We start from the raw sequence: 144,179 nt of genomic DNA, 5'->3' as shown, positions 1-144,179 counted from the left end.
GGGAATAGTCCAGTGTTAAATTGAAACTTTAACTGATAAGAGAGTCTTCCACTGAACCCACCATAAATCCACCAGGAGAGAGAGAAAGAGAGATCGAAAGAGTTCTTTACAAGCACAGTGTTTTTAGAAATATCTTTAATAATCATCACTCTTGTCCTCTCTTAAAATAGTAAGTAGTGAATATTTTCTTCATTATTTCTCATACAATACACATAGCTCTAATCTGTTTGATAAAACATGCAAAATGCACTTTTTAGAAGTTTCAAAAAAAAATTAAAACCTGGTGAAAAATACACTGCTTGCACAAATTTTTCATAAGTTTAGGGCCCACCCAAATCAGGGAACACAGGTCTAAATGACAATACTTTGAATTAATAGTTTTAATTTTATTTTATTTGGTTTACAGTAACCCTTTGTATATGCAAAATCTGAAGCTATTTGCTTCATACACTTTGGTTCTCTTTTACATGTATCTCCAAATTCGCAACTGATCATTGTTTCTCAATTAGGTCTTTAAGTTTCAGTCTTTGTGTGTTTGTTTTAACCAACTGTCCCTGTTTTGGAGGCTGGCACAGGATCTGATTGGGTGATTTGATTCAGCTCCAGTGAGAGGATGGATGCTGGCAGTGTGAGAACAGAATAGTAGGTGTTTCTTAGTGGTTGCTATGGAAAACAAACAAACAAACAAACAAACAAAACTATCTCCAAAATCTTCTAGGTAGAAAAACTTTATTTCTAATATTATTTCACTTTGGTCAGAAAATATTATTTGTATTATTTGTTTTTGAAAACTACTGACGTTTTCTTTGTGGTCCACTGTATGGTAACTTTTATGAATAATTATTTCATACTTTAAAAGTACATTCAGAATTGTATATAAATCTACAGTGGGCCTATTAATTATATAATTTAAGTCTATATCCATTCTGTATTTTAAACATTAACTGGATAGGGGAGAATTGCAATATTTAGCTTTTAGGGTATGTTCTTTATGTCTCCTTTTATCAACTGTTTTGTTCTGTCCTATAAAAATTGTTATGAACATATACAAGGCAGGACTCTGAAAGCGCTCATCTAAGAATCTGAGAGTTCAGATGAATTTCTGATTCTTCACAGCATTGAAGAAATAATAGTAAATTTTCTAAATCTGATGAAAGATAACATCCCACAGAAACAAGAAATTCAAAATATAACACAGACATACACATTCACACACACACATACATATATATGGAAATGATCTGTAGGTTTTAATTGTTTTTTGTTGCTTTATTGCAGTTTTTCTTTTTTTCTACTTACATATCACTCCTATAATCATAATAGCGTATGTCCATCTGTCATTTTTCTGTGGTTCATGTCTGCTTTTTGAGTGTGTACCCTATTTTCCTATTTTCTAGAAGAATTTATATATTTATTTAACTCTTTTTCTTATTCTGATCTTACTTTCCCTTAATTTCCATGTTGATATTTCTCTCTTTGACTCTATTGTATATATTCTATTATATATTTTCTTTCAGTTCATACATCCTTAGGTTAAAGTATAGACATTCTCTAATTTTAGGTTTTACAGTTTTCATTTCTGGTAGTCTTACTTAGCTGTTACCTCCAACTGATCAAATTTCTTTTCATAATTACAACGGCCACTCATACCACTTTTAACTTCCAAGCCTCACAATTATTTTATAATTGCTGATGATTACATCTTATCTTCATAGTTCTAATTATGTGTTTTGTTTTTAAATTTCATTATTGAGGGTTCACTCAGAGAACTACTAGAATTACACACAATAGGAGATCCATTATACTAATCTGATCTATTGAAGGTATGGGGACTGGTAAAGTAGACCTAGTTCATTTGTTTCTTCTACATCCAGTGATGAACCTAATGTCGTAGAACAGGGGATTGGGAGGAAAAACAGATCAAATGAGGGAATGTATAGAAAACTCGCATCCTCACTGGACCCTCCCGTCTTCCAGGCTCTATACTTGCTGCTATGGATGAGCTACAGCAGGAGGAATTGGCATTCTTGCCATAGAAACTTGCTGGCTCATTGCCAGGATTTGTAAAACCAAAACCCCAAAAAACTAAAACAAGAGATTCCATGGGACCAGGAGCTTTGAGATGGGCTGCTGTCAACAAAATGAGCAGAAGATGCACCAAAACTTGAGTGAGCTTTTCTCACCTCTTTTAAGAATGAACTTCTAATGCTCTACTTTCAAATCTCATGCAAAATGCTTTTGTGTCTAACACTAACCTAAAGTGTAGAGAAGGAAATCAGGGGTCCCGATTTCTTCTGGCCCAAGTTGGCACGTTTACAAAGTCAGCAGAGTTATGTACAGTAACTTTCATTCATGAAACTTGGTTACTTGTGTTTAGTGGTTTTTGTTTATATACAGTTGGTTCTTGCTCCTTTGTCCTGGGGACTTTTCTGACGCTTGGGTTGTTTTGCAATTTAGCATTATGGTTTGGGCTATAGAAGTAATGAGAATTCTGAATTTGAACGTTTGGATTTTGATATTTTTTTCTTTTTTCTTCACTTTATAAAAAGTCAAGACTAAAATAGACATATGTTTACACTATCTTATTTGCTTATTCCTATCTTACCCAGTGAAGATGCTGTTCTTTAGGGATTCCAGCTTAATGTACACTGCCTTTCTTGACCTCTCAAGCCTCACAGGCTACTTTCTTTCTGAACCCAGCCTGATAAGTGCATTAAGAAATATGCTCTGTCATACCAGTGGTTGCACTTCCCCTGTAACTCAGTGATAAAAAATCCACCTGCCAATGGAGGAAACTTGAGTTCAGTCCCTGGGTCAGAAAGATCCCCTGGAGAAGGAAATGGCAACACACTTCAATATTCTTGCCTGGGAAATCCCATGGACAGAGGAACCTGGCAGGCTACAATCCATGTGGTCGCAAAGAGTTGGACAAAACTTAGCGGCTCGGCACCAACAATTAATGTTTAAAGTTCCATTTATTTTTTAAACAGTGACTTTTGTAAATATTTTCGTAGGAATTGTATTTGGTTGTAAGCAACAACAATAGTGATTAGCAGATATTCCCATCTTTAAAAAGCACTGTTTTATTCTTCCTCTGGATTAGAACTAGATTTTTCTGACTTCCACAAAATCTCTTAGTTTGTCAACAGCTTATCAATAAATTATTTGTCACCCAAGATTCGCAAATCAAAAAGTCACCTCCACCCATATGTTGGAGGAACAAAGGAGGGGATGGTGTTACTAGAGCCCAGTGTCCAAAGCCAACTGTGGTGTCTGGAATCACAGTGAGCCTCTCCAAGAGGAGTTAGAGACACCAAGATACTACTTGCTGCCAATGATCCAAAGCAGAAAGAGACAAGGAAAACAATCCAAATTTTACCTTTCTCCAGTTTTCTAGCAATGCCACCCATTGCCCTAACACAACCAGAAGTTGGTGGGCCCAGCACCTCAGCCCTGGAGCCTGCCCATTTTTGCCTCATGCCTTAGGGAGAAGAGAAGAAAAAATTAAGGAATGAATCTTAGGTCAAAACAAGCCCAACAACCTGAGCAGAGCTTTAAGGCTGTTTTCACTTGAAGTAAAAAAATTAAAGATATTGACCTGTATCTGGAAACAATTCTGTGAAGCAGTAAATTTTACATTTGTGACTTCAAAATTTAATATAATTATTTCCATTTTACAAATGGCGGGGGGGGGGGGATAAACCAGTGAGATTAGAAAAAGTTAAATATCTTGCCTGAGTTTATTTGGCTAATTAAAATAATCTAAATTAAAACTTCTTAACCCTTCAACTACACTATCTTTGGTTCTTCCTTTTTCTTCTGGCTAACATCACCAAATAGCCCCATGTCCAAATGACTGGTATTTAGCCCTATTGACACAGCATCACATTGATGGTAGAAAGGCAAGTTGTATCTGAGACTCCAGTCACATATGTGGAAGAAAGACCTTGTACTTTTCCCAGCTTCCTTCTTGGGATACTCTCTGGGGAGATCAGGAGACCTTAAAGACAACTAATGTTTGTTGTACAGGTATTTGCATCTACAAACACCTTTGATCTTGACTGCATCTGCAGATATCTGAAAGAAGTGAGCAGTGGTGTCTCCTAGTAATTGGGATCCTCCAGGGATTTAATTAAAGCAGCATCCAAGTTCATCTGCCTGCCACATTCCCCAGAGGCTGGTATCTATGCTGAATTACAAAGCAAATCTGCCAGTTATTCCCAGGAAACAATTGACTGTGGGGAGTCAGCTTCTATTCCCTAGTGATGGGTAAGGAGGATGGGGAGAACGAGAGTTTCTATTTTCATCTTTATTATGATTTTCCTGTCCAGGTGAGAGCTAGACGGTCAGCCACCCTCTCAGTCACAGACATTGCATCTCTTGACTTTGTGTCAGGCTTGATCTCCTGAACAGCATCCTTGTAACAAGTAGTCTCTCATTTGATTGGCCTGACCTAGTCTCTTTCATAAGAAACGTGATAAGATCATCACAAAGGTTCCTTTCAGCTATGAAAGCCCATGATGCTAGGCTGAAATGTACTTTTAATCTGTTTGTAGGACTGTTTTAATGTGTTTAATCTATAAATAATAGTGTATAAATACTACTTCTATTACTACCACCTCTATTCCTAAAAACAATAATGAAGTAATCTCATCTTTAAATCATAATTTGTAGTATATACATCACTTTCATCAATATCATCTTCCAACAATACTGCAGCTCAACAAAACTCAGAGGGGAGGGCCTAAGGCCAAAGGGAATGAGCTGATGAAATGTCTTGAACCTTATGGGCATGAAATGGAAAAGAGATATCTCTGTTATATTGATACAAGGAGTAATTATTTATCAGAATAATGAATGAAGACAGGAACTTTTAGTCTAGTATGAGATATTTTTTAAATAACATAAATATATTATTACTGACTTTCCAAAATAAATTTGTGTTTGGATTCATAGGTCATAGGCCTCACGTTAGCTCTTTGCTCTCCTTTGAAGGTCCCACTCCCTATTCTAGTTTTGCTTGGCTGCCTCCCACTTTGAGTGTATATAGCTTTATAGCATGTCTTCACATCACTTATTATTATCTGATGGTCTTGTATCTATCAACTATCTATCTTGTTACCTCACTCCTCTGTACAATAAACTCAATAAAAGTTTCTCTAATGAAACTTTCTACAGTTCCCTGCTGTATTTCCAGAGGATAAAATAGGACAGGAAATAAAGCAGGAACTCAACAAATGTTTATTGATTTAGTTACAAATCTATTAAATGTATAATAGAAAAATATCACTGAATCATTTTGTATAATCCTTACTTTAAAAAAGGACTTGACCTGCTATAACAAAACTTTTCTAAAAATATAAAAGGTAAATATTTCTTGTAATCTGGGGTCACCCACTTTTTTCTGTCGGAAAGCCTAAAATCAAATGGATTTTCCTACATTACTAAAAATTAGTAGATGTTTAAAAATTATTCTTAGAAATGTCAGTCACAAAAAGACATTTACTGTATGATTTCATTCATATGAGTTATCCAAACTGGGTCGGGGGGTGGGGGGGGGCGGGAGCAGGCAAGTTGTTATTTAATGTCTACAGAGTTTCAGTTTTACAAAATGAAAAAGTTCTGGGGATCTGTTTGACAACAGCATGAATACACTTAAGACTATTAAACCATACAATCCCCACAGATTTATACACCACTTTTATTTGTCTTGTTTAAAATCATTTCATTACTAAAATCCTCTGTATCTTTTCAGCACACGTTAAAATGCAAATGCACTTGAATTATGTGTGAGGATGGAGATGAACATACATCCTTAGATTAGAGAAGTACTTTCATGGCCCTGGAGACCACAAATGGATTGGAACAGGGCAATGACTATGTCAAATGAGACCACGACTCACTCAGTACTAGCATCACAAAATCGTTTTACTTTAGAATACTGAAGTGGCAAAATTATCCACCAACTTAAAATACAGTTGCCCATTGTCTTCAAGATAAAGTTCAACATTCTTGATCTGCCTACAAAATCTGGGCCCTTCACAGTCTACTTCAGATTTTCCAAACTCTTCAGCTACTATTAAGGCACTCCCTTGTCCCAGACAATTCAGCATTCCACCTACAAACAGCATAGGCCAGGCAAGTTTGCGTTTGCATTTCAAAAACCTTTTTACCCAGCTTCCTTCCATTGAAAGAATGTCTTTTAATTCATTCTCCCACCTTTTAAACCCTACTTAAAAGGATCTTCCTTAAATCACTTCTTTGGAAACCTTCCCTAATAACACTCCTCACTATTCAGACCAACTCTGTAGCACATTTAGTCACTTCCTATCAGTCCCTCAAAGGCTTAGCATACTAAAGATGGGCAGAAGGATGAGCAATATTTGGCCTACTCAGAAACTCAGGACCCCCAAAACTAATTTTTTCTTTCACCAGTAGTCCTTCTCTGAAAGATTCCCTCGATGGGTTATTTCTGCAGCAGATACCAGCTTGCTCGTAAAGAATGAATTACCTCTCAGTGGAACATATCTCATTACTCTGAATGGAATTGTTGCTGTTGTTCTTCACTCACATGGTCATGTCCAACTCTTTGTGACCCCATGGACTACAGCATGCCAGGCTTCCCTGTCCTTCACCACTTCCTGGAGTTTGCTCAAACTCATGTCCATTGAGTCGGTGATGCCATCCAGCCATCTCATCCTCTGTCGTCCCCTTCTGCTCCTGCCTTCAATCTTTTCCAGCATCAAGGTCTTTTCCAAAGAGTCAGCTCTTCTCATCAGTTGACCAAAGTATTGGAGTTTCAGCTTCAGTGTCAGTCCTTCCAATGAATATTCAGGACTGATTTCCATTAGTATTGACTTATATACCCCTAAGGTTTCTGATGAAAAACCTGAAGAAGCACACGGGAAAGAGCGGAGAGTGGAGGCAGGAACGCCCACCTGGATAGTCAGAGGCTCCCTGGGATTATAAACTTTTATGCTCACCTACACTTGTCCTTTAAGAATTCATTAAATTTCACCTGATTGTTTTCCAACTGAGTTTTATGGTTGCCAACTCTACCACCAGTGCTTTGCCAAAAGTGAGACAGTGGTTTATGACCTGCCTCTCTTCAGAGGAACCTATCATCTTTAGAAAGAGAACCTATTGTAGAACATAGGGACCTCTACGCAATGCTCTGTGATGACCTGAATGGGTAGAAAGTCCAAAAAAGAAGGGACATACATATATGTATAGCTGATTCACTTTGCTGTACAATAGAAACCAACACAACATTTTTAAGCAATTATGGGCATCCTGCCACTTCAGTTGTGTCTGACTCTTTGCAACCCCATGGACTGTAGCCCTCCAGGCTTCTCTGTCCATGGAATTCTCCAAGCAAGAATACTGGAGTGGGTTGCCATTTCCTTCTCCAGGGGATCTTCCTGACCCAGGGATCGAACCCAAGTCTCCTGTGTCTCCTGCATTGGCAGGCGGGTTCTTTAACACTAGTGCCCCCTGGGAAGCCCTAAAACAACTATACTCCTTAAAATATTTTTAATTAAAAAAGTGTATAAAAACCTTTAGAAATTAAAAAAAAAAAAAGAATTCAGTTTACCTTGTGAGCTTAGCTCTAATAGAATCTGAAAAATGTTTGTTACCCTTTAGGGTGGCCAGGAACATCTCTTGTGCTTTTCTATTCTAAGTATTCAGCAGAACCATGAAACCTTAGGGTTGTGAAATGTCAGACGTGTTTCCAGCAGCACAGCCACCCCACACTGGAGCCTGACCGGGTTTGGTCCTTGCTCCACAAGGCTTCTGCCCCTGTGCCCCCCGCAGAATGGCCACTGTTCCTTCCTGCAGCTGTTGGGAAACACATTTTGATAGATTAAAATCCTCAAAACAACCCACGACAAAAGACAAGCCCTTAGTGATAAATACTGGGGTGATAAATGAGGAAATGTTGGAAACCTGTGTTCTAAAAGACAACCTGGAGATTTAGCTCACAAAACTTAATCCCTCCTTTCTCCATAGGTCATACCAAGGGCCTTGTGAGGAACAGTAACACCTGTCACAGATATTACTGCAGCACCCCTGGGTCTTTGACTCTGCTGTTTGTGGTTTTTATTAGAGAAAGCAGTGCAAAGATTTCTAGAGAGATACATCCTCAGTGTTCAATAGCAGCCTGTCTCAGGTAGAATTGTCATTTAGTGATAATCACGTGTGTGTGTGTCTATGCATATATGTGTGTGTATGTGTGTGTGTGTGCATGAGTGAACATGCATTGTGTTAGACACTGAGTGCTCTTATATGAAATACTTAATACCTTCTTACAAAATAAACAAACATCTACTAGCTTCCAAAATGAGATACATTCCAGATTATATATTTATTTAAAAGAGTTTATGTCTTTTCATTGCTCCTTAGAGTGCAGTGCAAATTACCACAAGTAATGTATTTTCTAAAATAGGTATGCATTTTAAATGAAAATCACACTATATTATGGAATCTTATGAGCATGTTAGGGAACACAGGGTACACTGACCAAGGAGGACTTAAAGGGCCACAGAGAGTGAAACTCGGATTTCTTCAGGTCTCTGAGGACAAAATCTAGCTGGAAAAAAAAACCTTCTTCCATGAATCAATCCAATCCTGATTATACTTTCTATGCGCAATTTGTTTAAAAAATCTAATCATCCTCTCCTGCTCCAGATATAACCTCTCCACCCCATGTGGTTCATATTATGTAAATTGAGTCAGAAATGTAATAGCTCAAATTTGATTATAGCGGCTTGTTGCCCACGGCATCATTAAAAGTGCAAGTTGACACGTGAGCTTCTAGTTTATGGGACTGCATGTCATAAGCACATTAGTTAGGGCAGTAACAGCCCCCGTTTGATTTTACATTGAAACTGGCAAAAGGCATGATATTTGTAGAAAATGCTAACTGCTGAAACAAACAACGCATACAAATCCCAGCAGTTTACTCCACAGGTTTCCCACCTGCATCTCAGTGGAGTGGTGTGGGTTGACAGGACAAAGAGAAGGTCCTCAACTCCTCAGGCTCTGCCCCTCCCTTGAGTCTCCTAACCACTCACTGGATACTTTTGCTCCTGGGGATGAATTAATTAGGAGGGATTGCACATGCATGCTTGCTTGCACAGAAGACTTAAATAAGAGACTTAAATAAGAGGTCACTTGCAGGACACCCATCGCTTCAGCTCCCTTCATTGCATGGATATTAGTCACATAGAGTGCCAAGAGCAAATATGGAAATTTCTGGACAGCTTATTGAGGGGTGCATCCAACAATGCTCAGTAAATGAGTAAAGAGCTAATGTATCATGCAATTTGTTCCTGAAGGTGTGTGTGTAGATAATGGAGAGAAGCTGTTATTTTCCTGTAGCTCAATACATTGCAGACTGATCTGAGAAGTATTTATTAAAAATAACGCTTTACATGGCTAGATTTTTAAGCTTCTAGCAAAAAAAACCCCCATCATTTTCTAAATACAACAAATCACTAAGAATGTAAAAAGTTAACTTCAGAAGTGAAAAATAATTTTTATAACTATAAATAGTGTATTCACTAGATCATCTTATTTTAATCTTGCAAAAGTCACTGGAGAATGGCAAAGGTAGAAAAGAAACAGGAGGAACATGCTGCCAGTTCTCCAGCATCCTTGATCCCAGGGGTAGAATTGTCAAGTAATTCTGAAGAGGCTTGAGAAGAAGTCATCACGGAGCCTCTGAGGGCATCTGGAGTATTTATTTTACTGTAGGGTCCAACATCAACCCCTTAAGCTATTATTTTGGGGAAGATGGTTCAGCACATACTAACAAATGGACTCTTCTTTTTTTCCCCTAGTATTTTACTACATGTGAATCTTATTTCTGAGCTTAGGGTATTAGTTGAACACTATGAAACAATGAAAGAGGATTAGGTGGGCCATTTTCCTGTCACTCTGAAATAAAAGTGGTATAATGCATCAGAGCATACTTTATGCTGTTAGGGCAAAGAAAGATCAGATTTTTTACAAACAGCAGCAGACGTGGGATCAGAGAATCCTCAAGAGTGTATGTCCTATAGCTCAGCCAGGCTGTTAGTGAGGGTAAAGTTTTGGAAACCAGTGGTGTGCCTGACTGAATGACAGCCTTGAGAGGGTTGATAATGTCTCACAAAGGAGTGAAATCAGCCTCGAGTAAGAGAAAAAGAATCAATTGTTATTATTACCAATCATATACACTTAATATTGAACAGTATTAGGTTTTCCATACACACCACTTTGTGTCATTGTTAAAACACCCTAAAGGTATCATTGTCATCAACATTGTTTATGTCAAATGCTGATAGATTTTAGTAAAGGGTGAATTTGCAAATTTCACTACCCAATAAATCTGACAAAACACAGATAAGCAAAATATAAAAAAGAATAAATGATCCCACTGCATGGAGATGACTATTACCACCTAGGAATGTATCTTTCCAGAATCCTTTTCTATATTTTAATGTGATCACATACTATGTGTTGAGTATGATTGATTGAGCGGCTCATTCATCATCTATTTCCTATGGTAAATTTATATAAAGCAATGTTAAAATAACCTTGATTTATTTTTATAAAGTGTATTATATAATTGATTAGAATTATATACTTATCTTTACGTAGAATAGACCTTTAGATGAAGAGAGACTGAAACTGCTCTTATAAACTCACCATTTCATAGGTGAGAAAAAAATGATTCAGATAGATCCTGGACTATACCAATATGCCTCTTTCCAAAATGCTATTTCTCATTCCTGGGCTATAAAAAGCACACAGATGCCTCAAAACTTTTGCAATCTCCCAAAGGTAAAGTATATTTGGCCTCTTCTTTTGAATTGCGTATTTAGCCATTTTTCTAGCAATCACTTAGTGTCATTTACAAATGGATTCTCATAAATATTCCAGTTTGCACTTTCTCCGTACAGAGCATGCACATTCGGCGGTGTAATTTCATTTTGGTTAAAGGAGGATTTTATGCATTTGGGATCCTTTTAGTTCCCAACATGATTAAACCTGGTGTTACAGCTAAAAAGCTCTTATGGCAATTTATCATGTTTTGGCCTAAAGAAATTTTCATTACTTCATCTCAAGATATCACTTTCCCTGCAAGTTGCAAAGTAGATTTTTCACTTAAAGACACTTTTTCTTCTACATGCAACTCTCCATCATTGCCCAGATCTTCTTTCATCTCTATTTTTTTTTTTCTTGAAGCAGATCCAAGAGAGTACTTATACATAGAAAGAAATGATTTCTTCTTTTCTTCTTCTGAAACTTGGAACTAATTCCAGAGAATTCCTTAGTCTTTCCATCCACTGTTGATATTTTTGAGTTGTTTGTCTCGTTTTTTGGTCTAGCTGAGCAGCTTGTCAGATTGGTTCTCCAACCAGGGATTGAATCCACACCCTTGGCAGTGGAAGCACAGAGTCCTAACCACTGGACTGTCATGGAATTCCCAACTGTCCATAATTTTTTATCAAAATATGGTAGAAGCTGCTAAAGAAAATGAGGTTGCTGCTCATGTCCTTACAAACACAAAGAGTAAAAATAGTGTTCATTTCCCAAAGACTCGATGTGCTTAGATTTATTTTTGGCTATTAAAACTAATTATTTAACTTAATGCTTTCACCTTCTAACCAGGAATACTGTTCATCTTAATTTATAGAAGGAAATGGAGGATCTTAAAGTTATTGTAAATTTTGTAAGGTTCAAATTCTGAGAAGCAGAACTGGCACTTCCAGACATGACTTACACGAATTCTCAAGTTATTACTACCTTGCCATCTTGCTTGACTCCAAAATACCTGGCAGAAAAAATTGTTCAGTAGAAATAAAAAAATGATAAATTAAAATGACTTTTCATAATTTATTAAACATCATATTTCTTTCTCAAACTACCAGAGAAAATTAAAAGCTGCCTGTACCACAAACTAAGAAATTGGGGGTTCAGGCCATGTAATCTGCTGTATATATTACCATGATGTCTATCTCCACTTCCTTATGTTTAAGATAGAAATGATAATAATTTCTTTTAAAAAAATCTTAAAATGCTCTATAAATAATTTATCTTTTAAACTTCTTTTTAGAAATTAGTTTGATTCACAGACAAACTACATATCTTTTTATGGTCTATTTTGTCTTTAGCCTCTCTTTGTGTTTATTTTGGAGATGTTATGGACTCTCCAACAGACTGTTTGCAGTACATACCTGACCTGGGTCCTCTTCTCAGTTAGCATAGTTATGTTATTCACTTTAAATACGGCAAGATTTATTTGTTTGCATTTCTATTCCATCCTTTCCCCACCTTCACTGCCAATTTTATCTTATTTTTGTGTGTGAAAGGTTGGCATGATTCTAAAAGTTGGACCTCTGTAAAAGGTAAGCTCAAAGAGCTGACACGCCCCCATTCCTTTCTACCCATTCCCACAGACTCCCTGCAGAGGACAGATCTCAAGACGGCAGGGTTACTGATTCATCCTCATGTATTTCTTTTTGCACAAACGAGCATATCCAGGTATATTTCTTATCCCAACATTTTTTCTTACACAAAAGGCAGCACACTGTAGGTATTCCTTTGAACTTTGTGGTTTTTCATATCTGGCTTCTTTCACTTAGCATTGGGAATGACAAACTACATTGTGGGCCAATTAAAGCCCAGGGCCTATAAACAAAGAATAGTTCTTACATTATTAAAGGGTTGTAGAAAAGAAAAGAAAAAAAAATATGCTATTTACAGAAAAAGTTGTTTTATGCACGATAGCACACCGTATTTAGGTTCATCCATACTGTGGGATACACCTATAGTTTTGTTTTGTTTTGTTTTGTTTTTTTAAGATTTTTTTTTTTGAGGAGGACCATTTTTTAAAATCATTAATTGAATTCATTACAATGTTGCTCCTGTTTTATGTTTTGGGGTTTTGGTCACAAGCCATGTGGGATCTTGGCTCTCCAACCAAGGATAGAAGCTATGCCTTCTGCATTGGAATGCGAAGTCTTAAACACTGGATCACCAGAGAAGTCTGCCTGTTCATTCTCTTTATGCCTGTATATATCACATTGGGTTTATTCACTTAACACTTTATGGGCATTTGTGCTATTTTCACTTTGAACTATCAGGAATAATCTTTTAATGAATATTCATTCATACAAATCTTTGTGGGGACATGTATTTTTCATTTCTCTTGGGTAGATACTTAGGAATGGAATTGTTGGGGTTTATGGTAAATATATGTTCAACTTCTTAAAAAATTCCAAACTACTTTCCAAAGTGCCCAATTTTCCGTTCCCAGCGATATAGGAGTGTCCCCTTCTATTCACATTCTTTTCAATATCTGTTATTTTCTTTCCTTTGTATTAAAACCACTCTAGTGGATGTGAAATAGTTTCTCAGTGTGGATGTGGTATTTATTTTCCTAATGACTAATGATGATGAACATCTTTAAAAGCACTCTTAAGGTACATTTGCGTTGGATGTCTTCTAATTATGAGCAGAAACAGTTTATGCATTTTGAATACAAATCTTTATTCAGACATGTGATTTGCAAATTTGTTCTCAGAGATTCTGGCTTTTTCTTTCATATTCATAATACTTATGCTCAAAGTGAAATATTTGTATTCTGCTTACTTTACCTTCTTGAGATTTTGAGTCTATATTCATGATGAATAATGGTCCAGTTTTATATTCTTGTAATACCTTTGCCTGGTTTTGGTATCAGAGTAACATTGGTCTCACTTGAAGAGTCTGAAAGTATTTCATCTTCTTCAGTTTTCTGGAAGGCATTGTGTAGAATTGGTATTTTTACCTTGTAAATAGTTTGGTAGAATACACCAGTGAAAGCATCTGGTTAGGAATGATCTGTAACTACAGATAACTTATTATTTTTTTTTTTAATTTACAGGACTATTTAGGTAATTATTTATTCTTGACTGGAGTTTGATCTATTTCATCTAACTTGTAAGATTGTTTATAATATCCTTGTTTTATTTGTAGAATTTGTAGGAATATCATTTGCCTTATTTCTTAATTTATAAATTGCGGGTTTTTTTCCCTGAAGAATTTCATCCATTTAATTGATTTTTCTCATACCATAAGTTTTTGGTTTCATCAATTTTTCTTTATTTTTTTCTATTCTCAAGTCTATTGATTTTACATGAATTTGTATTATTGCCTTTATTTGATATACTTTGGGTTTAATTTGTTCTTCCTTTGGTAGTTACATTATCTAGAAGTTGAGGTCAATAGTTTGGGGTCTTTAGTACCAGAACTTTTTCCTAAGTACTGCTTCATCGGCATCCCACAAGGTTGAAAAAGTTGTGATTCCATTTTCTTTATTTAAAAGTACTTTCTAATTTCTATCCTGTTTTTCTTTTTAACCTATATGCTATTTGCTTAAGAATTCTTAATTGTTCTATCTTTATCTCTTTTTAATTAATTAGCTATAGCTTCTTTTTTGTTTATTTTAGTACTTGCTTTTAGAGTTTATAACTTACATATTTAACCTATTTCAGTCTACTCTCAAATCATATTGTATCATTTGCTAAATAGAATAAGGTAAAACAATTTCAAAATAGTATACTGCCATTCCTCCCCTGCAAACATGTGGGTTGTTATCATGTATTTTTATTTTATGTATGTTATAAATGTAATATTGCATTGTTTTTATTCTTCCTTTTTAAAATATATTCGGATAAAAATTTTTATTAATACCTTCATCTCTGTAACTACCATTTCTAGTCATTCTTTTGTGTAGATATCTGTTTCTATATCATCTCATTTTCCTCTTTCCTAAGGACTTTTTTCACATTGCTTTCAGTGGGATCCTAACCTTGATAAATGTCATTAGCCTTTAGATGTCTAAGAAAAAATTTTTTAAGCTTTCTGTTTTTCTTTGGACATAGAATTCTAAGTTGGAAAATTTTTTGTTTGTTTTTTCTATTTTTTTTTGTTTATTCAGTTTACTGAAGATAGCTCCACTGTCTTTTTATTCAATTTACAATAGGCAGCTTCTGTTCTCTTTTTTCTCCAGGTTTCCTTGTGTTTAATCTGACTGCTATTTAGATTCTCTCTTCATGCCTGGTTTTGAACAGTTTAATGATCATATGTTTTGTTGTAGTTTTCTTCATGTTTCTTGAAATTCTTGGATCTGAGAGTTTACAGTTTTCATCAAATTTAGAAAAATTTAGCCATTAAATGTTTTATTGGAATACAGTTGCTTTACAATGTTGTTTTAGTTTCTGCTGCACAGCAAAGAGAGTCAGCTTTATGTATGCATATGTCTTCTCTCTCTTCAACTCCCCCCGCCCCACCCCTTTATGTCACCACAGAACACGGGGCTGAGCACCCTACACTGTATAGAAGGTTCCCACTAACTATCTATTTTTCACATGGCAGTGCATATGACTTTTTCTCCCAATATTTTTCCTATCCTTATGCTCTCTTCAGGAACTCAGATTGTACGTTTATCAATTTACCTGAAGTTGTTCCACAGATTATCTCTGTTCCTTTGGTTCTTGCTGTCTATTCTCTCTTTTCTCTTTAATGTGAATAGTTTCTATTGGCTATGCCTTTAGGTTCACGGATCTTGATTCCACAAAACACAATGTGTCATTTATCCCCAAATTCCATCATTTTTCATCGCACTCATAATCATTTCCATCTCTGGAAAGTCAATATGAGTCAGTTATACTTTATTTAATACTTCATTAAATATGGATCATATTTCCCAATATCTTTTCATGTCTAGTAGTTTATTATTTTTTACTATAAGCTAGATACTGTGAATTTAACCATATTGGGTACTTTGTATTTGTGTATTTCCATGCATCATCTTCAGCTTTTTCGTGAGACACATTTAAATTACTTGGAAATTGTTTGTTCCTTTCACATCTTGCTTCTCATGTTCATGTGGTGGTATGGAAGTGTTGTTTCAGTTAGAGTTAATTATTTCTCACTAATGTGTGAGAATTCCAGAAAAACATACACTTCTGCTTCACTGACTATGCTAAAGCCTTTGACTGTGCAGATCACAACAAACTGTGGACAATTCTTAAAGAGACGGGAATACCAGACACCTCATCAGCCTCTTGAGAAAATTGTATGCAGGTCAAGAAGCAACAGTTAGAACTAGACATGGATCAACAGACTTGTTCCAAATTGGGAAAGGAGTATGTCAAGGCTATATATTACCACCCTGCTTATTTAACTTATATGCAGAGTACATCACGTGAAATGCCAGGCTGGATGAAACATAAACTGCAATCAAGATTGCCAAGAGAAAAATCAATAACCTCAGGTATGCAGATAACACCACCTTTATGGCAGAAAGCGAAGAGGAACTAAGTAGCCTCTTGATGAAAGTGAAAGAGGAGAGTGAAAAAACTGGCTTAAAACTCAACATTCAAAAAACTAAGTTCATGGCATCCAGTCCCATCGTTTCATGGCAAATACATGAGGAAACAGTGCAAATAGTGAGAGACTTTATTTTTGGGGGCTTCAGAATCTCTGCAGATGGTGACTGCAGCCATGAAACTAAAAGACGCTTGCTCCTTGGAAGAAGAGCTATGACCAACCTAGACAACAGAGACATCACTTTGCCGGGCTTCCTTTGTGGTTCAGCTGGTAAAGAATCTACCTGCAATGCCTGAGACCTGAGTTTAATCCCTGGGTTGGGAACATGCCCTGGAGAAGGGAACGGCTACCCACTCCAGTATTCTGGCCTGAAGAATTCCATTGACTATATATATATTCTATGGGGTCTCAAAGAGTCAAATGCAACTGAGTGACTTTCACTTTGTCAGCAAAGGTCCATCTAGTCAAAGCTATGGTTTTTCCAGTAGTCATGTATGGATGTGAGAGTTGGACCATAAAGAAGGCTGAATGCAGAAGAACTGATGCTTTCAAACTGTGGTGCTGGAGAAGACTCTTGAGAGTCCCTTGGACTGCAAGGAGATCAAACAAGTTAATCCTAAAGGAAATCAACCTTGAATATTCATCAGAAGGACTGATGCTGAAGTACTTTGGCCACCTGATGCAAAGAGCCAACTCATTAGAAAAGACTCTGATGCTGGGAAAGATTGAAGGTAGAAGGAGAAGGGGACAACAGAGGATGAGATGGTTGGATGGCATCACCAACACAATGGACATGAATTTGAGCAGGCTCAGGGAGATGGTGAAGGACAAGGAGGCCTGGAGTGCTGCAGTTCATGGGTTGGACATGACTGAGCAAATGAACGACAACAATTGTGTACCTTGGGCTTCCTATGTGACGCTAGTGGTAAAGATCCAGCCTGCCAATGCAGTAGAGGTAAGAGACACAGATTGGATCCAGGGTCAGGAATATCCCCTGGAGTAGGAAATGGCAACCCATTCCAGTATTCTTGCCTGGAGAATTCTGTGAGCAGAGGAGCCTGGCTGGCTACAGTCCATGGAGTCACAAAACCTGGACATGACTGAAGCAACTTAGCACTTATGCCCTGTGTACATTAGCAACAGTCATGACTCACACATCAATAGGGCTGTGCCCCAGTATCCACTGACTCATGTGTTTCCCTCATGTTCTTTTACTTACCCCACTGCCTACCTGGAGAGCAAGTAAGGAGTTGGGAAAATTTTCTTAGCATCTGACAGCCTTAGTCACATATCAGTTCAGTCAGTTCAGTGGCTCAGTCATGTCCAACCCTTTGTGACCCCATGGACTGCAGCACACCAGGCTTCCCTGTCCATCACCAACTCCTGGACCTTACTCAAACTCATGTCCATCACGTCAGTGATGCCATCCAACCATCTCATCCTATGTTGTCCCCTTCTCCTCTTGCCTTCAATCTTTCCCAACATCAGGGTCTTTTCCAATGAGTCGGTTCTTCACATCAGATGGCCCAAGTATTGGAGTTCCAGCATCAGCATCAGTCCTTCCAATGAATATTCAGGACTGATTTCTTTAGGGTGGACGGGTTGGATCTCCTTGCAGTCCAAGTGTCTCTCAAGAGTCTTCTCCAACACCACAGTTCAAAAGCATCAATTCTTCTGCACTCAGCTTTGTTTATAGTCCAACTCTCACACGCATACATGACCATTGGAAAAACCATAACTTTGACTAGATGGACCTTTGTTGATAAAGTAACGTCTCTGCTTTTTAATATGCTGCCTAGGTTGGTCATAGCTTTTCTTCCAAGGAGCAAACATCTTTTAATTTCATGGCTGCAGCCACCATCTACAGTGATTTTGGAACCCCCCAAAAATAAAGTCTCTCACTGTTTCCATTGTTTCCCTACAGTTTTTTAGTGTCCGACGTTCAGAAAACTAAGATCATGGCATCTGGTCCCATCACTTCATGGGAAATAGATGGGGAAACAGTGGAAACAGTGTCAGACTTTATTTTTGGGGGCTCCAAAATCACTGCTGATGGTGATTGCAGCCATGAAATTAAAAGACGCTTACTCCTTGGAAGGAAGGTTATGACCAACCTAGAGAGCGTATTTAAAAGCAGAGACATTACCTTGCCAACAAAGGTCCATCTAGTCAAGGCTATGGTTTTTCCAGTGGTCATGTATGGATGTGAGAGTTGGATGGTGAAGAAAGCTGAGCGCCGAAGAATTGATGCTTTTGAACTGTGGTATTGAAGAAGACTCTTGAGAGTCCCTTGGACTGCAAGGAGATCCATCCAGTCCATCGTAAAGGAGATCAGTCCTGGGTGTTCATGGGAAGGACTGATGTTGAAGCTGAAACTCCAATACTTTGGCCACCTCATGCAAAGAGTTGATTCATTGGAAAAGACCCTAATGCTGGGAAGGATTGGGGGCAGGAGGAGAAGGGGATGACAGAGGATGAGATGGTTGGATAGCATCACTGACTCGATGGACATGGGTTTGGGTAAACTCTGGGAGTTGGTGATGGACAGGGAGGCCTGGCGTGCTGCGATTCATGGGGTCACAAAGAGTCGGACACGACTGAGTGACTGAACTGAACTGAACTGAACTGAGTTCCTTTAGTTATTTTACTGGTTCTTTCACACAAACGTGGTTGCATTGACCTCTTTGGTCTAAGACTTTTAAGATCATGACACTAAAAGTTAGGGTCATGTGATTTCTGCTTAAAGACTTGATGGCTTAACTTGTCTACAGGCTGTTTCCTCAGTCAAGTATAGATTCCAAGTTTCATAGGACTAAAATGTATGGCAGTAGTACCTGTATATGTATTTATCTGTTGAAAATACATTCAGCTTATTTTTAATTTTGTCACTGGGTTTTGAGAAAATGAGTAGTATCTCTGGAAATGTTGATTCTTAATTTCCTCTGCAAAGTTTACTGATCAGTGCTTTCCTGATGAGAGGGAGAGAGATTTTCTTTCCCCCATTTTATGTAGTAAGCTTGTACACAGCAAAGTGTCTATTGACTTATCTCTTTTATGAATGTTCTCCACTTTTTATAGTATTTTTGTTGCTACCAGAAGAAATGCAAAGGCCTGAGTGTAAAGATAATAGCATATAATTTTTATGGGGCACTAAGTGTTTAATTCATATCCAGCAATAAGCTTGGAAAGATTCTATACAGCAGTAATTCGCAAAAATCATAATTTTGTTGACTTTCCTTTTGTCTTCATTTCTAGTTTGTTGCACAAATTAAGTTTATTTCTTGTGGTAGTAATTTCATCAATTTTCATAAAAGTGGTTTTATGTGAACTCCATAGGCTTTGTGACTATCATTCTTGTACTTTATACAACCAATTACCTCCATATTAGGTTGTATTTACTTAATTAGATTATAATAAGATGATAAAAAGTAAAACATTTATGTGTTTAGAAGTAATATGTTTTTCTAAATGGAATCCTCTATATTTATTATGCCATAAAATGTTTTGACATCATTCTAAATAACAGCGGCTTAGTAATTAATTGCTCTTGTATTGTCTCTAGAAAAAAATAAAAGTGAGAGGAAATGAGTGATCACTTTAGTGATTTGTAACCCAATAATTCATTGGCATTTGTTAAGGTTACAAATTAATACTGTGTTTCCAGTTATTTGCAGACAGAGAATCTTGTCAAAACCATACACATCCTGGGGATAATGGTGAGATATTTAAATACTGTGTCCAAGCCTGATGATATAAGCAAGTTGCCTATGAATTGGAGCAGGCAGGCATCATTTAGGAGACTGCATTTGTCTCCTTAAGTTGGGTTCCCTGCATGATGTACTGTGGTTAGAAATAATGCCTTCCTACTGGTAAATCTTATTTTCAGACTCACTTCTACATTGGGCATATTTCTGCTTGGGAAACTGGTAAGAATTAGAATTTCAAACATAGAGTTCACCTGATGTTTATTTTTGAGCTGGTACAAATATGACTTACAACCTCTGGTCTTAATAATAAATTGACTTTCATTTCTAAAATATTTTAACTTCTCACATATGTAAAAGATTGAACAATGCTCATTTCTTGCTACCCAGACATATATTTGAATTTATTTTTTCTACTTCAAATGGATGTTCTTATTTTTTTGTTTTGGTTTTGTTTGCTTTTTTTGGATTGATTTTTTAAAAAATACTTGAACACATAATGGTATATCTTCTTCTTTCATTTATTTTCTTTCTCTCTTCATATATATATATATATATATACATATATATATATATATATGGTACATGTTAACTATTAATATCAATTAGTTTAGAGCACCATAGATCATCATGTAGAATAATTGCCAGTATTATATTAAAAACCATTTAAATCAAATTAAGTATGAAAAAGATATACAGGGCTCATCTGATTTCAAGTTCTAATCAATGAATTGCTAGCTCTTTCTTTGATTTCTCTCTAAGATTAAATGCCTTTCATTGTAGCTACTTTGATTATTGTTCTGTATTTTCCTAAATTTCAACTGCTCTGAGTAATCCCATGAATAGGGCAATAAAAACCTTTGTGCATTTTCTGACACTTTCTATCAGTCCTGCTTCTACAATGTCAAATTAAAGAGTACCATAGCTAATTACTCATGTCAGGTATAAATTTTAACTTATTTGGTCCAGTAAAAAAGTTGGGGCTAAGTTTTCATTTTGTAGTAAAAAATATGAGATTTAAATGAGATTCAGTTAAAAAAATCAACTAGAACATAATTATGTTAAATACACCTCTCAGTGTATAAACCTTACATTGATGTACTTTCCTTCTCCTTGGACTTCGAGGAGATCCAACCAGTCCATCCTAAAGGAGATCAGTCCTGGGTGTTCATTGGAAGGACTGATGTTGAAGCTGAAACTCCAATACTTTGGCTACCTCATGCGAAGAGTTGACTCATTGGAAAAGACCCTAATGCTGGGAAGGATTGGGGGCAGGAGGAGAAGGGGACGACAGAGGATGAGATGGCTAGATGGCATCACCGACTCGATGAACATGGGTTTGGGTAGACTCTGGGAGTTGGTGATGCACAGGGAGGCCTGGCGTGCTGTGATTCAAGGGGTCGCAAAGCGTTGGACACAACTGAGTAACTGAACCGAACTGAATCATCATTCACTAATATACACATAGCACTGAGTTTTTCTCATTATAATATAATTTTTAGCAAACTTTTCATCATCCATTACAAATGAACATACAAATGATAAAAATCTGGATATTTTCATCAAACCCTTTTTCTTATCTCTTTTGGTCACTGAATTACTGAGAAAAAAAGTATTTTTCACTTTCAATTGGAAACTCATGGCAACTTTGAACATCTGATAAACATTTTTCACAGGTTGATTCACTAAAATTAATAAAGAATAAGAAATCATGATATAGAAAAATGTCCCCTTGATTTATATTAGACAAGAGGGCTTCTTTGATTTTTCTGACAAACTTTTATTAAAAATAGAATCAGTAAACTTCAGCAGACATTCAGCAGGACTTGACAAAGTTTTGATTGAGGAAAGATTGATTCTCTAAAGTTTGAGTGGTCAGACATGCACTGAATTTGCTGTGGTTCATTGCTACATCCCAGAAAGGATTTCTAGCCATTCTCGCCTAATCAGCTTATTAGTAAAAGGCTGAAAGGATCCCAGATTGTCTGTCAAGGAAGATTGTCAGTCACAAGCTGTTAGCAGCTCTGCTGTGATTTATACACCATGAGTAAAGAACAGAATGGTGCTAAAATGCTGCTATTATGTCCCACAGCTTGTGGAGTAACACAAATAAAATATGTGGAGCAAAGGTTTAAAGGAAAAAAATAAGTTCTGAAGAAGAAAATCAAAGGAAATTAGACAGAATAGTGCTTTACCACCTTCCATTTCCTTTAGTGGTAATTATAATGCAGAGGAGAAATCAAGTTACCTGTGGCAATAATAGCCTCAGTCCAAAATGATGCTATTAAACTTCCATCAGGAAAAAAGAACAAATAAAGAAACCCAAAACTAAAAGTATACTTGACTGCTGTTAGCAACAGGTAGAATTGACTTTTCTCTTTGGAGATGTACTTTTTTCTGTGTCAAACAGATATTTTGAATTCTCCATTCCACAACCCTTCATATGTACCTTAGTTTAGCTTTAAAATCAGTATTTTGTAAAGATGGAGCCAGTATTATCTTGTTTGTAGGTAGGCATCACTGAACCAGATGAATTTATTGATGAAAGCTTCTCAATTTGACTTAAAATTTGCAATTCTAACTTGAATATGTTTGGTAATTCTTTCATATTCTATTTTAATTCACATTGTTACACATCTAGTATAATTATATTTGCATACTTTTCTTTCCTGACAATTGATGAGGAACAGTCTCTAATACCCCTGTCTAAAGTAGATGAAAATTGAATATCATTGCCAATGCTTATTTATTGTAGGTAAAGTGGTTTTGAAGTTTTGTTTTAAAAGGTTTATAGAATCCCTCTCTAATGAATAAACATTTCTCTGTTTGCCACACCCACACCACTGAATTAGTTGATCTTTCATCCTGACACAACTTACTATATATTGTGTGTGTCCACTCAGTTGTGTCCCACTTTGTGACTCCATGGACTGTGTAGCTTGCCAGACCCCTCTGTCCATGGGATTTCTCAGGCAAGAATACTGTAGCACATTGCCATTCCCTCCTTCAGGACATCTTCTAGACCCAGGGATTGAACCCATTTTTCCTGAGTCTCCTGCTTGGCAGGCAGATTATTTACCACTGAGCCATCTGAGAAGCCCTACTAGGTATAGTATAATGATCACTGGGGCTGATGAAATTAAATTGACTGTCTTATGATCCACACACATCCTTACCAGATGATACTGTCAGAGGAAAGAAAGGAGAGTAGGCAGTGATCTAAATGTCCTCCCTAACATGATAAATAGAACTCCAGACAAACAGACTAATGATATTGGGTAGAAAAATGGGCCTTATTATAGGATGCTCTTAATCAGATATCCCTACAAAGATGGCTTAAGTCCAGAGTCTATGAAGTTAAGAGACATGATTCTCTGGGAAAGTAGTGCATAAGCTGAGATATGAAATGGAGAGATTTAACAGACCAAATATTTCTGGTGTGTAATAAGAAACCAGTTAACTCATTTGGAGACCTCATCTACTCTGGTACAGAGAACATAATTTAGATGCTGGAGGAAAGGACCCAGGGAGCTGTTCTCTAAGTCCAGATTTTAGTCTGCCTCTCCTGAAATCTTTAGAACTTATAACTTTGAAATTGCTATTGAACCTTGATCTTATTTGTATAAGTCGAATTTCTTTGAGCGGACAATCAGATTCATGTTAAGTCAATGCTAAAACACTGCTTTTATTATGTCACACGCTTGTCAAAAGCAAAGAACAACATTCTGTAGTTCGAGCTGTTGTAATATTCTTGAAAGACTTTCCACTGCTATTCTTTCACATCAGTCTTCTAGTTGGCAAAACTTGCTAACTCACAGCCCTGCAAAGTACTTCAAATATTTTCATCCTTGCACTTCTGTTGATAGTCATCCCCTCAAGATGTGGCTATAACCTACTACCTTTGCAACAATTACAGTTTAAAAGTGATCTCTTTACTAAACTGGATTCCTACAACCTCCTTAATCACTGCCACACTCTTACATTCCCATAAGTGAAAAAAAAACTCATGAATCCAAAGATGCATGAGCTTGACTATGTAAAAATTAAAAATTTCTGTTGAAGAGAACAAATAATGCCCCAAGAAAACAGATTAGGAAAACATTTGTGAGATATATAATACACAAAGTGTTAATGTTTCTGTTCTGTAAAAACCACTCAAAATCTATAATGCAAGGAAAATATGAAAGACATGTAAAGAGGTAAAACATAGAGGAAAATAATTTCAATGACAAATAAATATGAAAATAGTTATATAATTGTATTTAGGCATTAATACCAAGAGCTACAGATTTTCCTAAAAAATTTGAAAACCAGAATTTGAATATACATCTTTAATGAGGATGTTAGGACACATATATTTTCCCATATTATTGCTTTATATGTAAGTAATGAAACAAATAAATTTAGGTAACTTGTCAAAAATTTAAGTGGATATTCCTTTTACCAACTGATTTTTAAAATTGTACACTTATGATGCATAAAACAAAACAATGTCACAGATATAAGGCATATGCACTGAGATATTTATTGAAATATTGTTTACATTCATACAAAATTAAAAGTGACTTAAATATAAATCAATAGAGTTTGACAACACTGGAGTACAGAAACTGGAACCTAATTCAGAAGATCTTAAAAATATATGATAGATCTATAATTATTCGTGGGAAAAAGGCCCACTTACAATGTTAAAAAAGTCTCTGAATATGATGAGCTAGTTGTTGCAATATATATCTATGTGTGTGTATATATATATATATATATATATATAGTTTGTGATTTAACTATGGAAAGTACACACATATATATGTGCATTATACAGATTGGAAAAGATGCACCAATATTTCCTATAACTTTCTGTGATATTCGTATTTAATGGGATTTCCACTAACCATATACCCTTTCAATATCTATATATTTATATAATACATTTCATTCTTGGAATGAGAGAAAAATTAATGTCTTTGCTACCTTTTTTTACTAGTTTACCCAAATTCACACTTACCTCATGGTTATGCTGTATGATTTCATGAAGCCAGACTAAAAGTAGGAGTGACATGGTAAATGACCCTACTCCGGCTGCAGCCGCTAACAGTGAAAGATTAATAGTGAAGTTTGATCTTGCAGGAGTGAAAGCTATCTCCACAGTGGATGTTGGATTTCCTGATAAAAGAGTCATCGACAAAACCTGCCTAAATGGAAGCACAATAAAGACAGCAGCACTCAGAGAAAGCTTGGAAGCAGCCATTCCATTCTATTAGCCGTTTGCAATTATAAGCACTGTAATCAGTACCTGTCATCAGACATTTGATGGGGATCTTTGTTAGAAGGCTCTCCTTTGTGTATAGTCAATAAAAATCTATATTACTAGGGTAGAGACTTAAAATTATCTGACATCACTGAAAGCAATCTGACCAAAAAATGAATAAATGAATGAATGAGCACACACAAATGAACTGAAGAGCAGATGGCCTCAGTGAAGTGCATTATGTGACTTCATCATGGAACAGAGTGATAAAGATTCAGGAAACCTAGAAAACAAACAGACATACACACATATACAGGAGAAGGGAAGAAAGAAAGAGAAAAGAGACGGAAAGGAAAAAAGAAAAAAATTCAGCCCTTATGAAAGTTATTGTCATTCATTTCATTCGTGTCATCTGATGAAAAGTAGAATTGGAATATCATTTGTGTTTTGAAAAGTAATTATGCCTGAATAGACTGTGAAAAAATATTCTCGATCAAACTACTATGTTTTTTAAGTTCTGAGTTACAGAACACTTCTAGGTAGTTTTATACTTAAATAATTGGATTGCTCACCTGAGATGTTGGAGCCCATTGAGGGAAATCAAGTAACATCCACCAGAATGTGGTGTGGTCTGGTTGAGGACACAGCTCTGTCTGTAGATCTGAGCACCCAAATAAGGTGCACTGAACTCCAGAAGTAAGCACTCTCATTTAACCACCATCCATAGTGTCTTTATTGTTATTATTACTTATAAATAGTAAGAGTGAGAAAGAGCAGATATAAATGCTCATTATAGATAAAATGTCAATATATTTTTATATGACCTTATTTCAGAAGTGATTAAGCCAAATCAGTTTCACAATGTTTTGGAAATAGGATTTTCTATTTGGATTAACTGTTCCTTTTATGAAATCCTTGAAAATATGTTTTTGCTTTATTCTTCTACCAAATTCTCCCATGTACTATTAAATAATCAGACTAGCTGTTTTGAAGAATGTTGAAGTCACAGCCTCCCTTTAAGTTTAGATTCTTAATCAAATTCTAAGGTTGTGAATTTCATCAATTCTATTTTTTGATGTAGGTTACTTTTTCAGGAGAAAAGGCATATTGTGTTATTATTGACATTGGCATTAATTTGGTATGTAAAATGCTAAATACATAATAAAATTATTTAGGATAAAGATAACTTTAACAGCAATTATATGCACAATGACCTTTTCAATTATAAATTTATCTAGAAATTCAAAATCTTTTTAATAGTTCTCATCTCATGTAAATATTGAGAAATAATGCAAGCATTATCATAACATTCATAAATTTAAAATGTTATGTGATTTGGTTATATTTGGTTGAAGTATTTCCAATCCTCCCTAGTGTATAAAATGTGATAGAAAGAAGCATATCAGGTTTAGCTAATAGATTTCACCTCCAAAATCAAAGACTGACAGTTTGACCAGCAGCTCTGCAGAAATGATGGCCTTGAAGTTTCCAAGGTGAAGAGAATAGGTTACACTTTCTTACATCTACCAGAATCCTGACAGCTGATCTACTTTTAAGGGTTTCCTGATGACTCTCCAAAGAGATGCTGCCACCTTTCTCAAAGTTATTAAGGTAGAACTAGTTCCACTGGAAAGAAAAGAACATGGGACAGTTGACGAGAAGATAAATAATGAAAAATGAATGTTCCTAAAGGAGATTACAAGATGATCCCATTAGCTGTTGATATAGAAAACAATACTTGAGCCATTCTAAAACACAGGTAAATAAACCACACTTTTGTGAATTTCGAAGTACTGATACTTTGTGTGTCGGTAAGGTGAATACAGAGGATATAGCAGATGTTGTCAGACACTGAAGAACTATTTGTCTTTTCCTACTTCAAAGTAGACATTTCTGCAACACATGTCCTTAGCTGTAATTGGCTGTCTGTTAGCTGTTTAGTTAATTTTTTAACTTATTTTTACTGATGCAAAACATTCCTAACATATCTCAAATTCTGTATAATTAAAATACAGAATTTTAGTAACTCTTCAAATTGGGCTTCCTAATTCTTGAAACTATTTCTGATACTATTTTCCTTTTTGCATTGCATTATTGGCTCATCTGTTTTTATGCTTGGAAAAAACATTCAAATAGCTGTTCTAAAAGATTTTCTTCATTATTATTTTTTTAATACTTAAGATTGAAAATGCACTGCACTGGATACTTTGAATTTGTTTACTAATGAACAGAAATAACTTCACATACATGCATCAAGGCACATTTTCCTTTCAATTTGAACTTGGAATAATACTATTAAAATATTTCACCAGTTATCAATATCACCCACAATTGATCACTAATTGCTACGAACTGAACTGTGTTCCCATGAAATTCATTCATTGAATATCTAACTCCCAGTGTGACTATATTTAGAGAGATAGCCTTTAGAGAGGGCATTAAGATTAAATGAGGTCAGAAGAGTGGAGTTCTAGTCCCATAGGGCTGTGATCCTCATGAGTAGAGGAGGGAACTCTGGGGGTCTCTCTCTCCATGGTTAGCACAGAGAAGAGTCCGAGCAAGGACTCAGTGAGAAAGGTTCATCTACAGCTCTAGGTGAGAGGTTTCCCCAGACAGCAACCCTCTAGCACCTTGATCTGATGTATGGAATCAAGAAACATGAGAAAATCCATTTCTGTTGTTTAAGTCACCCAGTCTGGGGCATTTTGTTATGGCAGTCCTTGCAGACTAATCCACTAATGCTTCAAAATTTCCTTCAGTTACTGAATGACTTTTTTTTTTTTCTTCCCCCATTGGATACTGCAATTTTGCTTTTCTGAAACTAAAAAAGGACGAATCCATTTTAAGCCATGTGTTCTTAAAAAAAATGGAGGGGAAAATGGATGCTTTAGTATTTATAGGGGAAGACCAAATGGCGCAGTGGTAAAGAATTTGCCTGCCAATGCAGGAGACACAAGAGACGCAGGTTCCATCCCTGGTCAAGAAGATCCCCTGGAGTAAGAAATGACAACCCACTCCAGCATTCTTGCCTGGAAAATTCCATGGGCAGTGGAGCCTGGCAGGTCCATGGGGTCTAGAAGAGTCAGACCCCACTGAGCAGCATCCACACAGAGTATTTATAGACTGTGTGTGTTTGTTTAGTCGCTCAGTTGTGTCCACCTCTTGGCGACTCCATGGACTGTAGCCCTACAGGTTCCTTTCTAGGCAAGAATACTGGAGTGGATTGCCATTCCCTTCTCCAGGGGATCTTCCTGACCCAGATTTTGAAATTGGGTCTCCTGAATTTCAAGCAGATTCTCTACTGTCTGAGCCACCAGAAGCAGTAGTGTTTCTTATCTCCGTCTGTGCCAGGTACCCACTCATGAAACTGGAAACTTCTCATTTAATTCAACCTGCAAAGTACCTCAGTGTATTTACTGCACGTTATCTATGTGCCTAAATCCTGGCCTACAGAAAATCTGATTGAGAGCAAAAATTCTGGAGACAGACTGTTTATTCTTCTCTCCCCAGTTGTCCACTTATCTACTGCACTAACTTGAGCAAATTATTTAGCCTGTCTGGAGCTTCAGTTTCCCCATCAGCAAAACAGCGATAAGAGCCATTGTCTTTTAATGTTCCCGTGTGGAAAGAACTCACTTAAGTAACGCATTTCTTACGCTCTACCTGGTACATTAAAACCTCATGCTCAAAGACAATGAGCAGTGATTCACCTGAATCTTTCATAGACTATTGCTACAGCTTTCTTTACCAATCTACCCCAATCAATTCTTTAAAAGAAGATATGATCCTTTCATTCTCTTTCTTAAAAGATGTCAGTGGTTTGCAATTGCTCTCAGTGTAACAATGGAGGCCAGAATGGAGACTGCCCCACAGGGTCCTGCTAACTTCTCAGCATCACTGGTGCCCCCTCTCCCTGACTGTCATCAAGCCAAGTGGGTTTCTTGAGCCCTACTGAGGTACAACCCTGGTGGCTCAGACGGTAAAGCATCTGCCTACAATGTGGGAGACCCGGGTTCTAATCCCTGGGTCGGGAAGATCCCCTGGAGAATGAAATGGCAACCGACTCCAGTATTCCTGCCTGGAAAAGCCCATGGACAGAGAAAACTTTCACTGAGGTGCTAAGCTGCCTGCCCTCTCAGGGCTAGACCCAGTTGCTTTCTCTGTTGGGAACAAATTCCCCTTTACTCCCTTAAGTCAACCTTAAATGTATGAGAAATGTTTAGGTGTCTGTCCCACAGAATAATTTAGGTACCTCCTTCTAACGCAAAGTGACATCTTCTTTACAGACCAACAACAATAAATTTGACCAGTTTAATTATTAATTTTATGTTGATCACTCCTTCCAAACTAAGTTTTGTTTTGTTTTTAATTTAGAGACCGTGCCTACCTTGTTTACTGCTAAATTTCAGCATATGTTATAAAGCATCCCACTGATTAAACAATAGGTATATGTCTTTTAAATACAAAAGTGGATGAATACAGGAGAGTAAGAATAAATGAATTAACTAATGAATTCATGAATAACTGACTCTTACAGTGCTAACCTAGTATCTGTGAAAGTGCCAGTTCTTCTAAACTTTAATCACAATTGTGAAGTAGTATTTTAATTGTTTTCCAAAGAATTTCTAAGTAAGGAAAATTTTACCTTAAATGCCTCTTTTTACAAATACAATTACCATAAGCCAGAAAGATGCTCTAACTATCTTAGGGTTATAAACAAGCTCCTTGGCACATCTATGCTTAGTACACCCTGCTTCTAATGCAAAGTCTGGAATCCTTATTTTTAAGATTTAATGCATTTGTTCCAAATTTATCTTATACAAAACTAGTTAGCATATATTTTAGGTAAAAACAGGGAACAATTGCAGGCTTGCATTTTTTTATGTCTGCTATTATACATATCATATTCTAATAATTCTGAAAATGATATTTGAATTAGTGCTTTGGTTAGCAGGACTAGAGAAGAAAAAGAAAGACCAGCATAATAGAGGTGAAGGTTACAACATTTGTCGTTTACATGGCCTATTTTTTTCTTCCTAAGGCAAATGTTAACACTTTTCCTTTTGTTACTTTTCAAAAGATTCAAAAAATCTTTAACTTGAATATGTATTTTAAACAACTTTTTAAAATGAAAACTATTTGGAACTTCACAGCAACACCATAGACCATTGTTCATTTATCTCTAATATATAATATTAAATATTAGATACAGAAATGCATCACTTATATGTGGAATCTAAAAATAATACAACAAACTAGTGAATAAAACAAAAAGGAAGCACATTCACAGATATAGAGAACAAACTTGTGGCTACCAGTTGGGGGAGAGAATGTGTCAGAGTCAATAAAGGGTAGGGGATTAAGAGACACAAACTATTAGGAATAAAATAATCTATAAGGATATATTGCACAGCATGAGGAATATAGCCAATGCTTTATAATAGCTATAAATGGAGTATAACCTTTAAAACTTGTGAATCACTATACTGTACACCTGTATCTTATATATTATTGTACATCAAGTATACTTCAATTAAAAAAAAAAAAAGAGTCATCATGCTGTAATAAGAGAAAATGAAACTTAAGACCAACCAATCATGAATAGCCAACCAGACTTTCCCAAATAAGGCAACATCTTAAGCTCTAGCCAGTCAAACAATTACTTTGCTTTGCTTCAGCATCACCCTTATAAAAGCCTTGCCCTTAGCTCCTTTCAAAGTCATCCTAATTACCTTTGGCTAGTGCTACCTGATTCAAATACATAAAATAAGATCAAACAAAATCTTGAAAATTTTCATGTTCCTTAGTTTACTCTTTAACATTACAAAGATAGCATCAGTCTTGAAATTTAACCAAGAGATGATTCACAGGCTTGGTTTTGAAGTAAACAAGTCCAAGCTGAAGCCAAATGTGAACCAATCTATACAAGATATAATAAAAAGTAGTGTTAATGAAAAGAAGAGTTATAACATCATTGAGAATACTTCAACACTCTGCACTGAGAGGGGAATAACTGTGAAAAACTTTGATTAATTTCCAGAGGTTCACTGGTTATCATATGGCAAAGCATGTCATACCTGCATATTTGAAAACTTTAGGGACATCCTTATCTAAACTGCTTGAAAATCTATTAAATAGATAATTTCAATAGGTTTTGAGCTGTTGGTTTAAAGTTACATATTCGCACAGTCCACAAGAACAATGCACAACAGGGAAGAACAAAGGAATTATACTAGTCAAAAAAATTAAGCAATAAATAATTATTGTGGTAAAAAATAAGTAAATAATAAAACTAATTATCAATATTAACTCAGATTCAGACCTTACCTTGTTCATATCAAAGCATTAAAATTTGTTTTTCAAAATTAATGAACCATATTTAACCACATTGTTCATTTGGAAAAAATACCCAAGATTGGATCATGAATATATGAAATAAAATAATTTAAATTATTTTACTAGAAACTCATTCTCATTGTCTTAAAAATTCCATGTTTATATATGCACTTAATGTGTATGCTATATTTGTGCAATGTTACATATAGGAAAGATATTTTATAATTTTCAAGGCATGAGAATTGATACTTTGCTACTATCATTGTTATGATTGTTATAATAATTGGTTGAAAGACCAGGATGGCTTTATGATCTTGTTATGTTTTCAAACGTTCTCTCTTTCAACTGCATTTAGCAGAGGAGTGAATAATATAATGAATAAAACACTTAAGAAGACATAGTTATAATTTGAAGGAATTATTAATTTCTTATTTTGCTTAAATTTGGGATTCTATCCAACTAAAAAGACATGATAAAGCTTTCACTTGTATCAGTAAGTTTGTTTCAAGATTCTCATTTTCTTCTTTCCAAACAGAGTGGCAATTAATTAGCACCTTTTTAATTTTCTTGATGCAACTATGTTTTTTTTTCTTTTAAATCAAATTAATTAGTTTAAAATATATTAGGCATTCTTAGCATGTTGGGACTTGCACACCACTGAGATGGTTGAAATTATTGTATTGTGCATATTTGAAATTAGAAATCTGCTATCAAATTGGAAAATGGTCAAATAATAGAAGTTCTTTTGTTATGGGAAGAATTGTTTTGTGTTTTATTTTTCTTTTCAGAAGGCAGAGTGATAATGAATAATTTGTAGCTATTATAATACTATTGACTCCTTGACTTTATTTAAATTGTTCTCATTTCTAGAGTTTATTTTGCTATTCTCTACTCTTAGTTATATTTCAAGCTAAAAGTATACTTTTGATATTAAGGAAATTTTGCAAAAAACCTCAGATTATGGACTAAGCTTAATTTTTACTTTGTTCTTTCTTATATAGTATCTCTGCTCCTAAAGTGAAAGTGTTAGTTGCTTAGTCGTGTCTGACTCTTTGCGACCCCATCGACTCTATCCAGCCAGGCTCCTCTGTCCATGGAATTCTTTAGGCAAGAATACTGGAGTAGGTTGCCATTCCCTTCTCCAGGGGATCTTCCCAATGTACGGATTAAACCCAGGTCTCCTGCATTGTAGGCAGATTCTTCACCGTCTAAGCCAGCAGGGAAGTCCCTGCTGCTAAAAGCCACCCTTAGAATAACTGAGGAGTAAAATGTTACTTTTTCAGCCTCCCTGAGTGTAACTGGACCATCTGTGCTGCCAGTCTCTGGACTCTATCATGATATGACTGGATGATCAAAACTTTAAACACTTAAATAAGAAACCCGTGATTGTCATTGTTTTGGCACGTTCTTCAGGCTATTTCAGGATTTTTCCAGAAAGTTCAGACGTGTGAGCTGTGCCAAGGCCAGCCTGTTTCCCAGGTGCAGAAGCACCTCAGAAATCCACACCTTCCTTTCAGTAAACCCTGTAAATTTCTTCCCAGATACTGTTCCCCCATTGGAGAAATGAAATTAACTGGGGCCACACTTTCTCTCAGCCTGATGACAAGAAGAATTAAACTACCTTCCTCCAGAGAGCATCAACTCTGTGGAAAAGCTTTCTCACTCTGTGTGTGCTGTCATCTAATTCAATTAAACCCAAGGCTTTTCACCTTTTAACTTTAATGAAGAGTTACCCGTCACCTCTCTCCACACCATAACACCTAATTCAAGCCCTCCTCACTTGGAGAGTTACCTGCAAGGGCTCCTAGACTCAGGCAGAGGACATCGGTCCTTTGGGTACTCTCTCTTTCTCATATTCCAGTTGGCTTGAGTCTAACCCTCCAATTGTATTGGCAATGAAGAATCATAAGAAGAAAAATGCTACCTCAGTAGAGCTAAAATTAAAATATTGATTGCTGTCTAATTTATGTGTGAGCACAGAGCCATCTTTTTATTTCATTACAAGTCCAAAAGATTCACATTGACTCTATCCTTCATACACAGTTCATGCTGTATTTCTCTTAAATGCTAAGAATGAAGTGCTCAGTGCTTCCCATCAACATCCTTGAAGGACACTCCTGAGAATAAACACACCGGTGCTTTACTTTGTTTATTAATTCTCTTCTTCTGTAGGGAACTAAAGCACACATGCCATCCATATTGCATAAGCACTACTTTATTTGCAAACCTTTATGAGATTTTCACTTAATAAACCTTGACACATTTTGCAGTCGGTGATATTAATAGCCACCCGGGAGCAACTTCAGTGGGTCATGTTTGATGGAACAGTAACTCCCACTCCAGGCTTGGTGACATCCCTGAGTGTCCCTAATTATCACACGGGCTTTTGTGAAATTCTAAAATGACTCTCAGAAGAAAATTAATTTTAATTAGCTTTAATTTTGAAAAATACATCCCGCACGACATTTTCCATGGCCAAAACGTCCACAGTCAAACATGGGATGTCAGAACGCTGAAATCCTCTCCCCAGGATGCCCTTGCGCTCCGTGAACATGGTTCGAGCACCCACTCTGTGCCATGGCCTGAGTCAGGACCGATGAATGTCCAAAGATGCATTAGAAATAGTGGCTGCTATTGAGAGTTTAACCTCTTATGGGGACAGAAGCATATGAATAACAAAGTAAACTGTGAGAAATTTAATTTGGTAAAATACAAAGTTTTGCCATGGGAGTGTTGAGGAAGGCACAATGAATTTTGATGGAATATGTCAAAGAAGGCCTTGAGGAGGAAGGCAAATGGCAGTAAGGCTTTGAAAAGTAAACACAATTCTGGGGAGTTGATGACAGAGGGGAGATACTACTTTTGCTCCTAAATGGGTAAATGCAAAGACCCAGAGAAATAAGCATGTATGAGGAAGAGTCCTGTGAGAATATAATGATTTTGGATCATTTAAAAATAACGTTATTTTTTAAAATGAGTATTTCTAATGCATCTTTGAACATTCATTGGTCCTGACTCATGAGTATGATCATTTATAAGCAAATACAGTTCTTCCTTCCACTGCTTATCTTGAGCCAAAACTCACCTAGATTGTAGATCTTCTGAAATATGAGCATGATTTCCTGTAGGCCTGTGTTAGTAAGTGGACATATCAATAAATGCCGATGTTATTAGGTGTATTATTATTACTAATATATTGGAACTTCCCAGGTGGCACTAGTGGTAAAGAATTCACTTGCCTATGCAGGAGACAAGTACAGGTTCAATCCCTGGGTGGGGAAGATCCCCTGGAGGAGGAGCTGGCAACCCACTCCAGTATTCTTGCCTGGAGAATTCTATGGACAGAGGAGTCTGGTGGGCTGCAGCCCATGGGACTGCAAAAAGAGTCAGACATGACTGAGCATTGAGCACGCAAGAGGATATGATGGCTCTCGGTGAGCCATTAAATCTAAAATCAAAAAATTCTCTTTAAGAACAGCGTACTGTTCTCCCTTTGCTCAATATAAACTTAGTTGATACTTCAGGCTCTCTCTGGAGTTTTATGTTGACCTTAGATCACTGCATGCAATTAGGTCAATGTATTAAAAATAACCATCTGCCTTTGGGATTTAAAAACAGGCCAGCACTTTGGTGTTAACACTGCAGTTTAATGAAGGATAATAATACTGAAGGATCTGGTACCGTTTCTGATGAAGCCCAGCTCTCTTTCTCCACATGCTGTTATTTTGGAGAATGGGGAGGCCCCTTCTTTGGGAGTCATAGTGTGGGATGAGCTGCTCATAGGCTGTAGGAGCAGACCTCTGGGGTTCAAATGAGATGTGACTTTGGACAGGGCAGTTCCTCTCTCCGTGCCTCAGTTTTTAATCTCTATGTGGATGAGAGGACATACTTCATTCAAGCATGCATGCATGCTAAGTCACTTCAGTCATGTCCAACTCTTTGCAATCCTATGGAGTCTAGGCCGCCAGGCTCCTCTGTCCATGGGATTCTCCAGACAAGAATACTGGGGTGGGTTACCGGGCCCTCCTCCCGTGGATCTTCCCGACCCAGGGATCGAACCTGCATCTCTTATAACTCCTGCATTGGCAGGCAGGTTCTTTCTTTACCACTAGCACCACCTGAAAAGCTCTACTTCATTCACATGGATGTCATAAAAATGAAATGAGTTAACCCATGATGTTCAGTGTCTGGTATTCAGCATTCAGCTTCAACTGTTACTTTCATTGGTAGTGTTGTTATTCTAGTCCTTATACTTAAGAATTGTGTGTCCTTAGATCTCTTACATTTTGATTACTTCACTTCCATAATAAGAAAACTACACCAACATTTAAGCAATTATATTGAACAATGAAATCTAGGTTGGATATGAACTTCTACCAACTCACTATAGAACAAATAGTTGTGTTGGACAAACATCAACCCACTCTTTAATTTAGGATGCTGGAAAGTAGTTGGAGAGACTTGGATACTTCCAGGGAAAAAGAATTATCACCATTTTTATGTTTATCCTGCCCTTGTTGTTCAGTCACTAAGTTGTGTCTGTATCTTTGTGACCCCATGGACTGCAGCATACCAGGCTACCCTGTCCTTCACTATCTCCCAGAGTTCACTCAAATTCATGTCTGTGAGTCAGTGATGCTATCTAACCACTTCATCCTCTGCCACTCTTTTTTTCTTTTGCCTTCAATCTTTCCCAGCATCAGAGTCTTTCCTAGTGAGTCAGCTCTTGGCATCATGTGGCCAAAATATTGGAGCTGCAGCTTCAGCATCATAATAGGGTTGATTTCCTTTAGGATGGACTGATTGGATCTTCTTGCTGTCCAAGGGACTCTTGAGTCTTCTCCAGCACCACAATTCAAAAGCATCAATTCTTCAGTGCTCAGCCTACTTTATGGTCCAAATCTCACATCTGTACTTGACTAGTGGAAAAATCATAACTTTAAATATGCGGAGCTTTGTCAGCCTAAGAAAGAATAAATACTTCTCTTGGTATATAAAGAATGTTTCTTTTGTGTTTATGACAATCTTAACATTGACTCAACAGTCTAAGAATTGAGCAGATTTTATTTCAACATTTTTCCATGGAACGCAGCTAGGAGATAAAGGTGTATCGAGGTCGTTTGGCATTTTAAAATGAGAGCAACAGAACCATTGACTGAAAAACTACCACTGGTAGTCAGAGGATTCTATAAAAATGCCTAATTATGTTTTTTCTAACTGATTTTGTTTATATCTAATAAAAAGATTAGCAAATTCTTATTGGGAGGAAATTATGGGCTTCTCTCTCTGTCAATCATTTTCTCTATAGTTCTCTTTCATGACAAATTTAACATTTACTCATCATGAGCTTTTCTGCAAAGTGGGTATGTTTCAATTCAAAATCTTTAAACCGGTTAAATTTTAAGATCAGCACACACATAGGCACACAACTGTAATATGTGTGTATACGTATTTGTGTATTTATACAAACCCATATTTTTGCTACCAAGTTTCTCTTCCCCCTGTCATTCTTATACTTTTATGGAAGCATAGAAATAATATTAAAAGCAAAGGAATGTTACAGTGGTGCCTACTAGCCTTACTTTACAAAAATAAATAATAATTAAGCAATCAGCATAATGGTTGTTACTACAGTTACTGCCTCACTCTTCCCCACTTCACTTTTTCTGTCCTAGGCATATTGGCCTTCCCTGGGCTAATGTGTCTCACCAGCCTCCTTCATGCCTCAGAGCTTTTTTGCAAACGTTTCCTCTCATCTGCCAGCACTTTCCCAAGCCCCATCTGTCTCTTGCATGTGTAAGTTATTCACCCTTCATTAGAGAAGATTTCACAGGCCCCCTTTTACAAGACTTTCCCCTGTGGCCTAACACACGGGATAGCTTTTTCTTCTTAGATCTTTACACATGAACAGCTACATATTATTTGTGTCACTTTTTCATCAATGTAGGGAATATGTATTTGTTAACTGCATATATTATTCATTAAGGAAATGTTTCTTAACTATCTTGGCCCAGGACCAAGCACATGGTTTTTGTTCTCATTCTGTGAGCAGGGACCGTAAGTATAGACCTAGGCAGCTGCAGAGACTATGAGCGGTGGCTCCTCTTTGGACAGCCTCCTCTCACACACTGTTCTCTTATAATTCAACAAGGAGTTATTGGAGAACAGGAATATTGGACAGCAGTTTACCAACAACCAAAGTTAGTAAAACATAGAAGAAGTTGCATGTGATAGAATTACTACTGAACAACTTAAGAAAGTTGAGCACCAAAGAATTGATGCTTTTGAATTGTGGTGTTGGAGAAGACTCTGGAGAATCCCTTGGACTGCAAGGAGATCCAACCATTCCATCCTAAAGGAAATCAGTCCTGAATATTCATTGGAAGGACTGATATTGAAGCTGAAACTCCAATACTTTGGCCACCTGATGCAAAGAACTGACTCATTTGAAAAGACCCTGATGCTGGGAAAGATTGAAAGCAGGAGGAGAAGGGGACGACAGAGGATGAGATGGTTGGATGGCATCACCGACTCAATGGACATGAGTTTGAGTAAACTCCGGGAGTTGGTGATGGACAGGGAGGCTTTGCGTGCTACAGTCCATGGGGTCGCAAAGAGTCGGACATGACTGAGCGACTGAACTGAACCAAACTGAACTTAAATTTAACAGATAATATTATCAGCAACTAAAATTAGATTTGTATTTGGCTTCTGCTTTTCAAATAGATTTTCCATTCACCATCACATGCTACCTTCTTTAAAACAAGGAAGATGATTTCCAAAAAAAATTAACCATACATCCAAGGTCATTTATCTTCTAAGATATCAATTGGGTACTTGAACTGTAAGATTCCCAATGCCTCTCTCTCTAGGAATTCAGTTCACCTTTCTTTTCTAATATTATTAGCCATGTTTCTATACCTTGAACATTATAAATTAGTTCTTAACACAAGAGGGATGAGGATCTAAAGCATATAACTCTGTTGAGGCTAGGACTGAGGCAAATCCCACCTGCAAATTTAAATCAAGTGCAGAGAAGTAATGCTTATTTTTTAAGCATAAATTATTAGTAGTCACGTCTGGGCACTGGGAAACTGAGAATCAGAAAGTGTAAAATTCTAGTTCAAGATCACACAGGTCACTGAAGAGCTGGAATTCAAATCCAAAATGTTCTGATTATGAATGCCAGAGTTCTCATTATACCCAAAAGTGGGAGATTTATTTCCCTGTATGCATAGGACAGATGTTCTTTTTAAAATGTTTATAACTTTTCATTTTCACTTAAGTATGGCATTTAAGCATAGAAATTCCTTAGATTATATGTTCAGCTCAGACTGAAAGATCTAGAAAAAGAAAAACAACTAGACTCAGTAGAAATTTACATCTTCTTCCTGGCGCTCTTCTTAATAAGTATTGGACAAATGGAACTGCTTTGATTCCACAAAAGACTTCAGAGGACTGGGAGAAAGTGATTCTCATTTTCTGTTAAGAATTGTGATGCTGGCTATTTATAGACCAATATGCAGACGTCTACTGGTATAATAAACCTAGTCATCAAAGAAATTAAGTTAAATTAGCTACAGTTTAAATGAAGATATTTAGAATGTATAACCAGCAAGCATGAGCAAAAATGTTACCACAATCCTAGGAGTAATCTTACCTCCTTTTTAAGAACTGTAAGAAAGATACGTTATACAGGCATTGGGTTTGCAGATTCCCTAGACAAGGAAATCTACACACGTTTCTAAAGTTAATTTGTATGAAATACTTAGGAACCCTGGGTTTGTTCTATAGACACAGTGACATTTTTAGTGGGTCTTTTTGCAAATCCTCAGTGATTAAAGGGACTTTTGACTCTGGAACTTTCAACATTTGGCACACACACATCAAAGGTTAGAAACACAGTATCTCTTTATTTCATATCAGAGAATGGGAATTTATCCATATTAACTGAAAATGATAAGAACTCAGAAAAAATAATAATCATCAACAAAAATAACCTGGTTTAAAAAATAATATTTAAATTACATAATTCAGAGAGTCAAAGTGATAAATTGTAAATATGCATGCTTCAAGATTGCTTGGTTCCAAACATTATTACTCTACTTGAGATGCAAAGTCCAGGAAAAAAGTAACAGATGGGATTTTCTTGAATGTGTCACAATTCACTCTTTGTTGGGAAGATGACGTGTGACAACAAAAATTCATATGAAGATATTTCCTCAATGACAGCGAATACATTAATTTAAAAAAGGATTACAAATTCTAGGTAGTATATCATGTGTCTACTACACTCATAATGACACTGTCATTTGTGTATTAGTTTTCCTTGACGGTGTAAAAAGTTACCTAAAATGTAACAGCTGGAAACATTTATTTATTTTCTCAAAGTACTGCAGGTTCAGTTGGGTTTTCTAGTCTTAAAAAGGCCAAAATCATTTAAAAAATTCTTCCCTCCCCTCTCTTCAAATTCTACCCGTATTTAAATACCACCATGAAACCTGGGGGAATTTTCTCATTGTTTCTGGTATCTTTCTTCTAAGCAAATGCAGTATACATAGTTCATATTATGCAAAATTGGATAGGATTAATATAGTTTTTTCTTGTTCTTAAGTTTCGGCATATTTTAAAACTGTGCCAAACTAGATTATGAGCTATCACAGAGTGTTTATTTCATAAATACCTTATATCACTCACAGCATCAACCAAAGTTTTAAATACACAGCAAATAATGCTTGTTAGGTTTTCCCTACATATGAGCATTCCAATGTAGAATGCAGTGTCAAAACGTACATGCGTGCATGCACATGGGTTCAGTCACTCCGTCATGTCTGACTCTTTGCAACCCTATGGAGTCTAGCCCAACAGGCTCCTGTGTCCATGGGATTTTCCAGGCAAGAATATGTGAGTGGGTTGCCATTTCCTCCTCTAGGGGATCTTCTTGACCCAGGGATAGAACCTGCATCTCCTGCATCACCTGCATTGGCAGGTGGATTCTTTACCACTGAGACACCTAGGAAGCTCTGCAATGTCAAAATAACAACTATCAAAACAGAATAATTTCCCCTTGAACCTGGAACAGGCTTCTTGCTTTACATTCAAGGAAGTACTTCCTTTTTGAAAACCCTTTGGTTTACTTTTGCATTCTCTCTTATTCCTGTCCAGGGCTGCATTTTGTCCATAAAAATTTTTCTAATTGGTGACAAGGTGAAATCTATAACTGGAAGGTTAACTATTGTAGGCATGTGGAAAAGATTGATTATGAAAAGTGAACTAAAATTGCAGAAAATTCAGTAATGCACAAAAATTTCATGTGGATGCCTCACCACTAGCTTTTTGTGCCCCTGGTAGATATAATTTGGAACAATTTGGTTGGCTTAATAAGAGCTCTGGCACTAACTAAAAGGTTTTCAAGCTTCAGGGTGTAGCATCTGAACATGCTCTTCAGGTGCCAGATTGGGCTGCCCTGGAGTTGATGGGGATTTGATGAACTTGTATGTATGTACAGCATGGATAGATGAAGAGACAGGGCTAGGGGAGTGGGCAAAGCTGCTGAGAAGGAGAATTGATGGCAAATAACACCCTAATGGCCTGTAAAGTGACAAAATTCAGTGGACCCAGAGCCAGGCCATTAAGGAGCATGGTTTGAGCCGTCAAGCTGAGACATCTGGCCACACTACCTTGGCCACTGATAGTGAAATAAAGACAGATCATCCTGGATTCAGTGATAATTGGGATGGCTTTTCAATGCCCCCTGACATTTCCACTTCAAGAATATACCAGAATGTTTCTTTGTTTAATATCTACTTTGCTTTTTATTTTAATCAATTGCAATAGTAGAGTTATATATTTTAATGGCATTTCTTCCCAAATTTAGAGGTCATCTCTCAGAAAGTGACACTGACTTTCCCCTTACACGATATTTGGCATAAGCTAAGATGCCCATATCTAAAAAAAAACTTTTCTAGTAAAACAATTGAAACTTCTTCCACATAAGGACTTTTGAAATTCAAACAGAAAGTGCAATGGATAAATACAGGATGAGTCTCAAACTTGTGCTTACTCTGAATATTGCAACTCTGATTAGTCTGTGCTCCCAGAGGAATGACTTACACCTGCCAGAGCTTGTATTTTGAAGTGTTAAAAAGAGGCCTGACATGTTATCTCCTGGCTGTGGACCTCAACCTTGGATAGTAAAAAAGTCACAACTTGTGGTTAAGAATATTTTATAAATGTGATTATGTGATTTCAGTGGTCACATTTCCAGAGGGGAAAGTACAGATAACTGAGTGCTTTCATTTAAAACATATTTCTTTTTAGCATATGAATTAAAGACAGCTTTTCAATGATCAGTGAGCAAAGCAATACAATTCTTTTCATTCCTAATCTGGATTAGATTTTAGATTTTTAATCAGTATAAATCTGTTGAGTTAATAATGATAAGGTATACTACTTTTTTTTTGAATAAAGAAGCCGATGAAATGTAATTTTGAACTTCTAGCATAACAGCTTTGGAGATTGGTAAACTGGTCTTAGGGAAGCTTCATTCTGATGGAAGACACTTGGGGGTCAAGTATCCAAAATGACCTGAGTTCAAGTGACTGATAGAGGATGGTGGAAGGTTGTAATCTGGATCTTTTTCTGGGGGGGTGAAGTCATGAGGACTAACTTGATTTCTTTTCTTTGTTTCCTTGAATAGGAACTAAAGTCCAGCTAGAGCTCTTAACTCTTGTTTGTCTTGAGCCAGATCATTTCTAGGGGATAAATGCTCTCCTGGGAGTGGAAGCAGGAGGGGAAATTGATAGTCTTCTCTTCACACAGTACATCAAATCAATAGGTCCATTTCCTTAGCAGTGGTGCTGGCTTTCTGTGTGTGCATTCCGGGGTGATGGGCAGCTTTTCAATGGTCTTTCTTAATGCCTACATTACTGGTCTTTCTCAATGCCTATGTCTAAGGAGCCACTCTACAGGAAAAACCCTGACTTCTATTCAATAGAGTGTGTGGGATCTTCCTCAGCACACAGTTGAATATATTAATGACCCCCCATGCACCAGCAATTCAGATCCAGAATTTATCTCATTGCCCTCAGACTCAAGGAGCTTCTGTAGGGCTCTGTTCTAGATGCCACCTGGGCAGCCTTATTTTATTTACCCCCACTGTGTTGTGCAAAGCTGGGCTTTCCTGGTGACTCCATGGTAAAGAATCCACCTGCCACTGCAGGAGATGTGGGTATGATCCCTGGGTTGGGAAGATCCCCTGGAGGAGGAAATAACAACCCACTCCAGTTTTCTTGCCTGGGAAATCCCATGGACAGAGGAGCCTGGTGGGCTAAGTCCATGGGGTCACACATGACTTAGTGACTATAACAACAGTGTGCGAAGCTGGTCTTTAGGATTGGATTCCTGCCTTATTTATTGATAATTCTCCACTCTCTCTACCAGAACTGACTTGATCCATCTTATTTGATAGAACACTGATTCATTAGTTAGGAAAAAATATAATAATAATTTATTTTGTTTTGTTTATGCTGTCAGAAATTGTGCCAAGAGATTTTTGCATTTATTAGCCCATCAAGTCCTGAAAATGATGCAAAGAGGCAAATATTATTACTACCGTTTTGTAGACAAACAAGTTTAGATTATTTAATCATTTCTCAAAGTCACTGGTTACTTTAAATTTGAATAGAGATAACCACCTGAGTTCCCAAAGGATCCTCATCTCTGAGTTAGCTTGAATTTAGATTTCAACCAGGCTTACTGCTGGTACATCTTTATAGATTCCAGTAATTAACAATTATAATAATATATTTTATAGAAAGGTTATCTCAGTTTAGAGACCTGAACCTATATATCTCTGGATATGAGATTATTTTCTCATACTTTGTGATAAAAGTAATATTTATCTTACTGCTTTATCAATATTATTTTGTCATTTTAGATTATCTTCATAATTTTATCTCTCTTCTCTTTTGCATTAGTCAAAACAGTGTTGCAAATAATTGAATTCCAACTCAAGCTAGCCTAAGCAAGTGAAGTAACAATAACAATAATGAATATAAAGAGGAACCGTTTATCTGACAAATCTAAGGTATAATTTGATCAAAACTGTTGAAAAGTCTAATCATTAATTCAGAGGTCAGGCCTTTTCTTTTCTCCACTTCTCAGCACCACTGGCCTCTGTTTGGCTTCGCACTAAGGCTGTAAGGCTGTCGTTATGCTTATAGCGTGGTGTCAGTGTTATCCAATAGCCCCAGTCACTGATTTCACCATCTGAATGAAGTTGTCAGGAAATTAAAAGTCTTACCTCATAATTCTTGTAGAAAATATCCAAATTGTTCTCAAATCAAGAAAGCCTGAATAAGGAGCCTATTCCGAAACAGGTTGGCTTGGCAAGATCTGAATTAAATAACAGTGGAAAGAGTTGGGCCATTTAGAAGACCGTTTGAAATGGATTCTAAGCCAAAACTTACGATACGTTTGTTGTGTAACCAGAAGAAAGAAAACATTTATTTTGGATAAGCAAAATTAAGTCTTGCAGACAACATTATTTTACATTTAAATGGAGAATAACAAATAGAGTAACTTAAAAATTAGGACAAGTTCTGCTTTCAACTAGGTGTATTGGAAGTATCTTATATTCTCATTAAATTATTAAGTACTCTCTCTGGGTTTTTCTTTCCAGTGAAGTTATGTCCCAATAAACCCATTGTTCTCTGCTTAGAAGAATCTAACATCTTTTTGGGAAAATGAAGTATTTAAACTCTATCTCCAATTTGTAAAATTGTTTATTAATTTTTGTACTTTACAAAGATAACCTAGTAAATTGGGGAAAAGGAATTTGTCCTTTTGATGTTTCTATAGCATCTATGTAGTCATTTATCAGTGCACTTCATTAAAATTTTTTAAAAAAATATCAGCTGAGGACCTAGTGGATTTAAGTAACAATTGACCCTTTATGAGAGCATTCAATTGCATTTCATCATAAATTTTTTATTTCTAAATTTACAATTTTAAGAAATCATAACAAAATATCCAGTCAAGTTATGTTCCTTTCTTATCAATATTTACCTGATATACATTTTATCAAGGTAATTTGCTAAGAAGGCTTGCACAAAAGTGATATTGATTTGCAGATTTTCCCATGATACTCAGAGCTAAGAGCTGATTCTTCATGAAATTTGAAAGTGGTACTACTTTTATATTTTGGATTTAGAAATTGTTAAATTCTCAAAACTCAAAGCTGTATCCTAAAAAGAAAATACACTAATAATCAGAATACAACTAATCCCACGATCCTCACACACAGGCTTTGCTATATTAACTTTTATTTTTTTACTATTTAACAAAACAATTCTTTTATTGCAAGCATTTACAATTTTTTTTTCTTTTTAAATGCCACCAATACAGCAAATGTCCTCAACTCCTACACAACAATCTAGAAACTGCTGGACTCTCTTCCTTCTTGTGATTGGAAGAGAGTCATTTGCCACACATTTGAGCTTCAATGGTGCATTCCTAATATCATAGGATGATTCCAGCCATTACTGGTGACAAAAATTTCAGGGTTCATTCATCCGTTCCTGGTATTCATTATATGATTTAAGTTTTCACAATTCATTCAAAACACTATAAATTACCAGTTTCATTTTAAGAAACCATTTTAAATTGTATTGTTTATTTTCCATGGTGTTATATGCAAGATTAATTCCAGCATATTCAACAGTGCACCCTTCTTCTCCTAACATTGGAGGATGGTAGGATCTTCTGTTTTCTGAAAATCTGTATCTTCTTTTATAAACAATCTTTTTCCTGATTATTTACAAAATGAAGTTGACTTAAAGTCTAATATAACAGATGTTGAACAGAACTGCTAGAATAAAAGGGAAAAGAAGGTGGGAAACTAGACCATAAGGGACTGAGAGGTAACTCAGCTCTGTGTACAGGAAAAGAACTGTCTGATTTTCTTGCCAATTTTTACACTTCTGTTCTATAGACTTAATGTTTCAAAAACCTCCTGCTGTGATTATGCATTAAAAGTTGAGCTAATAAGGCTGTCATTAAGGTTGATGGAGAATATGAATTTGTTAAGTTATTCATAAACACTCCACATTGTTATGCAAATAGTGTATACTGTGTAAGAGTGTATAATGTGAAAGAAAATAATGGAAAATTGTTTTAAAATATCACAGATAAAATTCTTCTTGACATTGTTGAAAATTTCCAGAGTTCAGTGTTATTTATTCTTTCCCATAAAATCAATTTCTGCCAGTAAGAACTCCATACAATTGCAAAATAATACCAAACAGCTTTCAAAAGCATTTAAAAAGTCACACGAATTAGTGAAAATAAATACCAATGTTAATTATAACCCTACATGTGATAGCTCAGAGATGAGTGCAGGGGCAGTGAGGTGCTTTAGTGGGAGAATATCAGTTTATAGAGTCTCCCTACAATAATGCAGGAGACCCAGGTTCGCTCCTTGAGTAGGGAAGGTCCCCTGGAGAAGGGGATGGCTACCCACTCCAGTATTCTTGCCTAGAGGATCCCTTGGACAGAGGAGCCTGGCAGGCTACAGTCCTTGGGGTCGAAAATTGTCTGACACGATTGAGAGGCTGATATTAACACTAGAGCATCACAGCCATGTCTCCACTCTCCATTTCCCTCTCACTGTCTCTCACTCGCTTATGGCTTGGCTGCCCCTCCTGGAAAGAGGAAAGCTCTTCCATTCACCCATAACACCACCAAAAAGTGCCCATCCACATGCTAGACATTCCAAGGAGGAGGCCTCTAAATCTCCTAATTTATGCAAAAGGAACCCTTTCAGTCTAGAATCACCAACAGATTTCTGCAAAGGGTTTATCCAAATTCATCCCACCCTTGGGATTGAAATCTATACACTACTGATACTATGGATAAAAGAGATAACTAATAACAACCTACTTTATAGCACAGAGAACTTGACTCAATGCTCTGTGGTGATCTAAATGGGAAGGAAATCCAAAAATCAATGGATATATGTATACATATAGTTGATTTACTCTGTCATATAGTAGAAACTAACAACATTGTAAAGCAACTATCCTCCAATACAAATTTTTTTAAAAAATAAATAAATACTAAAGCAAAAATGAGTTAAAAAAATCAATCATCTATTCCAGTGCTGTGCTATAGAAATAAATACAGTTACAAATTTAATGCAAATTTTTTCAACAATCACATTAAAAAAAGTATAAAGGAGTATGGAAAATTAACTTATGTAATTTAGTCTACTTAGCCCAATTACCATTTCAACATGTAATCAATATAAAAATTATCAATGAGAAATTAAAACATTTTTCACACTAAAAATAATAAAGAGTTTATCCAGAAAATCACTTTTGGTGTCAGATCTCTAGGTATTAGTAAAAAGTCGCTTTGCTTGACCTAGTACTTATGTGTATGCCTTTCTCAGTCCCACCAGGAGAAAGCTGAGGCAGGACAAGTCTTAATATTAAAGACTTAATCAACGCCCGTGGCCAGAACTATGAATCATGAGAGCACTGGGAATTGAGATACTCTTGAGTGATTTGGACAAGTCAGTGTTTATCTCTCATTTTCACATCAGTAAATGACAGTTTAAATTCAATGATAAAGTGTTTTGTTGTTGTTGTTCAGTTGCTAAGTCCAACCTGAGTCTCTGTGACCCCCTGGACTGCATTACAACAGGCTTGCCTGTCCTTCACTATCTCCTGGAGTTTGTTCAAACTCGTGTCCATTGAGTCAGTGATGCTATCCAACCATCTGTCGTCCCCTTCTCCTCTTGCCCTCAGTCTTTCCCAGCATTAGGGTCTGTTCCAGTGAGTTGGCTCTTCACATCAGGTGGCCAAAGCATTAGAGCTTCAGCTTTAGCATCTGTCCTTCCAATGAATATTCAGGGCTGATTTTCTTTAGGATTGACTGGTTGGATCTCCTTGCAGTCCAAGGGACTCTCAAGAGTCTTCGCCAGCACCACAGTTTGAAAGCATCAATTCTTCGGCTCTCAGCCTTCATTATGGTCCAACTCCCATATCTATACATGACTATTGGAAAAACCGTAACTTTGGCTATACAGACATTTGTTGGTAAAGTGATGTCACTGCTTTTTTAATATGCTGTCTAGGTTTGCCATAGTTTTTCTTCCAAGGAGGAATTTATAGCCCTAAAATTTTTTGAATTTACCTCTCTCTTTTCTGTTATTATATTAGAAAGTTTTCTCTTTTATGTTTATTTCCAAATGTGTATTGAATCAAGCGCCCATGTGCTATTATAGTAGCACTAAAGTGAAATATAGTGAAATTGTATTAGTTTATACAAATAAAATAATTGCCACTAAGAACTTACTAAGAATTATCTGAGAATAGATTGCCATTCATATTTGCATGGGAATTTGAGTCCTGCTTTTTGGGGTATAAAGAGTGGAAGCTGGACTTAATCATGTATTGTGGTAGGTGGGTGAAAGAAACCCTTAGTAGTGTTTTCTCTTATTAAGCCATTTTTTTGACTTTTGGTTTTGTTTCATGGACAAGATCTTTGCTGTTTATATCGTTTGCAAATAGTGTCCCATTCTCAATGCCTTTTGAAATTTGAATAAGTTTGTTTCCATTTAAGAGCAGCATGGAAATAATTTCAAATCAACTTTGGGACAGCAATAGCAAAATGTTGTTTTGAAGTCATTGAGCATGGAGAATCATTCCTTACGCCATCTGTTGACAAAATGGAACTTTGCAGCCTGCAAGGCTCCTGAATAAACCTATGGAGTGTATTAGTGCCGGGAGCTAATTTAGTGAGGAGAAGAAGAGCAACAACAACATAGCAACAACAGAAAGCCATGGGGTGTCCTCATAAAAAGGCAGACAAAAGAAAGATCAAGAAGTGCAAACCCAGAGCTTAGATGTTTCTTTATTTGCACACATCTGCTTACTGAACACATTCCAATTTAATTATATAGCCAAATTACCATCCCTTTACAGAACTATTGTCATGGTTTTCAGATTCTTCCAAGTGTCAATTTCAGTGTAACTCCCTATATATTTCAAAACAATGCCTGGAAATTTTCCTTTCTGCAGTCATGCAGCATTTGAGGATCCAGGCATTTATTTATTATCTCATCAAATTTTTCATGTTAACTCTCGAAAAAGCACCTGCATTTGTGTAACTATCTGCCCTTGTCACTTGTCTCTATATCTTAATGAAACATTAAAAAAATAAGTATGCACATTTTCACAGAAGTATTAGAGAGATATAATATGTATTTCCTTTTTTTTCACTTTAATGAGCTAAGATTTCTATTTATATAACCAATGATAAACTTTAAACAAAAACTAATTCACTGAATATGATTGTCATCAATTCTAGAAGCATTATAAAAAGCTTTTTTCCCCCAAAAGTATCAATATTACAGAAGCTTTTTCCAAAAAATAAATTTCTATTAAACCTATGCCAGTAGGAAAGGTTGAGACATTGCCTCACCCAGTGTTTTTCAATGAAAATCTGTTCTCAAGTATGGGATGGATTTACTTATTACAATTATCGAAGTTTTAAATTATAAACCTATAAATGTGACTATTTTCAGAAAAAGTAAGGATTTTATTTCTATCAAAGATGGTTTTATATTGTTTGATAAGCTGATCGGTGGAACATAGTTACACAAGCTGAGAAATAGGTGAGACACTACAGACAACTGACAAAACTAATTTAGCAAATTGGTCCTCCATTTATCTATTCAACAAACATTTATTAAATGCGTACTTTGTGCCAAAGAATGTATGTTTTTTACATCCATTATTATATTGCTTATACACCAATCCTTTAAGTCCAATCCTTCTTCCCTATGTCGATAACTGACTCAATATGTTGTTTTTAAACTCTTAATTATTTGATTTTGTTATATGACCACTATTCTGATTTTCTTTTCATAGTTTAGAGGCTCTCAAATAAAAGAAGAAAACAAAAAAAAATTGTTACGGTAGTATTGACGATGAAGATTTTACATTCCACTGAGATTATAAGAATCTGAATTTACTTTAACAAGGAGAAATCCAGATTTTCTGTGGCCTGATGTTTATACAATTTTTGGTATTTCTTAACCTTCCTTAACTTCAGAGTAAATCCATCATTCCTTTTGCTTACTTAGAAACATACTGTTCATAAATATCCCAACCTAAAATAAATAAACATGATTTTAAGTCTCTTAAAATGTAGACTGACTCTGATCCAGATTGGAACAAGTCTTCGATTATTGCAAAGACTACGAGGTACCCTGAGGTGTTGGGGAAAACAACCAATGAATCCAGGTAGAAGCCCATCCATCTGGCAAATAACAGGTTTCTCTAGTGGAGACAGCTGCTCTCCTGGACTTCTGGCTGAAATGTACTGGAAAAAAGTCCCTACAGATGAAAAGGAGGACAAAAAGTGTTGGTGATACAGGGGAATCCAACAAAATAAGGACCTACAGCCATGAGAAAAACAGTTTATAACAACCTGTTTAGAAAACTGAGTCCAGATCTCTTCAGGGAAATGCCGGTTACCTTTTCTTCTTTCAAATGAATTTTCTGCTCTTTCCTAGCTAGTTTTTTGAAGTATTTAACCATGAACTATATTTCAATAATACAGAATAGGCAGGAAAGCTTTTCATGCATTGATTCAGTCATGGATAATTGCTCAGAAAGTAGCAAGCTCTTTGGAAGAGTGAGGTCCTCACTCACTGATCAGCAGGACAGTTTCTGGTCAGCATTTATATAATAGCCACCACCCATAAACATTTCTCTGAAGAGTTTATTGTAGAACCAATTAGTAATTTGATCAAAGGAGTGAAGGAATGCCTAACGCTATAATATCCATGCCATGGTCTTATGTGTATGACTAGGTGATTCTGGAAAGGGTACAAATTATCTTTAGTTATCTAGAACTAGGATATTAAGCAAGAAAAAAAATTATCTGGTCAAAAAAATATTTTTAGAGACTTCCAGGGAAAGAAGGGACTCTGCACTAGGACAGGCTGAGAAATGTAACCAGAATATGTGTTTTCTGGATAGAAGAACAAAGACATTAAGAAACAATAAAGAAAAAGCCATAGCATAGCAAATCCAAATTTGATTCTCAGTAGAGCTTAACCAGAGGATTCCTGGTAGTAAGGAACCCATCTGCTAATTCAGGAGGCATAAGAGATGATGGGGGTTTGATCCCTGGGTCAGGAAGATCTCCTGGAGGAGGGCATGGCAACCCACTCCAGTATTCTTGATGGGCACAAAGAGTCAGACACAACTGAAGTGACTTAGCACGCACACACAGGACTTAGCCGAGGATTCCAACACATCTGAAAATGTCTGGATGACAAATGTTGCCAACAGACCAAAAATCCACAGGTATGAAAGGTCTAGGAATCATCTGTGAACAATTTGTCCTAAGAAAAGAGACAGTTGAAACCCCTGTGATTATAGTGACTACAGATTTCACCCAGTTCTCTTTTTAGTGACAGAATAGGATCTCATGTATGTGACTTACTTTACCAATGAGTGGAAGGTATGTTTGCCGATTCCTGGTGGAAGCCGTAAAAAGCAGTGTGCCACTTTCCACAGTCCCCATCCTGCCTTGGTCACTGTGAAGGTGTGTTGAGAAAAAGGCTTTGCATCTCGCCTCCATGGTGATCACGCACATGAGCCAGCTTGCTGGGAAGTGCTGGATGAGCCTTGAGAATGAGCATAATCTTGGGGTCACTGTATCAGAAAGAGACTGTGAGAAATCTTTGTGTCAGAAGAAGCTCTTTGGCTGAACTTTGTAGAGCCTTTGAGAGCAGAAGCATCAGGGGTAGGGGGTCACTGGGTGGGGTAGGAACAGAACGGGGGATCCCAGGGAAGGTAGGAAAACGGGAGACTTCCTTTCAAGGTTTCTAAAAATATTACAACAGACTTTAAGTAGGGTCAGATGTGCCTTAATTTCAGCAAGTAAAAATTCCAGACAAACAAACATACTTGACTAATAATGTGACTCTACTATTTACTGTCTCTCTCCAGGGGACTGGGTTGTCTGGGAAAGCCTGGTTAATAGGTCCTAATTTCAATCATGACTGCACACATTTCTGTTTTGATGTGTATGCTTTCATAGCTATAATCATGCTAGAAACCATAACTTTATATATGTGTATATATATATATACGGTTTTGAATCTTTTCTGGTAAGACAAGGGTATGTTTGATATATTTTGGTCATCTTGATGATAACATAATAATGCAAATTTAAATAATTATAAAACAAAAATTTATGAAATAAGGATAAAAATTTAAGATGATTCAACTGCAGTTGGCTTCAAATTTGAATCTCCCCAAATAATTTAGCACTGTCAATTTGAAATTTCAGAAGTTGGCCTCAGTCTTTGAAAGCTTCCATATACTGCATATTTCAGAAAAAATGAGAGGCAAAATAACATGGTTCTTTGATTAAATAGTTCCAAGTGTTTGATTCTTCAAATTGTTCAAAATAATTTTTTTCTCATCTCCTACTAAATTAAATTGATTCTCTTAGGAACTAAAGAGATTTTGGATCAATCTTTGTATTCAAATTAAAAATATTTCAGTGGAGAAAAACACCCTTTGGCTCTGCCTAAAATCTTTAGTTCTTCTTATCAGTTGAGTTCCCTGCCCCCCAGTGTTTATTTTCCTGTCGGCATTAATGCAAAGTGACCCTTGATTGTTTGAGATGGCTTTAATAATACGAATTTCATATGCTGGTACAGAAATAAAGTGTACACACTGAAGTGACCTGTCAATAAACTTCTTGAAAAGTCTTTTGATTTTTGTTTCTGTACAAGTCCAGGGTCAATAATGTTGTCCACTCTTCCCATGAGAGATTTGATGTTATGAGGAATATCTAAGAGTCATAGCCATCACATGATAAGCACAAATGGTAAATTTCATGACATTTCTCATGTCATAAAAGAATGAAATATAATAGAAAACATACTTTGGTTTTATTGTAAAACCCTGGGAACACAAGGCAAGGCAGCCTGTAGAGGAACAGAAATGAGCAGCAACAAAGTTAGTGAAACACAGCAGAAGCCCTGATTAAACTGTACCTGAAGCCTGATATATATCTCTCCATATGTCAATTTGATAGCCCAGTAAATCTGCTTTTCCTGAGTTGGGTCATCTGTTAGTTGCCTCTGAAAGTGTGCTAACCCATGCATACAAATACTGATCTTGAATGCTTTTATTCATTTAAAAACTCAATACATTTTGAGTAATTGATTAAATGACATTAATTTATATCCACACAAATTATATATATTATATATATATGTATATACACACACACACATGCAATGACAACTTGCCAATTAAAAATTCCATTAATCACAGAAGTAATGTAATGTGTCAAACAGGAATTTTGACATTTTTGCTTCAATGAGTTTTTAGTGAATTTAGTAGCCATAATAAAAAGGCACAGAAGTATAAAATTAAAATTTTATTTTAATTTAATAACCTAACCAAAAACCAACAAAAGGGATAAAGTCATGAAGAGATAATTATCATGGAAATACTTATGAAAGTAATGATGGTTTGGAGTTACTTTTTAAATTGCCCTTAAATATATGTTTTTGACTGTGATATAGACACTAAGCATCATGTTGCACAGTAGTCTGCGGCATAAATCGGCACTAATCTTCCACAGAACAATGTGAAAAGTGGTATCAAAAATAGTAAGAAATGTATTTTTCTGTTCATTGATTTGACTTTTAAAATTTTTCCTAAAAAAAAAATGTTACAACTGTCAAAATATCTGTACGTTTACAGCTATAGCTGTTATTTTTGTAATAGCAGAAATTATACTCAAGCATATCCAAATTAGGACTTAGCTTTAACAAATAAAGAACAGAATACAATGATTTGCAAATTGAATAAGCTGTTGTAAGGAGTTAATCAGAAGACTGACATGATTATATGTGCATTTTTCTTTTTACTAACTCTAGGCCCAGGCAGGAGAATGAAGGGGAGGTTATAGGTTTGTCATTGGACAGGACTGTTGGTGAAAGGGGGAAGGAACCATCCCATTTAAAAATGGTATTTTAAAAACAATTCAACTATTTAACAGCAATCGTTTGTTGAGCATATACTATGCATCAGACACTGACATAAACAAATTAAGACTGTCAAGTCAATATGTGCTTAGAACTGGACATGGAACAACAGACTGGTTCCAAATAGGGAAAGGAGTATGTCAAGGCTGTATATTGTCACCCTGTTTATTTAACTTATATGCAGAGTACATCATGTGAAATGCTGGGCTGGATGAAGCACAAGCTGGAATCAAGATTGCCAGGAGAAATATCAATAATCTCAGATATGCAAATGACACCACCCTTGTGGCAGAAAGCGAAAAAGAACTAAAGAGCCTCTTAATGAAAGTGAAAGAGGAGAGTGAAAAAGTTGGTTTAAAACTCACCATTCAGAAAACTAAGATCATGGCATCTGGTCCCATCACCTCATGGCAAATAGATGGGGGAAACAGTGGAAACAGTGAGAAACTTTATTTTGAGGGGCTCCAAAATCTGCAGATGGTGGCTGCAGCCATGAAATTAAATGACACTTGCTCCTTGGAAGGAAAGTTATAACCAACCTAGACAGCATATTAAAAAGCAGAGGCATTACTTTGTCCACAAAGGTCCATTTAGTCAAAGCTACGATTTTTCCAGTAGTCATGTATGGATGTGAGAGTTGGACTATAAAAAAAGCTGTACACCGAAGAACTGATGCTTTTGAACTGTGGTGTTGGAGAAGACTCTTGAGAGTCCCTTGGACTGCAAGGAGATCCCACCAGTCCATACTAAAGGAGATCATTCCTGGGTGTTCATTGGAAGGACTGATGTTGAAGCTGAAACTCCAATACTTTGGCTGCCTGATGTGAAGAACTGATTCATTTGAAAAGACCCTGATGCTGGGAATGATTGAACGCCGGAGGAGAATGGAATGACAGCGAAAGAGATGGTTGGATGGCATCACCAACTCAATGGACATGAGTTTGAGTAAATTCGGGGAGTTGGTGATGGACAGGGAGGCCTGGCGTGCTGCAGTCCATGGAGTCTCAAAGAGTCAGACACAACTGAGCTACTGAACTGAATTGAACTGAACTGATCATTACATCTACCCTTCTTCAGTTCCCTAGAAGACTGAAGGATCTCAAGATTAATAAATTGGAGAGATATTTTCAAAACGGAGCCCTTGGATCTTAGAAGTGAACCTCCTCTATATTTTTCCCTTGAACTGGATAATTCAGTCTTTCAGGAGTTAGCAATGGCTAGGCAGCAGGTCTTTTGGAATATCTGAACCACCTGTGATCCAGGTTCCAGACACTGAATTCAACCCCAAATTCCCATCACTTCTTAAGGTGGGTTGAGACTGAGGTAAAGATCAATCTGGTCATTAAAAGGACATGCACTAACTTTGAACTTCAGGAGTATGTGTGGATATGTGTGTGTGTGTGTGCTCAGTCATGTCTGACTCTTTGCAACCCCATGAACTGTAGCTCATCAGGCTCCTCTTTCCATGGAATTTCCCAGGGTAGAATACTGGAGTGGAGTGCCATTTCTTACATCAGGAAATCTTCCCGACCCAGGGATCAAACCTGCATTTCTTGCATCTCCTGAATTGGCAGACAGATTCTTTACCTTTGGGCCACCCTGGAAGCCTGAACTTGGAGTAAGCTGTACAGTATTAACCACTGCAGTTAACTTGGAAACTTAAAAGGTGATTAGGATGGTACCAAATCAGTACAGCTTTTGCTGATACTAAAATCTACCCTTTGGGATATATGATGAGTCCCAGGAGTTCAAACTCAGGCCATAAGAACATTAATTTCATTGAGTTTTTATAGAGGCTGTAGGGTCAGGAAGTAACCAAGCTATCTCAGAATAGGAAGTATATGAATATATCTTCCAGATTTAAAACCACATCATAATATTCCATTAGAGATGGTTGGAGAGGGCTTTTATGAAACCAAAGTATTTAACCCATTAGCTGAATGCTTGAATCTTGCCCGATAGTGTTTCACTTAAGCATTTTCATAATAGTGAGAGATGACTAATAAACTGATTTCAAATTTTGCTGAGCCTAGACCATTTTTGCTTGAAAAACTGTTCCTTTAAACTGGGTCAGGCCTTGAACAAAGAAACCAAAGATAAATCTCCACTGACATCAAACTTTGGAAATATAGATAGCTAAAGAGACAGAGACAGAGAGAGACAGAAAGATAATCCTCCAAACAGAGAATACAGTGCCCAGCTGTTTTCTCTTTTCAGGACTTCTGCTCTGTTCTCCTGACCTGGTCTTATCTCCTGAGGTCCTGTCTTCTTGCTGATTCTCCTCTTACATGTACACTTTACTCATAAATATTAATTGATCATCGCAGCACAGTTCTTGGTACTGAGGATATAACCATAAACACACAAGCACACACAAGGTCTCTGATATTATACTCCTTACATTGTATGGAGAGACAGACAACAAAGAATAACTAAGAAAGCACATGAATAAAATAAAATCGGTAAGTGATGCCAAATATATAAAAAATGAAATGGGGCAAATGACCCCAGAATGACTCTGTGATAGGGGAGAGAACAAATGGGTTTATGATGTAGGGGTCACGTGAAATGCTTTTTCTTTTTTTTTTAAGATTTCAGCTTTTGTGTTGGGTTGGTCTTCACTGTGCTTAGGCTACTACTTTTTATGTCCTATGTATTTAAGAAAAGAGTTATTAAAGAATATATGTATTAAGTTCACTAAATGCATATTTTCATGTTCTCCCTATCTTATTTTTGTACACTTCCTGAGCAGTCCTGGCATTCAATGAAGAGTGAGCTTTAAAATATACATTATGTTCACTGGTTGAACGAAAATACTTTTAAGTATTTTGGCTTTTTTTTCTCACATAGCCTAAATAAAGGCGTAAATGGTGAAAAGGCAATTTAAAACAAAAGATATTACAAACTGTACTACGACAGAGAAAATGTTCCCTAAGCGAGCTTAGCATTTGGGAACAGTATTGAGTTGATGCTTTTACTCTCTAAAGCTGTACATCAATATCTGCTGGAGGGTGTGGATGTTCTACTCAAGACGAAATTAGCACAGACATCCAAAAACACGCGACCATAGCACAGAAATGTAGAAACATAAAGAACATTTTATGTTTCCGCAAAAAACAATTCCTGCATTTTAAACAGGCATAAAGTTTTGAATCCACCAAAACCCAAAGGTTGTTTTGTATGTTTATTATATCTAATCTACAGTAACGAACTAGTTGGGGAGAACAGTTTAGTTTCCTGAGTGAGCAACAGTAAAGCCCTTGCTCTGAAATACCATTGCAGCTCACCAGCCCCTCCTAACCACTGGTTCTCGCCTTTCCTCCAAACAATAGCTATAACAACATCTTCTCAATGGCACAAGTCTGGCCCATAAAAAGGACCATTTGTTGAAGAGTTTGTACTCTGGTGCAAACAGCATGTGCTCAGCAACCATAACTCTAAAGTGTAACTCTTCAATAACTGTTAGTTGTTTAGATGTACATATGTCAGTTTTCTCATTCATGAGAAATGAAAGCAATACCTAACATCAGGGTGTTGTGAAGATTAAATTAGTTAATGTATATCCAAGACATTGAACAATGATAGACACAAAAAATAAAAGTTTTCCATATAAATACATTATTATCATCATCATCATTATCATGCTTATTTAGTGGGCTTCTATCAGCCTTGCTCTATTTTATTTCTCAATGTTATCAGAACTCAGGTGGAAGAAATTGTAGCATTATCAGATGTTGATATTGGAGCCAAGAATGGAACGAGAAAGTTGTAAAATGAGATGAGAAGTAAAAAATTAGGCCTCAAGGAAACAATGACAGGCTTTTAGTAGGCCTGGAGAGCATGTAATCAAAGATGATGACCTTGGCTTTGTGGAGAGGTACCGTGTCATAGGATGTGGCTACATTATTTGGGTGGAATATATTACAGACTAAATTATCAACCGTAGTATGGACTTTTTGTTTTGTTTGTTTCGAGTATAGTTGCTCTACAATATTGTGTTTCTTCTGTATGGCAAAGTGAATCAGCTATGAAAGTGAAATGTTAGTCACTCAGTCATGTCTGACTCTTTGTGACCCCATGGACCGTAGCCCGCCAGGCTTCTCTGTCCATGGAATATTCCAGGCAAGAATATTGGAATGGGTTGCCATTCTCTTCTCCAGAGGAACTTCCCGACCCAGTGATCGAACCAGCACCTCCTGCATTGCAGGCAGATTCTTCACCGTCTGAACCACCAGGAAGTCAACTATCTGTATACATATATCCCCTCTTTTTTTAATTTCTTTCTCATTTAGGTCACTACAGAGCATTGAGTAGAGCTCCCTGTGCTATATAGTCAGTTCTCATTAGTTATCTATTTTATGCATAGTATCAATGGTCAATTCAATAGATGTCAATCCAATAGATGTCAATCAATCTCCCTATTCATCCCACCTCTTCTTTGCCCTTGGTATCTGTACCTTTGACCCCTATGTCTCTGTCTCTATTTCTGGTTTGAAAATAAGATCATCTATTCCATTTTTCTAGATTCCACATATTTCATTCATATAGATATTTGTTTCTCTCTTTCTGACTTAACACTCATATGACAGTCTCTAGGTCCATCTACAACTCTGCAAATGGCACAATTTTGTTCCTTTTTATGGCTTGAGTAATATGACCTGCCATGACAGACTTGTCTTTTGAGGCCTTTGTCTAGGCCTTTGTCCTTAAACTTGCTTAGCTCTGTGGGTTCTCGTAAAGATTGCAAACTTAACACCAAAGTATGTACAGAAGTAAATATTTACTTTGAATGAGGAAAGGTATTACTAGAAATCTCAAATTTTTAAAAGGCTGATAGTAAAAAAAAAAAAAAGCTGATAGTTATCTTAAACATCCCAAAAGTAAAACATATATATATATATGTGTGTATATATATATGTGTGTGTATATATATATATATATATATATTTGTTCAATTCTAACCTGACATCTCTATAATAAATCTATTCCATTTTTCTTGTCCTACTATTTAATTCTCTTTACATAAAAATATTGCTTAATGCCATTTTTATAGAGATAATAGGAAGAGAGTGTGCTCATTCTTCTAGCATATTTACAAACAAATAAAATTTGTTTTAATTTTGATAGTTTAGGAATATTTGGTTTGAATTTGCCACTTGTGTAAAACTGTAGAAATTTGCATGATATGATCTTAAATTGTAAAAATTATAGTCAGTATGAGAAAATCTCTGACATGTTTCCTTCATCTAGGTAGTAGAAGATTTAAAAGTTCTTTTTTTTTTTTTAAGCTAAATGTTGGCTCTATACATTTTTGATTTTGTTTAATCCTCCAGCTACCCACATACATCTGGTTTTGGGTGCCAAGGGGCTTGATAGGATTTCTGACTCTATTTGTATTGATACATCAGAATTCTAAGGGAATCTATGCTGTTATATTCCTTCTTCTGAAGAACAATGACAACCTGCCTATGCATGTAAGGGAGCCTCATACCTCATCCCAGTGAATCCAAGCAACGTATCTCCAACTCAGTTTTTCATTTGATAGATCCAAAACCAAATCCATCCTCCACCAATATTACCCAGCACAAGAGCAAATGTGATGGAAGGGAAGCAGCATGGAAGGGGACATTTGTTTTATCTAATAGCAGCTGAAACATCTTGTTTCTGTAAATTTTATAAAATTTGAGACTCCACTGCTTAAAAGTCTCCTGGCTGTCTGGTAAATGTGGAAAGAATAGTTTCTTTAGTTGCATCAATTGGGGCTACTCTCTAGATGCAGTGCACGGACTTCTCATTGCGGCACCTTCTCTTGTTGCAGAGCACAGGCTCTAGGGTGCACAGGGGTCAGCAGTTGCGGTTCCTGGGCTCCAGAGCACAGGCTCAGTAGTTGTGGCACGGGGGCTTAGTTATTCCACAGCACGTGGGATCTTCCCAGATCAGGGATCAAACCCATATCTCCTGGATTAGCAGGTGAATTCTTTACCACTGAGCCACCAGGGAAGCCCTGGATGTGCTTGTCTTAGTTCTGGTTCTCCTCTTGAGGAGAAATCCTAGCCTCCAGGAACTACAGTTCCCCTCTGTTTTCAACATTCTAGTATTCTCCAGCCCCACCTCTACAATCCCTCTCAATCATGCATGCATGTACCCACACAAGGGGAGGCAAACCCAGGCTGCCATGCCCACTAGTAGGCCTAATCCTGGAGTTGAGATTCTACATTTATATGGATTTTACATTAGATTGGATATTCACATTTAACATTTTGTAATAAATAGGTTGATCCCTGGGCCTCCAATCTGCCTTACTTTTGATTTAATGTCTCAATATGTGCAAACATTGAGAAGGAGAGAGTATGTCTCATCAATTTCTTGATCTGAAGCCATAATTTCCCCATTTAAGCCAACACTGCTGTTCAGTCACTCAGTTGTGTCTGACTCTTTGTGACCCCATGGACTGCAGCACATCAGGCTTCCCTGTCCTTCACTATCTCCCAGAGTTTGCTCAAACTTATATCATTGAGTCAGTGATGCCATCCAAACATAACACCCTCTGTCATCTGCTTCTCCTGCCTTCAATCTTTCCCAGCATCAGGGTCTTTGCTAATGAGTTGGCTCTTCATATCAGGTGGTCAAAGTATTAGTGCTTCACTAAGTTAACATAGTGAAGAATCTTGAATACATTAAACAAGTTACTATTTGGACTTTAGAAAAATACCTCTGTCAGAGTAGCAGTTTTCTCACATTTCTTATCTTGGTCTTCATTTGTTACACATACTTTCTCTTTAATCTCCCATGATTGCTTCAAAACCATATTCTGAGAAACATCAGCAATCAACCGACATGATGACTCTCCAATTATATGGATCCATCCTGTATCCAGTCACCTATAAAGTAATTTACATTAAAAAAAAAACACTCTGTGGCAGAACATATAATATTTTTAGGAGAAGGATGATTCTATACCTAGAGAAACAAAATGTTGGCATTTCAAATCTGTCTCTGAGCCAGTCCTCTCCGAGACACCTGGCTGAATCCTATGAAAAAAAAAAAGGTTGAACTAAGTGAAAATGAAATAGATTTTGATGAAAATCTTTGTAAACTTTCCAAGACAAACAAGTATGCTTTAGTATCTGATTGCCAAAATCCTAAGGGAAGATGAGCAACTTTTTGGAGTCACTTTTAGATGGAACACAACTAAGATTTTGAGCAGAGTGAAATGCAAATAAAAGGCATGAGTATTCCTCAGAGAGGAATGACATACTCCTTTTCCTATTTGGAACCAGTCTGTTGTTCCATGTCCAGTTCTAACTGTTGTTATACATCTTAAGTTTGTTAAAATGACAAAAAAAAAGAAAAGAAATATGGTAACCCAAGAATAAGATCATGGCATTGGGTCCCATCACTTCATGGCAAATAGGTAGGGAAACAATGGACACAGTGACAGACATTATTTTGGGGGGCTCCAAAATCACTGCAGATGGTGACTGCAGCCATGAAATTAAAAGACATTTGCTCCTTGGAAGAAAATGCAGCTACTCAGGAGTGCATGACTCCACTGTGGTGATGACTGGATGGACAGTTTGAGGCTTCTGAAAATTGATATGAAGACTCGTCATTTGGGGGCAGGAGGTAGAAACTATAAATATCTCATGATCAATAAACAAGAATTTCTTACACATACAATGTACTTTTTGAGTATTTCAGTAATGGTAGGGTGTGAGAATTCACAGTTGGAGGCTAGATTCAGCAAAAATACAGACTATGATAGTTTATTGTATAATTTATAGTTTATAGATATTGCTGATACATAAAAACCGGTTCTTTCTTGAAGGGAAAGAGGCCATCAGAATATCTTTTCTGCCTGAAGGCAGAGTTTAAATTCTTCTATTAAACATTCTCTCTCCTGACTATTATTCCCTCAGTCTGTTCACTATGTCTATTTTGATGTTGTTGTTTAGTCGCTAAGTTGTGTCTGACTCTTTTTGCGACCCCATGGACTGTAGCATGCCAGGCTCCTCTGTCCATGGGATTTTCAAAACAAGAATACTGGAGTGGGTTGCCATTTCTTTCTCCAGGGCATCTTCTGGACCCAGAGATCAAACTGGCATCTCCTGTGTCTCCTGCATTGGCAGGCAGATTCTTTACCTTTGCACCACTTGGGAAGTCCTACTGTGTCTGTTAGATTCTTCAAAGAATTGGAGAAAAACAATTATAGGATCATCATGATCAACGACCAATTATATGTCATCATTAGATAATTCTAATGATGATGATAACTGAGACCCTACTGTGTCCAGGGTGTCAAAGCCTGATTTCTTCAATAAATTCCAAGCCCCCTATACCCCAAAGCAAAACCTTTGCCTAATATATAATGGGTTCTCAAGACATAACTGTTGATTGGTAAATAAATGTGGGTCATCAAGTTATTTCTAAATTTACCCTTCAATTTCTTCTTATTCATAATGTATACATAGAATTTCTAATTTAAACTATGGATGAATGTTTAAATTGGAATATAATTATGTGTCATTTTAGTTAACTGAAGAGACCCTATTGAATGACTCACATACTAAGGAATGAAATATTCAAAAATAGGTTGCTACTTCAGATAAATTGTGAACTGGAGATACTTTTTTTTCAGATAGCAGTGACTAATTGCTCTTTTTTTTGGCCACCAAGGAGATATTTCCCAATGATGCATTTTATGCTTGTCCTTTTTGACATTCTTTTTGACCCTGATAAAATTAAAAGGTATCTTAGTAATAATTATGAGCTTATAATGGCTTAAGATATCAATTTGCACAGAATATTTTCAACTTATTAAGAAATGCCATCAAAGAAAGACAAAGCCTTAAGTGATAAAATAATTGAAATCATAAATGTATTACAACTGAGGTAAACACATAGCCCAACGTCTCATCAATAGAAGAGTTTGCCTTCTACTTGTTCATTACTGTATGTTGGAAATAATATTTAAATAGATAATATTTTACAGGTGCAAGAAATCCTTGAGTTCACTTCCCTAATGGCTCAGACAATAAGGACTCTGCCTGCAATGCAGGAGACCCAAGTTCAATCCCTGGGTCAGGAAGATCCTTGGAAATGGCAACACACTCTGGTATTCCTGCCTGGAGAATCCCACGGACAGAGGAGCGAGGTGGGCTACAGACATTGGGGTCGCAAAGAGTCAGAGAGGACTGAGCTACTAACACTTTCACTTTTCAATGTCCTTAGCACTCAGTGGGATCCCACACACATATTTCACAATGACTGAGTGCTAAGTGCTTTAACAATGTCAGATAATTCTCAGACTTCTTTGGCGTCTCTTGGGTTAGGTATGGAATCTTTAGAAAACACGTGCTTAATATTAGCAAATTGTCTTTGCTTGGTAGAGATTTATAGAAAGGTTTTTATCTCTGACTTGATAAAAATATTTTGCTCTCTTTTCATTTATTTCAAAATGTTTTCCAAAGAGGCAAAGATTTCAAGGGTCTGTGAACAGAATGTAACTAAACAAACATCAGCTTTTGGCTTTATCTTTGTTCCCAGATTTAATGAGTCATATGATTAGTCTGGAATAGTTTCATTAAGTTATTTTTCCTAAGGTTTTATACATCTTTCAGTTCAGTTCAGTTCAGTCGCTCAGTCATGTCCAACTCTTTGCCACCCCGTGAACCATAGCACTCCAGGCCTCCCTGTCCATCACCAACTCCCTGAGTCCACCCAAACCCATGTCCATTGAGTAGGTGATGCCATCCAACCATCTCATCCTCTGTCATTCCCTTCTCCTCCTGCCCTCAATCTTTCCCAGCATCAGGGTCTTTTCAAATGAGTCAGCTCTTCATATCAGGTGGCCAAAAGTATTGGAGTTTCAGCTTCAACATCAGTCCTTCCAATGCACACCCAGGACAGATCTCCTTTAGGGTGGACTGGTTGGATCTTCCTGCAGTCCAAGGGACTCTCAAGAGTCTTCTCCAACACCACAGTTCAAAAGCATCAATTCTTCTGCGCTCAGCTTTCCTCACCTTTCAACTCTCACGTCCATACATGACCACTGGAAAAACCATAGCCTTGACTAGACAGACCTTTGTTGGCAAAGTAATGTCTCTGCTTTTAAATATGCTATCTAGGTTGGTCATAACTTTCCTTCCAAGGAGTAAGCGTCTTTTAATTTCATGGCTGCAATCACCATCTGCAGTGATTTTGGAGCCCCCCAAAATAAAGTCTGACACTGTTTCCATTGTTTCCTCATCTATTTCCCATGAAGTGATGGGACCATATGCCATGATCTTAGTTTTCTGAATGTTGAGCTTTAAGCTAACTTTTTCACTCACCTCTTTCACTTTCATCAAGAAGCTCTTTAGTTCTTCTTCACTTTCTGCCAAAAGGGTGATGTCATCTGCATATCTGAGGTTATTGATATTTCTCCTAGTAATCTTGATTTCAGCTTGTGTTTCTTCCAGCCCAGTGTTTCTCATGATGTACTCTGAATATAAGTTAAATAAGCAGGGTGACAATATACAGCCTTGACGTACTCCTTTTCCTATTTGGAACCAGTCTGTTGTTCCATGTCCAGTTCTAACTGTTGTTATACATCTTAAGTTTGTTAAAATGACAAAAAAAAAAAAAAAAGAAATATGGTAACCCAAAAATAAGATCATGGCATCAGGTCCCATCACTTCATGGCAAATAGATGGGGAAACAATAGACACAGTGACAGACCTTATTTTGGGGGCTCCAAAATCACTGCAGATGGTGACTGCAGCCATGAAATTAAAAGACACTTGCTCCTTGGAAGAAAAGCTATGACCAACCTAGACAGCATATTAAAAAGCAGAGACATTACTTTTTCAACAAAGGTCCATCTAGTCAAAGCTATGATTTTTCCAGTAGTCATGTATGGATGTGAGATTTGGACAATAAAGAAAGCTGAGCACCAAAGAATCGATGCTTTTGAACTGTGGTCCTGGAAAAGACTTTTGAGAGACCCTTGGACTGCAAGGTGATCCAACCAGTCCATCCTAAAGGAAATGTCCTGAATATTCATTGGAAGGACTGATGCTGAAGCTGAAGCTTCAATATTTTGGCCACCTGATGCAAAGAGCTGACTCTTTTGAAAAGACCCTGATGCTGGGAAAGATTGAGGGCAGGAGGAGAAGGGGACGACAGAGGATGAGATGGTTGGATGGCATCACCAACTCTGGACATGAGTTTGAGTAAACTCTGGGAGTTGGCGATGGCCAGGGAAGCCTGGCGTGCTGCAGTCCATGGGGTTGCAAAGAGTCAGACATGACTAAGCAACTGACCTGAATTGAACTGAACCCAAGGATTAACAAAATGATGATTATTGCTTTCCTCTGAAACATGACCTAACAAGTATGAAACATAAATAACATCGATAAAATGAAGTCTTCACAATACCATTAGATCCAGCTTTCAGAACACACACTTACTTAGTGCTACTCTGTTTAAAAATGATTCTATAGGAATATAATCTACGCTATGGTGGCTCAGGGGTAAAGAATCCACCTGTAATGTGGGAGATGCAGGTTTGATCCCTGGGTTGGGAAGATCCCCTGGAGAAGGGCGTGGCAACTAACTCCAGTATTCTTGACTGGAGAATCCCCATGGACAGAGTTGCCTGGTGGGCTACAGTCTATAGGGTCACAAAGAGTTGGACACGACTGAGTAACTAAGTACACGGTAACTCAAATGTTAAAATATCTTCTCATAAATGGTCAATAATGATGGCAATGGTTATAAACCAGTGTTTTATAGAATGTTATATTCTTTTCCATCAAGATAGTCAAAGGTTTTTTATTGAACAATATATTGACAATGAAGTTAAGCTATACTTTTGTGTATATTGGCAAGAATTTGAAATGACAGTTGCATTCAAAAGGCAATAAACCCCAGAGAGAACACAAAGAAACATGCCCAAATGCCTCAGTACATTTGTATATTTACCAGTGTTTTTCCCACATCAAATTACTTTCTCATTTTTATTTTTCCTCCATGAAAGATGTGCAATTAATAGCTCTGAAAAATTCATGAGTGAGGAATACCTATAGGAAAGTATTTCCCTGGAGAGGTACAGAGCAGACAGAAAGATTCCAGTTATTTTTCTTTATTTATATTGGTGTGATGCTTTTGCTTAAGATGTTGAATTTTCTATATTTAATTATACTGTTTGAAAATATTTGAATGTGCATATTATCCAAATCAACATCAAAGTGTTGTTCATGGACCTAGGAAGCACCCCAAAATAATACACACTCTAGTTGATGGTTCAGGTTTATACTACTCTAACCAAACTACCCATTTCATCCTTGGTCATAAGGCCTAAAATGGGATTATTTCTTTATAAAATACTGTCATATGTGATGACTGAGGACATACTTTATTTTTAAAATAGATATTGAAAGTCATTTGATCTCTGAAGTAACCAAAAGGAGAGAAACCTACAAAGAGGTAAAATCTGTGGGCTCTGTATATAAATCCAACAGAGTCTTGTGGGGAAAATCGTGACCTTTATCCACTGCTTGATTTTGGCCAGATCTTGTCGTGCTTGTTCATATATTTAAGCCATCTTAAAAATTATGTTTCTTATCAAAAGTGCTTTCTACAAACAGCAGGGAAATAGTAGTAGTTAGATGAGCTGGATATCTCTTTGGCCATCTGTGTTATCTATTGTATGAGTGACTCTTCACACACCCAGCTTATATTTTCATAATTGGCCCTCTAATCTAAATACCAAATGATCAGCCACGAATGCCAGCTTGACTGGGATGAGAATTGCAAGCATATGTACAGTACCTCGGGTTATTATTGTCAGAACACTACAAAATATGTCTGTGACTCTTGTATATAATTATACCCTTGGACTCATTACAGCTAGAAATGATGCTGTCTTTTAGTCAAGTCAGGATTCCTCTGGACCCAGTGTAAATGTTGCTCAGCTCTATTAAGTCATTCAGAACATAGATGACACTGCAGAAGGTTGTTTTGGGACAATCACAACTAAATTGGCAGATTAAAGAACATAGGGGAGTGAAAGACAGTGCTAGGTTGAGAAAGAAAATTGCACTCAGTGACTTTGTCTAGTTGGTGACAATACTCATCAAAGCATATTCCAATTTTTCTTTCCACATGCAGGGACAGTTCCTTTGCAGCTGATATGTAATATGTTCGTACTTTGCGTTTCAGTGATACGATATATTCACTATTTGGTTTTAAGAATGAATTCGCTTATGGTTGTAGTTGGTCAGGATAGAATGGGATATTAAAGAGATGGTGACTTTTTTTTTTTTTATCATCCTCAATCATCAAACCAGTCAATCCTAAAGGAAATCAGTCCTGAATATTCATTGGAAGGACTGATGCTGAAGCTGAAACTCCAATATTTTGGCCACCTGATGCAAAGAACTGACTCACTGGAAAAGACCCTGATGCTGGGAAAGATTGAAGGCAGGAGGAGAAGGGGAAAACAGAGGATGAGATGATTGGGTGGCATCACCGACTCAATGAACATGAGTTTGAGTAAGCTCCAGGAGGTGGTGATGGACAGGGAATTCTGACGTGCTTCAGTCCATAGAGTCACAAAGAGTTGGACACGTCTGAGTGACTGAACTGAACTGAATCATCTACAATTGCCAAATTCAAAGTGCTAGACAATGTTAAGTTGCTGAATCTAGACAACATTAAGTTACTGAATCTAGACAACGTTAAGTTACTGAAGTAGAGTGCCCTATGACCCCATCTCAGTTAGAATCTATTTCTACTTTGTATTTATTTGTTGTGACTGTTTTAATTCAGATCTTCTCATGATTGGCCTATCCTTACTCTTACTGTCTTAGTTCAAACAGTTTAAAGAATATCTCCTCAAGGATGCCTTCCTTCCCTGAGGTTCTTTTTAAAATTCCTTCTGCAAACCACCAACCCCTAATACACCATGCTGTTCGCTTCACATCATTTATCATAATCTATTTATTTAAATTATTACTTTAGTCTCACCACATTATAATGCAAGATCTTTGTATAAGGGCAGGGGTATTTTTTTTTTTTTTGATCACAGCTATATTCCCAAGACCTAGCATGGGACTGCACATATAGTCATAGCTCAGAAAATATTGTTAAGTGAATAAGTGTCTGTATAAATAAACATTTGAAGAACATTAACCCTAAACAAGTGGATTGATGCTATGGTGATAGGTAGTATATTAATCCCTAGTAAGTCAGCTCTAAGTGTTATATAATCAATTGTATATCACTGGTTCTAAACTTTTAAAAGTATTTTGGAACTTTTACAAAACTGAATATTGTTGCTATGTTCGAAAGTGTTTTATCTTCTTGAAACAGAGATATTTTTTAAAAATTGTCTTGATCTTACCTTTAATTTTACCCTTGTTGTAATTCAAGGAAGATTTTTTTTCCTGACTTCTTTTTCTTAACTGAATAAAGAGGCTGGTAGTTTGATACCAGTTCAGCTCATGACCAATTTCCTTTTGGCATTTAATTTTATCCTCATGTCTGCAATATTATGGTTCTTGCTAATCTTCATATCCAGAGGCCCAGGAGAAAATCCATTTGATTGATCACCTTTGATTGTTCTTGAATCTGATTGTTAGAAAAATGATGATTGTATTAATGTTTCAAATGAAATAGTTTTCTTTCAAATGTCATATATCTCTTCCTATTCTTATAGATTATATCTCAGTAGTATCACTGGGGCAACTTTTATTTTTTTCCCCCAAAAAATCTACTTTATAAATAATGAAATGATACAATCATGAAAAAATACAGTTGAAAGAGATCCTAACCATTTGGACTGCTTTTCAGATGAGGAAGTGAAGGTCTGGTGATATTTAATAAATTGCTCAAAGTCACAGAGGTAGGTGGTGGAAAATTCAGGACATCCTGTTCTTTCCATTAAAATATTACTCTGGTTGTACATTATTACTTTAATAATACATTTACTGTTAAGGGTTATTTATTCTATTAAGAGAGAGGAGTACATAAACCAGGCAAAATCTTACAACATCTTCGCAAATGTGTCTTATGTTTTATGACTTTGTACATGACACTTAAATTGCTGGCTCTATCAGGTACATTCAGAGCTCTTTTATCAACCCTGCAAAACCCTGTTCCATCATGACCATTGTATTGGGAGGCCCCTTGGGCATCTATTCTTCATCCAATTAGAGTTATTACCATTTAGGATGGATGTATTTTGTGCATACCCTCCAGATACTATAATCACAACAAGTATTATCTATAATTTATCACGCACAAAGGTCTAAATATCTTTAAATATGCTAGTTTATATTTATAGAACAGAAGCAGTATCTGTTACAACCCTGCATCTCCTCCTAGTGCCTAGTAAAATTACAGAAAATTGCAAGAAATTACAGGAAACAAATGAATGATTTGAAGGAGAGATTGTGAAGCAGCTCTCTTCCTGTCTCCTTCTAATCTTACACATTTATTCAATGCAGTTAGAGTTATTTCCCCTGCACTTGAATGAAAATTTAGGCAGGTTCCAGGAGTTTCCTTGGCAAGCTTTTGTAATAAAATATGCTACAGCCATGTATTATCACAGAACAGTCTCAATTCAGTAATTTTAATGCTTCATAAGGCATTCTTTTGGAAGAATGTCTAGAAGAGGCTGAAGCCCATCCCTGAGGTCAGAAGTGTGTTTTCCTATGATACATCACAGCTATTTTTAGTAAGCAACCTTTAGCTTATAAAGAATATGGGTATTCTTTTATGAGCTAAATGGTACCTACAGCCTCATATACTACCCAGTCTGTTCCATAGAACTTACTATGGGAAAGGCACCTTGGATCCTCTGAGTTCCTTTGTTATCACTGACAAATGTCTAAGTTGTTAGGGAAAACTAATAAAGGAAATATAGTTTTCACCATAGGGGAAAAATACCTCCTTATGTACCTCCTTCTAGTACACTTTTCTCAAAAACAGTATTTTTATACTAGATTGAGAGAATCATTTTTAATGATATCAAGCTAAAGCCTAGTGAAGTAATCTTTCTAGATTACCTTGCCGCTATCATTTTGTTCATTTCCTGGTTTCTCAAATATGGGTAGCTGAAGGTTTGTTAATTTTGTTCATGACACAGGTGACCTGCAAGAACTTAAGACAGTCAAATAAGTGTCATAAAATCTAATCATGGATTGTCACTTGGAAAATAAATAACTAGATATCTTAGGCTTTTATCTTCAAATTGTTGTTTAAAATTTGTAAAAAAAAATTAATTATTGTTTTGATTCTGCAGTGTCTATCAGTATAACATAAAACTCATCTCAAATGTTACCTACTTGAGAAAACTCTGCCTTACTAATAGAATTAGTATTTCAACACCTTATTCTAATTTTGTGCTTTCTCCATACTTCAAGCAAATTATTATAGGTTTTTATAATTTATTATCTACATCTAGTTTCCCATGTAAAAGCTGTGACTGTATCACTTTTGACTTTATACTTCTGACATATATCTCAGATACTGGTATATATTTTGCTTAAGCAGACCACAATTCAGGTACCAAATGATAATTTAAAATAGATACATAGAGTTATATGTCAGAAGTAGATTGCTCAAGATCAAAAGAAAGGTAAACAATATCTGCATAAGTTATATAAATATGAAAGGTCAGTATCCTATTTATTTTACATCCCAATCAGATGAGCAGTTATTAAAAATACAGTTGTGTAGATTTAGGACAATGGTAATACCAACCCTTTTCCTTTCAAAGGCCAATGATGAAGAACAAGTTGAAAAATAGAAATCACCTTTAAAAAACACATATAAGCTACCATTTTTCAGTAAGGAGTTGTTTTGTTCCTTAGATGAACAGAAGAAGGCAAAAAAATAGACTTGAATTCTTATAGTTATATCTAGTTAATGGATCATCTCACTAGATAAAATGCTTTTGACAGTCAATGCAGTGCTCTGTTTATAAATCAATACTTATCCTTAATTTTGTAATTTCCCATTTTATTCTCCATAGGCAAATAAATATTTGACTTTGCAGCACAAAATATTTTCTCTTTGAATGCTCTTTGCTATCAAAGTTCATTATGTAGTTACCAAATATATTTTGTCACCAGAGCATTCTCCTTTGAGTAATTTCAAGTGGGAAAATATTGCACTGATTCCAGCATTTATTCTATATAGAAATTGTAAGTTTCAACATAATGCATCTGGCCAGAAAATTCTCTAAGGAAATAAAAGAAAATAGCAATCATTTCAAAAGAATCCTCAAAATTTGACCAGATGCCATTTGAAAAGAAGTCCATGTATTTGACCAAGGAGTAAATAAACACTGCGGTTATTTGGCACAAAATCCTTTGCATGTATGTACTTAAATAAAGCTAATATTTAGGCTTGTATGTAAAAGTAAGTCTCCATATTAGAAATATTTAGGAGTTACTGAGCTTATCCTAATATCGGGGACTGTTGCATGTAACTGAGGAAAAACTGTATAAAATTCTTCTGTTTGCATATGAATACTTTCAATTTTTCAGTTAAAGCCTCTACATCATTGAAAATTAGTTAAATATATCAGATGCAGACATTCCTAACATATTGAAACACAGTCTAAAAAGTCCCTGTTCACAGTATTTTTTGGCTTTTGCTCACTACAAAAAGTGTGCATCAAAAAATGTTCTCAATCACCAATTCACATAATTGTTTAAATATTTATTTAATATTTCTTCACTTTGCTCAAATGGATATGATGGTGAAAATTATCAAATAGCTTAGTGAAGTTTGAATTCTATGGCTGTGTTAATTTCATTACCTGCCTGTCATAAGGCCTGCTAATGAACATATTTTGGCTTCAAATGAGCATGAATTTCTTTTCTAAGTCATTCAGAAGCCATCCAGACATTACTTTGTTCTAGGATCTTTTCTCTTGCAATGTCATATTTACTGGTGGTATTGGGTGAATTGATGTGCTTTGCCAGTTTTGAACTTCTGTGTCTGTTTTTGATACTGTTATGATTACTAGGTGCTTCTGAAAGAAGGATGGATGGAATTAGAAGTAGATTTCAGAATATATAAACTTTATATGTACATATATAGAATGGTGTCTATAGTTTTGATATTTCAAATAAACACTATTTAAACTCTTTGGTATCTCAAGGGAACATCTAGAAACCCTATATTGCCTATAGTTCATTTACTTTAAAACAACAGAGAGACAGAAGAAACAATAAATAAAATCCCACAGCCTCTGGAACAAAACCCACAATCACAGAAGGCCAATCAAAATGAAAAGGTATAGGATTATATCTCAGATGAAAGAATAAGGTAAATCCTCAGAAAAACAGTTAAATGAAGTGGATCTAGATAATTTTCCAGGAAGAGAATTCAGAGTAATGATAGTGAAGATGATCCAGGATCTCAGAATAAAAATGGAGATGATTCAAGAAACATTTACCAAAGGCCTAGAAGAACTAAATAACAAGCAAGTAGGGATGAACAATACACTAAAAAGCATCAATAGAGACTAACTGAGGCAGAAGAATGGATAAGTGACCTGGAAGACAAAATGGTAGAAATGACTGCTGCAAAACAAAATATATTTTAAAACAATAGAGACAACACATTTTTCTAAACTTCCCCCACCTTCAGATGTATTAATTCATTGCTCTATCACTTGGAAATGTTGAATCCACGTTCCTTTGCAGATAATGCTAATGCAATTATCTAGAAAGTGGAAGATAGAAAATCCAGATTGTGCTAGTGGTAAAGAACCTGATTGCCAGCGAAAGAGACATAAGAGACATGGGTTCAATCCCTGGGTCAGGAAGATACCTTGGAGGAGGGCAGGGCAACCCACTCCAGTATTCTTGCCTGCAGAATCCCATGAACAGAGGAGCCTGACAGTCTGTAGTCAATAGGGCTGCACGGAGTCAGACACACTAAAGCAACTTAGCATGCACACACACAGGGCTATCAGAAGACATATGCCTGAGACTGTTATTTCTACCTTGCTTACATTCTGCAGTTTAGTTAATCTATACCAGGAGGCCAGTAGTGCTCACTTTGGCAGTTCATATTTATGGTTCACTATAATAGAGATGAGGATAATTTACCTCCCATTTTGTTTTCCAAAAATCAGACATCTTTAATAGTGCTTCTATAGATGCATTTTAATTAGCAGAAACAAGTCTTATTTTTACATTATATAATTGTCAGGAAAAAAACATGAATTGATTAAATGGTAGATCTAAAAAGAATCTGAGTGATCACATAAGCAAATGTCCTTTTTTCAGAGAAAATGCAGAATGATGAAAGTGCATCATCCAATGATAAATTTCTAAGATTTAGCAACTATAAAGTCAATATTTGACAAAATTTGACAAGTCCTGTAGTTGACAAGTCACAGCTCCTAATGTTGGGCTCATATTGGGTCCTATACAGGCCTCAAGTTGGAGTAGAAGGAAAATATCTTAATATTTTGCTCTCTTTTAAAATAGAAAAAAAACAGTAAATAATATAGATTTGGTAAATGCCTTTTTCTTTTAGGCTCTCAAATTTCTTAATTAAATCTGAAAATGTATAGATGTCCAATGTTTAAAATTCTTTATTTAAAATTTAATTGTGTTTCTATATATCACTTCTCAAAATAAATCAAACATATGGATACCAAGGGGGGAAGAGAGGCTGAATTGGAAGATTGGGATTGACACATACACACTATCTACTGAGCTGGGTCTTTTGCATTGCAGGCATATTCTTACCATCTGAGCCACTAGGGAAGCCTATTGATACTATAAAATACTATAAAACAGATAACTCATGAGAACCTACTGTAGAGCACAGGGAACTCTACTCAGTGCTCTGTAGTGACCTAAATGGGAAGGAAATTTAAAAAAAAGAGGAGATATATATCTACATATAGCTAATTCACTTTGCTGTACAGTAGAAATGAACAGAACATGGTCAAGAAACTATATTCCAATTTAAAAAGAATGTTTAAAAAGAAAATACCTTAAAAATATATAAACTAGTGTCTACAATCTTTCTCTACTCCAAAACTATTTACTAAATTCTAACTTCTATATTTAACTTACTAGTGGCCATTTCCACCTGGAAGCCCCACAGTCCCCACAAATTCAACACATTCAAAATTAAAGTACCTGTCATCTCTCCAAAACTGGTTACTCTCCTCTGTAACCACGTCACAATCACACCATCATCAAACCTGTCACTGGAAGCAGAAAATTTTCAACATTATCACTGAGCTGATAAAATCTCTTTTGCTATTGATTTTACTTCCCTTTGTCTCTGTTCCTTCTCCCTCCTTCCCTCCTTTGTTCTGATTCTTAAATTTTCTGTTACTGAGAATGTTGTAATAATTCCTAATTATTGTCACCTTGCCTTTATCCTGGACTATTTTAATTCATTCTTCACCACTAAATACAAATATTTTCTCTCAAACACAAATCTGATTATGCAGTTCTATTTTCAGAGCCTTTATTTAAAAGGCCAGTGTCTTTCATAGATTAAATACAATTTGATTTGTACTTTCCCTTCCTATGTAGCTTTAACTTCCCTTCACATCCTGATCTCTGTCCTATTTTAGACAAAGAAAAACTGATATATGAGATTCCCCCAAGAATGGCCTCTTGTTTTTCACAAAGGCTATTTCCCTAGCAGCATTTTAACTCTCTGTCAATCCCTCTTTATTTTTCAAATGCTTTATTCGGTCTTACATTTCCACTCTCGAAAACACTTGGTACATAGTTCTATTATTACATGTTTCACATTTTATTGAAAACATTTGCTTACCTTTTATCTGCCTGACAAGGCTATGGGTTCCCATATAGTCTCTTGAGCCTAATTGCTAGATACTCCCAGTGATTGGCAGCTGCCTTGCAAAGAGTGGATCATCAGTGAGTGCCTGCCCAACAAAAATAATTTCCTCCCATCCTCTGAATATTTGAATGTATTTCCAAAGCATTAGTACATCAAGAAAGTATATCACCAGTCTTATAAGTCTTTTAAATATGTCATTAACATTTTCTATAAAATTAGTCATTTTACACATATGCATATGCACACAACACATGTGTGCATGCACGTGCACACAGCAAAAGCCAAACTCAGTCACTTCAAGAAATATATCTTAATCTTCCTTATATTTCAATTTGACTCGGATGGTTAACAATCTGTTTGCAACGCTGGAGACCAGGTTCTATCCCTGGGTCAGGAAGATCCCCTGGAGAAGGGAAAGGCTACCCATACCAATATTCTTGCCTGGAGAATGCATGGAAAGAGGAGCCTGGAGGACCATGGTCCATGGAGTCGCAAAGAGTCGGACATGACTGAGTGACTAACACGTTCCTGTAGCCATGGTTGCTTGTGTTTGAAATCACTTCCAGTGAACAAAAGATTTTGCCACATAGGACCTGTTACTGACTTAGTGGCCAGCAAGAAATAATCCAAATTGACCATGAGTGGTTTTGTAAGGTCAGCAGATGACATACATACCTAAGGATTACTGATAGAGCAAGGTCCTACCTGATATGCTGCTGCTGCTGCTGCTAAGTCACTTCAGTCATGTTCGAATCTGTGCGACCCCATAGACGGCAGCCCACCAGGCTCCCCCATCCCTGGGATTCTCCAGGCAAGAACACTGAAGTGGGTTGCCATTTCCTTCTCCAATGCATGAAAGTGAAAAGTGAAAGTGAAGTCACTCAGTGGTGTCTGACTCTTAATGACCTCATGGACTGCAGCCTACCAGGCTCGCTCCTTCGTCCATGAGATTTTCCAAGCAAGCGTACTGGAGTGGGGTGCCATTGCCTTCTCCGCCTACATGATATTAGAAGCAAGAATACACTACTCCTCTCTACACCGAGCCTCAGTCTTAAGCGGTAGTTGTTGGTGATGATCAGATGCTCTAGGGTACTTTCTAAAGAGATGGACTCTGAAGCAAGCTGTTGTTGGTGGTGTTTAGTCACTGAGTCATGTTTGACTCTTTGCAACTCCATGGACTCTAGTCTGGCAGGCTTCTCTGTACATGGGATTCCACAGCAAAGAATACTGGAGTGGGTTGCCTTTTCTTTCTCCAGGAGATCTTCCTGACCAAGGGAGTGAACCTGTGTCTCTTGCATTGGCAGGTGGATTCTTTACCACTGAGCCACCAGGGAAACTGTAGTTACCGATTTTTAATGGCTATTGTATTTGTGAAAGTGAAAGTGTTAATCATTCAGTCATACATGACGCTTTGCAACCCCATGGACTGGAGCCTACTAGACTCCTCTGTCCAAGAAATTTTCTCAGCAAGAATACTGGAATGGGTTGCCGTTTCCTTCTCCTTGTATTTACCTGCAAGGTTGTTGCAACTGTGTTCATTATCTTTCTGCCATACATTAAAAAAATTTTTTTTTTAATTGAAGGATAATTACTTTACAATATTGTATTGGTTTGTGCCATACATTGACATGAATCAGCCATGGGTGTACATGTGTCCACTATCCTGAACCCCCCTCCCACCTCCCTCCCCACCCCATCCCTCTGGGTTGTCCCAGTGCACCGGCTTTGAATGCCCTATTTCATGCATCAAACTTGGACTGGTCATCTATTTCACATATGATAGTATACATGTTTCACTACTATTCTCTCAAATCATCCTGCCCTTTCCTTCTCCCACTGAGTCCAAAAGTCTGTTCTTTATATCTGTGTCTCTTTTGCTGTCTCACATATAGGGTCATCGTTACCATCTTTCTAAATTCCATATATATGCATTAATATACTGTATTTCTGTTTTTCTTTCTGACTTACTTCACTCTGTATAATAGGCTCCAGTTTCATCCACCTCATTAGAACTGATTCAAAAGCATTCTTTTTAACAGCTGAGTAATATCCCATTGTGTATATGTACCACAATTTTCTTATCCATTTGTCTGCCGATAAATATCTAGGTTGCTTCCATATAGCTATTGTAAACACTGCTGCGATGAATATTGGGGTACATGTGTTTCTTTCAATTCTGTTTTCCTTGGTGTGTATGCCCAGCAATAGGATTGCTGGGTCATATGGCAGTTCTATTTCCAGTTTTTTAAGGAATCTCCACAGTGTTCTCCATAGTGGCTGTACTAGTTTGCATTCCCACCAACAGTGAGTATAAGAGGGTTCCCTTTTCTCTGCACCCTCTCTGGCATTTATTGTTTGTAGACTTTTTCTGAATAACCAAAAAATCACAGAAGAAATAAAAAAAGAAATCAAAATATGCATAGAAACAAATGAAAATGAAGACACAACAACCCAAAACCTATGGGATTCAGTAAAAGCAGTGCTAAGGGGAAGGTTCAGAGCAACACAAGCTTACCTCAAGAAACACGAGAAAAACCAAATAAATAACCCAGTTTTATACCTAAAGCAACTAGAAAAAGAAGAAATGAGGAACCCCAGGTTTAGTAGAAGGAAAGAAATCATAAAAATTAGGGCAGAAATAAATGAAAAAGAAACAAAGGAGGCTATAGCAAAAATCAACAAAACTAAAAGCTGGTTCTTTGAGAAGGTAAATAAAATAGGCAAACTATTAGCCAGACTCATCAAGAAAAACAAGAAGAATCAAATCAACAAAATTAGAAATGAAAATGGAGAAATCACAACAGACAACACAAAATACAAAAGATCATAAGAGACTACTATCAGCAACTATATGACAACAAAATGGACAACTTGGAAGAAATGGACAAATTCTTAGAAAAGTATAACCTTCCAAAACTGAACCAGGAAGAAACAGAAAATCTTAACAGACCCATCACAAGCACGAAAATCGAAACTTTAATCAGAAATCTTCCAACAAACAAAACCCCAGGACCAGATGGCTTCAGAGGTTAATTCTACCAAAAATTTAGAGAAGAGATAACTACCTATCCTACTCAAACACTTTCAGAAAATTATAGAGGAAGGTAAACTTCCAAATTCATTCTATGAGGCCACCATCACCCTAATACCAAAATCAGACAAAGATGCCACAGAAAAAGAAAACTACAGGCCAATATCACTGATGAACATAAATGCAAAAATCCTCAACAAAATTCTAGCAAACAGAATCCAACAGCATGTTAAAAAGATCATACATCATGACTAACTGGACTCTATCCTAGGGATGCAAGGATTCTTCAATATTTGCAAATCAATCAATGTGATACACCACATTAACAAATTGAAAGATAAAAACCATATGATTATCTCAATAGATGCAGAGAAAGCCTTTGACAAAATTCAGCATCCGTTTATGATAAAAACCCTCCAGAAAGCAGGCACAGAAGGAACATACCTCAACATAATAAAAGCCATATATGGTAAACCCACAGCAAACATTATCCTCAATGGTGAAAAATTGAAAGCATTTCCGCTAAAGTCAAGAACAAGACAAGGGTGCCCACTTTCACCACTGCTATTCAACATAGTTTTGGAAGTTTTAGCCACAGCAATCAGAGCAGAAAAAGAAATAAGAGGAATACAGACTGGAACAGAAGTAAAACTCTCACTGTTTGCAGATGACATGATCCTCTACAAAGAAAACCCTAAAGACACTACAAGAAAATTGCTAGAGCTAATCAATGAATATTGTAAAGTTGCAGGATATAAAATTAACACACAGAAATCCCTTGCATTCTTATACACTAACAATGAGAAAACAGAAAGAGAAATTAAGGAAACAATTCTGCCATACATTTTTTAAAAGTTCTTGATTTTGTCCTTTCAGTTCAGTTCAGCTGCTCAGTCGTGTCCGACTCTTTGCGACCCCATGAACCGCAGCACGCCAGGCCTCCCTGTCCATCACCAACTCCTGGAGTTCACCCAAACTCATGTCCATTGAGTCAGTGATGCCATCCAACCATCTCACCCTCTGTCATCCCCTTCTCCTCCTGCCTTCAATCTTTCCCAACATCAGGGTCTTTTCAAATGAGTCAACTCTTCGCATCAGGTGGCCAAAATATCGGAGTTTCAGCTTCAACATCAGTCCTTTCAATGTTCTTTAGTGAGCCTAAAAAAAGAAAATGTCCAACCTGGCTCTGGCTGAAAACAATACTATTATGTACACTTGGACATCCAGACCTAGTCTCTGATACTGTACTAACATTTATTATTTCTCAGCATTATTGGGTGAAGATTGTAGGACTCAATGGAGATAGAATAAATATTGTGTGACCCATAAAATCATTGAAAATCCTGAGGCAAAGGCTTTAGGCTGAAATTTCAGGATTAACCTCATGAACCACATGCAGAACAGTCTTGATGAAGTAGATACTTACATTGGAGACATGCTGTTTCCACCACAACTTGAATCAACAAAATGAATCAGTTTCTTCATATGGCTCAATTCTGAATCAGAATCTCACGCAAGTGTGTCTAACTGTCAGAACCAGCCATATATTTTAACCTAACATCCTATGAAGCTCAGACATATGATTTCTTTGTATTTAAACCTAGAAAAGGTACGTTTCACAGTGTAATAAATTATCAAATGTAGAAAATGGCATTTGACCACTACATGATCCATTCTCTCTCTATTGCACTCACTCTTTCAGTTATATGTTTCTGATATAATCATATTTACTTAATATACTTTGAAACTATGAAATTTGTTGGTGTTTGTATTATCTACATGAAATGCTTTTCCTATGTATATTTTTATTGGATTATGCCTTGCTATTAATACTGCCTTCACTATTTTCTTTCATTTGTGCCTGTCTAATATAATTTTTATCTTCATTTTATATTTATGCTTGATGGGTCAGTTTAAAAAAATATCTCATAAATATGAAGTCATTTAATGTTTATTTTTAATCCAATCTTGGAGTCATTTTAGGGAGTTATTTTCCTAAGTGAAGATTTCATTTTTACTCCACATCATTAATTTAAATCACTTCAAAATCTAATCTGCTAGTTGCTACATCCATCAAGATTTTAGTTCAGAAATCTTATTTTTCCCCCCCATTGAATCCTTTCAAAATAAGATTGTCCCTCTTCATGACATGTTGCTTTGGTTTCAAAGGAGCAGCAAGCATCCTCTTGAAAGCTGTTGAAGACACAAAGTCATTTTTCAAAACTTGTGTTTCCCTTCTTGCAGTAAGTCTATTACAGGAAAGTCATTGTGTCAAAATTTGGAAGAATTGGACCCTCACCTTACTTTGCACTGTAGAATTCCTTCATATTTCTCAATTTTTTGCCCTTTTTATTTTATTAGGTGATACAAAGGGAATTTAAACTGGTTAGATATATGAAAAAGATGAGAAAATAACCAGTGTACAGGAAGACAACCTAGAAAAAGCAGTAGCCGAAAGCATGATTATACAACACTTAAAAGAGTGAGCAGGTGTCACAGGTCCTGGAGGAGAGCTGAAGCCACAGAAGAGACGTGACTCTGATGAAAATGCCACTGGCAAGTGTGTATGTGGGGGGAGGGGGATGCTCTATTCTTCCCTCCTGCTCCCCATCCTCTTTCGATGCTTCTTTTTGGCCAAAAGAAGTGAATGTAAGGGACACAGGAGCCTGGAAAATGCACTCTGAAAGATTTGTCTTTCCTTTTCTAAAGAAGCAGAGCAGAGAAAAGAAGAAAAGATAGTAAACAAAACCAAATAGGTATTTTCTGCCTATGTTTCATCAGCAACATTCTCATTCATCTGTGAACTTCAATTTGTCATATAAAACTTTATGCTCCCACCTAATTAGAGGCAACTTTCTGTGTTTAAAATGAAGACACTCTCATCCTCTTTGTAATAAGAAGAGATTCAAAGTCTCAACAATTATGATTTTTTACCATAGTAATGACAAAATACTTTGAGTTCTGAACATGTAGTCAAGAGCAACTATAAAAAATAAACCTAATATTAAAAATATTTGCTTGAAAGCAGTGGAAACCTACCAGGGCAGCATGGACTGATGGAACTTAGGCATCAGATAAAAGGCAGATGCAGAGACATTGAGTCTATCATCAGCACTTCTTTCCCTCTCAAGCATTTGGTAATTCTCAAGAGAACTGAGAGATTGACTATATGAGAAGAGTTTCTGGTCATCTTATGAGGCTAGAGGGTCAATAACGCCACCAAGTTGTAAAGGCCCTAGAAAATACCTAAAGTTTCCACTGATTTCTCTAAAGAAAATAACAGGAGAAACATACGCAGTCCTTTCAAAGCACTATAACAGAGGAGTCTCTGTGTGGATTAGGTTATCTGACAACCCCCTTAACTGCCTCCCGGAAGCAGAAAAAAAAAGTCTTCTGCAGAAAAGTACTGAAATGCATAGCCACAAATGGTCTCTTAAATGTTTCATCCACAATATCTAGAAGCCAATCAAAATTACCAATATGCTATGAGAGAAGATTAAATGATGAGAAAGTGTATGTGAGAGAGAGACAGAGAAACAGAAACATACCCTTGGGAAACACAGATACTGGAGTTAATAGATACTACTTTCAAATTAAATGTGCATCTAAATAAACAATATCCAGTGACCTTTGAACAACATTGTGATTAATCTTCGACTGTCAGCTCTTCATATCCATAGTTCTTCCACATTCATGGATTCAACCAACCACAGATTATGTAGTACTGTAGTATTTACCGTCGAAAAAAATCCACCTATAAGTGGGCCCATGAAGTTCAAACCCACATTGTTCAAGGGTCAACCGTACTTCTAAATAATCCATGAATTAAGAAAAAATAACTATGAAAATTAAAAATTTTGAACTGATTGATTGAAGAACAAAGACACAACTTATAACTCTCCCACTGTGTCTTTTCAGAAGCTTCAGTGTTTTCATTTACTTCCTTTACAACTGGAGCTTCATCAAACCTGTGTCTTAAAGACTAGTTTACATGTGGCTTTTCACATCACCTAGACCTGAGGCAGAGTCCTCTTTCTCTGGTGCCCAACTCAAAACTAGGAGCTTTATGGATTATCTGGCAAAAGGTTCCAGAGAACACATGCAAATTTAGAGCTGTTGCCTTCACAGTCCAGGGAGCCCCGCAGGTGTTGTATATTTGGTCACATTAGTGCAAGATGAGACACCTCGTCTCATTTTAGGGGTGATGTACTGACATGTCAAGCACCATCTGCTCCCTAAATCCTTCCTTAAAATGGCAGAGCACTGAATTTTGCTGTTTTATTCTCCCTCTGGGCAAACATATGCTGAACCATTACATCTGGGGTGTTTCCCCTTCCTGCTCACCAAGGACAGTCAGTGAAGAGGAGCAAATTATGTTTGGTGGGACCTCCATAGGACCAACGTTCCGGAGACTTGAAAAGCGTAATAGGGAAGTTGACATATCCCTGAGGGAAGATGGGGAAATCATAATATTATCTCTCCCAGCTGAAAGCACACTGTTCTGATCATCCTTGATAATTGGTATGGGGAAAAATGCATTTTGCAGATCAACAAGGACGCATTAAAGCAAAACATGTGTTCATTTTCTGTAACAGAGATACCATATCTGTTACAGTAGCTGCAATTGGAGTGACTCTATAATCATATTTACAAAAAATCCACACTGATTATCAAGATGCAGTTGATTTTTATGACAACCAAACAGGAAAATTAAAGGTAATAGTTAGTGAGAGGAATAGTATGTGTCTTCCACAACCAGCATTAACTACCACAATTCTCTGAGGAGTGTGATAGTCTTTTTTTGTTACTACAGTGACAAAGAAATTTGGTTCCAGGGTTTTCACTTGGCCTTTCCTACTTCACTGGCCTTCACACTATAGGTCAGAGAGCCAGTGTAGGTGCAATTTCTGCCAATTTTTGATTATGTAGCTTGCAACATGGTCCCAATTAAAGATGGATTTGGATCAAATCTGCATTGATTACCTGAGTTCCATAGTTCTTTTCTCTTTTACTGACACTTGAGTCAAGGTGGTGTGTTAGTTTCTTAGGAATCACATCAACTCAGAGCCAATATAAAGTCTTTAAATCCTGAGTATGTCTTTTGCTTCAGTGTCTGTTCACAGTATACACACTGTGGCAAGATTGAAGGCAAAGGGAGAAAGGGGCAGCAGAGGATGAGATGGTTAGCATCGCAACTCAATGGACATGAATTCAAGCAAATTCTGGGCGACAATAGAGGACAGAAGGGACTGGTGTGCTGCAGCCCATGGGGTGGCAAAGAGTCAGGCACGACTTAGCGACTGAACAACGAACAACTGTTTGTTATATTACATTGCCTCTGGTCCTTTTGGAGAAAGATGCATGATACAGGGCGCTCGGGGCTGGTGCACCGGGATGACTCGGAGGGATGGGATGGTGAGGGAGGTGGGAGGGGGGTTCTGGAAGGGGAAAACATGTACACCCATGGTGGATTCATCTCAATGTATGGCAAAACAAATACAATATTGTAAAGTTAAAAAATAGATAAATAAACTAATTTAAAATTAAAAAAAAAAAGAAAAGTATATTCTCAAGGGAGGTCTCTCTCTGAGGGACTCAGCCTGTTTTCTAATCAAGGGGCTTCCAATCTGTGATGGAGTGACTAACTGTCTAGTTTGGGATTTTCCAAGCATATGTGACAGTCAGTGCTAAAGTACCTGGGATGGTCAGTCATCCTGTGTGTGAACTGACCTTGTTTTGGGAACTGGGAGATAGTAATATCTCATGATTATGCAAAATGAATTTCTGTTCACCAAACTTAGATCTTAGCCTAGTGTATAGATCTAGTAAGACTTCGATAGGCTGCACATCTGTTTTACTCTCAGGGACTTGGAGTTCAGTTAACCATCACCACAAAATTATGTGTGGGTCAAAATACTGTGATTACCACTGCTGTGCTGCCTGTGATCGTCATTGAATGCACGCGTCTCCAAAACAAACCTTAGGGCCTCATTCTCCAAGATGCCATTATTACCACTGAAATCAAGAACTTCGATTCTACAACCCAAATCCACATTTATCCCTCACCCAGGGATACATTCACCACAGAGGTTTTTTAAGAATTCTCCTATGTCAGGTTGAGTCTAGAAAAATAGTATAGATGATCTTATATGCAAAGCAGAAATAGAGACACCAATGTAGATAATAAATGTATGGATACAAAGTGGGATAGAAGGGGATGGGAGGTATTGGGAGGTGGGTATTGATACATATATACCATTAATACTATGTATAAAATAGGTAACTAATGAGAACCTGCTGTGTAGAACAGGGAGCTCTACTTAATGAATTGTGGTGACCTGAATGGGAAGAAAGTCCAAAAAAGAGGGGATATATGTATATGTATATGGCCAATTCCCTTTGCTGTAGAGTAAACACCAACACAACACTGTAAAGCAACTATGTTCTGATAAAAATTAATTAAAAAAAAAAACCACCAGTATTCTCCTCACAAGTGCATTTATCAACTCCTTTGAAAAGGAATGTCTTCTAGGCACTCTGAGGATGCATTGCTGAGGGAGAGTGAGGTGACCACTTTTCTCGGATCCACGCAAGCATTACTGTCTCCCTAAGACTTGAATGCCCTCCTCGACATCATGCCAGAAAAGGTCCAGCATTTCTGACCTCATTAATATAAGCTATGGAGAGCAGACTTCAGGAGCCAACTGAACAAACAGAGGCAATTCCAACTTCTCTAACCAGCACTTTAATTCAGAATGAAATTTAGTGCAACGTTATAGTAAATTTGGCTTCAAGTACCATTAAATTTTGTCCCTTTGGGGAGACTATTTAAGTCCATTACCATGATTTTCTCCAGGTATGTACAGATACAAATTAACGATATTTCAAGATTCCTCTTATGTGTGCAATATTCTCCTGAAGGAAACCTATTCTTTCCCTGGAATATTTTGGAAATAACTACTGCTATTGGCCTGGAGACAGTTAAGGGTTGCAGGAAAGGCTTAAAAAGCCCAGGCATGCACAAACTGTCAGGTGACATAATTAAGTACTATCAATTTAACTGATGGCCATATTTTTGTCAGTGAAATTGGAGCTGGTCCTGTTGGTAAGAAGGATGAGGGAAATTTAGTGATTCAAGATTCTCAACAGTGTCAGTGCACACGAAAGTCCCCTTCCCAAATCTCAGAGTCCCACTACTTCTTCACAAATGCCTTAGGCTCAAGCAATAATGTCCTGACCCTAACTAAGGGACTGATGGTGCTGTGTAATCAGCTTGTGTTTTATTTATGCTCTTGCACACCTACATTTTATTCAAATTCTCAGCCGTATCTTCCCTGCAGCTATGGGAGTTGATGCAATTTTAAGTTTACCCTAGAAGTGTTTTAATATCCCAAGGCTGCTTTTAACTGAGAGTTTGTACATTAGAGTGTATGATTTTTGGTTTTTGGTCAACTCTTCTTTATCTTTAGAAGTGGGCAGCATACTCTTCTGTGTTGTTGATACACTTGTTACCGTCTGAGTGGCATACAAGAAGAACTTGATTTTCTGAAGCCTTGACATTGAACAGCCCTTCATCTCCAGCATCTACAGATGATGAGTTAAGTAAAAATGATGTCACGGCATGCCACAAATTACTGTTATCTCATTTGCCATCTGCAAGAGCATCATGACTGTGCTCATATTCAAACAGGTGATAAGCTCAGTCTGAAAACCCCATTGTGAGAGGTGTGTTTCTTGGATCACTGCTGATAAAATACTATAATAATCAGTGTCAAATCAGGAAACACATACCTCTCTAAATGTTTTAAATCAAATGAATTTAATGCACAAAATTAAACAAAAGCTATAGAAGCTGAGAAGATGATTATTGGACAGTGAAGCAGCATAGATTAGCTGTAACAGGTTGTTAGATCTCCAGGTGGTGTGGAGAAATAGACAAAGCAAGGTGGTAAGGATGCCAGAGCCAAAGAGGCTTGTCAAAGGGTCACTAGGCAGCAGCTGAAAGTATACAGACCTGTTCCATTGGTGTTTGAGTCATAAGTATGTAGTCTTTGCTGGAAATAACCCCTAAGAAAAGAAGGAGAAAAATATACTGGCTTGTTTCTTCAATCTGTCTTCTAATCTCTCTTCAATGCCCAAATTTAGCCAAACCTTGCCAAAGCCAGCTGACAAAGAGTCAGGGATCAGCCTTCCAGTCATTCAGAGCTCTAGATGGGAAAAAGTGGGGAACATCTCTGCAGGCAAAGCTTAGTGCTGGCTCAGTGGGACCTGCAGTAGTAGAAGGAAGGAAGGAAGGAATGGAAGGAAAGAAAAGGGGAAGAATCCTGGAATTGTGGAGATGGTGGGGGAGAGGAGCTGATGAAGGTAATGGGAGAGTTTGATAATAGTATGGACATAGTGGTAGTATGGAAGCCTGAAGCTCGGATATTTTGGCCACCTGATGCGAAGAGCTGACTCATTGGAAAAGACCCTGAGGCTGGGAAAGATTGAGGGCAGGAGAAGAAGAAGGAGACAGATGATGAGATGGTAGGATGGTGTCATCAAATCAATGAAGATAGGGAAGGACAGGGAAGACTGGCATATTGCAGTTCATGGGGTCACAAGGAGTTGGACATGACTTAGCAACTAAACTAGAATAACAACAGCAACAATGGATAGTGATATGAAGTGAAAAGCATCTCTGTCACATTTGTGACCTCCTTATCCAAGTTGTGGGTAGCATCCCAGAGAAAGAATGATACCATGACATTTTCCCTCTCTAGACCTCTATTGAAAAAGGCACATCTCTGGGCTGCCAATGGTCATGTCTCTCTGCTTAATATGGCAGACAGGACATACCTAAGAGAAGATGTAGGGCACTTCATTGCTTTATGTGAACCTATAATGTTAAAGAGATTGCATCTAATGCATTGAGAGTAAAGATGAAGACTTGGGAAGAGTCAAATGATACCTAAGCCACATAACACTTCCTACCAGCTCAGCACTTGTTGGTGTAGGAGTTCCAGAACAGAGTCCCATGTGGAAGACATTTTTCTCTTCCAGGAGGCACTGGTGTGTCTTCTGCCAAAAGCAGTTCTCAGTGGCCACCCTGGCCCCCAAAGAAAGAGAGAGACCATCCATGCATGCTACTTGTAATATCAGCAATATTTGGGAAAGAAGTCAGTATCATTTCTCATGCCACAATTTTCCAAGAGTTTAGATTCTTGTTTTTGAACCTAAATTTAGGTTCTCATTTTTAATGTGAATAATTCCTTTGTGACAGATCCTAAATTGTTTATATATAGTTTATGCCTTATACTCAAAATAACATATGGGATGTCATCTGTTAGTTCTGGAAAGTTTGACATTAATGAGTGCAAAATAGTAAGACAAAGTTATATCTATTAAGATCAAAACCGAGACAAAACTCAACATGTGCATGTAAAAAAGATATCTTGGGTAGAAACATATCAAACAAATAACTTCAAAATCATTGGAGAGTTAGAATAAAAGTGATCATTTTCTCTTCTGATGGTTTTCCTCTTATTCCATGATAAGCACGTGATATTATAGTGTTATGTATAGATTTTATTCTTAATAAAAGTAAATATTTGAGTCACCAACTTTCAGTATTTACTGTATTTTCCAGATAACATATTACTTCACTGTCATGGCTTAATAATTCTGTAAAATTTTATATAACAGCTCCTTAAACTACTATTGACTAAAATATGACACCAAGACCTATTATTATAAAACTATCATGCCTTCTGCAGTCTAAAACTTGATATTGTTTGTAAATGAACTACAGGAAAACATAATAAAGGAATAATCATATCTGATGACTCCAAGTGCTGCTTCTATTTTTAAAGTTTTGATCTGATAAGATTAACTGAAGTTGCCACAGAAACTTACACAAAAATTATAACAGATTTATGAACTACACATTTTTGAATAAAATTGTGATATCTTTGGTGTGTTGGTATAATGCCCTGAAACCTGTTTTTGGATTGGTTCATAGGTTAAGAATCTCAATTAAGGTGCTAACATCTAAGAAATTTCCCTATTTTTCTTGTTTATCAGGTTACCATTCTTCTGTTCCAGTCAATGAAAAAAATCACTAAAATGAATCCTATAATTGGTATTCCTAAGGTCACAAAGAAAGAAGGGTAAATAGGAAGGGAAGACTGAGAAATGCCCAACTGTCATCTCCTGCCTTCCTCTCAAATCCTCCAGAGGAATAGGTAGCCTGGAGGACTTTCATTAATTTCAAAACTGCGTATGTGAATATAACTCACTGTGAGCTGATGGAAATTTTTACTTTCTAATGACATGTTTTGGGCTCTGTGAAATGCTGGAAAAGCATGGATGTCTTTTTTCACCAGAGCCACAAGCTTCAAGAGAGACGTTAAAGACTGTTTCAAAAATAAATAATTATTTTATACTCACAGGTGATTTCATCTAGTCCAGTTTAGTCATACTAACAGATTGATGTACAAAAATGTCCACTTTTATAACTTAAGCTTTTATCCATCAGGGAACCTGGGGTATTGATTTTTGATCATTCAAATCTGGCATTTTTTTTTCTGAAAATAAAGTGCACTTGGCAATGCAAATTTGTATTAAGACAGGACCACGTCGGTGATCCTCATATAGTGATAGCAGATGTAAATAAAAGCATGGATGCCTGAATAATCATGTTGTACTGACCTTTTGTCCTAATACCAACAGACTGTACATTATTTTCCATTTCAGACTCACTCAGCTCACTGGCCAACAGTTCAAAGATTTAGTCTCATGAGCTCGAAACACTAGTGTTCAGGGTTGCTCCTTTATGACCCTGAGTAAATCAATTAACCTCTCTGCCCCAGTTTTACTCATGTGTAACAGAAGTTGAAGCAGAAGTTCTGGTTCTACCCATAATATCTTGGTCAGGAATCCCACATCCACAGAGAGGTAAAAAATCATCATTTATGTAGCACTTGTTTTAAATATTACTGATTTTTTTCCCTCCCAGGTGTTTAAAAGATAATGCAGCATATGAAATCCCCCCAAGAACAATTGATGCTCACAGGCAACATGGCATTAGCAGAGGAGAAAATGAGAGCATTTGCTACATAAAAGGCACCATTGCTTTTGTCAATTCCTTCAAATTCCACATAGAATTGCACTGATCAAGGGGATGGTTGAGAAATGTTAGAAATCCTATTCTGAAGGGAAATCAAGTCGCATTCTCCCAGGATCTGTCACTTCACATTTGAGTTTTATGAAGTGCTTTGACGGAACACATGCTGTGATCATTTCAAGTTTTATTGAATGGTCATGCTAAGGTAGGCTGGAACTGCTGAGGACATGGGGCTTGTCCACATTAGCTTCAAAGTGTCACAGACAAGCCTGCTTGAGACCGAAGTTTAAAGGCATCTTCCTTTGAAGATGCCACTGTTCGTTTTCTTATATCCATATACATAATGCATTTGTTTTCCTTTGTTAGCTTTCAGAATGTGTCATTATTCCCCGCTCTCTGCTTTGGGCCTGCCATAGCTTTTGGAGTGACAGCTCTTGGCAGCTTATAGTAGCATCATTAGGGGTCCAATAATGTGCTTTCTCAATAGGGCACTGTCAAGGTTTTATCTTAACTTTGTAGTTTCAACTTCTGTGATTTGTGTAGATGCCATTGGCAGAGAAGTTGTAGTTTGAAAGACAGGAACAAAGAAAACCCTCAGTATTGAAACAAGGTAATATCAGATTTACTCTCAAACATATCACAGTCTGAATTAAGAACACCTGGTGATTTCTCAATATAAAGTTTTTAAACAAAGTTATCAATTTGCAATGTTATTTATGAAATTTAGATATATTATGAATTTCATGTTCTGTTTACTGAAGGATGAAAAAGTGTAATAGGATAAAAAAACCTATAAAATGAGTGCAAAAATGGGATGCTATTTATAAAACTAACAGAGAATTAGATTAAGTGAGAAGGCTCTATTTTCTAAAATATCTTTGTGGTTGAAATACAGATGCTAATTATTAGGTCTTCTGCTAAAAGAATATTTAAAGACAAATGCAATTCTCAAATTTAACAGTTTTCATAGTATATTTCTCCTCAATAACCTTTTGTTTAATTTGCAAAATCTGTATGCATGCTAAGTAAGTAATAATTAGCATATTGGAGTGGGTAATTTATTGTTCTAGCTGACTTGGATTTTACTGGTAAATTTAATTTTTTCCAAATCACTGCAAAACCATATATATATATATATACACACACACACACACACACACATACAAGTATATATGTTGTTGTTGTTTAGTCACTAAGTCATATCTGAAAATAACCCCGTGGACTATAGCCAACCAGGCTCCTCTGCCCATGGGATTTACCAAGCAAGAATACAGGAGTGGGTTGCCAGTTCTTACTCCAGGAGATCTTCCTGACCCAAGGATAGAACCCACGTCTCCTGCATTGTCAGGCAGCTTCTTTACCACTGAGCCAGCAAGGAAGCCCTATATTTATATTGTACTAAGAGACAATTGATAGTTTGCATTTTAATGTCTTGAAAGTTAAACTCAGTGGAATGAGCTGATAGAAACAAAACATAGACAAGGCTTCAAAGTAGATCTCCTGATGAGAATCTTGATTAAAATCTTGGGAAATTTCACTAGGAAATAAAAGAAATGATGATTGTATCTTATTTATAATGCCAGAAAGCCAATAATTATTTATTTCTCCACTTTCAACTAGAGACAGAAAATAGGAAGAAATTTAATTGCACAACTCCAAAGTTTCCATTTATATAGCATAACTACATTTGAAAAACAGGTATAAATTCTTCATTGCTTTTCATTTTAACATGATGATTAAGAATCAGCACATACGTATGATTTTAAACAATACACTTTTCAAAATATTTATTCAAACAAAGAGAAACTGAGCTAATCCTAAGCATATTAACAATATTTTAAAAAGTTAAAAAAAGGTATTTTGAATTTCATTGCAATCAATTTCTTCATATCAATAGCATTTGTATTTATTTAATGTACTGTATGTTGTATACATGGCTCAGCAATAAACTTGCCTGCCAATGCAGAAGATGTGGGTTTGATTCCTAGGTGGGGAAGATCCCCTGGAGAAGGAAATGCAGTGCATTCAAGTATTCTTCCCTGGGAAAGCCCATGGCCAGGGGAGCCTGGTGGGCTACAGTCCATGGGGTCACAAAGAATCAGACAAAAACCACTTATAAAAGAATGAAACTAGAACACTTTCTAACACCATACACAAAAATAAACTCAAAATGGATTAAAGATCTAAATGTAAGACCAGAAACTATAAAACTCCTATAGGAAAACAGAAAAAACACTCTCTGACATAAATCACAGCAGGATCCTCTATGACCCACCTCCCAGAGTAATGAAAATAAAAGCAAAAATAAACAAATGGGACTAATTAAACTTAAAAGCTTTTGCACAATGAAGAACACTATAAGCGAGGTGAAAAGACAGCCTTCAGAATGGGAGAAAATATTAGCAAATGAAGCAACTGACAAAGAATTAATCTCAAAAATATACAAGCAGCTCATGCAGCTCAATTCCAGAAAAATAAATGACCAAATCAAAAAATGGATCAAAGAACTAAACAGACATTTCTCCAAAGAAGACATACAGATGGCTAACAAACACATGAAAAGATACTCAATATCACTCATTATCAGAGAAATGCAAATCAAAACCACAATGAGGCACCATCTCACATCAGTCAGAATGGCTGCTATCAAAAAATCTACAAACAATAAGTGCTGGAGAGAGTGTGGAGAAAAGGGAACCCTCTTACACTGTTGGTGGGAATGCAAACTAGTACAACCACTATGGAGAACAGTGTGGAGATTCCTTTAAAAACTTGAAACAGAACTGCCATATGACCCAGCAATCCCACTGCTGGGCATACACACCAAGGAAACCAGAATTGAGAGACATGTGTACCTCAATGTTCATCGCAGCACTGTTTACAATAGCCAGGACATGGAAGCGACCTAGATGTCCAGCAGCAGATGAATGGATAAGTAAACTGTGGTACATATACACAATGGAATATTACTCAGCTATTAAAAAGAATGCATTTGAATCAGTTCTAATGAGGTGGATGAAACTGGAGCCTATTATACGAGTGAGGTAAGTCAGAAAGAAAAACACCAATACAGTATATTAACACATATATATGGAATTTAGAAAGATGGTAAAGATGACCTTATATGCTGCTGCTGCTGCTAAGTCACTTCAGTCATGTCCGACTCTGTGCAACCCCATAGACGGCAGCCCACCAGGCTCCCCCGTCCCTGGGATTCTCCAGGCAAGAACACTGAAGTGGGTTGCCATTTCCTTCTCCAATGCATAAAAGTGAAAAGTGAAAGTGAAGTTGCTCAGTCGTGTCCAACTCCTAGCGACCCCACGGACTGCAGCCTACCAGGCTCTTCCATCCATGGGATTTTCCAGGCAAGAGTACTGGAGTGGGGTGCCATCACCTTCTCTGAATGCGAGACAGCAAAAGAGACACAGATGTACAGAACAGTCTTTTGAACTCTGTGGGAGAAGGCGAGGGTGGGATGATTTGAGAGAATAGCATTGAAACATGTATAGTATCATATGTGAAATAGATCACCAGTCCAGGTTCGATGCATGAGACAGGGTGCTTGGGGCTGGGGCAATGGGATGACCCTGAGGGATGGGGTGGGGAGGGAGGTGGAAGGGGGGGTTCAGGATGGGGAACACATGTACACCCATGGCTGATTCATGTCAATGTATGGTAAAAACCACTACAATATTGTAAAGTAATTAGCCTCCAATTAAAATAAATTAATTAATTAAAAAAAAAGAATCGTATCCAACTTTTCAACTAAACGATAACAACAGATATCTTTCCCAAAGATTATTTTCAAATAGCAAATTATTGTATTTCCAAACTTTTACATTTTCTCTATCAGTACAAGAGAATAATAATATCTTTAAGAAATTTTATGTTTCACTTTTATATCATGTGATTTATAAATTTTAAATAATACATATTGAAATTATTGTCAGTGAGAAGCATGATCCAATTCAATTACAATTTATGGTCTAAACAAAGTTTTCTATCTTTAAAATCATTCATATCATTTCTACAAAACAGCTTTTACACATTATTTTATTGTCAGACATCTTAAAAATAATATCTTAGTAAATAGCATTTTAAAATTTATCAGATGGTATAGAATCTGCTGGTAATGTAGGAGCCCTGGGTTTGATCTCTGGGTCAGGAAGATCCCCTGGAGAAAGGAATGGCTACCCACTCTACTTTCCTTGCCTAGAAAATTCCATGGACAGAGGAGCCTGGTGGGATGCAGTCCATGGGGTCACAAAGAGTTGGACACAACTGACTGACTAACACTAACTAAATAAATAACACTTAAACATTTTCAGATTTGTAAGATATTGTGGTTATTTTCCCCACTATCTCTGATGATTAATATTTGTAACCAAAAATAATAAAATTTCTAAATCAACCCTTCCCATCCTCAAGAAAAAAATCCAAGATTAAATAGTTTGCATTTGAATTTCACTTCGTCACACAGGACTTACAAGATAAAAGCAAGTCTTAAAGAGTTGTTTAGAAAAGTTATTTCCAGATTATTTAAATATTGCTTTATTGTATTAACTGAAGTTCATATTTCAATAACATAATATAATATAAAAACAATAATAATATAAATGTTCTATCTTGAATCATGATTGTTCTCTAGTCAACTTTTACCCTATTAAATTAGTTATCTAAGAAATGCTTATGAGTTGATAGATTTACATTATGAGGCAATTGTAATAATAAGGATATTTTTTCCTCCCACAACTCCATCCAACAAAAGAAAATCAGAATAAACATTTGTGACAAAACTATTAATATATGAAATGTATCTGATTATTTTATTTCAATGAAGAAAAAAATTGAGCTATTAAAGTCAATGATTTTTCTCTAAAATCTTATTTCTGAGGGAGATTTTAACATTTCCCTCTTTAAAGCAATGAGATTAAATTTATCACAGAGTACTAATTATTTCCAAAATGTTCTTAAATGGTTTTATGGCTTTATATTTATTAAAAAGAAAAGTTGGAAACCATTTCTTTAAATCAATGGAATAACAAACTATATTGTAAACTTATTATTAAGAAGCCCATTATTTTTCAAAGCAAGCTAATATTTTTTCCACTCATATAATTATAGCCATGGACCTTAACCTAAGAGACTCAATGTACCATTGACAACTGTTTTATAATACACCCACAGTGAAAAAAAATCTCTAGGAAACTAACAGTAAAGTTACACCAGAATATTAAAAGAAATAACTATCAAGATTTAGCTTCAAGAGAGGAAGAAAGAAATTACAATTAAATAATATCTTTTACCAAGTAAACTCTCACACTTGCCAAACTATAAAACCAAAAAATGCCAAAGGCTTTTTTTGTAGACTCATGGTGTAAAACAACTACAGATGGATAAACACAGGTTTGTCCTAACTAGGATGCAAATATTGACAGTGACATCAGCTACAATGGTGATGTAGCTTCTGCAAATACTGAACAATGCACGCTGTATTTCTGGAATAGCCAATGTATGGTAAAGCACTATCAAACAGTGTATAACTTGGTGTTTATCTGTAGGACAGAGTTAAGATCTAGGCTCAGCAAAACAGAGTAAGTTTGTCATGTCCATGAATGGTTGAGGCCGACTGAAATCCATAGGAGAGACTGAAAAATATTTTGTTATGCTTAACTGTCCTAATTTCCATGCATCAGAGAGGAGCCTGGCCCCCAATTACAACTAACAAATTCCTACAATTTGCAGGAAAAAAACAAACAGGAAAGCACTAAGCTTTTGGATTAACTTCCAATTAAGAATTTTAATTTATACTGCATAAGTTGATGGACAGACATCTTAGTCAGAGAAAATGTCAGGGCAATCAAATGCAATCAAGAGTTTAAAATTATTCACAACTGCTGAAAATAATCAGTGTGTGAATTATTTCCAGTTGACCTAGCTTTTGTTTATTATTTTTCTTCTTAAAATCTCTCTCTCTCTCTCTCCATACATAATTACAAACCCAAAGTCAAATGAGATTGTGATTGCATATTATAGTACATTAAGTATTATAATATATAATACATTTAATATAGTATATGTGTCCAAAAGCTATACAATTCCAAGCAAACATTTATATTTTTATTCCAAGAGTAACTAATATTACCCATTCTGTCTTAGATACATTCTAATTATTCAATTCTTATGTATTTTAAGTAAACTGAAAATTATTAGCAAATCTCATGTTCTTTCTAATTTTTCAACTACTCTGAAAATTTCAGTTTGCAGATTAAGTTTTATCTGTGAAGACTGGTGTTGGAAATGTACAAATGGCAATTCTAAACGTGTGTTTGATTTTTCTTAGATCTCTAAGCATACTCTTAATACAGACTTAATTCATCACTTCCTGATTCATAAGCAATGTGTAATGAGACTAAAGATCAAAAAGGCCATTGTTGTTTTTTTACCTGTACAACCTTACTTCTGCTGTTAAATCGTTAGTCTACATAGATGTTAGCATCTTCTATTCCAAGAATCAAAATTTCCACTACTTAAATGATTATATTGCCTATGTTATTTGGGTAGCTAGTCATTTATAGGGAGAAGGCAATGGCACCCCACTCCAGTACTCTTGCCTGGAAAATCCCATGGACGGAGGAGCCTAGTAGGCTGCAGTCCATGGGGTCGCGAAGAGTCGGGCATGGCTGAGCGACTTCACTTTCACTTTTCACTTTCATGCATTGGAGAAGGAAATGGCAACCCACTCCAGTGTTCTTGCCTGGAGAATCCCAGGGACGGCGGAGCCTGGTGGGCTGCCGTCTATGGGATCGCACAGAGTCGGACACGACTGAAGCGACTTAGCAGCAGCTGCAGCAGCAGCAGTCATGTATAGTCTCTGAAAACTGATGGTTTTAAAACAATATATTTATTTCTAGGGCATTATTTCTATTGTTTAATTTTCAAAAATGTTTAATTTTGTATTAAAAATATCCAACCAAATAAATAAGAACAGGTAAAATTAATTCAAATTCAGCTGACAACAAATTGTGCCTGGCAAAAATTTTTGATTGCTTTAGCAAAATGATATTGAATAACTTACCGTCTGAACTTTCTCTATGTTCTCCTGTGTTTGATGTTTTCAAAATAAATGAATAGACAGGAATTCATTTTAATTGTTATAACCTTTAAAATAATATCTTTTTCAAAAATATGTTGACAAGTGAATTTTAAACGTCATTTTTATAACGCTATGTCTAATCATGGGTAACAACCATTAAAAGCAGAAGTTTTCTTCAGTTCATTAACGGTCCTTCTCATGAAGGCAATGCATGTAAATAAGTTAATAGTCAGTAAAGAAACAAGAATAATGCTAAAAATGTAGAAGATGAAATTGCTCTTTGTATTTGTTTGTGTACACTTGTGTGTGTGTGTGTGTGTGTGTGCCTGTGTGTGTCTGTGTCTTAAATAATAACTCCTTTGTCATGTCTCTTACAGAACATTTTTGGCAAAGGAAATACCTGCTGACTAGCACACAATTTACCTTGTATATATGTATATATATATATATATATATTTTTTTTTGATGGGACAAAACACCACTTAGGTATTATCGCATAAAAATTATATTACTGGATACCTAGTTCAATGGCTGGATGTTAGATACTCTCATTTCATGAACATAGATGATGTATACCAACTTTAGAAAGAGACTCTTGGTGGGAATGGAATTCCGTTTCTTAAGCCAGCATGCTGATTCCTCCATTTATTTGTATAGATAACTCTTTGCACTTTTTGTGGGATCCCCTTTTGTTCCAGAACTGCCCATGTGACTTCTGAATGCATTGTAAACTTCTACCATTCTGATAGATTACAAAAGATACCAAAAGATGGAATTTATTAGGCTAAATTAAGAAAAGTTAAGTAGAAAGTGTTAGAACATATTTGTAACAAGAATAGAGCTGTTATGCAAAACATACTTGATTCTGAGCCAAGAAAATTACAGTATCTAATGTGTTCTGACTTAGTGTGATTTGGACCTTCAATCAAAAGTTGATATCTTGGCATCAGAATATAAGAATAGTGTCCTCAACATGTCTCCACATAGATTGAAAATGACTTCATAAGATCAAGTGGTCAGAAACAAATAGGATGAAACTTGATATGAAGGGAAAAAGAGTTCAATGACAAGCTGGAAAGCTGTGGCTTATAGAAATATGTCAGGAAAAGATGGAGAGGTTAAAAGCTGCCTTTATTAAAAACTGTAAAAAAAAATTGTATAATATACTAGCAGGTCCCATCACTTTATGGGAAATAGATGGAGAAACAGCAGAAACAGTGTCAGACTTTATTTTGGGGGGCTCCAAAATCACTGCTGATGGTGATTACAGGCATGAAACTAAAAGACGCTTACTCCTTGGAAGGAAGGTTATGGCCAACCTAGATAGCATATTTAAAAGCAGAGACATTACTTTGCCAACAAAGGTCCGTCTAGTCAAGGCTATGGTTTTTCCAGTAGTCATGTATGGATGTGAGAGTTGGACGGTGAAGAAAGCTGAGCACTGAAGAATTGATGCTTTTGAACTGTGGTGTTGGAGGAGACTCTTGAGAGTCCCTTGGACTGCAAGGAGATCCAACCAGTCCATCCTAAAGGAGATCAGTCCTGGGTGTTATTGGAAGGACTGATGTTGAAGCTGAAACTCCAATACTTTGGCCACCTCATGTGAAGAGTTGACTCATTGGAAAAGACCCTAATGCTGGGAAGGATTGGGGGCAGGAGGAGAAGGGGACGACAGAAGATGAGATGGCTGGATGGCATCACCGACTCGATGGACATGGGTTTGTGTAAACTCTGGGAGTTGGTGATGGACAGGGAGGCCTGGCGTGCTGCAATTCATGGGGTCGCAAAGAGTCAGACACGACTGAGCGACTGAACTGAACTGAACTGATACTAGCAGTTCTTCAAAAATAATATCCTGTTGGTTATGATAAGGCTCAGGCTACCACCAGATTGGCTGTACTAATTTCTCTTTGTCAATTAAATTGAAACAGCAAAATAATCAAATATCTAAAAAAAAAACCTCTCACTTATTTGAGGGCAATATGGATCAATGAAAAATATCAAAGAGTACTGGATTCTCATGCTTTCCAAGACTTGCAAAATGTTACGGTAAAAAAGTTGCCAGCTGTATAGTAATTTTGGATAAAGCTTTTCCTTATAAGATATGTAAAAGGTAACAAAGAAGGTATCACAGCCCCACAGAAAAAGAAACTAATTGAGCTAAAAATAAGGATCTGGAAAGAAGAGACAATGATAATTTAAAACAAAAATAGTTCAATTGAAGTAAACCTATCTAGGGATAACTTTCATGGGCAAAGCAGATTTCACGTTATGAAAATGAGTTTGTATTAGATAGATGAACTAATCCTTTGTACTTCTCCCAGAATCTGACTTACGATTTAAAGGCCCAGAATTTCTAGAACAAGGGAACTGTGCTGTTGTTCCTCCCAAACCTTGATTTCCCTACTGTAACTGCACAAAGATATGAAAGTGGCTGCTGTCTTGCAACCATTTTTCAATAAGGTTTCTTGTCTGAGCCACTGCATGCAGCAAGCCATGGGAGTGACTGTTTCCTCAGTTGTGCCATCAACAGTACAGAGCTAGTCCCAGTCTATGCTCACAGGGGAGACCATGTGAAAGGTGAAAGTGTTAGTCACTCAGTCATGTGTCCGACTCTTTGCAACCCCAGGGACTGTAGCCCGAGAGACTCCTTTGTCCATGGGATTCTTCAGGCAAGAATACTGGAGTGGGTTGTCATTTCTTTCTCCAGGAGATCTTCCCGACCCAAGGATCGAACCTGGCTCTCCTGCATTGCATGCAGATTTCTGTCCCATCTGAGCCACCAAGGAAGTCCTCCCTATATTCAGTGGCTACCTTAGAGTTTGATTCCCTTTTAGTGCTATTCGGGAAGGAATCGCCCACATTAGGACCTCAGTAGGAAAGCTGAGCGCTGAAGAATCGATGCTTTTGAACTGTGGTGCTGGGGAAGACTCTTGAGAGCCCCTTGGACTGCAAGGATATCCAAGCAGTTCATCCTAAAGGAAATCAGTCCTGAATTTTCATTGGAAGGACTGATGCGGAAGCTGAAGCTCCAGTACTTTGGCCACCTGACGCGAAGAGCTGACTCATTTGAAAAGACCCTGATGCTGGGAAAGATTGAGGGCGGGAGGAGAAGGGGACGACAGAGGATGAGGTTGTTGGGTGGCATCACCGACTCAATGGACATGAGTTTGAGTGAACTCTGGGAATTGGTGATGGACAGGGAGGCCTGGTGTGCTGCAGTCCATGGGGTCACAAAGAGTAGGACACGACCCAGCAACTGAACTGACTGACCAGTACCACCTAGCGGTTGCTTTTTGATGTAGCCAGTAATGCATCACTTCTTCCTAGGTTTCATATCATCCCAAGCCATGTTTCCAAATAAATGAAGAGAATGAAAATCTCAGGAAACAGAAGGCAAGAAAACAGGAAGGGGATTGAGGTCTTGGATGAAGAGAACCCTCCTATAAGGTACGATGTGGAACTGACACAGAAAGGACTCCAGTGTCAATACATGATGAGAACTGACATTTTTCAAGTAATCAATCAGAATCCATGAAATCAGAACAAGATACCGGGAAAAGAGGAGACCACTTTACTAAAACAACGGCAACTTGTGATTGCCGATTTGAATATGCCTGTGATACTGAAAGCTATTTGCAAGAGTCTACCTGATATTTACATATGTGTGAGGTCTGGCTACCACAGAAATGATCTATTAGACAAATAATGCCTGTGTATGTCTCGCTACATTTGAACCAAATAAAAGCAAAACACAGATTTCATAATTTTAAGTACAAGGACAATAACAAATCCAGAGGAATCGAGAAGTAAATATAAGCACTATTTTTAAGGTTGATATAATGAGAAAAACACTGCAAAGTTTAATTCAATAAAAATGGAAATAAAGGAACTTCACATTTAAACAATTTGAAAAGTGATATACTCAGATTAAAAAGGAGAAAAGTTAAGAAGCTGATATATTGTTAAGTTTTTACTAATAAATTTTAAGCCTAAAAAAATAATTTCCATGAATATCTAAATGACTAAAGTTCACTTAGTATAAATCAGAAAATAACAATATTCTGATATATTATGCTCTTTTATGTATCAGTCTTTCATAATTTAATGCTAGAATGCCTTTAAAATCTTAAAGAAATAGATAATCCCCCTGCTCTTTAGTTGATCTGAAGCATAGAAAATGATAAACATTTCAAATTTATTTATATATTCCAGCATCTGCCTGATATTCCAACGTGTAAAATTTAGAGGGAGAAAAATGCATGAACAAATCTTAATGCTAAGTATTGGCATGTAGGAAAATGGGTGCTTTAATAAAAGACTATTGAGAATAAGTTAGGATGAGATTTTTGGGGGGCAAATTGGAGATTTCAAAGGAAATATAGCACAGAATGATTATGGATATGTTAAAAGAGTCAGCAATAAAGATATTCACCAAACGTTATCTCTAAGAACAAAACAATATAAGCAATAAAATATGGAATAATTTCATAACTGTTAAATGTAAACATCTAAATAAGCAAAATTATGCATGTAATAAATTTGAAGTTGAAGGAATATTTGATGATATGAAAATATGAAGAAAAATTTCAACATATTTTAGTTAAAAATTAATTTACACTTATGCATATTAGAGTTAAATTGAAAGTTGCTCAGTCGTGTCTGATTCTTTGTGACCCCATTGACTATACTGTTCATGGAATTCTCCAGGCCAGAATACTGGAGTGGGGCCTTTCCCTTCTCCAGGGGATCTTCCCAACCCAGGGATTCAAGCCAGGTCTCCCGCGTTTCAGGAAGATTCTTTACCAGCTGAGCCACAATTTTTATAAAAAATGTACATGCATTGACAAGTAGAAACTAGACATCAAAATGTAAACAATTATCTTATCTGAATATTTAAGTATAGGTGACTCTTCTTGTTTCTCTTTGTCTTTAAAAAAAAAATCTGAAAAAGTTTTAATAAACATGCATGGTATAATAATAAAAATATTAATAAAAATAGAAATGTCTCAGTCCTTAAATATAGCTTTCTAAAGTTCTTGAGAATATTTCATGATAAAAAGAATTCTTGGCAATTATTTTCTTTTAGGCATTTGACTTCAATCCACCTAGTTTTTTTTTTACAATTTGATTCTGCTCAATATTTTCAAGCAAAGAGATTTTCCTACCCTATTATTAGAGATTAATTCATTGACCAAAAATATTTATTAGCAGACATTTACAAACATGTTAGTAATTAGATAGGTGTGGGGTGCTTTTTGAAAATTCAGACATCTAAACCTCTCTTCTGAAAATTGAGATTCATTTGTTATAGTATGTGACCTGGTCTTCTGCATTTATAATCAGAGCTTCAGTAGACCCTAATGATTGGGTATATAGAAAAAACAATTGTCTTAAGAAAATAAATCTGTAGACAGATTTCATGTGTGTGTATACTCAGTTGTGTCCAACTTTTTGCAACCCCATGGACTGTAGCCTGCCAAGTTTCTCTATCCATAGAATTTTTCAGGCAAGAATACTGTAGTGGGATACCATTTCCTCCTCCAGCAGGTCTTTCTGACTCAGGGATCGAAAGTGCATCTCTTGTATCTGCTGCATTAGCAGGGAGATTCTTTACCACTGTGCCACTTGGGAAGCCCAGACTATTTTCATATGTCTTCAAATATATGAGGTACTAATATAAAAAAGTTGTAGCATCATTAATTCATCAATGAGAATTAAAAATAGCAATAGGTTTATATTATACTGTCAGGGACTTAGGTGAGATATAATGACACATGTCTTGACAGCAAGGTTTGCTAAATCTTGGGCTGAATTTCCTCTGGAATTTTTGAAAATAATACTGTTTTCCATCTGGCAGAATTAGATATTGCCTTCTTGGTGGGAAAGGGTGACCAAATTAAAACAAATTTCCATTTCTATTTCAATTCTATGTGTTTTAGTACTTAGATATTCTGCTTTACTATACTAATAATTTATATAAAAATTAAAAATAATATATTGTGTAAATACATTGAAGTTTGAAGATAAATTTGTCAAGATGTTACAATGCCAAAGGTCATTCAACCCGAATACAATTGATGCTTGAACATCATCAGGGTTACAGGTACCAACCCTCTGTGCTGTGCCTGGTTCCTCAGTCGTGTCTGACTCTTTGTGACCACATGGACTTTAGCCCCCCAGTATCCTCTGTCCATGGGGTTCTCCAGGCAATACTGGAGTGGGTTGCCATGACCTCCTCCTGGGGATCTCCCCCAAACCAGGGATCAAACCCAGGTCTCCCACATTGCAGGCGGATTCTTTACCATCTGAGCTACCAGGGAAGCCCACCAGCCCTCTAGGCTGTCAAAAACCCAGCTATAACTTATGGGCCCTCTGTGTAAGCTGTTCCTCTGTATTCATGATTCCTCTGTATCCAAAGTTCCTGCACCTGTAAATTCAAGCAACTTAAGAAGCTGTAAAGGGTATTTATTTTTTTTTAAGAAAAAAGAAATCCATGTGTAAATAGTTCCATGCCGTTCAAACTTGTGGTGTTCAAGGATTAATCATATTTTTTTTTTTGCAAGTGAGAGCAAAAATAGCATTCAGTCTTCTTACTAACAAGTGATATTATTTTGGCAAACATTTTCTCAAGTAAACATTTCCCGGGCATACATTTTCTGTGGCACATTGCATTAAGAAGTTGGGGATTCTTTAATATTGCTAATGTGATTGTGACATTACAGTAGGCTCATATTCAGATAACAAGATAGCAAGGCTTACTTGGGGACTCTAGCTAATTTTCCATTCCAAAAAATAAAGATTCACTTGATCATGACAAGACAAACAACAACAACAAACCTTGTCTATTACATAAGTAGTAAAGAAAGGGGAAATATCTTTAATACAGGCAGTATCCAATGATCTTACATTATATGGGAACAAAAGTATGCCTTTTAACCTACCAGAGATAGGTAATGTAATGTATCACTTAAGCCAAAATGTAACTTTTCTGTAACATTATTTAGAAGTCTCAAAAATCATTTTTTTCTGCTTTCTTTTGTTTTCTTTATAGTTTGAGACATAGAAGGCAAATATAAGCAGGAAATCTCCGAAAGGATTTATGATGTGTAAATACATCTGAAAGAATTAACAATAATTGCAGTCTTCAACCATTGTTATTTCCCACAGCAGTAATTCCTATGATTTCTCTTACCTATATAAAAGCGTCACGATTCTTGACTGTCATAAAAATTTATATTTAGATGGGTATCAGCTTAATGTTATAGCAAATAGTTGCTCTTTTTAATATGCAGTGCATGATAAGAAAATTTAATACAGGAAATCTTACCCTTATGGTAGTGCAGGATCAAATTTTTAGACTCACTTGAAAGTTTTTCTTAACCTAATTAAGTAGTAAAAGAAGGAGGAGAAGATGGAGGAAAAATAAGGATTTTACGGCTCCAATAAAAAAATTGTGTGTCCTTTAGCTTTTCTTACTAGCAAAGAAATGATGATTCACATGACATAAACATGAAGTGGTCAAAAATTTAAGTTCAACTAATCCACTTTAATGTCGCTTTATTTAAAATAATTTCATGCTTAAAGAGAAATTTTGATGTCTGATGTCATGTGTTTATTTTTCCAATAGAATATTTTACTATTTCTTTACCTTTAAAAGCAAGCTTACACTTCAGCAAGTAGACAATGGGAAAAAGGAGTTTCTGCAGATTCCGACTCCAGACAGAGCAAATGTGTGTGACCAATTGCTTTAGTAAACCATTATTTCATGTCTATTTAAGAGCATATGAAAGTCAATTACATGATTAGAGAATAGTGAATAAGCTACTCAGAATGAATGGATATGGACATAGAATTGTTAGAATTTTTATATTGAGCCCCTGGAGAATAGTAACATTTGCAATTAAAAATGATTTAAGAGGTGATCTAAAAAGTGGAAACAGCCCAAGGTCACATACATACGGGAAAAGCTTGGACCGCAATCCAGATTTTTCTTCTAATTGTCGAGTGAATCTTTAAAATTAACTGCTCTTTTTTTTTTTTTTGGTCCTAAAGAATATATATTATTATATGACTAGTCTTTTCCTAATGCTTAAGAAATAAGACAATTTTCAGCAACTCTTGTTCTTAATTTATAAATGATACATCTTAGATTTTCTATTAAATTTTCTTTCTTACTTATTATCATAGAAAAAGAGAAACAGAATTAAAGCACCCTGTATTATTGATTATATCTTAATATTTAATTTTCTTTAGACTTTAGTTTGGGGAAAAAGGGATACTTTAGAAAGGTAAGCATATAGAAAGTGCAATTTTAGATTCAGATAAAAGTTATATAAACTAATTTAATAAAATAAACATATATGCTCTATGTAAATAATCACTTTGGAGCTATATTTTCTGAAACATTTTCTGATTAGGTAATATTTGTGTTCTTGGCATTCGCAGTAATTCTAAAGTATATTTCTTCTATTAATAAATGTTCAGTTCAGTTCAATTGCTCAGTCATATCTGACTCTTTGTGACCCCATGGACTGCAGCACGCCAGGCCTCCCTGTCCATCATCAACTAACAGAGTTTTCTCAAACTCATGTCCATCACATCGATGATGCCATCCAACCATCTCATCCTCTGTCATCCCCTTCTCCCACCATCAATCTTTCCCAGCATCAAGGTCTTTTTCAATGAGTCCGTTCTCATCAGGTGGCCAAAGTATTGGAGTTTCAGCTTCAGCATCAGTCCTTCCAATGAAAATTCAGGACTGATTTCCTTTAGGATGGGCTGGTTGGATCTCCTTGCAGTCCAAGGGACTCTCCAGAGTCTTCTCCAGCACCACAATTCAAAAGCATCAATTCTTTGGCTCTCAGCTTTCTTTATAGTCCAACTCTCACATCCATACATGACTACTGAAAAAACTATAGCCTTGACTAGATGGACCTATGTTGGCAAAGTAATGTCTCTGCTTTTTAATATGCTGTCTAAGTTGCTCATAACTTTCCTTCCAAGGAGTAAGCATCTTTTAATTTCATGGCTGCAGTCACCATCTGCAGTGATTTTGGAGCCCCGCAAAATAAAGTCTGTCACTGTTTCCATTGTTTCCCCATCTATTTGCCATGCAGTGATGGGACCAGATGCCATGATCTTCGTTTTCTGAATGTTGAGCTTTAAGCCAACTTTTTCACTCTCCTCTTTCACTTTCATCAAGAGTATCTTTAGTTCTTCACATTCTGCCATGAGGGTGGTGTCATCTGCATATCTGAGGTTATTGATATTTCTCCCAGCAATCTTGATTCCAGTTTGTACTTCATCCAGCCCAGCATTTTTCATGACGTACTCTGCATATAAGTTAAATAAGCAGGGTGACAATATACAGTCTTAATGTACTCCTTTTCCTATTTGGAACCAATCTGTTGTTCCGTGTCCAGTTCTAACTGTTGCTTCCTGACCTGAATACAGATTTCTCAAGAGGCAGGTCAGGTTTTCTGGTATTCCTATCTCTTTAAAAATTCTTAAACATGTTTCTTCTGTTAATAAATGTAAGTCTATGTTTTGGTAAGGGAGAAAAAAATTTCTAGACGTGTGTATTTGCTATATAGATGACAAGTGAAAAAACACTGTACTAATTGATTCAAAATAATTGCTCTTCATTAAAATTTTCAAGTGCCAAGTATTCTAGAAACTTCTCACGTTTTGCTTCTCAATAGTGGTCAGGACACACACTTCCTGACAGCTCTTGGTTGAGAAATATAAGGAATAATAGGCAGGGTGTCTGCTAGACATTGAATAACATTCACAAATTTCATTTGGTGAACAACAAAAAGCTTTTATTTTGTTCACAAGTTGATGGGTCTGTAGGGCAGACCTACTTGTGTGGTGTTTAGCCAGCTTGTGGGTTGGCCTTGACTGGTATACATCATGTCTAGTTCTCATGAAGGTTAGCTTGGACTGGTTCCCTTGGTGGATAATAGTGAGTGAGTGGAATATGAAAATTTCTTGGGAGAGAGTGTGGGAAACAGACAGGTACTGCCACCACATATGTGGCCTAAACAAGCCAAGACTAGCCAACATTTGAAAGATTAGGGGGGAAAAAGTCCAGTTATTGATAAGAGAAGCTAATTTTAAAAATAATTGAAAATTTGCTAAAGTTCATGGATGATAGATGCTATCTTCTGAAAGTTTATATTTGCTTTTCAGTTATAGCAGAATTTCTCAGTCTCAGTCCTTTTGGCATTTGGTCTCAAATAACAATGAATTCAGGTTGGGGAAGAGAGTGTACATCATGTCATTTACCTCTGTCTCTGTCCTCTACCCATTAGATGCAAGGAGCGCCCCCCTAGTTGTAGCAACCAATGTCTCTTTACATTTCTAATAGGGCAGGCCTGAAACAAACACTTTATAAGTGACATTTAAAATACATTTATATTTTGAAATAATAATAATTAAACTAACAATTAATACTCTAAAATATATGACAAGTACTATATAGAACAATTTTCTAAGTGTCATTCAATAATGTTGTATGTGCTAGCTCTAAGATCATGGCATTCAGTCCCATCACTTTATGGCAAATAAAAGAGGAAGAAGTGGAAACAGTGATAAATTTTATTTTCTTGGGCTCCAAAATCACTGCAGACAGTGACTGCAGCCATGAAATTAAAAGATGCTTGTTCCTTGGAACAAAAGCTATGACAAAACTTGACAATATTAAAAAACAGAGACATCACTTTGCCAACAAAGGTCCGTCCGTCTAGTCAAAGCTATGGTTTTTCCAGTAGTCATGTATGGATGTGAGAGTTGGACCATAACATAGGCTGAGCACCAAAGAACTGATGCTTTTGAATTGTGGTGCTGGATAAGACTCTTGAGAGTCCCTTGGACCACAAGGAAATCAAACCAATCAATCTTACAGGAAATAAATCCTAAATGTTCATTGGAAGGACTGATGTTGAAGCTGAAACTCCAATACTTTGGCCACCTGATGCGAAGAACTGACTCATTTGAAAAGACCCTGATGCTGGGAAAGATTGAAACCAGGAGGAGAAGGGGACAACACAGGATGAGATGTTTGGATGGCATCACCGACTCAAGGGACATGAGTTTGAGTAAACTCCAGGAGTTGGTGATGGACAGGAAGGCCTGGTGTGCTGCAGTCCATGGGGTCGCAAAGAGTCAGACACGACTGAGTGACTGAACTGAATGATTCATTGGAAGGACTGATGTCGAAGCTGAAGCTCCAATACTCTGGCCACTTGATGGGAAGAGCTGACTCATTGGAAAAGACTCTGATACTGTGAAAGATTGAAGGCAGAAGGAGATGGGGATGACAGAGGATGAGATGATTGGAAGGCACCACCAATGCAGTGGACATGAATCGGAGCAAACTCTGACAGATAATGAAGGTCCGGGAAGCCTGTTGTGCTGCAGTCTTTGGGGTTGCAAAGAGTCAGACATGACTTAGTGATTGAACAGCAACAACAGTTCTAATCCCTCTAGGTATACAGAGAAAGCAATCGAGAATTGACCTCAAATCACACAGCTAGTACATTCAAAAAGTAAGATTAAAAGAGTCAGTTATGATGTATTTCACCGTCCTCTCATTTCACCAAACTGTCTCTATTTGTTGATTAAATCTGATCAATTCTGATCTCATCTTCAAAGAATATATGAAATTTCTACTGTAGAAAAAAATTTAATTTTGTGCTTTAATTTGGGGAGCTCAGAGTTGAACCCTTTTAATCCCTTTAATTGGAATTGACTTCTTTCTATTTTTACAAATATCTGTTTTTATTTTTATCTTAAAATATTACATTTTATCAGTCTAATCACAGAAGTAGTTTACTACATGAGATTGCAAGTACCTGAAATTAAAGTGTTTTAATTTTCATCATTGCAGCCTTCCGTTTTTTAGGCTTAGATGTTCATATGATAGCCATAAGAAACATATTACTAATAAATATTTGAATTGCACCCAGTTTGAATTGAGAGGTGCTCTCAAAATTAAACAAAAGTTCTAATCTATTTATTTATTTATTACATCGATTACAGGCTAAATCTGTAATATTTAAGGTGTATGGTATTAAACAAAATATGTATTATTTTGAACACTTTCACTTATTTCATTTTATCCTTCCATATATATACTAAAACATTTCACTTTCCGTATGTGGCTTGCATTATATTTCCACTGTACAACACTGGTCTGGTTTTAAGTATCTGCTAAATCACTGTTAGATTGAATGTCAACCATATGGAAAATATTTATTTTGACATTTAATTTTATTTATCGATTGTTCGTATCATAACCTTTTAAAAGTTTAATAACTATATGTCTGCATGAGAAATAAATGTGTGTGCCTGTATTTTAAATGAATATGCCCACTATTAATTCTAGCAATGTAATTTATGATCATACGATGGCTCTGCAATAGTTTGTTCTTGTATGACCTTCTGCTCCATCTAATAGTTTACTTACCAAACAAGTAATAATGTTCCTATTTTGTGCTTATATGGTAGATAAACCTGATTCTATAACAGTAGAGTACTAGAATCAGATTTGACTATTATGTGAATTTGGTCTCAAAGATGCATGATTTCATGCTCAGTCACTAAGTCGTGTCTGATTCTGCGATCCCACGGACCAGGTTCCTCTGTTCGTGGGATTTCCCAGTCAAGAATACTGGAGTGGGTTGCCATTTTCTCCTCCAGGGAATCTTCCTGACCCAGGGATCAAACCCTAGTCTCCTGTGTCTCTTGCATTGGCAGGTAGAGTCTTTACCACTCAGTCACCTGGGAAGCACTTTCCTGCTCTGGTAATATTCCTTTTGCTGCCATCACCACCCAGTACACATGGTTCTTGTAATGAGACTTCATCCCCCACTCCTAGGTGTAACCAAATCCAGGCGTAAGTTAATTCATTATTCATTTGGCCAAGAAATTTGTTCAAGGACTGACATAGAATCTAATCGAAACAAATAATATGCAATGCATTTTTGAATTTGTGTTCTCACAAAAAGGCTTGCTCTTTTTAGGACTATACAGGAGATATGAGGTGGTTAAATATTAAAGGCTTGTGGGCTGTACTTAATACTATATGGTCCTTGAGACAGAGTCCAACAAGCAAACTTGAGGCTCAATTAGGGAGTCTAGGCTTGGGTAATGCCTGTTCCATTGCTTGAATTTTCAGGTTATTTTACCTAACAGATACTCTTTTAGCTTAAGCTAATTTAGCTTGAGTTTTTAGTTATTTGTGATGAAAAAGTCCTAACTAATTGAATAGAATACATGCTCCATGAGAGATGCTGTTTTTATATATTTATTACAACAATATACCTATATGCCAGTTTCTGATATACACTAGATACTGGATAGCTATTTTGGAAATGGATGAATTTTTAGAAAACAGATGTTTTGCAAGAGAGTTTGAGTTTGTAGACTTTAAATTCACAATGAAACACTGCAATCCAGGTTTACTAATATTCAGACATTTCTAAATGGCCTTTTTAAAAGAAAAGTAACCATCCTTGCATGGATTTTTATCTTTCTCTTCCTAGCCTTTCCTGAGCCTGAGTTTCAGTGTGAGCAGAATGACTTGAATGACAATCTGAATGAAAATGCTTTACTTTGACAACCGATTAAAATTATTTATACTATGACATTGTTCAGTACATTGGAGACTAATTAATTGCATCTTCACTTCATCATTGTGAAGAACTTATAATATCTTCTCAAATGTCTGTGGGGTACCATTAGAATTCACATCTTTTGATTATTAATAGTTATACTTAGTATTCTTAGTACCATAGTCTTTCATCCTCTGACAGTCCAACAATGGCTTTTCCACTTTATTCCACTGGAACAATATCACCATTGTTATTCGTGACATAGAAATGGCTTCATCAAGCATACAGAAAGCATAATACATATTTTCATCATATTCTATTCCTTACTTTCAAGCATTAGGAGCCCTTGAAGCAATGTGGAAATTATGGTTTTCTCTTACTTAAATTTAAATATCGTTTTCTCTTATTTCAATTTTAAATTGTATTTTAATTAGTGTATTTAAGTCCTGCACAGTCTTTGATTATATTCTACATATTGTGATTTCATTTACTTTTTAATCATAGTTAATCCTCCTGTTAGCACTTTATCTGTATTTTAGTTTCAGCATAATGTAGTGAAAACATACAGAACTTCTCCAAAAATAACAAATTTTTATCCTTCAAAACATGAAGAATATCATAGTTCTGATTTTGTTTTATGTTTGCCTTATATCTGTGAACCATATAATGTAGATTATTACATCAGGAATTTGATTTGAAAGATCTTTAAGCTTAAATTTTTAAGATATAATTTTCCTTTTCTCTTTTTCTCTCTCTCTTAGGTTTTATTTTGAAATAATTTTGGACCCACAGAAAAGTTGCAAATGTAATCCAGGGAGCTTCCACATGCCCTTTAGCCAGCTTTTTCTTATGTTAACATCTAACAAAACCATGGGAAAATTATCAAAAGTAAGAAATTAAATTTGGTATAATATTATTTTAACCAAGCTACAAAATTTATCTGGAGCTCACCAGTTTTACTACCTTAATAGCAAACACCTTATTCCAACAACACAAGAGAAGACTCTACACGTGGACATCACCAGATGGTCAACACCGAAATCAGATTGATTATATTCTTTGCAGCCAAAGATGGAGAAGCTCTATACAGTCAGCAAAAACAAGACCGGGAGCAGACTGTGGCTCAGATCATGAACTGCTTATTGCCAAATTCAGACTTAAATTGAAGAAAGTAGGGAAAACCACTAGACCATTCAGGTATGACCTAGATCAGATCCCTTATGAGTATACAGTAAAAGTGACAAATAGATTTAAGGGACTAGACCTGATAGACAGAGTGCCTGATGAACTATGGACAGAGGTTCGTGACATTGTACAGGAGACAGGGATCAAGAAAATCCCCATGGAAAAGAAATGCAAAAAAGCAAAATGGCTGTCTGAGGAGGCCTTACAGATAGCTGGGAAGAGAAGAGAAGCGAAAAGCAAAGGAGAAAAGGAAAGATATTCTCATCTGAATGCAGAGTTCCAAAGAATAGCAAGGAGAGATAAGAAAGCCTTCCTCAGCGATCAGTGCAAACAAATAGACAAAAACAACAGATTGGGAAAGACTAGAGACCTCTTCAAGAAAATTAGAGATACCAAAGGAACATTTCATGCAAAGATAGGCTCGATAAAGGACAGAAATGGAATGGACCTAACAGAAGCAGAGGATATTAAGAAGAGGTGGCAAGAATACACATAAGAACTGTACAAAAAAGATCTTCACGACCCAGATAATCACGATGGTGTGATCACTCACCTAGAGCCAGACATCCTGGAATGTGAAGTCAAGTGGGCCTTAGAAAGCATCACTACGAACAAAGCTAGTGGAGGTGATGGAATTCCAGTTGAGCTATTTCAAATCCTCAAAGGTGATGCTGTGAAAGTGCTGCACTCGATATGCCAGCAAATTTGGAAAACTCAGCAGTGGCCACAGGACTGAAAAAGGTCAGTTTTTGTTCCAATCCCAAAGAAAGGCAATGCCAAAGAATGCTCAAACTACCGCACAATTGCACTCATCTCACATGCTAGTAAAGTAATGCTCAAAATTCTCCAAGCCAGGCTTCAGCAATACGTGAACCGTGAACTTCCAGATGTTCAAGCTGGTTTTAGAAAAGGCAGAGGAACCAGAGGTCAAATTGCCAATATCCGCTGGATGATCGAAAAAGCAAGAGAGTTCCAGAAAAACATCTATTTCTGCTTTATTGACTATGCCAAAGCCTTTGACTGTGTGGATCACAATAAACTGTGGAAAATTCTGAAAGAGATGGGAATACCAGACCACCTGACCTACTTCTTGAGAAACCTGTATGCAGGTCAGGAAGCAACAGTTAGAACCGGACACTGAACAACAGACTGGTTCCAAATAGGAAAAGGAGTCCTTCAAGGCTGTATATTGTCACCCTGCTTATTTAACTTATATGTAGAGTACATCATGAGAAACGCTGGGCTGGAAGAAACACAAGCTGGAATCAAGATTGCCAGGAGAAATATCAATAATCTCAGATATGCGGATGACACCACCCTTATGGCAGAAAGTGAAGAAGAACTAAAGAGCCTCTTGATGAAGGTGAAGGAGGAGAGTGAAAAAGTTGGCTTAAAGCTCAACGTTCAGAAAACTAAGATCATGGCATCTGGTCCCATCACTCCATGGGAAATAGATGGGGAAACAGTGGAAACAGTGTCAGACTTTACTTTTTTGGGCTCCAGAATCACTGCTGATGGTGACTGCAGCCATGAAATTAAAAGACGCTTACTCCTTGGAAGGAAGGTTATGGCCAACCTAGATAGCATATTTAAAAGCAGAGACACTACTTTGCCAACAAAAGTCCGTTTAGTCAAGGCTCTGGTTTTTCCAGTGGTCATGTATGGATGTGAGAGTTGCACGGTTAAGAAAGCTGAGCGCCGCAGAATTGATGCTTTTGAACTGTGGTGTTGGAGAAGACTCTTGAGAGTCCCTTGGACTGCAAGGAGATCCAATCAATCCATCCTAAAAGAGATCAATCCTGGGTGTTCATTGGAAGGTCTGATGTTGAAGCTGAAGCTCCAATACTTTGGCCACCTCATGCGAAGGGTTGACTCATTGGAAAAGACCCTAATGCTGGGTAGGGTTGGGGGCGGGAGGAGAAGGGGGCGACAGAGGATGAGATGGTTGGATGGCATCACCGACTCAATGAACATGGGTTTGGGTAGACTCCGGGAGTTGGTGATGGACGGAGATGCCTGGCGTGCTGCAATTCATGGGGTCGCAGAGAGTCGGACACGACTGAGCGACTGAACTGAACTGAATACATTTAAAAGAATTGTCACTTATTTTGTAGATTATCCATATACTTGTTTGTCTGATATTTTGTCATGACTATATTAGGGTGAAAGGTGGCAGAATATATCACCCCTAAATTTCCCACTTTAGCAGAAAGATTATTTTAAGTTATAGGCACTTAAAAATGCAGATACAAGAAGGGCATTCTAATCTCCCCATTTCTTTGTGGAAACAAGAGTTAAAAATGCTCACTTAAAGGATGCCTTGCTTGTACCAGAAAGAAACATTCATATCATCAAGGATGAGAAATTGAAACGAAGAGAATTCTATAAGCAGACTTTATTAACATAACTCATCCCAATGAAGTTTATAGTTGTTCTCCCACAATTGTCTCTCTGTCCAACCTAATATGAAAACCTGTTGATTTCACCATTTCTTTGGTTTGTCATTCTTTATAAGGGCTTGTGGTATATAACCATTAATATAAATGTGTATGTTTTTCCCTGCAGATCTGTCTTATGTCAGTTTAAATCCCAGGCTCAGCTGAAAAACCCTAAGAGGCTAGAGGTAAAATATAGTCTCCCATATATGGTCATACATCAAAAAGAAAGATGCCACAGACATAATGAGCCATTCTTAGTTCATCATATCAGCAGGTGCACAATGTCAGCGTATTTTACTATAAATCTTAGAGTGATTACTTGGTTATAATGGTTTCTGCTAGGATTTTCTATTGTAAGGCTACTAGTTTTCCCTTTCTGACGACTAAATAGTAATGTGGAGATACTTTGAATGTATGAAAACATTGTCTCTGCTCAAAATCTGTCCCATTCACCATGGAAAGTTCTTTTGAAAATATCCATAACTCTTTTGAATCAGAGGAGGATGTGAGCTACACAACCTATATGACCTTTCCCCTATGTGCTCTCTCTCAGTCTGGCAGTTCTAATAAAAGAATAGGCTACCCGTAAGCTTGATGATGGAGAAGGCAATGGCAACCCACTCCAGTACTCTTGCCTGGAAAATCCCATGGATGGAGGAGCCCGGTAGGCTGCAATCCATGGGGTCTCGCAGACTCGGACATGACTGAGTGACCTCACTTTCCACTTTCATGAATTGGAGAAGGAACTGGCAACCCACTCCAGTGTTCTTGCCTGGAGAATCCCAGGGACGGGGGAGCCTGGTGGGCTGCCGTCTATGGGGTTACACAGAGTTGGATACGACTGAAGTGACTTAGCAGCAGCAGCAAGCTTGATGCAGACCTACAAGATCTTTTAGAACTAACACCCAAAAAAAGTGTCCTTTTCATTATAGGGGACTGGAAGGCAAACGTAGGAAGTCAGGAAACACCTGGAGTAAGAGGCAAATTTGGCCTTGGAGTACAGAATGAAGAAGGGCAAAGGCTAATAGAGTTTTGCCAAGAGAATGCACAGGTCATAGCAAACACCCTCTTCCAACAACACAAGAGAAGACTCTACATAAGGACATCACCAGATGGTCAACTCCGAAATCAGATTGATTATATTCTTTGCAGCCAAAGATGGAGAAGCTCTATACAGTCAGCAAAAACAAGACCAGCAGCAGAGTGTGGCTCAGATCATGAACTCCTTATTGCCAAATTCAGACTTAAATTGAAGAAAGTAAGGAAAACCACTAGACCATTCAGGTATGACCTAAATCAAATCCGTTATGATTATACAGTGGAAGTGACAAATAGATTTAAGGGACTAGATCTGATAGACAGAGTGCCTGATGAACTATGGACAGAGGTTCGTGATATTGTACAGGAGACAGGGATCAAGAACACCCCTATGGAAAAGATATGCAAAAAAGCAAAATGGCTGTCTGAGGAGGCCTTATAAATAGCTGTGAAAAGAAGAGAAGCGAACAGCAAAGGAGAAAACGAAAGATATTCCCATCTGAATGCAGAGTTCCAAAGGATAGCAAGGAGAAATAAGAAAGTGTTCCTCAGTGATCAATGCAAAGAAATAGAAGAAAACAACAGAATGGGAAAGACTAGGGATCTCTTCAAGAAAATTAGAGATACCAAGGGAACATTTCATGCAAAGACGGGCTCGATAAAGGACAGAAATGGTATGGACCTAACAGAAGCAGAAGATATTAAGAAGAGGTGGCAAGAAAACACAGAAGAACTACACAAAAAAATCTTCACGACCCAGATAATCACAATGGTGTGATCACTCACCTAGAGCCAGACATCCCGGAATGTGAAGTCAAGTGGGCCTTAGAAAGCATCACTACGAACAAAGCTAGTGGAGGTGATGGAATTCCAGTTGAGCTATTTCAAATCCTGAAAGATGATGCTGTGAAAGTGCTGCACTCGATATGCCAGCAAATTTGGAAAACTCAGCAGTGGCCACAGGACTGGCCCAAAGAAAGCCAATGCCAAAGAATGCTCGAACTACCGTACAATTGCACTCATCTCACACGCTAGTAAAGTAATGCTCAAAATTCTCCAAGGCAGGCTTCAGCAATACGTGAACCGTGAACTTCCAGATGTTCAAGCTGGTTTTAGAAAAGGCAGAGGAACCAGAGATCAAATTGCCAACATCCGCTGGATCATCGAAAAAGCAACAGAGTTCCAGAAAAACATCTATTTCTGCTTTATTGACTATGTCAAAGCCTTTGACTATGTGGATCACAATAAACTGTGGAAAATTCTGAAAGAGATGGGAATACCAGACCATCTGACCTGCCTCTTGAGAAACCTGTATGCAGGTCAAGAAGCAACAGTTAGAACTGGACATGGAACAACAGACTGGTTCCAAATAGAAAAAGGAGTACATCAAGGCTGTATATTGTCACCCTGCTTATTTAACTTATATGCAGAGTACATCATGAGAAACGCTGGGCTGGAGGAACCACAAGCTGGAATCAAGATTGCCAGGAGAAATATCAATAATCTCAGATATGCAGGTGACATCACCCTTATGTCAGAAAGCGAAGAAGAACTAAAGAGCCTCTAGATGAAAGTGAAAGAGGAGAGTGAAAAAGTTGGCTTAAAGCTCAACATTCAGAAAACTAAGATCATGGCATCTGGTCCATCACTTCATGGGAAATAGATGGGGAAACAGTGGAAACAGTGTCAGACTTTATTTTTTTGGGCTGCAAAATCACTGCAGATGCTGATTGCAGCCATGAAATTAAAAGACGCTTACTCCTTGGAAGGAAAGTTAGGACCAACCTAGATATCATATTTAAAAGCAGAGACATTACTTTGCCAACATAGGTCCATCTAGTCAAGGCTACGGTTTTTTCAGTGGTCATGTATGGATGTGAGAGTTGGACTATAAAGAAAGCTGAGCACTGAAGAAGTGATGCTTTTGAACTGTGGTGTTGAAGAAGACTCTTGAGAGTTCCTTGGACTGCAAGGAGATCCAACAAGTCCATCCTAAAGGAGATCAATCCTGGGTGTTCATTGGAAGGACTGATGTTGAAGCTGAATCTCCAATACTTAGGCCACCTGATGAGAAAAGCTGACTCATTTGAAAAGACCCTGATGTTGGGAAAGATTGAGGGCAAGAGGACAAGTGGATGACAGAGGATGAGATGGTTGGATGGCATCACCGACTGGATCGACATGAACCTGAGTAAACTCCAACCGTTGGTGATGGACAGGGAGTCCTGGCGAGCTGCAGTCCATGGGGTCGCAAAGAGTTGGACACCGCTGAGAGACTGGACTGAACTGAACTCTACATACTTCATATCTAGAGCAATCCTGAATAAATACTAGACTGATGGGCTTGTAGGATTCTTAACACACTATTCATGCGGGGAGAGCAACACCTATACAACCTTTCTGAGCAACTACGGGCCTCATCATTCCTCACTTCATCAATGAAAACAATTTCTTACTTCTTTATCGGATAAGATAAAGGATAAATTAATAAGATAAAATTTAGGTAGGGCTTAGGAACACTTAAAGTTGTCTGAGCTATCCCCGGAGGGTGTTTCAGTTGCTAAATAACCACACCTGGAGTGTGGATTCCCTGTTAGAGTATTTTAATTTTAGCTAACCCCTCTGGAGTATACATTTTAGCTAAACTCTTCTGACTGGGGAGATTGGAAGTAATTGACACGTGACACAACCATCTCAAATTAGAACCATCTCCCGCTGGTTGTAACTACATCTGCAGTGTCTACTTTTTTCACTTCTGTTTTAGGTCTAATTTCTGTTGCTGTAAACTAGACCAGAATATTGGTACCATACCTGTATAGACATTGTTTGGTTTGAAAAAATCATAAAGTTGTTGATTTTTTGAAACAAGTATCTTTTTTTTCTTCTTTTTTGTCTATATCAATTTGTTGTTGTTGTTGTTCCCTATGTCTGTGTCTCCATTGCTGCCCTGCAGAAAATTTCATCAGTGCCCACTTTCTAAGTTCCATACCACTTCTTATTGGTAACAAAACTGTCAATTCTTCCCCATGTGTACTAAATCACTTCAGTCATGTCCGACCCTTTGTAATCCTATGGATTGCCACTCTCCTCTGTCCATGGGATTCTCCAGACAAGAACACTGGAGTAGGTTGCCATGCCCTCCTCCAGGGGATCTTCCTGACCCAGGGATTGGACCAGCATTTCCCGCATTAGCACATGGATTCTTTTTCACTGAGTCTTTTTCACGAGGTAAACCTATATATATACCACTCTCTATCACCACTTACTTCAAGGGAAGTTGTTATACAGACATTGCCCACTCTGAATGCTTAAATGACTTTGTACCTGTGTAGTAAGGAAAGACCTTGTCCCCAAATTGCCCCACTAGGGTTGAGAGTCTGTTTTTACCCATTCCAGTGGCTAATCCTTTTTCTGGTTAGAATTAATACTGCACATTCATTAAATAGGATGGATGTGAATGAGCACAAACCTGACCCCACAATTCATGGACATCCAGGGCACCTATTGTTCTAGGTACTCCCCCATCGGAGCATCATTTAGCGACCTCAGTGACAAAAGAGCTATAAATGGCAAGTTGCTTCCAAGAAAGTGTAAATTTAAGGATTTTCAGCCAGATGTTCTAGGTTTTTTGCATTAGATAAATTTTACTTCTTCAGTTTTTCTCTGAACATTAGAAATGTCACCACCTTTGAAAAGGTCATCCTGACTTTCAGTTAATCAAGAATGAAAAAAATATAATGACTCTAGGGTGTCTTTTTAAAACTTCATTTGCCTCCTAAAATTTTAAAACGCTTGTAAACAGTAATCTAATTTGTTAGGTGGAGTGTTTTTCTCTATTTTGATTTGCACATAATGAAAAAGAAAATTGAATTGCAAGTGCTTGAAATTTCCATTATATTTGACCTGAATATATCTTTAACATCTTTAAATGGCCATTCATTAAGCTAATATTATCATAGAATTACAACTTAAAATCTTTTCACACACATTTAAATTAGTTAATAGTTAACTCTTATTGGCAATAGATCATAAAAACATGAGTGTTACTAATACACTTGCTGGTAGATTTTCCTCATTTCCTGGTTTTAGCCCAACTCTATTGATAAATTTATAGATACAACATTCACTGTAGAGTTTTGTTTGTTTGCTGTCTTAATAGTTTATGTTCATGAAAACATGCTGTGAAATATGTTTCAGACCCTGGAAATAAAAGGTATTATTGTTTATAAATACATGCTTTGAATACAACAGACATATTTTCTTCTTCTTTATGTATTAGGGTAATTTCATGCAACATTCAAGGATTAGAATTCTCTTCATATGCATGTTTTTTCATATATCTTCATTTTGACATTAGAGAAGTAGTAATTTTAATCTAAAAATTGTAATTGTTTTCTTGTCTATGTTCTAAAGCAGAACAAATTTTAAGGGAAGTCACATCTGATTAAAGTATAAACTAACTTTGTTCTCAAAGAACTGTGCTCTTCTAAATGCTCTCATTATTATACATAAACAATCACATTCTCATCCTATTGTCTCTAGTTTAAATGAAGAATCCCATTATCTCTTTTTATCATATCCGAAACTTAGAAATATGTTTGACACAATTATACTGGTAGGGTTCTTCGTAACTCTGACTGATAGGAAGTATTAAAAACAGCTTAACTTATTGTTAAATGCATATATTCTCTGCTAGCTTAGGAGAATATAGAATAGAGAGGGAAAAAAATAAGATGCTTTTATTTCCCAAATCCTACTGTGTCCCACTGGGGTTTCCACACCTGATGAGGATACTGAAAAAGTATCTCTCATTTCTGTGTACCTCATCCAGAGAGAACAAGATCGCTGCTTGCTGGCTTCATTTGACCTTGGACAAAAGACTTTCAAACAAAATAGTCAAGGAGCCCCTCTTAGTCCAGCTTCCTATAAATAACTAAACCTGCAAGAAATCTGTGAACCTGACCCAAATGACTACACCAACAGACTAAAATGTACACTGTAAAGCATTTACAGTATCTAATTACATATGAGGAACCATCCTTGGTACAGGGTGAATCATGACAAGGGCTTCTCAGATGTCTCAATGTAAAGAATCTACCTGCAATGCAGGAGATGCAGGAGATGAGGGTTTGATCCCCAGGTCAGGAAGATCTCTTAGAGGAAGAAATGGCAACCCACTTCCGTATTCTTGCCTGAAATATCCCATGGACAGAGAAGCTCGGCGGGCTACAGTCCAAAGGGTCACAAAGAGACAAGACTGACCACACACAGATCATGATAAATCTCTGTTTCCTTATTTCTAAGGACCACCCTTAGAAGCCAGTGATCTTGGAGAGTCATACACCCTTAGCTCAATGGGATACCAAAGGCTTCTGTGACAGCCTGTATTATCTAGATATTAGTCTAGCTCCTGCTGATGCTCAAAAATGGAGTCTTCACTTTTGCCTGTCAAGTCAGGCACAGAAGTGAGACACTAGCACTCGTCTTCCTTAAGCACTGGTTCTGCTGGCCCAATGGATATCTGGTTTCTTTAAGGAGATCAGCTTTTAAACAATTTATTTGGATGCGGTGCTTTCTCTTTCTGATGCTGCATTCTATCTGTATAGGAGGAATCTTAATGAGAACTGGGAATGAAATCCCTCATTTGTGTAGTTGCCATGACACTTTCTGGGAATGCTATTAACCATCTTTTTAGAAAGCATAAGCCAGGAGAAATTTGGGACTGTTTCTTCATTATATGTGCATTCATGCATGTTCAGTCGCTTCAGTCCTGGTCTGATTCTTTGTGACCCTGTGGACTGTAGCCCACCAGGCTCCTCTGTCCTTGGGATCCTCCAGGCAAGAATACTGGAGTGGGTTTCCATGCCCACCTCCAGGGGATCTTCCTGACCAAGGGATGGAACCAATGTCTTCTGGTTTAGAGGTGGATTCTTTACTGCTGAGGCACTGGGGAAGCCTGTTCATTATGTAAGATAAACTAATATATGGCCTATGTATAATAAACTAATATTTATCTCACATTAGTTATATAATGAAAAAGTAGAACAACATGAGAAAAGTAAAGTGAAACATCTTAAAGCATAATAATTCCAATAAAAATAAGTAACTTATTTGTATTTTTATATGTAATTGGACAGATTTTTCTTCTATAGTAGAATTTTAAAAGGTGCATAGTATGCCCTTGGAGTAACTTTCTATTTTACAGTCAAATTATTCCTAATATTTCTAAAACTGTAATGACTCATTTTCTAGCTACATCTGTGTGCATAAGTACAATATTTCTCTAGGAATTCTTTTCAAAATACTAAACCAATTGACTGAACTGAACTGAACTGTCCACGTTTTAAAAGTTTGGATGAGTAAGCCAAAATGGTTGTCATCATCTTGGTAATGATACTTAAAATATTTTTATTAGAAAATATTTAGAGCTTCCCAGGAAACAGCAAAAATAGCATTGAACACTGTCCTTCACCCGGTTTCCCCCAATGCTTACATTATATGTAATTACAACACAATATCAAAACCAGGAAATTCACATTTGTTCAACATGCACATAAAGTTCAGTGCCATCCTGTCACATGTGTAAATTTGTGTGACTGTCAATGCAATCAAGACGCAAAACTATTGTTTTACCACAAAGATCACCCTCACGCCACCCCTTTGTATCTACATCCATCACACTTGCCCCACCTTCCCTAACCCCTGACAACCACTAATCTGTTTTCATCTATAATTTTGCCATTTCAAAAATTTTATATAAATGGAATCCTACAGCAGGTGACCTTTTGATATTGGCTTTTTTACTTAACAAAATGCCCTTGAGATCCATCCGGTTATTGTGTGTCTCAATAATTTGTTCTTTTGCCAAGCAGAGGTCTTTTTTGATTTATCTATTTTAGTGCCTTTGTGTGTTTCTCAGTCTCAAATCAAGGTGTTGGCAGGACTGTGCTCCCTCCCGGGGCTCTTAGGGAATTTTTCTTTGATTCTTCCAGCTCTTGGTGGCTGCTTGCATTTTTTGGCTTGTGATTAAATAGCTCCAATCTCTGCTTCCCCAGTCACATGGTCTTCTCTGTATGTGTCCCTCTATGTGACTTTTATGAGGACACGTGTCATTGGATTTAGGGTTCATCCTAGGAAATCCAGGATGACCTCAACTTAAAACCCTTAATTTAATTACGTCTGAAAGATTATTTTTCCATGTAAGGTTCTACTGACGGAATCTGAGACATATATGTTTATGGGGGACAACATTCAACACACGGTGAGGGGTTGAAGTATTTATCGTCCTGCAAAAAGTGAAGGACAGTTTTCTAATTAGCTTCACAGCTTCCATCTTTGCTAACCTGCAAAAGGGCTTTTCTGGTGGGTCAAATGGTAAAGAATTTGCCTGCAATGCAGAAGACCCAGGTTTGATCCCTGGATCAGAAAGATCCCATGGAGAAGGGAATGGTTACCCTCTCCAGTATTCTTGCCTGATGAATCCCATGGACAGACGAGCCTGGCATGCTACAGCCCATGAGGGTGCAAAGGAGTCAGACACAGCTTTGCAACTAAACACCAACAGCACTGAATATTTGCTTTTGGTTTTTTAAAATTGTCCATATGTTAAAGACATTTGATTGTCAGTCATGCATTCTTGAAAACAGTTTTGAAGATTGTCATGTACACTTTAATGTCTATGGATATTTCGCAATGTTTTTGTGTAGTTTAATCTAAACATTTTTTTTCCTTTGCAATTCTGCCATCTGTTCATTTCTGAAATATGTTTCCACATCTCTAATATTTCATACCAAATTTTCCACATAAGAAAAAGAAGAAATTTGAGTTCAGAAATTTAAGAGTTTTTAATTTGTTTTCCCTTCTCAATTTCAGAATAGGGCTAGTAATTCTTCTATATAGAAATTACTTGGATTTTTCATAGAAAAGAGAGTAAAAGGGAAAGCCAAGGAGATATAAAATTCAAAGAGCAATATTTACAAATTTTGAGAAACAATCATCTCTCAAGCACTTATAAGATCAAAGCTCACTTCAGTTTTTCTTTTAGACTCTAGTAAGACAGACACTTTGGCCACTTGATGCAAAGAACTGACTCATTTGAAAAGACCCTGATGCTGGGAAAAAATTGAAGGAGGGAGGAGAAGGGGATGGCAGAGGATGAGATGGTTGGATGGCATCACCAACTCAATGGACGTGAGTTTGAGTAAACTCCGGGAGTTGGTGATGGACGGGGAGGCCTGGTGTGCTACAGTCCATGGGGTCACAAAGAGTCAGACATGACTGAGCAACTGAACTGAACTGAACTGAAGACAGATACAATTAGTGATACTATTATTAATAAGAGACTTATGAGAAAGAGAAGCAGCGACCATTCAAGAATAATATATTTTTAAATGGACTCTTCTTAAAAATTTATTTATTTCTGGCTGTGCTGGGTCTTTGTTGCTACATGAGCTTTTCTCTAGTTGTGAGTGGAGTTTACTCTCTAGTTGCAGTACATGGGCTTCTCATTGCGGTGACTTCTCTTGTTGCAGAGCATGGCTCTAGGATGCATGGGTTTTAGTAGTTTGCATGCACGGGCTCAGTAGTTGTGGCTCCTGCGCTCTAGAACACAAGCTCAGTAGTTGTGGTGCTTGGGCTTAGTTGTTCCTTGGCATGCGGGAATCTTCCTGAATCAGGGATTGAATTTGTGTCTCCTTCATTAGCAGGCAGATTCTTTACCATTGAGCTTTCAGGGAAGCCCAAGAATAATTTTAATAACAAATTGTTAATCAACAATATCTTCTTGGAATTATCATCCATTCTATTAATAAAAACCCAAGAAAAGCAAATTAACCTAAATGTCTGGCTTTATCTAATGTTTAGATTTGTATGAGTTTAACTTAAATATAATTAATACTTTAATTTGTTTAAATGGCATTTAAACTTATTGTGGTAATGATTTCATCATTAAATCATTAAGCTATATACCTTAAACTTATACAAGAGTATATGTCAATAATAAATCAATAAATCAAGAAGGAGAATCAAAATAGTTAAAAAAATAAAATTTCAGAGTCTTTTCATATTTATGTATGTAATTCACATAAATATATATAAGAAAGCTGAGGGCTTGGGAGGTGCAAGGCACATGGTTTGTGGAAACAGAAGAGGCTTCCCAGGGTGATATGTTTAAATCCCAGACCCATTACTGTTTATCTGTGTGTCAAAGGTAAATTGCTTACTCTGAGCTTCAATAAAAGTCAAAGCTGTCGATAATACCTTCACTGATAAAATGAAGATGTCTATGTCTACCTTACAGCCTCCTCTAGTTGAGGAAGCTGATCACGTTCCTGTGTGCTTTATGCATTAACACTTGCAGATTTATTCTTATATGTGAAAACACAGGGGTAGAACTATATGAGGAAAACTAGTCTAGAGATAATGGCTTACAGGAAAAATAATGTCTCAAGGATGTTGGATACCAGGGGCAAAATTTGGTGGGATCAGAAACTTGAAATCAAGAATGAAGATGCCTCATCACACCAGGGTCAGAATTTCAATAAGTAAATGGGTTGTTCGTCCTTACGTGATAGGACGAAGTACAGAAATCCAATGAAAATCTACGTAAGATATTTTACTCATGAGATGTTTAGAGAGATATCAGTATATGTTAATGTTTGCAAATGTTCATTTTCTTTCATTAGATCTAAAAGTTGGAAGAATACAAAGGACAGAGAAAAATAAAGAATTCTGCCCTCCCTGACTATAGGGATTGCATTTTTCAGTCACCCACAGGGAAGGGTTCATCAACACTGACTCCATTCCAGTGTACATCACCCTCCAAGTGATATCAACTGACATCTGCTTTCTCTCTCACCTTTTCCTCTTACTTGTGACAGCATTCGTACAGGTGAAAATAAAATTGGGTTTTAAGTAAATAAGCTGGAGGCTTGGCAAAAATTTTTGTAACTATGTGAACTCAGACCTTTCTCTGCAATATGTTTCACAACAAATCAGTTTTCCCCGAGTATCTGAATCTTTCTCCCAGGGGTGAGCTCTCTGTCTGTAAAAGAAGGAGCCTGGAGCCAACACCTCCACAGTCCTGTGACCTGATTGTGCAAAATCACAATTGCCTCCTGCATATTCTAAGTCTGATGCTACAAAGAAGCAGAGGTAGAAGATGATTCCAAGATTTCTTTAAGAGGCCTATGCTATTGTACCCCTCTATGTTTGGGGGTAGAAGTGTTAAACAGCAAATAAAAAACAACTGTTTTCAAAGCTGTACCATTAAAAATTCACGCGTGGCTTCAGAGGGGAAACTATGAACAGAAAGCCATTTATCCCCTAACACGCGTTGTGTGTACTTTTTGGCAGCTAAAGGGGTTTCTCCCTGTGAAATCAACACTGTTCAGGGTTGGAGGAGGGTTGGTGATGAGCCAGGGTTTGGATTTCTCTGGGGGAGGAACTTTGACTTAGAACAAGGTAGAATATATCAACAATCAATAAAGCAAGAGCCTCAATTAAATAGAACGGGAACACCAGAAGGGAGAGCAGTCATACCCTGAAATAATAGCTTTGAACAAGAAAAGAGGGCTTCCCAAGTGCTCAGTGGTAAAGAATCCACCTGTCAATGCAGGAGATGAAAGAGAAACAGGTTCAATCCCTGGTCAGAAAGATCCCCTGGAAAAGAAAATGGCAACCAACTCCAGTATCCTTGCCTGGGAAATCCCGTGGACAGAGGAGCCTGGCTGGCTCCAGTCCACGGGGTCACAAAGAGTCAGACACAAATGAGCAACTGAGCATGCGTGCAACAGGAAGAAGAAAGACTCCGTGACCCAGTAAGGACTCAGCCAGGAAAAGCTATAGGCTTTTTGCTGAACATAGTCCTCCCAACTTCCTTTTCCTTGCTATGAAAGGACCCTTCCCTTGCCTTGGGGGGACTTGCACGTGGCCCACCAGGGGCACAGACCTTGAATCGCAACTCTCTGATGATTCCAAATAAACCCATCTTTGCTGGAGAAATAGCTGGCATTCTATTTGTTTCAGGTCAAAAAAGCTGCCATTTAATCATAACATGTTTATTTTGTATCTGTTACTTATATTATCCTTTTAAGGTATAATTTGATATATAATATAATCCATTGTAGTTATTATTAATATTTACACTAATGTTTGTGTGTGTTAGTTGCTCAGTCATGTCCGACTCTGCAACCTCATGAATTGTAGCCGGCCAGGCTCCTCTGTCCATGGGATTTTCCAGTCAAGAATACTGGAGTGGGTTGCCATTCCCTTCTCCAGGGCATCTTCCCGACCCAGCGATTGAATCTGGGTCTCCTGAATTGCAGGCGGGTTCTTTACCATCTGAGCCACCAGGGAAGCCCACACTAATATTTAGCACCATTAATATAGTTGTTCAATCACTCAGTCATATCCAACTATTTGTGACCCTACCCACTGCAGCACACTAGGTTTGCCTGTCCTTCACCATCTCCAGAGTTTGCCCAAACTTGTGGCCATTGAATCTGTGATGCCATCCATCTCATCCTCTGTTGCCCCTTCCCTTCCTGCCCTCAATCTTTCCCAGCAGAAGGGTCTTTTCCAATGATGTAGTAGCACAGAATAACATATTCATTTGCCATCCTTAAAGGAAGTTCAGAAGAGTGTTCTCAGTTGATAAGATACTTAAAGAGAGCACTTTTAATGGACTAGGAGGTGACATGTGGTGATGCAAGCCAGGGTCTCTCAGGTGGCAAGAATATATTACCCATCGACAACAGAGTCAAATGATAAGTAAGAACACAAAACCACTAGTCTTTTGACATGTTAACCACATATAGCTAGAGCATGACGGCACAGGATTCTCACACACTGTTGGAGTTTACTACTAAAGCACAATATCAAGGCACACAACCTGCTTGCCATGTTAGTAAATGTATGTCAATATCCTGACATTTTAAAGAGTCTCTTACCCCACTTGATCTGGTTTAGAGAACAAAAAGAAAATTAAAATATTTATTCACTCTTTGAGAAATACTTATTAGAGTTCTATTTCTAGGCTGGCACAGCACTCAATTCAGAAGGACCAATGGTGATAAAGATCAGACTAGATGAAGACCAAACCTCTGCTCTCAAGGGACTTTTGGAATATAACAGAGTATATATTTTTGCTTACATTTAACAGAGTTCTAATTAGAACTGCTTTCTCTTTGGGACTTTATGTTTAGGGAAACTCATACAACAGGGTAATTCAATGTAGTCTTAGGAAGGAATTCCTTTTGGCTCTATTATTTTGTTAACATAGGCTTTAGAGATCAATCATGCCAAGTATGCTTATTTTATTTATTTGATTCAAAGTCAGGCTATATTATGTGGTGAGAATCATATTCAAAGGACCAAATGGAATTCAAGGACTGATTGATTGACTGATTGATAGCCTATATTATCAGTTTGTTTTTCATACTTCTATCCTAAAAGCACTTTCATTGTATAAAAATTCAGCATCTGTTAGGCTATATTGTGATAACCATGTTGTGTAGATAGCAAACATGTTCAGCATAGAGCTGCAAAAAAGCTTTCCTAGCTAACTCAGAAGAGTGCATGAGTTATAACACAGGTGGAGAATTTGGTCAAGGAAATGCAATTTTTCTTGAACTAAAGGTCACAATTCTTCATATGGTGATAACTTCCTTATTATTCCTCACACTGCAACTAATCTGACCAACTCACTAAAAACATTTATCATTTCTTAATCAGTGAAAACACTGTTGATGAAAAACATATACTCCTATCTTTCACAGTTGGACAAATTTACTCAGTACAAAGAAAAAAATACTCAGTAATTATTTCTTTAATAACAATTAATTTATTTTCAAGACACCTGATTTCTCTCATTATTTTTTCTTTTTAAGAGGGGAAGAAATGGAAATAGATGGATGGATAACTTCTTCTGAGATACTGTATTCACATTGTAGCTTGCAGGCTACGTTTTATTTAAAATTTCATTATTTATGTTTTAAAGCTAACCAGGGCTTTGGATTTGAGAAATATTTTACCTACTTATCTTAAATTTTATAATCACATAACCATAAACTATAGATTTAACAAGAACTGGGAGCTAAGTAAACTTTACTTTATGCCGTCCTGGTCTCATGACCAAACATTTTAGATATTAGATATTTTAGATATTAACATTCTAGGTTAAATGATGATCAGTCTATGTAGATTTTTTAAAGGAATTTAACATGAAAATAGGAGGAAGTGAAAGTGTTAGTTGCTAAGTCCTGTCTGAATCTTGGCAACCCCATGGTCTGTAGCCTGCCAGGCTTCTCTGTCCATGGGATTCGCCAGGCAAGAATACTGGAGTGGGGTGCTGTTTCCTCCCCCAGGGGAGCCCCAATAGGAGGAGGAATGTGTGTTAAAGAAGCAAAGTGACCCTACACAAGAAAGCCACTTTCTGCCACCCTTCCTAGGATCCTTCCTACAATCCACGATCCAAATAGTTGGACATGACTCAACAACTAACACTCTTCACTGCCTTCTTGGTACAGCTCCCCTCCACTTCATATTGATAAACCCGGATTAAAGAGAGTGGTATAATTCCCCAAGCATTTGGTTTACTCCTTCAAACCTTTTTAAGACCAAGCTCGTATAACTCTTAGCAATTCTTTTTGCTATTTCCCTTTAACATCAAAATCTGCCATATATTTTACACTTATTATCAGCTTTTATATGCTGTTTTCCTTTGTGTTGTGTTGTCTTCTTAAATAAGTTTCAAGCTCATCATAGGCTTAGATGAAATCTGTTCTTGTGTTATTAACATCCCAGAAGCTATTATAGTGCTAAACAACATAACAGATTTTAAGGCTTACAAAAGAGACTCAGATTCACATGTTTACTGATTAATTTAACCTATCTCCTCCTGAAATTTTGCTTTTTCTGGAAAATACAATGGCTGACTAAAACCACAATTTAGGTGACTAATATTTAGTCAATTTACCAATTCTGCTAAGTGTGTCATTGGCAATGAGACCTGTTTGTAAGGAAAATATTTACTTACAACAATCCTGTTTTGTTAAAATAAGGATGAACTAAAAATTCAACTGGATGCAAACAGAGGTGTAATTTAGAAACCAGAGCTTAAAGGACAAATGAAAATTGTCTGAATGGGCTCCCTGTCCTGTTCCAGTGGAATTCTGTTTCCATCAGTCAGTTTTACATCTAATAGTTTCGTCCTGAAAGTCTGTCAGTGATCAATGGGTCCACGTGAGGAATATGATTTCTCTGACATACTCCTCTGGGAATTATCATCACAGCTTATTTGTGATGATTAAACCATTCTATGGAATTTCTAAGATGTGTGTTGGTTTCTATTTATCTTCTCCCAATCTAATGTGTTCCTTCTGGAGATTATTTCTGATGGAGTTTTACAATTTAGTTATACTGGTTCTTGTGTGTTGTTTAGCAATGCTGGGCATTTTTAGTTTTTCTTTTGTTGGAAAAAAAAATCCACTTTATTTTTTCTTATGAAAACCGAGATAAAAATAACCCTTTTAAAGTGATCTGTGTTGAATCAATATGTGATGAAAATGCTCAGAAATATGAGATCATAGTTGATTCTGTCAATGTATTGAAATAAGCCTTCTATTTGCACATGTGGCTGTGATATTTCTCACATTACTGAACAATCATCATAAAAAATGAAATAAGGCAGCAGTGAGGAGTTTCTCAGTAAAAGCAAAAGATCTAAGCTGAAGGGCTAGAGAAAGGAGGAGAAGAAAAGACAGAATGCTCCGTCTTCCATTTTCTCCAGGTCTAAATGTGCCTGAGTCTTGAAAGAAGCCAAAGCCATTGGCTCTGGCCTGCTCACTCCTGCTTAGCTCAACCCCTGATGAAAATGTTCCCTTGCATTCTGAGAAGTGTCCCTGGGAGGATTTCTGTGCTTTCTTTTTTTTTTCATAGAAAGTCATTTATTTTAAATATAACAGCATGTACATGTCAATCCCCAAATCCCAATCTATTCCCCTCTTCACCTAGGTAACCATAAATTCCTTCTGTAAGTTTGCGAGTCTGTTTCTATTTTGTAAATATATCACTTCATATTGTAAATGATATATATCTTTTATATCATGTCTTTAGAGTCTGCATATAAGTGATACCATGATATCTATCTTTCTCTGACTTACTTCACTTAGTATGATTGTCTCTGGGTCCATCTATGTTGCTGCAAGTGGAATTATTTCACTATTTTTAATATTCCTTTGTATATATGTACCACATCTTCTTTATTCATTCTTGCGTCAATGGACATTCAGGTTGGCTATTGTCAGCAGTGCTGCAGTGAACATTGGGTACATGTGCCTTTTTGAACCATGTTTTTCTCCAGATGTAGGCCTCAGAGTGGGATTGCTGGAACATACGGTAGCTCTACTTTTAGTTTTTTTAAGGACCTTTCTTACTGTTATCCATAGGGGCTGTATGGACCTTAGCTCTCAAGGGTACCAGATTGGTCCACAAGGCATCAGAGCCCCCTCTGGTGGCTACTGAAGGCTCCTGCAGACCCTGGGCATATCCACTCTCTCTGCCAGGGACCACCATTTCTGCTGGGTGATCTAGGACTCTGCTAAGAGGGCTGCTACTGGGGGGCGTCTGTCTCCAGATCCCCTGAGGGCTGTGGGTGCAGAGTGGTCTGAGACAAAGGAGAGGGGCTCTCTTATTATTCTAGACTCAAATATTATATGTGAATAGTGGTACTTATGCCTGCAATGTCATTTTGTCCGCTATGTCCCTTTCTATTTTGCTCACCAACACATGTCTAATGTTAAGAACTGAAATAAATTCAAGTAACAGACATCATGATGGGAAAGACTTGGTCCTGGGTTAAGCTTATCTGGTCTGACTGCCTCTGTTAATGCTGTGTCCTCTTCAGTGAGGATTCTCTATGCTTCCTGTAAAAGCTCTGTTTTAGGCAGGTGTTAATCTCATGTGAACCAGCAAGCGATGCATGTCTAAGTCCCAAAGTGGCATAATACTTAGGCTTCTGTCCGACCTAGAGCTACAGATCTGTTCAGGCCGCCAGTGCTGCTTAAAGTCCTCTGAATTAAAAACATTAATTGATATTTTCCCTAGTTCCTCAAGAAAAAACAAAAAAAAATTTGTGCACTCTGCCACAACCCTGACAGTTGCACATTTTTTTCACATTTATTTTCTACTTTCATTTTTAGAAACCTTTCAAATCATACAGTTAGAAGGGATTGTCCCTGGACAGACACAGATTCAGGGCCCTCATAGACAGCATCACTTGTGTCCTCCTATGCTGACAAATGACAGTCTTAGCCTAGTACAAATAAAATTCTGCTTTATCAGACTCTACACTCAGTCAGTATATACTTATTATGTGCATGCATGCATGCTCAGTCATGTCTGACTCTGTGACCCCATGGACTGTAGATTACCAGGTTCCTCCGTCCATGGGATTTCCCAGGCAAGAATACTCTAGTGAGTTGCCATTTCCTTCTCCAGGGGATCTTCTTGACACAGGGATTCAATGCACATCTCTTGGGTCTCCTGCATTGGCAGGCAGATTCCTTACCACTGTGCCACCTGGGAAGCTCTACTTATTAAATTTATAATGAATAACTAAATACCAAGTAAATTTTTTAAACTGGTCATTCTTGGATCAATGCTGAAAGTGCACCATGATTCAATGTTTCTAATTAATCATATTTTATGCACATAAAATGTTTTTTTCAAATAAAATAAGAACGAATGATAACCTAATTAATAAGATCATTGTGATGATTGAATGTGATTACATGTGGAAGGCACTGGCAAAAAGAGTGCTTAATTATTTCTATGTGTTTTGTTAACATTTTTGTGGTCTCTTAATTGCGCAAGTTTCCAAATCAAAATAATTTGCTTTGGAGTAAGTGTTCTCTACTCTCTTTCATTTGCTACAGTCTTGAAAGAAATCTGTAATATATGCATTGGTCAGCATTCAATTATACATATGAGTGGAAGAAATTATCACATTAATATGATTAAAACTATGCAGTAGCAAACCTTCTGCATAAGCACTGCATTCTGATTTGACAAAATTACAAGATATAACAACTCATTGCTTATTCTTCTTAAGAAAAAGAGGGAGAGGGTATAAGTGAAGGTTTGTGTTTTTGGTTTGTGTTTAGCCACTCAGTTGCATCTCACTCTTTGAGATTCTTTGAACTGTAGCCCACCAGGTTCCTCTATCCACAGGATTTCTCAGGCAAGAATACTGGAGTGGGTTGCCATTTTCCTCCTCCACGGGATCTTCCTGACCCAGGGATTAGACCCAAGTCTCTTGCATTCCAGGTGGATTATTTACACACTCAGCCAGCAGGGTGGAAGATGGGTACTTAATTCTTGTTCGTGTGTACTAATGATAAGGTTGGACAATTACAAATTAATGTTAATAAGGAACCAAATTTGTAATAAAAATATAAGTGTAGACAGTACATATGCATATATCTGTGTATATATATGCATATATATATATATTAATTTTAATCATCCTGACAAACTTGTGAGCAAATGAGATGCAGTTAGAATTCAGATCTTCCTATTTTCCTATACTTATTGTGTTTTATCTTAGATATCACTAAAAAAGTAAGCCTGTAGCAGAACACAGGAATTTTACCCAGACATCAAGTCAGCTTTGTACCTCCTCTGTATTAGCACAAAAGTTAGGATATAAAAATAAATTGTGTGAATAAACTGGATCCATTTAGACTGAATCAACTTCAAAAAAGTACCACACTGAAAATAACACAATAGAAATATAGGCTACTCAGGATACTAGTACTCAAAATATTAACATTTAACAAAAACAAAATGTGAGTGATAATAGTGTCCACATTTGGTACAGTTTAGTTTTGCTGAAAGGTGAAGCTAAATTAATCATGATAATTAGCTTTAAATTCTCAAATGTTCACATGACCATTTCTTTGGCTTTTAGCATTAATATTTCACATGCATTTTACATTGGGAAATTATGTCAGAGAAACTGCTACTATGAAAAATATTTTTTTTGCTTTGAAAATTAACCTATATAGTGAGTAATGTGAAGACCACTATTTAATTTTTCTTCATAATTACTTCTTAAATTTTAAATGACCACTAAATTGCTATCGAACATCTAAGGAATGAGGATAGCTGTTCATAATGGGCAATGGCTCTCTTAGAAGTGAAGTTTTGAGGCTTACAAGATAATAATAAGGAAAGTCAGAATGTTATAAAAGATAACTCATACTATACTGAGTGTGTACATACTTTTGTGTTGTTGGGATTGTTGTTGTTGCTCAGTTGCTGAGTCGTGTCTGACTCTTTGCAACCCCATGGACTGCAGCACACCAGGCTTCCCTGTCCTTCACCATCTCCTGGAGTTTGCTCAGACTCACATCGATTGAGTCAGTGATGCATCCAACAACCTCATCCTCTGTCATCCCTTTCTCCTCCTGCCCTCAATCTTTCCCAGCATCAGGGTCTTTTCCAGAGTCAGCTCTGCACATCAGGTGGCCAAAGTTGGAACTTCAGCCTCAGCATCAGTCCTTCCAATAAATATTCAGGGTGGTGGGGACAGATGACAAAAATATATTTAAGCAACAAACTTTTTGTGTAATTGTGCTGCATTTTTAAAAAGACAGCTTTGAGCATAAACTTCAAGAGTTTTTGTTAGAACTTTCTTACCTCAAATATATTTCCCAGACATAAATTTAAGTAAATCACAACGAGAGAACAATTTTTAAAAATCTCTACTATCTATGAAGTTTATCATTAACCATAGGCTAAAGATGGCTCCCTGAAGAGAAATAAAATAATGGTGCTCAATTGGCATCCTCGTTGCCCGGATAACAGCAGAATCTTCTGGAACAAACATTCTTCTCAGGTGTCCACACCTACCCATTTACCCTCATGGCAGAAGATTGAAAGTTTTTGTTTAAGTTAATGAAGTATTCCTCAAAGTGAAAATTTCCTTGATACCTTGTTTAACACTTTTTTGCTTATCAGTGACTTTATAATGTATGGCAAGTACATTTGAGACATGTTCTTAAGGATGAATTCTTGTAAGAATCACTTAAGAAGATAACAACTTTCTAGGAAAAAGCAGTCATAAGAACAATAACAAGTTTAAGATAACATTTTCAAGCTGGATGAAAAATTCCCAGGATATGTATTCTGCATATCAGTCCAGTTCAGTTCAGTCGCTCAGTCGTGTCCGACTCTTTGCGACCCCATGAATTGCAGCACACGAGGCCTCCCTGTCTATACCAACTCCCAGAGTCTACCCAAACCCATGCCCATCGAGTCAGTGATGCCATCCAACCATCTCATCCTCTGTCATCCCCTTCTCCTCCTGCCCCCAATCCTACCCAATATTAGGGTCTTTTCCAGTGAGTCAACTCTCCGCATGAGGTGGCCAAAGTATTGGAGTTTCAGCTTCAACATCAGTCCTTCCAATGAACACCCAGGACTGATCTCCTTTAGGATGGACTGGTTGGATCTCCTTGCAGTCCAAGGGACTCTCAAGAGTCTTCTCCAACACCACAGTTCAAAAGCATCAATTCTTCGGCTCTCAGCTTTCTTCACCGTCCAACTCTCACATCCATGCATGACCACTGGAAAAACCATAGCCTTGACTAGACATACCTTTGTTGGCAAAGTAATGTCTCTGCTTTTAAATATGCTATCTAGGTTGGTCATAACCTTCCTTCCAAGGAGTAAGCATCTTTTAATTTCATGGCTGCAATCACCATCAGCAGTGATTTTGGAGCCCCAAAAAATAAAGTCTGACACTGTTTCCACTGTTTCCCCATCTGTTTGCCATGAAGTGATGGGACCATATGCCATGATCTTAGTTTTCCGAATGTTGAGCTTTAAGCCAACTTTTTCACTCTCCTCTTTCACTTTCATCAAGAGGCTCTTTAGTTCTTCTTCACTTTCTGCTATAAGGGTGGTGTCATCTGCATATTTGAGATTATGGATGTTTCTCCCAGCAATCTTGATTCCAGCTTGTGTTTCTTCCAGCCCAGCGTTTCTCATGATGTACTCTGCATATAAGTTAAATCAGCAGGGTGACAATATACAGCCTTGACGTACTCCTTTTCCTATTTGGAACCAGTCTGTTGTTCCATGTCCAGTTCTAACTGTTGCTTCTTGACCTGCATACAGGTTTCTCAAGAGGCAGGTCAGATGGTCTGGTATTCCCATCTCTTTCAGAATTTTCCACAGTTTATTGTGATCCACACAGTCAAAGGCTTTGGCATAGTCAAGAAAGCAGAAATAGATGTTTTTCTGGAACTCTCTTGCTTTTTCGATGATCCAGCAGATGTTGGCAATTTGATCTCTGGTTCCTCTGCCTTTTCTAAAACCAGCTTGAACATCTGGAAGTTCACGGTTCACATATTGCTGAAGCCTGGCTTGGAGAATCTTGAGCATTACTTTACTGGTATGTGAGATGAGTGCAATTGTGCGGTAGTTTGAGCATTCTTTGACATTGCCTTCCTTTGGGATTGAAATGAAAACTGACCTTTTCCAGTCCTGTGGCCACTGCTGAGTTTTCCAAATTTGCTGGCATATTGAGTGCAGCACTTTCACAGCATCATCTTTCAGGATTTGAAATAGCTCAACTGGAATTCCATCACCTCCACTAGCTTTGTTCATAGTGATGCTTTCTAAGGCCACTTGACTTCACATTCCAGGATGTCTGGCTCTAGGTGAGTGATCACACCATCGTGATTATCTCATGAAGATCTTTTTTGTACAGTTCTTCTTGAATTTTTGCCACCTCTTCTTAATATCTTCTGCTTCTGTTAGGTCCACACCATTTCTGTCCTTTATCGAGCCCAACTTTGCATGAAATATTCCCTTGGTATCTCTAATTTTCTTGAAAAGATCTCTAGTCTTTCCCAATCTGTTGTTTTCCTCTATTTCTTTGCAATGATTGCTGAGGCAGGCTTTCTTTTTTTTTTTTTTGTTACTATTATCCATTACTATTTTTTATTTTTTTTTAATTTTTTAAATAAATTTATTTATTTTAGTTGGGGGCTAATTACTTTACAATATTGCAATAGTTTTTGCCATACATTGACATGAATCAGCCATAGGTTTACATGCGTTCCCCTTCCTGGACCCCCACCCACCTCCCTCCCCATCCCATCCCTCTGGGTCATCCCATTGCCCCAGCCCTGAGCATCTGTCTCATGCATCGAACATGGAATGGGGTTCTGTTTCACATATGATAATATACATGTTTCAATGCTATTCTCCCAGAACGTCCCACCCTCACCTTCTCCCTCAGAGTCCATAAGACTGTTCTATGCATCTGTGTCTCTTATTCTGTCTCGCATATAGGGTTATCGTTGCCATCTTTCAAATTCCATATATATGCATTAGTATATTGTATTGGCATACACACCGAGGAAACCAGAATTGAAAGAGACACGTGTACCCCAATGTTCATCGCAGCACTGTTTACAATAGCCAGGACATGGAAGCAACCTAGATGTCCATCAGCAGACGAATGGATAAGGAAGCTGTGGTTCATATACACAATGGAATATTACTCAGCCATTAAAAAAATGCATTTGAATCGGTTCTATTGAGATGGATGAAACTGGAGCCCATTGTACAGAGTGAAGTAAGCCAGAAAGAGGCAGGCTTTCTTATCTCTCCTTGCTATCCTTTGGAACTCTGCATTCAGATGGGAATATCTTTCCTTTTCTCCTTTGCTTTTCGCTTTCTTCTCTTCCCAGCTATCTGTAAGGCCTCCTCAGACAGCCATTTTGCTTTTTTGCATTTTTTGCATTTCTTTTCCATGGGGATGGTCTTGATCCCTGTCTCCTGTACAATGTCACGAACCTCTGTCCATAGTTCATCAGGCACTCTGTCTATCAGATCTAGTCCCTTAAATCTATTTGTCACTTCTACTGTATACTTGTTAGGGATTTGATCTAGGTCATACCTTAATGGACTAGTGGTTTTCCCTACTATATGAACACCTTATAAACAAAAATAGAGGAATGAGAAATATATATAATTAAATGGCATGAAAATACTGTCTTAAAAATCCATAATGTATTATTTCTATCAGAATATTATATTTTCCATTTAGCTTATAAATACTATAAATATTATTTCTCACTGGATAGCTCTTTTTATTATTAGAATGAGTCCTTCTTTATCCAATTTGATGTTTTTTAAATAATAACAGCACAAAAGCAAATATGTAAAGCAAAATCTTATGAATAAAAAATAAATTGACAAGTTTCTAATTATTGTGGATGTTTTAAAAACACAGTTTTAAAAAAAAGATCTTTTAGAACAAAATAATACTCAATGCTATGATAAAATCTATCAAAATTTAATGATAGTTATTATTGAGCCTGATAGAGAATAAACTTTTTAAAAAATCACCTTTAAATTAATATATGTTTTAATTTTAATTAACACACCTTTTTTAAATGGCAATATAATAAAGAAAGGTCTCAACAAACTTCCAAACATTGCTGTAATATAGAACATTTCCTCTCATAATGACTAATTTAATTTTGAAATAAAAATTTTAAAAATATCTAAAGAATTTAAATGCTCTTCTAAAACCCTTGGGTTCAAAATAATCACATTTTTAAAACAGGTCCTAAATAGCAAAAAATTGTAAAATGCAGTTAAAATCTTCTATTGATATGCACTTATATCTAAACATGCATTTATTTAAATGTAGGGAAAAGACGATATAAATGTTAGTTCAATGTAAGGCAACTGAAAAGATGAGGTAAATACAACATATGGAAAAAGGAATGTTTTCAAGAACAGAAAGTAATGAGACACAAAAAAGTTCTGACCCCCAAAAAAACAAATGCTTTTGGGAAAAAATACCAATAAAATAGGCTCCTTTGAAGCAAAGGTTATGAGAAAGGAAAGGAGAAAGGGTTAAATAGCAATGTCAAGAATGAAAGATGAGACATAACCCCAAGTGGAAATTTTATAAATCATAAACAAATAGCTTGTACAATGTTATCGCAGTTTATTAGAACATTCCAAGGAACATTTCAAACTTACTCCAAATTTTAAGTGTTTTTTTTTATAATGATATGCATTGATTTTATTTTTTAATATAATTTCAAGCATTATACATAATTCTAACTTTTGGGAAAAATTAAATGATTAATCAATAAAATTTCAAAAGGAAAATTCCCTTAAAAATGTAATATAGAAATCAAATATCTCAAGAAAAGATGCTCCAGTTCAATAAACGTGGTTATTTTTATCTTCTGTCATTCTTTACTATACCAATGGAGAAATCCAGTTACTGAAGTTATAAACCTTTATAAATCATTTATAATCTCTTTCATTCAACTGCAATCGTGTACAAAGGAAACAAATATTTTTTTTTTACTTCATTCCACAGTCTGATTAAATTACACTTATGAAAATTTTAAAAGTGACAAATACTATAGCTCCTTTCTTTAGAGCTTATGCCATAATACCATCACAGAGTAGAAGAGACATAATTTATGGAGTTACTAGAAAAAATTATATATATTCAATTTTAGAGACCACTCACATTCAATATTCAGAATAAGACTCCTGTAACATCTCTGGCACTAATTTTGTTCTAGCAGGCATTAATATTAAACAGTTAACTAATACTTTTTTAAAAATTCAATATTCTTGCATCCATTCTAGGATTTTGAAATTGAGTTAGCTGTTGTAGTATAAAGAAAAATATTTTTCTTTATCTGTAAAGGAGTTCACTTTATTGTTTGAATGATGAGGAGAGCAGAAAGGACACCTTGAGGACTCTCTTGATGGGAAATGGAGAGTACTGAGGTCTCCACAAAGTGCATTTTCCACAGGTTAGGTTGAATGTTTTGTGGGACCCAATAAAATGCAGTCCTGATTAGGACCTTCCTAAGTTCTGTAACTACAATAGTAAATCAATATATCTGAGAGTCTAGGAAATGGACCAAAATATACCCACAGTGGGTAAATTTCCCTTTCCCTCGTGGCTCCAGTGGTAAAAAATCTGGGTTTGATTCCTGATCCGGAAAGATCTCCTGGAGAAGGAAATGGCAACCGCTCCAGTATTTCAGCTTCCCTTGTGGCTCAGCTGGTAAAGAATCTGCCAGCAATGTGGGAGACCTGGGTTCGATCCCTGGGTTCGATCCCTGAGTTAGGAAGATCCCCTGGAGAAGGGAAAGGCTACCCTCTCCAGTATTCTGGCCTAGAGAATTTCATGGACTACAGTCCATAGGGTCCCAAAGAGTCAGACATGACTGAGCAACTTTCACTTTCACTTTCCAGTATTTTTACTTGGGAAATCCCATGGACAGAGGAGCCTGGCGGGCTACAAACCATGGAGTCACAAAAAGTCAGTTGTACACGACTTAGCAACTGAACAACAACAAGCTCAAGAGACAGGACAAAGTTACACTTAATTTTAAACCTACAATTGGTTATATTTGTTGTTATTCTATCAGTTCAGTTCAGTTCAGTCCCTCAGTCGCATCTGACTCTTTGCGACCCCATGAATCACAGCATGCCAGGCCTCCCTGCCCATCACCAACTCCCGGAGTTCACTCAAACCCATGTCCATAGAGTCGGTGATGCCATCCAGCCATCTCATCCTCTGTCGTCCCCTTCTCCTCCTGCCCCCAATCCTTCCCAGCATCAGGGTCTTTTCCAATGAGTCAACTCTTCGCATGAGGTGGCCAAAGTATTGGAGTTTCAGGTTCAACATCAGTCCTTCCAAAGAACACCCAGGACTGATCTCCTTTAGGATGAATTGGTTGGATCTCCTTGCAGTCCAAGGGGCTCTCAAGAGTTTTCTCCAATACCACAGTTCAAAAGCATCAATTCTTTGGTGCTCAGCTTTCTTCACCGTCCAACTCTCACATCCATACATGACTATTGGAAAAACCATAGCCTTGACTAGACAGACCTTTGTTGGCAAAGTAACGTCTCTGCTTTTAAATATGCTATCTAGGTTGGTCATAACCTTCCTTCCAAGGAGTAAGCATCTTTTAATTTCATGGCTGCAATCACCATCTACAGTGATTTTGGAGCCCAAAAAAATAAAGTCTGACACTGCTTGCACTGTTTCCCCATCTATTTCCCATGAAGTGATGGGACCAGATGCCATGACCTTAATGCAAACCTGATATTTGCGTGTCTAACTGAACTTAATGTTTTTGTTTTCCCAATCTCTGGACCAACACACTAGACCTGGTACCTCAATTACACAAGTTCAGTGATCTATGCTTCTTCATGATATTTATCAAAATTGTATTTATAGAGTTCATTCTCTAATAAGTTTGAAACTGATCTTGACACAAAGAATTAAAGCTTCATAAGGGCAGAAATTGTCAGTTTTACCCACATTATATTTTCTGCATCTAGTAGAGTGCTGTGTATTGATGACTAATAACAATTTTTAAATTTAATTTTAGCACACATTTTAGGTAACCCACACAACATATTTTTTCATGTAATATATGCAGTAATATCAGGACTGGAAGGTAGTTGTTACAATCTTCATTGCTTTAATAAAAAAAAGAAAGTTCAGAGAGATTAACAAACAAGGTTCCACTCTACAGTCCATGGAATTCTCCAGGCCAGAATACTGGAGTGGGTAGGCTTTCCCTTCTCCAGGGGATCTTCCTCAACCCAGGGATCGAACCCAGTTCTCCCGCATTGAAGATGGATGCTTTACCAGCTGAGCCACAAAGAGAGCCCAGGATACTGGAGTGGGTAACCTATCCCTTCTCCAGTGGATCTTCCCAACCCAGGAATCCAACCGACATCTCCTGCATTGTAGGCAGATTCTTTACCAACTGAGCTATGAGGGAAGACCAAGCTTCCACTGTAAGTGACTAAAACCACCATTTGACCATTTTGGCTGCTCATCAAACTTGAACTCACCCCAGTAAAACTTTATCTTATATCATGTCTTTAAGGCCTGGAAAACACTTCTGTATTGTAGCTGCCCAGGAAATGAGACAAAGAATCTCAATGGAGTCTAGGAGTTACATCCTAGCCTGACTGCCTTCCTTCTGGAAGACTCTGGATATGGAAGTGACTTCTCTGAACCTTGATATTCACATCTGGAAATGAGATGCATTGATGAGGATGATAATGACTATGAGGGCTTTGGAGCAAACTAAATAAGCATCTTTGTAAGATAATACTTACCTGTACTTCCTAAGTGCCAGCCCTGTTCTATACACTTTGTGCAATATCTTAGATTTAACCATGGCAAGAACCCTATAAGTTATGAGAAACGGACTATCTATTCCCCAGATTTAATGATAAAGAAACAGGCATGGAGAGTTTGCATGGGCTTCCCTGGTGGCTCATCTGGTAAAGAATCCGCCTGCAATGAGAGAGACCTGGGTTCAATCCCTGGGTTGGGAAGATCCCCTGGAGAATGGAATGGCTACCCACTCCAGTATTCTAGCCTGGAGAACTTCATGGACTGTATAATCCATGGGGTTGCAAAGAGTTGGACACAACTGAGCAACTTTCACTTTCCAAATCATGTATCTTGTAATTCACAGGTAAGCTTCTTAACGATGACTGATTGAATGTTGAACAAAACTTAGGTCTTATTTGGTAAAGGAAAAGATGACAAAATAAGTGAACGAATTTAATATTTATGGCCTCATTCCCTCTGAGAACTGAAAATCTACTCACAACCATTTAGGAAAGTAAAACTACAATGAAACATATTTGGAAGATCATTTCACATTATGATGAGCATATGATGCTTGCACATTTCTCTTCAATTGTCCAACTTTCCCACCTTCCATCAAAGGCAATAGTTTTTTCTCCCCTAACTAATTTTTCTCTAGCAAAAAATAGTACTAACTTGTAACAACATCTTTTAGGTAACAAAATATATAATAAAAAACCTTATGAAATAATGGAGGCAATGCCCCTTTATTACACTCATATATGACTAAAAAGAAGACTGTCTTCATAGCCCAACAGGATCAGTTTTGAAAATAAATATTGCTTTGCTTCTCTATTTTTATGAGTAGTACTAGTCGAAGTGTTTAAAAAATTACCATAATGTTATATGGTATTTTTCATCAGCACAGAATCTTTTTTCCAACAACAGATATCCTTTAGTGGGCTGTTATTTTACTGTTGTAGACAATAGCACAATAAAATATTGGCTCAACTTTTTATAAAAGCACAGGTGAAAATGGAAGACTGGAAATTCCTACGAAGTACTGTTCAAATTATATAAAGCTTCCAGTTCCATCGTAGAAAAAAGTACTTAAGAAACAGAGGTGACAGAGAATGGAACCAGAGTTCCCAAATAGCAGCTTTAAGTTTTCAATTGGAAAGTAAAAGACTCCAGAAATGATTCAGAATAGAACCAAAGGGAGCGTTGATCCAGGATATGTAGTACCTATTGGCATGATTGTCCTCGATCAGAGGAACAGAAGGACTCGCGGAGGACTGGAAAGCAAGAAAGCTGTGTGCTTCTCTTCCAGGCAAGTGCAGAGGCAGTTCATGGGAGGAGCTGGATGTCTAGATTTTGTCTGAGGGATGCCCAATCCCTCTCATGTCTGCAGATTTCCTTTACTTCCCTACTTACAATATATTGTCTAAAAATTAGGTTACTAGTATACAACAGCCGGAGACCAGAACCCGCACCCTATGCAGTCCTGTGAATGCTTAATGTTTTACAAATGGTAATTTGAATAAGCAAAAGTAAACAACAAAGATGTAACTGCTTCATGATCTTATCTTTGGTCGCATCATCAGGTAATGGGTCTATGTTTTTTAAAAATTATGTAATTAATTTGTCATTATGTAATTAATGTAACGTCATCTTGGTATTCAGCTGAGCAAAGTGAGTTTATAAAACTTCAATATTTTAATATAAAAACGGCTGATAATTATTTTTAAAGGGCTTCCCCAATGGCTCAGTGGGTGAAGAATCTGCGTATAATGCAGGAGACACAGGAGATGCGAGTTTGATTCCTGTGTTGAGAAAATCCCCTGGAGGAGGGTGTGGCAACCCACCCCAGTATTCTTACCTGGAGAATCCTATGGACAGAGTAACTTGGGCCACAGAAAGCCCCAAACGCAGCAGATGGGGGTATTGGAAAGATATGGTCATCTTTACACAGTTTCTGGAAACAAACTGGACAGACACATAACACATAATTGTTCACAGGAAGAAAAAATAGGGGAAGGTAAGGGAAGATTTTCAAAAGCACATTTCATGAAATAATGAACAAACATTAAAATGGAAACAAAAAATGCCTAAACGTTTTTAAGCAAAGCACAAACGGTTTAAACTAGAATCTTAATATAATGCTGAGTAATAATTTCAATTTTTCATTATTTTATCCTACAAATCACTTTCAGTTATTCTACAAATCAATCCTTCAACCAAAACAATTTTTATAATTGTTTTCATAATTATAGGCTATGGATCGTATGACTATATATGATATTTCTCTCTCTAGGTCTCTTTCTCTCTGAATCTCTCTTCTCTCTTTCTTTCTCCCTTTCTTCTTCATTTGTTTTTAATATTCTTGAAAGCAAGACACTATTTCTCCTACTTGTATGTCTTCATATACCCAATCGCTTAGCAACTAAATAAATGGTGGCTGACTAGAAGGAAATGACATTCCTGAATAAGTAAAAATATCTTTGAATCCATCTGTTATAACTACAAGTTAGTAGTGTGTGTGTGATTTGACTTTACAATCATTTATATTTAAAACTGTAATTTCAAGGACCCTTATTTGATGGCAGACTCTCAATTATCTAGGTTCAGCTCACTGAATAGTTGCAAGGCACCAACACATGAAAAAGATAAATAACCCCAAAGTTCTATTAGTTCCTAGTTTCAACCTTTCTCCATTCTAACTTTCAGGAGACGTTGCTAATAATAAACAATTTTATGTGTATTTCTTATACATCTGCCTCATTTCCTGGCCTGTAATTTTATATAAATGTTAAAGAGCAGTGAAATGATCAGAAGGTGGGTAATCACATAGAGATGGAGAGGAGAAGGAAGGGCAGACTGTCATGAAATCTAAAATATTGTACTCTCAGATAACTGATTATACTATGTAAGGTAGTATGCTTCATTTCTGCCTATTGTCTTTCTGGAATGATTAGAACTGAAGTCTGGGAATTCCTCCTTGGTGATTGAAAACATGGTAAGCTCCTCATGAATCCATTTCTTTTAGCTATGTCTGGCTTTTCATGCAAGGAAAATGGAAAGCAGATCTTCCTGGGAGGCCCTGTTGCCTCCAGAATCAATAATGGCATTAGAAGAAAAGGAGAAACTTACAAAAGGAAGCAAAACAAGACAGAAACTCTGCATCACAGAGTCTTAGACCCAGAGACAATAACAGATCGATGTTGTCCAGTTATCATCACATTTTTAGGTTTTTAAAAGCAGAAATCTTTTTTTTTTTTTAAGGTGTATAAATGCGAGTCAGTGAAACAGACACTGGTGAAACTTCTGTGCTTGAAGCAGCACTGAAAACCTCCTTGTCTCAGCCTCTCCCCCCATGATAGCCTCTGATGCCCTGTTACAAAACCCTGAGATGTCACAGAACAGTCAAGGACACACATGCTTTAACTGTATCCACGAAGAAACCAAAGCGCAGAGAGCTTAAATACCTTTCTCAAGATGCAAGACACAAAGTCAGGATCCAAGGTGGCTTGGTGGTAAAGAGTCTGCCTGCCAATACAGGACACGCAGGTTTGATCTCTGGGTCGGGATAATGCCCTGGAAGAGGAAATGGCAACCCACTCCAGCATGCGTGACTGGAGAATTCCGTAAGCAGAGGAGCCTGGCGGGCTACAGTCCACGAGGTCTCAAAGAGTCGGACATGACTGAACCACTGAGCACAGAAGGTCCAGCAACACCCAGCGTTTGAGTTTTCCCACTGTGTTTTCTCTAGAGGTGCACCAGTTCCCACAGAAAGACTTGGTTGTTTGGGCTTTTCCATTTCCATCACAGGAAACCTTCAGGGAGAATGGAAAAACCCTCCTTTGTTCCTCACTCTGTCTATCCCCACCATCCATTATTTACTGCCT

The 144,179-nt window shown here is 36.9% G+C and overlaps 2 long non-coding RNA genes across 2 annotated transcripts; one reads left to right on the top strand and one right to left on the bottom strand.

Annotated features, from left to right (window-relative positions):
- Window positions 1-48,552: 48,552 nt before the first annotated feature.
- Window positions 48,553-132,941, bottom strand: LOC145533835 (uncharacterized). The gene is made up of 8 exons (XR_014074258.1): window positions 132,792-132,941; window positions 132,375-132,652; window positions 73,903-73,973; window positions 68,130-68,356; window positions 64,075-64,226; window positions 60,456-60,624; window positions 51,175-51,402; window positions 48,553-50,057 (listed from the first exon to the last, which is right to left on the bottom strand). It is a non-coding gene; the product is annotated as an uncharacterized LOC145533835 (long non-coding RNA).
- Window positions 79,142-81,242, top strand: LOC145533836 (uncharacterized). Its single transcript, XR_014074260.1, has 2 exons — window positions 79,142-79,221; window positions 79,974-81,242. It is a non-coding gene; the product is annotated as an uncharacterized LOC145533836 (long non-coding RNA).
- Window positions 132,942-144,179: the final 11,238 nt, after the last annotated feature.

The sequence above is a fragment of the Giraffa tippelskirchi genome, chromosome 14 (assembly GCF_054371585.1).
Source record: "Giraffa tippelskirchi isolate mGirTip1 chromosome 14, T2T-mGirTip1v1.2.pri, whole genome shotgun sequence".
NCBI lineage: Eukaryota > Metazoa > Chordata > Mammalia > Artiodactyla > Giraffidae > Giraffa > Giraffa tippelskirchi.
Note: the sequence above shows the minus strand (reverse complement) of the source record. Positions and strands in the feature narration are given on the sequence as shown.